The 142,318-nt window shown below is 39.8% G+C and overlaps 12 protein-coding genes across 16 annotated transcripts in view; 8 read left to right on the forward strand and 4 right to left on the reverse strand.

Moving 5' to 3' along the window:
* Positions 1-2,017, reverse strand: part of LOC141648496 (uncharacterized) — a 5,032-nt gene extending 3,015 nt beyond the window's left edge. Inside the window, exons 1-2 of one of the 3 annotated variants that reach the window (XM_074457198.1) lie at positions 1,855-2,017; positions 1-833 (exon numbers count right to left, since the gene is read on the reverse strand). The exon at positions 1-833 is cut by the window's left edge and continues 743 nt beyond it. In XM_074457198.1, the coding sequence (XP_074313299.1) occupies positions 1-799 (799 nt within the window). In that variant the 5' untranslated portion in view covers positions 800-833; positions 1,855-2,017. Of the gene's footprint in view, positions 834-1,396; positions 1,623-1,845 lie in introns of those variants that run through there. The other 2 variants (XM_074457199.1, XM_074457200.1) reach the window with 2 other exon arrangements.
* A 32,376-nt stretch (positions 2,018-34,393) lies between these two features.
* Positions 34,394-42,040, reverse strand: LOC141648497 (SWI/SNF complex subunit SWI3D). The gene is made up of 7 exons (XM_074457201.1): positions 41,343-42,040; positions 39,812-40,347; positions 38,492-39,232; positions 38,025-38,188; positions 37,256-37,938; positions 36,309-36,508; positions 34,394-35,001 (listed from the first exon to the last, which is right to left on the reverse strand). Exons 1-7 carry the CDS (start codon positions 41,830-41,832, stop codon positions 34,627-34,629), a joined length of 3,189 nt encoding a protein of 1,062 aa, XP_074313302.1. The 5' UTR covers positions 41,833-42,040; the 3' UTR covers positions 34,394-34,626.
* Positions 42,041-46,016: 3,976 nt separating this feature from the next.
* Positions 46,017-47,382, forward strand: LOC141648498 (BURP domain-containing protein BNM2A-like). Its single transcript, XM_074457202.1, has 2 exons — positions 46,017-46,179; positions 46,351-47,382. Exons 1-2 carry the CDS (start codon positions 46,117-46,119, stop codon positions 47,212-47,214), a joined length of 927 nt encoding a protein of 308 aa, XP_074313303.1. The 5' UTR covers positions 46,017-46,116; the 3' UTR covers positions 47,215-47,382.
* A 1,627-nt stretch (positions 47,383-49,009) lies between these two features.
* On the forward strand, positions 49,010-50,192 carry LOC141646472 (uncharacterized). The gene has a single exon (XM_074454350.1). The coding sequence runs from the start codon at positions 49,184-49,186 to the stop codon at positions 49,970-49,972; it is 789 nt and encodes a 262-aa protein (XP_074310451.1). The 5' UTR covers positions 49,010-49,183; the 3' UTR covers positions 49,973-50,192.
* A 2,894-nt stretch (positions 50,193-53,086) lies between these two features.
* Positions 53,087-70,947, forward strand: LOC141648499 (phosphatidylinositol 4-kinase alpha 1). The gene is made up of 26 exons (XM_074457203.1): positions 53,087-54,414; positions 54,736-55,077; positions 55,157-55,318; positions 56,139-56,309; positions 56,410-56,568; positions 56,665-56,792; positions 57,075-57,381; positions 57,498-57,666; positions 58,318-58,535; positions 60,336-60,494; positions 60,591-60,773; positions 61,804-62,331; positions 62,423-62,782; positions 63,122-63,336; positions 63,569-63,752; positions 63,835-63,971; positions 64,085-64,235; positions 66,353-66,619; positions 66,999-67,076; positions 67,207-67,254; positions 67,784-67,956; positions 68,049-68,244; positions 68,845-68,985; positions 69,079-69,287; positions 70,031-70,192; positions 70,479-70,947. The coding sequence occupies exons 1-26, from the start codon at positions 53,440-53,442 to the stop codon at positions 70,735-70,737; spliced, it is 6,081 nt and encodes a 2,026-aa protein (XP_074313304.1). The 5' UTR covers positions 53,087-53,439; the 3' UTR covers positions 70,738-70,947.
* An 819-nt stretch (positions 70,948-71,766) lies between these two features.
* Positions 71,767-75,203, forward strand: LOC141648500 (polyol transporter 5-like). Its single transcript, XM_074457204.1, has 3 exons — positions 71,767-72,448; positions 73,063-73,654; positions 74,177-75,203. The coding sequence occupies exons 1-3, from the start codon at positions 72,295-72,297 to the stop codon at positions 75,027-75,029; spliced, it is 1,599 nt and encodes a 532-aa protein (XP_074313305.1). The 5' UTR covers positions 71,767-72,294; the 3' UTR covers positions 75,030-75,203.
* A 1,504-nt stretch (positions 75,204-76,707) lies between these two features.
* On the forward strand, positions 76,708-82,312 carry LOC141648501 (HVA22-like protein k). The gene is made up of 8 exons (XM_074457205.1): positions 76,708-77,034; positions 78,156-78,214; positions 78,684-78,781; positions 80,058-80,109; positions 81,085-81,148; positions 81,288-81,383; positions 81,837-81,909; positions 82,033-82,312. Exons 1-8 carry the CDS (start codon positions 77,002-77,004, stop codon positions 82,122-82,124), a joined length of 567 nt encoding a protein of 188 aa, XP_074313306.1. The 5' UTR covers positions 76,708-77,001; the 3' UTR covers positions 82,125-82,312.
* Positions 82,313-83,466: 1,154 nt separating this feature from the next.
* Positions 83,467-86,168, forward strand: LOC141648503 (deSI-like protein At4g17486). 3 transcript variants are annotated; one of them, XM_074457207.1, is made up of 4 exons: positions 83,467-83,751; positions 84,942-85,182; positions 85,279-85,566; positions 85,654-86,168. In XM_074457207.1, the coding sequence occupies exons 2-4, from the start codon at positions 84,999-85,001 to the stop codon at positions 85,908-85,910; spliced, it is 729 nt and encodes a 242-aa protein (XP_074313308.1). In that variant the 5' UTR covers positions 83,467-83,751; positions 84,942-84,998; the 3' UTR covers positions 85,911-86,168. The 3 variants fall into 3 exon arrangements, with proteins under 3 accessions (XP_074313308.1, XP_074313310.1, XP_074313309.1); XM_074457209.1 differs by lacking the exon at positions 83,467-83,751 and adding an exon at positions 84,441-84,489; XM_074457208.1 differs by lacking the exon at positions 83,467-83,751 and adding an exon at positions 84,569-84,669.
* Positions 86,169-88,098: 1,930 nt separating this feature from the next.
* Positions 88,099-91,635, reverse strand: LOC141648504 (NEDD8-conjugating enzyme Ubc12-like). The gene is made up of 6 exons (XM_074457210.1): positions 91,493-91,635; positions 90,273-90,386; positions 89,234-89,342; positions 88,775-88,853; positions 88,564-88,680; positions 88,099-88,477 (listed from the first exon to the last, which is right to left on the reverse strand). The coding sequence occupies exons 2-6, from the start codon at positions 90,379-90,381 to the stop codon at positions 88,337-88,339; spliced, it is 555 nt and encodes a 184-aa protein (XP_074313311.1). The 5' UTR covers positions 90,382-90,386; positions 91,493-91,635; the 3' UTR covers positions 88,099-88,336.
* A 673-nt stretch (positions 91,636-92,308) lies between these two features.
* Positions 92,309-94,909, forward strand: LOC141648502 (dolichyl-diphosphooligosaccharide--protein glycosyltransferase 48 kDa subunit-like). Its single transcript, XM_074457206.1, has 8 exons — positions 92,309-92,729; positions 92,818-92,954; positions 93,680-93,805; positions 93,922-93,975; positions 94,084-94,197; positions 94,326-94,381; positions 94,463-94,504; positions 94,675-94,909. The coding sequence occupies exons 1-8, from the start codon at positions 92,429-92,431 to the stop codon at positions 94,757-94,759; spliced, it is 915 nt and encodes a 304-aa protein (XP_074313307.1). The 5' UTR covers positions 92,309-92,428; the 3' UTR covers positions 94,760-94,909.
* A 2,205-nt stretch (positions 94,910-97,114) lies between these two features.
* LOC141648507 (UPF0496 protein At4g34320-like) lies at positions 97,115-99,302 on the forward strand. Its single transcript, XM_074457212.1, has one exon. The coding sequence runs from the start codon at positions 97,972-97,974 to the stop codon at positions 99,085-99,087; it is 1,116 nt and encodes a 371-aa protein (XP_074313313.1). The 5' UTR covers positions 97,115-97,971; the 3' UTR covers positions 99,088-99,302.
* A 1,324-nt stretch (positions 99,303-100,626) lies between these two features.
* On the reverse strand, positions 100,627-103,693 carry LOC141648505 (putative 1-acyl-sn-glycerol-3-phosphate acyltransferase 5). Its single transcript, XM_074457211.1, has 4 exons — positions 103,394-103,693; positions 101,699-102,468; positions 101,297-101,427; positions 100,627-101,206 (listed from the first exon to the last, which is right to left on the reverse strand). Exons 2-4 carry the CDS (start codon positions 102,292-102,294, stop codon positions 100,752-100,754), a joined length of 1,182 nt encoding a protein of 393 aa, XP_074313312.1. The 5' UTR covers positions 102,295-102,468; positions 103,394-103,693; the 3' UTR covers positions 100,627-100,751.
* Positions 103,694-142,318: the final 38,625 nt, after the last annotated feature.

The following is a 142,318-nucleotide window of genomic DNA, read 5'->3' on the forward strand; positions in this document are numbered from 1 at the left end:
TCTCACAGCCTTCAAGCCCAAATCTTTTCGCTGTCGTCCACTTAGTTGCCAAGAAACTTTCAAACTGTGTGCTCCATATTAGCCGATCCAGCATCACTTGACGCCTTTCCTTGTTATACTCTGTAGGAATAGGAGTCTCAATTCTTTCTCGCAACCAATTACACTTCTCGCGGTCAGCAATATGCATGTACTCATACCCAATCCTACCACAATACGCCTGCTCAAGACGAGTAAGAATATTTCTAAGAGTTTGCACAGGACGATTCTCTGACAAAAACCCCGCCATCCTCCAAACTCCTAGGAAGAATTCTCGGTCAAGGTCAGCTTCACTGAACCCATATAGCTCTAGGTTTAAATCAACAGGAGACGGCCTTCGATCAAGACCCAACGGATCTAATTTAGCCTTAAAATGACCATTAACTTGGTAAGCCCTGACAAGCAGCAGCAAACGCATACTCTCCTGTATAGTCTGGCCGGAGATCCTAGGTGAAGTGCTTGCTTGGCCAACAAAGTTCCTAAAGAAGTTATCCCATGACTCATCAACACTACTCGGATCCGCTTCCCAATCCCTTTGTAAGGCCTCTAAGTAAACACTGCTGGTCCCATCCAAAAAACTATCAGTAAGCTTAGATAAGGGAGCTGCCCTAGGTACAGGAGCAGCTCTCTTAAATGTTGTGCTATGAAAACTTCGGTTTTGTGTATCAATGACTTGTGTTCTGGATACATAAGTTCGTCCCTGCGATAGACTTTTCCTGATTCCGAGGTTTGCCAACCTCGATCCAGCTCTAAACAAAACCATAGCTACGAATCACAACTTCACCACTCATATAAACCTGAAAACAATAATATGAAAATTTTAAAACCGCTTTTTGTAACATTTTCTGCAAATCTTCTGCGGAAAGCAGTTTCTGCGAAAATAATTGACACTTTCCTAGGAATAATAAACATGGATAGTCTTTTCCGCGTACCAAAACTCAGATTTACGCGAAAACAAAAGATGTTTCGTGATTGATACTTGCCAAAAAGTGTCTGGTTTTCGCCAGAATTGATTTCTAGGCCGGGATTTGGAGTACATGGTTAGAAAAGGGACGACTTTTGACATAAAACTGTAAACAGTAGGAGTTTCGGATAAAACAGGTAAAGGAGGGTGCGGTATTTTAATCAAATGTAAACAAATGAGTGAGTCGGAGGGAGTATCATATAAGCAATTGTAACTGAAACTTGGAAGTAAACAATAAGAAAGAAATCACATCATACATTCATACATCCATATCAGCATATTGTAATCTTAATTGTAATCGTAATCGTAAATCGTAAACTCCTAGTATTGATAATGAATGCAGCAAATTTACTAAGTCTAATTTGGTGCTTTTTCAGAATTATAAAAATAAATTACCTCAAAAATACAGATGAAAAAACTACGAGAAATTCAGCAACTTGAACAGAAAAATAAGAAAACTTGTGCAACAAGAACACAAAACAAACGTTATATTATGCAATGCAGGAAAATATATAATATGAAGGAAAATAAATGGAAATAATAATAAATGTTCGGACTAAAAAATGGAAAGAAATATAGCATCTTTTATTCGCCAATCTTTTAAGTAACAAAAATATGATGTAATAAGGAAGAAAATCTTGACAGAATTGTGTCTTAAGTCTTAACATAGCATGTGAAAACCGAAGATGTTTTAGTCTGCGGGTTAGGTTTAATAACACAAGGAAAAAAAATACGCATTTTAGCTATAAACTTAAGCTGATGGTCGAGTCCAAACAACACATATCATTTCCGAATAAAAGCAATAAAATAAAATTAGCAGTGACGATAATAACAGCGAGGAGTACAAAAATTACCTTAAGACGAAGAGTAAAGAGGCGAGTGAGAAAGAATTATGAGGGAGAAGAGAGAAATATTAGAAGGGACATTCCTTAAAAAGCAAGGGAAATGTTGTAAGAAACGGTGTTTTTAGTGCTTTTTTTTTTCTTCTAGGAAGAATAAGAAGGCTGCTTTTCCCCTGTTTTTTTGAAGTGAAAATATTCAATTTATGGAGATTTTGGTAGGACTCATTGGAAACGTGGTCAAAGCGTTGAATTAGCTGATAAAAGTAGTAGTCAAATGCCCCTCATGCAAGAATCGAGATGCAAAGTAGTAGACCTGCTTTTACGAGTTTAACCATAAAATGGTCACATATGTCCGTCTAAAACTTCAACGAATAGTGAACGTTTGAAACAAGAATTTGTGTTCTTGGATATATAATTCGATTTCTCCATGTTGTTAAGGAATAAAGCGGAAAATACATTCGTTACACTAGAAGTAAATTCAAAATACTTGGTTGAATAGATTGTGCATGCTTGATGAATAATCTAGTCGATAAACACACACGCTTAATCGCATAGTTACTGGCATATATGGTTGCACAAATTCTCATTGAAGACGGATACTATCTGTCACAAGTTGAAGACGGATAGTGCCCTCTTACAATAATAGTTGTGTTGGAAATAGAGGCTTTGAGAGCCTTTCTCTTAGTTTCCTTTTGTCCCACATTGGTGAGGAAGTGGGTGTTTTATGGGTTTATATAACACCCCTTCCCTTACCTTATCACTAGTGGTCATGGGGAGTCTTTTGTAGAGACTTTGCGAGGTGCTTAATTCAGCTCGCACACGCGCGCGTGCCCGAGCCCGGCCCGGATTCGGGATTTGGCAATCGCCTGCGGCGGGCTTGGCCTATCTTTTTGGATCCGGGTGAGTTGTTTTTGGTTGTGTGCTGTTGAATCAGTCAGTCAATGACTGTTAGTGGGTGAGATTATTTCTCCCCACTATCAGCCTTGACTCCTGTTTTGTGGGAGACGGTTTCGGCTCTTTCGGCGGCTATAAATAGCGACCTCCTCGGCCTCTCTAAACACAACAAAAATCAATACTCTCCTCTTCCTCTCTCGTTTTTCTCTATACAATTTAAGGTTAAGTTAAATCGTTCCGTCTTCCAAACTCGAGTGGGCGAGTTTGTGAGGCAAACAGAGTGTAATCCTTGGGGACTACCGGTCGTCGATCGCCACCACGGTCGAACCGGAGAAATAGTTTTTAAGGCGGTTTCGCACCGCGTCACTACCAATTACTCTTCGGTATATCTCGATCTCTAGTTTTATTTCGCTCATCGCATTCTTTCCCTTTCGTAATTCTTTTTGCTAGTGAATTTACGAACTACAATTTAAAAAACTATTTATTTAGTGCGAGCTAGCCATGTCTCGTGATTTCGAAAATTGTACCGACATTTCGAAAATTGAGCAATTAGATGGTCGAATTATAAACGTTGGTCCCAAACTGTGATGTTTTTGAGCGATTAGAAATTGATTATGTTTTATTTAATGACCCGCCAAAACCTCGTTGTTTCGTCGATCTTTGAGACTACCCCTCCTGCGGCTAAGGCGCTTAAGTCAAATGAAGATGATATTGCTAAATTTGTTAAGGACAACAAAATCGCTAGGTGTCACATACTTAATAACATGGTTAACCCATTGTTCGATTTATTTGCTTTGATAATAAATCGGCTAAAGTCATTTGGGAGTCCTTCTTGCGAAAAAATATGGGGCTGACGATGCGGGTAAGAAAAAATATGTTGTGGGTAAGTGGCTGCAATTTAAGATTGTGGATGGGAAGTCTATTATGGAACAGGTTCATGTCTATGAAAATTTGTGTCTTGATATTGTTAGTGAGGGCATGAAATTAGACGACCTTTTTGTTGCTAATGTCTTTGTTGGAAAAATTCCCTCCCTCCCGGTCCGAGTATAGAAATCAGCTAAAACACAAAAAGAAAGACATGTCCCTTATGGAACTTATCGATCATATGAGGACCGAAGAGGCAAATCGCCTCAAAGACAACCCCGCTTGTCTACCGGTCTGTGAATGCATCCGTTCTTCTTTGTCAAAGCTAATTTGGTTGAGTCCGTGGTCCGTCTAATGCTTTCTTTGAAAAGTTCAAGGGTAAGGGTAAGGCCAAGGTTGGTCGGGGTAAGGGTAAAGGAAAAAGTCGATCCAGGGAAGTACACCAAGCCGGTTGCAAAGATTCAGAAGCCTAAGGGTCCTTTGGTTTGCTATGTTTGTGGGAAACCGGGTCACAAAGCCTACCAAAGGTAATCGATAAGAAGATCATGAAGTCAAGCCAATCTTTGTGGACGATGATGTCATTGCTTCTTGTGGTTGTTGAAGCTAATCTGGTGGGTAATCTTCTTGAATGGGTCTTGATATCGGCGCTTCCAGGACACCTCTGTCGATAAGGGGTTATTTGCTTTGAGTTCGAGGAGATAGGCGATGGGGAATGCGTCTACATGGGTAATTCTTCACCGCAAAGATCACGAGCAAAGGCAAGATCTTTCTCAAACTCACCTCGGGGAAAACACTTGCCCTTAATAATGTTTTATTTGTACCTACATTGCGTCGAAACCTCGTGTCTGTGCCTTGTTAAACAAAGTCGGCATGAAACTTGTTTTTGAGGCTGACAAGGTTGTAATGTCGCGCAATGGGGAATTTGTGGGCAAGGGTTATCTGTCTGGGGTCTTTTTGTACTCAACACCGATTCTGTTTTTAATAATATTGCATCTACTTCGCTTATATCGCGAGTCTATTGATGTTTGGCATGGTAGATTAGGTCATGTGAATATCGACTACATTAAAAAACTTAGAACCATGAGTTTAATTCCAAGTTTGTCGAGTCAAGAATTCTCTAAATGTGGTAGCTGTGTTGAGGCTAAATTCACAAAGAAACCTAGTAAACCTGTGACAACTAGGACTACGAGTCTTCTTGAGTTAATTCACACCGACCTAGCTGACTTCAAAAATGTTGCAAGTAGAGGTGGCAAGAATTATTATGTGACTTTTATAGACGACTGTTCGAGGTACACCCGAGTTTATTTGCTTAAGACTAAAGATGAAGCAGAACAATCGTTTATAAACTTTAAAAATGAGGTCGAAAATCAACTCGACAGGAAGATTAAAAGGGTAAGGTCTGATAGAGGTGGTGAGTATAAATCCAGTTATTTAGCGGCCTTTTGTGCTGCAAATGGTTTAATACATGAGACTAGTCCACCTTACTTACCCCAATCCAATGGTGTAGCTGAACGTAAAAATAGAACTTTAAAAGAGATGATGAATGCTATGCTTTTAAGTTCTGGCCTGTCTGACGATATGTGGGGGGAAGCAATACTTTCTGCTTGTCACATTCTTAACCGTGTACCTCATAAGAAAATTGACAAGACACCCTACGAGATTTGGAAGGGCTATCCTCCTAACCTAAGTTACCTTAGAGTGTGGGGGTGTTTGGCTAAAGTGGGTTTACCTGACTTTAGGAGACCTACCGTTGGACCTAAGACCTATGATTGTGTTTTTATAGGTTATGCTCAAAATAGCTCTGCCTATAGATTTATGTCTTTAAGTGACCGTTCTATATCTGAGGCTAGAGATGCCGAATTTTTTGAGCATGTTTTCCCTTTTCAGAAAAATGTTGTTTCATCTTCTTCATTACCTGTTGCATCTATTGATATGTCTTCACATGCTAGTTGTAGTAGCACTCCTATTGATCATGCTGTTGAACCTAGGAGGAGTAAAAGACCTAGATGTCCAAAGGATTACAGTGATTATGTTACAACACATTTATCTGAATATGGATACTCTGTTTGTGCAAGTGATGAGTTTGTTTCAGCTTTTTTAATAGAGGATGACCCAAAAACCTATAGTGAGGCAATGAAATCCATTGATGCTAATTTTTGGAAAGATGCTATTAAAAGTGAACTTGATTCTATTGCATCTAATCAGACTTGGGAGTTGACTGATTTACCTAAAGGTAGTAAACCCATTACGAGTAAATGGATCTTTAAAAAGAAAATGAGACCTAACGGTACAATAGAAAGGTTCAAAGCTAGACTTGTAGTTAGAGGCTTTACACAAAAGAAGGGCATTGATTACTTTGATACTTATTCTCCTGTGACCAAAATTTCGACTATAAGAACTCTTGTCGCTTTAGCTGCTATTCATAACCTTATTATACATCAGATGGATGTTAAAACTGCTTTCTTGAATGGTGAGCTAAAGGAAGAGATCTATATGTCGCAACCTGAAGGGTTTGTGATTAAGGGTCAAGAGAATAAAGTGTGTAAACTGAACAAGTCACTTTATGGTCTGAAACAAGCACCTAAACAGTGGTATGAGAAATTCAACACTACTTTAATGAGTAATGGCTTTATGATTAACAATTCTGATTCATGTGTTTATTCCAAAGTGATAGAATCTGATTGTGTCATTATATGCCTATATGTGGATGACATGCTTATTTTTGGTAATAATTTAGATGTGATAATTAAAACCAAAGAATTTTTGTCATCACACTTTGAGATGAAGGACTTAGGAGAAGCTGATGTTATCCTAGGGGTTAAGGTTATCCGAAACTCCAATGGAATTTCTTTGAGTCAATCTCATTATGTTGAAAAGGTGTTGAAAAAGTTTAATCGCTTTGATGTTGTGCCTAGAACACCTATGATTCTAGTGTACATTTGAGTAAAAACTTGGGTAACAGTGTTTCCCAGGAAGAGTATGCTAAAATCCTAGGGAGTGTGATGTTTCTTATGAATCGTACTCGACCGGATATTGCATATGCGGTTAGTAGATCGAGTCGTTATACACATAACCCTGGTAATGAACATTGGAATGCTCTTCGTCGTTTGCTAAAATACCTAAGAGGAACAGTTGATCTGTGTTTGCATTATGGTAAATTTCCTGCTGTGTTAGAAGGATATTGCGATGCAAACTGGGTTGCAGGTAACGATGAGATTTGTTCTACTAGTGGTTATGTCTTCACCATGGGTGGAGGTGCGATATCGTGGAAGTCTTCTAAACAGACTTGTATTGCACGCTCTACCATGGAGTCGGAGTTCATAGCTCTTGAGTTGGCAGGACAAGAAGCCGATTGGTGAAAAACCTATTGGGCGATGTACCGGATGGGGAGGACGGCCGACACCGGTCTCCATGTTTGTGTGTGACTCGAAAGCTGCTATTGGCGTTGCAAAGAATAGTGTCTACAATTCGAAAAAGAGACACATGCGAATAAGGCACGCTGCAGTTAAACAACTCCTTGAGAATGGAGTGATTACTGTGGACTATGTGAAGTCCGAAAGTAATCTTGCTGATCCCTTTACTAAGGGGTTGACTAAGAGATTAGTCGTTAATACGTCGAGGGGAATGGGGCTTAGGTCCATGAGTCAAAGTTGAGATTGACTAGGTCCAAAGTTTTCATTCCTATGGCGTAGTATGATTCATAGCCTTTATGGTGGTGCTTTTGAGACGCACTTGATGAGTTATACTCTAGGTTGGACTTATGTCCTTAATGGCTCGTGTGAGAAGTGCTGATGAGAAGCACTTGAGCCACCTACGTAGGTGTAATGATCCTAAGACTATGAGAAGTCTTGTGGCCACGCCTATTAGTACCAAGGTAACGCATAAGCTCTGAAAGAGCGCGTTGCACTCTGAAATCGCGGGACGATCTTAATTTGAAGGTATGATATGTGTAGTGGGGGGTATCGACCGAAGTTCAGCTAGGAATTCAAATCGCAAGATATTCTCTAGTTGTAAGTAAGTTGTTTCCTCATTTCACTAAAGTGTCAATTCAAATCGAAAGATATTGATGCCTAAGTATCCACCCTTCCTTTACCCGGAATTCTTCTTTCTCTCGCTCGCGCCTCTAGTGGGGGATTGTTGGAAATAGAGGCTTTGAGAGCCTTTCTCTTAGTTTCCTTTTGTCCCACATTGGTGAGGAAGTGGGTGTTTTATGGGTTTATATAACACCCCTTCCCTTACCTTATCACTAGTGGTCATGGGGAGTCTTTTGTAGAGACTTTGCGAGGTGCTTAATTCAGCTCGCACACGCGCGCGTGCCCGTGCCCGAGCCCGAGCCCGGATCCGGATTCGTGATTTGGGATTTGGCAATCGCCTGCGGCGGGCTTGGCCTATCTTTTTTTGGATCCGGGTGAGTTGTTTTTGGTTGTGTCTTTGTTGAATCGGTCGATCAATGATCGTTAGTGGGTGAGATTATTTCTCCCCACTATCGCCTTTGACTCTGTTTTGTGGGAGACGGTTTCGGCTCTTCAAAGACTATAAATAGCGACCTCCTCGGCCTCTCTAAACACAACAAAAATCAATACTCTCCTCTTCCTCTCTCGTTTTTCTCTATACAATTTACGGGTTAAGTTAAATCGTTCCAGGTCTTCCAAACTCGAGTGGGCGAGTTTGTGAGGCAGCAGTAGTGTAATCCTTGGGGACTACCGGTCGTCGTTGATCGCCACCACGGTCGCACCGGAGAAATAGTTTTTAAGGCGGGTTTCGCACCGCGTCACTACCAATTACTCTTCGGTATATCTGATCTCTAGTTTTATTTCGCTACTGCATTCTTTCCCTTTCGTAATTCTTGCTGCTAGTGAATTTACGAACTACAATTTAAAAAACTATTTATTTAGTGCAAGGTAGCCATGTCTCGTGATTTCAAAATTGTACCGACATTTCGAAAATTGAGCAATTAGATGGTCGAATTATAAACGTTGGTCCCGAAACTGATGTTTTTGAGCGATTAGAAATTGATTATGTTTTATTTAATGACCCGCCAAAACCCGTTGTTTCGTCGATCTTTGAGACTACCCCTCCTGCGCTAAAGCGGTTAAGTCAAATGAAGATGATATTGCTAAATTTGTTAAGGACAACAAAACTGCTAGGTGTCACATACTTAATAACATGGTTAACCCGTTGTTCGATTTATTTGCTGATAATAAATCGGCTAAAGTCATTTGGGAGTCCTTACTGAAAAAATATGGGGCTGACGATGCGGGTAAGAAAAAATATGTTGTGGGTAAGTGGCTGCAATTTAAGATTGTGGATGGGAAGTCTATTATGGAACAGGTTCATGTCTATGAAAATTTGTGTGCTGATATTGTTAGTGAGGGCATGAAATTAGACGACCTTTTTGTTGCTAATGTCTTTGTTGGAAAAATTCCCTCCCTCCCGGTCCGAGTATAGAAATCGGCTAAAACACAAAAAAGAAAGACATGTCCCTTATGGAACTTATCAGTCATATGAGGACCGAAGAGGCAAATCGCCTCAAAGACAACCTGCTTTGTCTACCAGTCTGTGAATGCATCTGTTGCTGCTGTCAAAGCTAATTTGGTTGAGTCTGGTGGTCCGTCTAATGCTGCTGAAAAGTTCAAGGGTAAGGGTAAGGCCAAGGTTGGTCAGGGTAAGGGTAAAGGAAAGAAGTCTGATCCAGGGAAGTACACCAAGCCGGTTGCAAAGATTCAGAAGCCTAAGGGTCCTTTGGTTTGCTATGTTTGTGGGAAACCGGGTCACAAAGCCTACCAAAGTGTAATCGATAAGAAGATGCTGAAAGTCAAGCCAATCTTTGTGATGATGATGTCATTGTTCTTGTGGTTGTTGAAGCTAATCTGGTGGGTAATCTTTTGAATGGGTCTTGATATCGGCGCTTCCAGACACCTCTGTCTTTGATAAGGGGTTATTTGCTTTGAGTTCGAGGAGATAGCGATGGGGAATGCGTCTACATGGGTAATTCTTCACCGCAAAGATCACGGCAAAAGGCAATATCTTTCTCAAACTCACCTCGGGGAAAACACTTGCCCTTAATAATGTTTTATTTGTACCTACATTGCGTCGAAACCTCGTGTCTGGTGCCTTGTTAAACAAAGCTGGCATGAAACTTGTTTTTGAGGCTGACAAGGTTGTAATGTCGCGCAATGGGGAATTTGTGGGCAAGGGTTATCTGTCTGGGGGTCTTTTTGTACTGAACACTGATTCTGTTTTTAATAATATTGCATCTACTTCCTTATATCGAGTCTATTGATGTTTGGCATGGTAGATTAGGTCATGTGAATATCGACTACATTAAAAAACTTAGAACCATGAGTTTAATTCCAAGTTTGTCGAGTCAAGAATTCTCTAAATGTGGTAGCTGTGTTGAGGCTAAATTCACAAAGAAACCTAGTAAACCTGTGACAACTAGGACTACGAGTCTTCTTGAGTTAATTCACACCGACCTAGCTGACTTCAAAAATGTTGCAAGTAGAGGTGGCAAGAATTATTATGTGACTTTTATAGACGACTGTTCGAGGTACACCCGAGTTTATTTGCTTAAGACTAAAGATGAAGCAGAACAATCGTTTATAAACTTTAAAAATGAGGTCGAAAATCAACTCGACAGGAAGATTAAAAGGGTAAGGTCTGATAGAGGTGGTGAGTATAAATCCAGTTATTTAGCGGCCTTTTGTGCTGCAAATGGTTTAATACATGAGACTAGTCCACCTTACTTACCCCAATCCAATGGTGTAGCTGAACGTAAAAATAGAACTTTAAAAGAGATGATGAATGCTATGCTTTTAAGTTCTGGCCTGTCTGACGATATGTGGGGGGAAGCAATACTTTCTGCTTGTCACATTCTTAACCGTGTACCTCATAAGAAAATTGACAAGACACCCTACGAGATTTGGAAGGGCTATCCTCCTAACCTAAGTTACCTTAGAGTGTGGGGGTGTTTGGCTAAAGTGGGTTTACCTGACTTTAGGAGACCTACCGTTGGACCTAAGACCTATGATTGTGTTTTTATAGGTTATGCTCAAAATAGCTCTGCCTATAGATTTATGTCTTTAAGTGACCGTTCTATATCTGAGGCTAGAGATGCCGAATTTTTTGAGCATGTTTTCCTTTTCGAAAAAATGTTGTTTCATCTTCTACATTACCTGTTGCATCTATTGATATGTCTTCACATGCTAGTTGTAGTAGCACTCCTATTGATCATCTTTGTTGAACCTAGGAGGAGTAAAAGACCTAGATGTCCAAAGGATTACAGTGATTATGTTACAACACATTTATCTGAATATGGATACTCTGTTTGTGCAAGTGATGAGTTTGTTTCAGCTTTTTTAATAGAGGATGACCCAAAAACCTATAGTGAGGCAATGAAATCCATTGATGCTAATTTTTGGAAAGATGCTATTAAAAGTGAACTTGATTCTATTGCATCTAATCAGACTTGGGAGTTGACTGATTTACCTAAAGGTAGTAAACCCATTAATTACGAGTAAATGGATCTTTAAAAAGAAAATGAGACCTGACGGTACAATAGAAAGGTTCAAAGCTAGACTTGTAGTTAGAGGCTTTACACAAAAGAAGGGCATTGATTACTTTGATACCTATTCTCCTGTGACCAAAATTTCGACTATAAGAACTCTTGTCGCTTTAGCTGCTATTCATAACCTTATTATACATCAGATGGATGTTAAAACTGCTTTCTTGAATGGTGAGCTAAAGGAAGAGATCTATATGTCGCAACCTGAAGGGTTTGTGATTAAGGGTCAAGAGAATAAAGTGTGTAAACCGAACAAGTCACTTTATGGTCCAAACAAGCACCTAAACAGTGGTATGAGAAATTCAACACTACTTTAATGAGTAATGGCTTTATGATTAACAATTCGATTCATGTGTTTTATTCCAAAGTGATAGAATCTGATTGTGTCATTATATGCCTATATGTGGATGACATGCTTATTTTTGGTAATAATTTAGATGTGATAATTAAAACCAAAGAATTTTTGTCATCACACTTTGAGATGAAGGACTTAGGAGAAGCCGATGTTATCCTAGGGGTTAAGGTTATCCGAAACTCCAATGGAATTTCTTTGAGTCAATCTCATTATGTTGAAAAGGTGTTGAAAAAGTTTAACTGCTTTGATGTTGTGCCTGCTAGAACACCCTATGATTCTAGTGTACATTTGAGTAAAAACTTGGGTAACAAATGTTTCCCGGAAGAGTATGCTAAAATCCTAGGGAGTGTGATGTTTCTTATGAATCGTACTCGACCGGATATTGCATATGCGGTTAGTAGATCGAGTCGTTATACACATAACCCTGGTAATGAACATTGGAATGCTCTTCGTCGTTTGCTAAAATACCTAAGAGGAACAGTTGATCTGTGTTTGCATTATGGTAAATTTCTGCTGTTAGAAGGATATTGCGATGCAAACGGGTTGCGAGTAACGATGAGATTTGTTCTACTAGTGGTTATGTCTTCACCATGGGTGGAGGTGCGATATCGTGGAAGTCTTCTAAACAGACTTGTATTGCACGCTCTACCATGGAGTCGGAGTTCATAGCTCTTGAGTTGGCGGACAAGAAGCCGATTGGGTGAAAAACCTATTGGGCGATGTACCGATGGGGAGGACGGGCGACACCGGTCTCCATCTTTGTGTGACTCGAAAGTCGCTATTTGGCGTTGCAAAGAATAGTGTCTACAATTCGAAAAAGAGACACATGCGAATAAGGCACGCTGCAGTTAAACAACTCCTTGAGAATGGAGTGATTACCGTGGACTATGTGAAGTCCGAAAGTAATCTTGCTGATCCCTTTACTAAGGGGTTGACTAAGAGATTAGTCGTTAATACGTCGAGGGGAATGGGGCTTAGGTCCATGAGTCAAAGTTGAGATTGACTAGGTCCAAAGTTTTCATTCCTATGGCGTAGTATGATTCATAGCCTTTATGGTGGTGCTTTTGAGACGCACTTGATGAGTTATACTCTAGGTTGGACTTATGTCCTTAATGGCTCGTGTGAGAAGTGCTGATGAGAAGCACTTGAGCCACCTACGTAGGTGTAATGATCCTAAGACTATGAGAAGTCTTGTGGCCACGCCTATTAGTACCAAGGTAACGCATAAGCTCTGAAAGAGCGCGTTGCACTCTGAAATCGCGGGACGATCTTAATTTGAAGGTATGATATGTGTAGTGGGGGGTATCGACCGAAGTTCAGCTAGGAATTCAAATCGCAAGATATTCTCTAGTTGTAAGTAAGTTGTTTCCTCATTTCACTAAAGTGTCAATTCAAATCGAAAGATATTGATGCCTAAGTATCCACCCTTCCTTTACCCAGAATTCTTCTTTCTCCTGCTCTGCGCGCCTCTAGTGGGGGATTGTTGGAAATAGAGGCTTTGAGAGCCTTTCTCTTAGTTTCCTTTTGTCCCACATTGGTGAGGAAGTGGGTGTTTTATGGGTTTATATAACACCCCTTCCCTTACCTTATCACTAGTGGTCATGGGGAGTCTTTTGTAGAGACTTTGCGAGGTGCTTAATTCAGCTCGCACACGCGCGCGTGCCCGTGCCCGAGCCCGAGCCCGGCCCGGATCCGGATTCGTGATTTGGGATTTGGCAATCGCCTGCGGCGGGCTTGGCCTATCTTTTTGGATCCGGGTGAGTTGTTTTTGGTTGTGTGCTGTTGAATCAGTCAGTCAATGACTGTTAGTGGGTGAGATTATTTCTCCCCACTATCAGCCTTGACTCCTGTTTTGTGGGAGACGGTTTCTGGCTCTTCAGCAGCTATAAATAGCAGCCTCCTCGGCCTCTCTAAACACAACAAAAATCAATACTCTCCTCTTCCTCTCTCGTTTTTCTCTATACAATTTCTGGGTTAAGTTAAATCGTTCCGGTCTTCCAAACTCGAGTGGGCGAGTTTTGTGAGGCAAAGCAGAGTGTAATCCTTGGGGACTACCGGTCGTCGCTGATCGCCACCACGGTCGCACCGGAGAAATAGTTTTTTAAGGCAGCGGTTTCGCACCGCGTCACTACCAATTACTCTTCGGTATATCTGATCTCTAGTTTTATTTCGCTACTGCATTCTTTCCCTTTCGTAATTCTTGCTTCTAGTGAATTTACGAACTACAATTTAAAAAACTATTTATTTAGTGCAAGAGCCATGTCTCTGTGATTTCGAAAATTGTACCGACATTTCAAAATTGAGCAATTAGATGGTCAGAATTATAAACGTTGGTCCCAGAAACTGTTGATGTTTTTTGAGCAGTTAGAAATTGATTATGTTTTATTTAATGACCCGCCAAAACCTGTTGTTCCGTCTGATGCTGAGACTACCCCTCCTGCGGCTAAGGCAGTTAAGTCAAATGAAGATGATATTGCTAAATTTGTTAAGGACAACAAAACTGCTAGGTGTCACATACTTAATAACATGGTTAACCCGTTGTTCGATTTATTTGCTGATAATAAATCGGCTAAAGTCATTTGGGAGTCCTTACTGAAAAAATATGGGGCTGACGATGCGGGTAAGAAAAAATATGTTGTGGGTAAGTGGCTGCAATTTAAGATTGTGGATGGGAAGTCTATTATGGAACAGGTTCATGTCTATGAAAATTTGTGTGCTGATATTGTTAGTGAGGGCATGAAATTAGACGACCTTTTTGTTGCTAATGTCTTGGAAAAATTCCCTCCCTCCTGGTCTGAGTATAGAAATCAGCTAAAACACAAAAAGAAAGACATGTCCCTTATGGAACTTATCAGTCATATGAGGACCGAAGAGGCAAATCGCCTCAAAGACAACCCTGCTGTCTACCAGTCTGTGAATGCATCTGTTGCTGCTGTCAAAGCTAATTTGGTTGAGTCTGGTGGTCCGTCTAATGCTGCTGAAAAGTTCAAGGGTAAGGGTAAGGCCAAGGTTGGTCAGGGTAAGGGTAAAGGAAAGAAGTCTGATCCAGGGAAGTACACCAAGCCGGTTGCAAAGATTCGAAAGCCTAAGGGTCCTTTGGTTTGCTATGTTTGTGGGAAACCGGGTCACAAAGCCTACCAAAGGTAATCGATAAGAAGATCTGCTGAAGTGAAGCCAATGTTGTGACCGATGATGTCATTGCTGCTTGTGGTTGTTGAAGCTAATCTGGTGGGTAATCTTTTGAATGGGTCTTGATATCGGCGCTTCCAGGACACCTCTGTCTTTGATAAGGGGTTATTTGCTTTGAGTTCGAGGAGATAGGCGATGGGGAATGCGTCTACATGGGTAATTCTTCACCGCAAAGATCACGAGCAAAGGCAAGATCTTTCTCAAACTCACCTCGGGGAAAACACTTGCCCTTAATAATGTTTTATTTGTACCTACATTGCGTCGAAACCTCGTGTCCGTGCCTTGTTAAACAAAGCTGGCATGAAACTTGTTTTTGAGGCTGACAAGGTTGTAATGTCGCGCAATGGGGAATTTGTGGGCAAGGGTTATCTGTCTGGGGGTCTTTTTGTACTGAACACTGATTCTGTTTTTAATAATATTGCATCTACTTCTACTTATATCGCTGAGTCTATTGATGTTTGGCATGGTAGATTAGGTCATGTGAATATCGACTACATTAAAAAACTTAGAACCATGAGTTTAATTCCAAGTTTGTCGAGTCAAGAATTCTCTAAATGTGGTAGCTGTGTTGAGGCTAAATTCACAAAGAAACCTAGTAAACCTGTGACAACTAGGACTACGAGTCTTCTTGAGTTAATTCACACCGACCTAGCTGACTTCAAAAATGTTGCAAGTAGAGGTGGCAAGAATTATTATGTGACTTTTATAGACGACTGTTCGAGGTACACCCGAGTTTATTTGCTTAAGACTAAAGATGAAGCAGAACAATCGTTTATAAACTTTAAAAATGAGGTCGAAAATCAACTCGACAGGAAGATTAAAAGGGTAAGGTCTGATAGAGGTGGTGAGTATAAATCCAGTTATTTAGCGGCCTTTTGTGCTGCAAATGGTTTAATACATGAGACTAGTCCACCTTACTTACCCCAATCCAATGGTGTAGCTGAACGTAAAAATAGAACTTTAAAAGAGATGATGAATGCTATGCTTTTAAGTTCTGGCCTGTCTGACGATATGTGGGGGGAAGCAATACTTTCTGCTTGTCACATTCTTAACCGTGTACCTCATAAGAAAATTGACAAGACACCCTACGAGATTTGGAAGGGCTATCCTCCTAACCTAAGTTACCTTAGAGTGTGGGGGTGTTTGGCTAAAGTGGGTTTACCTGACTTTAGGAGACCTACCGTTGGACCTAAGACCTATGATTGTGTTTTTATAGGTGTTAGGCCCAGTTTAGCCTGGTCTGACCATAACCTGGCCTGACTCAGCAAGGCTGATTGATCAAGATAGGAACCGGACAGATCTGACTACTATTTAGCTGCTGAAGAATATTATGGCAAGAAGACTACTAAATCCTGGAAAGGAAGCCTGATAGTCAGTATATTATAGCTTGGCGGAGTACTAGATACAGCCTGGATTAAGCAGATAAACAGGAAATGCGATTGTATAAGCCAGATAACCATGCCCTATTCTCAAGGAAGACCAAGTCCAAGCCTAAGACTATTTAATCCATGAATCTGGACGGAAAGAGGAGAAAAGGCTAAAGATTGGTTGAGTTGAGAACGGGTCAAGCGAACTAATAGGAAGCATGCCCTATTATTCCGGCAACAACTCCTATCTTTGGGGAGAACGTTATACATTTATAACGTTATTCATTGTAACGTTGGAAGGGCAGTAGAGTACTATAAATAGGAGAATTTAACAATTGTAAAGGATATTCGTGATTAGTTAATTTTATCTACACTTTATCTTTTACTCTTGAGCACTCAAATATTGATACAACATTGTGCCCGGTCTATCAAAATAATAAAAACGTTATTCTTTATACTTATTTCTTTCTTTATCACTTACACATACCATCCTAATCTTATTGAACTAGATACCCCGATCACTATATAACTAAGCCGGATCCCTTCAGGAAAATCCTGCTAAAACAATTGGCGCCCACCGTGGGGTATCTAGTTCTTCAACCAATAAAATTCTCCTTATTATCTTTCAATTAATATTCACACACAAAAATGGTGGAACTCACCGCTGAACAACAATTAGCGGCTGCTCTGGCCAAAATCAAGGAATTGGAAACAATCCAAGAGAAAGCAAACAGTGAAAGCAAAATCAACAGTCAAGGAATCGAGTCTAGCTTTGAAGAAGAAATTGGAAAATCAGGCTTCGGGCTCCAAAACCAGATTCGAACCAGGAACCCCATTCTCATCCATCATCAAAAACATAGACTTCTCTAATTTTGGAACCCCGAGAAGGATACATTATCCTAAGCACTCCAACCATCCCCAATGATGAGACAAACAAAACCAAGCCGCAATAATGATGGCCATGCTTCAAGAAATCCAAAAACTCCACAACAAAATAGAAAATATACCCGGAGTACCGGACCACGTGGTGAAGTAGAAATTGACAGACTTTGGGATTCACCCTTTGCAGATGAAATTGCAAAGATTGATCTACCCAAGAAATTTACTTGTCCCATCCATGAGAACTTATGATGGAACTTCGATTCACAAAATCATGTTGCCATATTCAAACAAAAAATGTTGGTCGCCTCAATACCCAGTGAACTCGAGCAAGTCTGCATGTGCAAAGGCTTTGGCACAACCCCGACTGAGCAAAGATTACAATGGTTCATCAATCTCCCAAATGGAGGTATCAAGAATTTTGCAAAATTGATCAATGCCTTCAATCAACAATTCGCAAGTAGCAGAGATATGGCCAAAAGACCAAGCAACCTGCTCAGGATAAAGCAACTTCCTGAAGAATCTCTCAAGGAATTCCTGGCTAGATTTGTCAAAGAAAAGGTGGCCATTCCCGGATGTGATGAAGAAACAAAGAAGAGAAGCATTCGTGCAAGGAGTCTTGCTTGACAGTGACATCTATGCAGATCTAACCAAGAAAGCATGCCCAACCTTTGCCACTGTTCAATCCATCGCCTTAGAGCATGTCGATTAGAAGAGGACCTCAACTTCGGGACGAACTCATCCGGAGGAAAGCGGGGCTATGGACATACTAACAGAAAAGCTCCTACCGTAAAGGAGGCAATCCCGGATCGACCCTATTCCAGGCCTGAACGATCTGAAGTCAATATGGCACAAGAACATAAAGGTAACCTCTCTAGCCTCCCAACTATCCCTGAATATAACTTCTCTATTAATACTGCAGGATTAATCAAACGCCTGGAAAACCTGGGAGATACAGTCAGATGGCCAAAGAAATCCGACAACCCCAGGAAAGATCCAACAAGATGGTGTGACTTCCATCGGACATCGGACACACCACGGAAGAATGCATTCACTCGAAACAAGTGGCATATCTTCTAAAGAAAGGCTACTTGAAAGATATAATCCAGCAGCCAAAGAATAAAGAAGAAGGACAAAATAAGAGAGACCCGGAAGCGGCGAGAGATCCTCCTCCTCCTCCTCCCATCTATGAAGTCAAATTCATAAATGGAGGATCGAAAATCACGTGGTCCGACCACTCTGCAGACCAAGAGAATATCCAGGGAATCCAGACTCCAACCTCCTTCCAGGACCGAGTCATTGCCTGCTATTACCTTTGATGACTCGGATCCGCAAGGAATATCGGTCTACACCATGACACTGGTAATCACAATGCAAATCGGCACGACCAAAGTATCAAGAATCCTGATAGATGGAGGAAGCTCAATCAACCTGGTGATGCTTGATGTCCTTAAAGCTATGAAGATAGACGAAAGCAAGATCATAAAGAAATCCAGCGTCTGGTTGGATTCGGTGGAGAAACAAAAAACACCCTAGGAGAAATCAGCTTGCCTACCTATGTGGAGGGCGTGGCTTCATACGAGAGATTTGGAGTAATGGATTGCTTATCCTCATATAATGTAATCCTGGGCGGACCATGGATCCACAATGTCAAAGCAATCCCATCAACATACCATCAATGCGTGAAAATTCCAACGAGAATGGGGATAACCACCATCGAGAGGAGAACAAAGGACTCGCTCAGAATGTTACACTCTGGCTTTGAAACCCTCAAAGTCAGGTAAGTCCCTTGCATAGCAATTAAAGTCACCTGTCAGGGAAGAATACATAGCACAAACACAGATGGAAACAGGAGAAGTCATATTAGACCCACTCCCCGACAGAAAGTACTTGTAGGGTCGGATGCACCCGACTCAATCGGACCAAATCTGTCACTTTCTTAAAACTAAAATGTCTTGTTTTGCTTGGTCACATTTTGATATGACTGGTATAGATGCTGATGTTATTACTCATAAGTTGAACATTGACAAATCCTTTAAGCCTCGACAAAAAAAAGAGAAGAAAATTTGTCACAGAGAGGCATGAAATCATCAACCAAGAAGTTGACAAGCTATCGGACATGGGAATGATCGGGGAAGTGATGTACCCCGACGGCTTGCAAACGTGGTAGTCGTCCAAAAGAAAAATGGCAAATGGAGAGTCTGTGTAGATTACACCGACTTAAACAAAGCCTGCCCAAAAGATCCATTTCCCCTACCACACATCGATGCAATGGTAGATGCCACCGCAGCCACGAAATGTTGACATTCATGGATGCCTCCAAATGGATTCAACCGTATAAAAATGCACCCAATGACCAGAAAGCACAGCTTTCATCACTGAAAGAGGTATATATTGTTATACTGCTATGCCCTTTGGATTAAAAAATGCAGGTGCAACCTACCAAAGGCTAGTCAACATGATGTTCAAAGATCAGATAGGAGACACCATGGAAGTCTACATAGATGACATGGTAGTCAAATCAAAAAAGGCAGAAGACCACGTCAAAGACCTGGAAGTAGCCTTTCAAATACTGGAGAAATTCAATATGAAACTCAACCCACAAAAATGCCACTTCGGAGTCTCAAAGGCAAATTCTGGGCTACATGGTGACAAAAAGAGGAATAGAAGCCACCCCGAGCGGATCAAAGCTATCCTGGAGCTAGAATCACCAAAAACAGTCAAAGACATACAAAAGCCGATCGAAGAATAGCGGCCCTGAACAGATTCATTTCAAGATCATCAGAAAGATGCAAATCATTCTATAACCTGCTAAGGAAGAACAAGGACTTTCAATGGACCCCGATCATCAGTCGCCTTTGAAGACCTGAAAAATATATCTATCCTCTCCCCCTTGCTTTGGCAAAACCAAATCAAAGATGAACCCCGACAAGTATACATCGATCCATCACAAATCGCTTTGTCAGTGCGATCCTGGTCAAAGAAGCGGACGGACAAAGACACCACCTATTATGTAAGTAAAAGTCTACCGGATGCGAGAGATCGGGTATGGCCTACTAGAAAAATATGTTTTAGCTTTAATAATGAGTTGCACAAAATTAAGACCATATTTTGAAAGTCACCCTATAATAGTCGAACAAATCTCCCTATTAAGTCCGTACTTAGGAGACCGTAATTGTCCTGGACGAATGTGCAAATGGTCATCCAAATAAGCACATACAATATAACGTTTGAACCAAGGACAAAGAATTAAGTCACAAGCACTAGCAGATTTTGTGGCTGATTTTAGTCCGACCCTAGAACCCGACCTAATAAAAGAAGTAAATAAACCGACCAAATGACCAAACAGACCTAGAATGGACCCTATTTGTCGATGGAGCAGCCAACACAAGGGGCACAAGCCTAGGTGTAGTACTAAAATCACCACAGGGGGATAAGATAGTACAGGCTATAAGCTGTGCATTTGAGGCCACCAACAATGAGGCAGAATATGAAGCCCTGATAGCCGGATTAAAGGTATGTATTGATCTTGGTGTGCAAAATTTAAAGGTACGCACTGATTCCCTTCTTGTCTCCAACCAGGTAAATGGCATATATACTGCAAAAGACCCCAAAATGATGCTTTATCTAGATGTTGTTCAAATGCTAAAATCAAAGTTTAAAAACTTTAATATTGACCAAATTTCCAGGGACTTAAATACCCAGGCCGATGCCTTAGCCGGCCTAGGGTCCAACTTTAGTCCCCTTGATTTTGACAAAATACCCATTGTGCATTTATTAGAACCTGCAATAAACAAACAAGATGAAAGTTTCCCAATCTACATTGCTAATTCTTGGACGAAACCTTACTATGATCAAGCTACAACAGGAATCCTACCCTTAAATAAACAAGATGCCGAGAGCACCGAAAATAAAAGTCGCCGTATACTATTATTGACAACGTGCTTTTTAAGAAATCGCAGGCCGGACCTTACCTCAGATGCCTGGAACCACAGGAAGCTGAACAGATATTATCAGAAATCCATGAAGGATACTGCGGAAATCACAAAGGTGGAAGAAGCCTGGCAAGCAAAGTACTCGAAACGGGATATTATTGGCCCACCTTAAGAGCCGATTGCCTGGATTTTAGCTCTAAATGCAAAGCTTGTCAGATTCACGGACCATACATCCATCAGCCATCTGAGGAACTACATTCCATATCCGCACCCTGGCCATTTATGAAGTGGGGCATGGATATAGTAGGAAAACTACCTCAAGCACCCGGACAGAAAGTTTTCATGCTAGCAATGACTGACTACTTCTCCAAATGGATAGAAGCAGAATCATACAGGCAAGTCAAGGAGAAAGATGTCATAGCATTCATCAAACATAATATCATATGTAGATATGGCATCCCCTCTGAAATAGTATGCGACAATGGCACACAATTTGTGGGAAAAAGAACAGCAGCCTTCTGTGCCCAATGGAACATCAATCTGGTAACATCCACGCCAGGATACCCAAAAGCCAACGGTCGGGCGAATCCAAAGAAATAAAGTGGTGATCACCGCATAAAGAAAAAGCTGGAAAGAAGAAAAGGTAGATGGGTCAAGAGCTCCCCCGGTCCTTTGGGGTGACGTAACCACGCCTAAAACATCCACCGGCCAAACCCCTACTCCTTGGTCTATGGATGTGAAGCGATAATCTGGCCGAGGTGGACATTCCATCAGCCGGATGTAGCCCGAACACAACAACAAACAACATACCTCTAATGGAGGATAGCCTGGACTTAACAGAAGAGCTAAGAGATGCGTGAAGCATCGATTAGCGAATACCAAAGAAAGAGTTGCAAGAAGCTACAACAAGACTCACAAAGCCAGGGTGTTCAGGGTAGGAGACCTCGTTCTCAGGAAAGTATTCCAAAACACAAAAGAGAAGAATGCTGGCAAATTGGCCCCAACCTGGGAAGGCCCCTATCTGATTGATTCAATAGTCGGCCAGGGAGCTTATAGACTACAAACCCTGGACGGAGAGATGATCCCAAGAGCTTGGAATATTACACACTTAAAACTATTTCACATATAGAATATATTTGCACAATCCAGGTATAACTTTTCACTTTAAACACTTCTTGCCTGAAAACTACATGTATGATACTTGCAATTATATGAATAAATGCCGTATATGATTTCTTCCAATTATGTGCCCAAGTACTTACCTATACTCTCATAATTACTTAGTGAAATCTTCAACACTTGTTTTACATATTGCATCTTATTTAAAAACAAATCTTAAAGATTGGGGGCCACCCCACCAAATATCCAACGATATCCAAAATTCAACTTGCAAAATAGGCCTTTAAATATTGAGCTCAACATAACATACAAACCTGGAAAAGCTATTCCTAGATCAGATGACATAAATGGGTCATAAGCCCTCCGCATGCAAGCAAGGGACATAAGCCCTCCGACAGTGCAACAACCCCACCCATAACACATTAAATCGCTGATCCAAATCGAATAACCGGCTTTGATCGATCCAAAAAAAAATTGGCCCGATCCAATCATATAACGGCGAGATCCAAGATACACGTCTAACATCACAAAAGTACTTTGTCAAAACACAAAAAGAAGCAAAACAAAGACCAAATATTTATTCACCCAAAATAATTGGCCCTACCTAATAACCATCCATTCCAGGGACATCCCCCCTGGATGAGCCAAAAAGTTTCTGATATACTCTAAATATTCATTCCAGGGACATTCCCCCTGGATAGACCAAAACCCAAAAGAAAAAACTAAGTTATTTTTGAGCCATGAATCGACTCACAACCATCCACCATCTCCGATCACCGACTTTGCCTTGGAAGGAGGAGAATCCACTTCTTCTTCTTGACCCATGTTGGCCAAGTCGGATACCGAGCATCCAAAGTCTGTCTCATCTCGGTCCGGATTCCAATCAGCCCGGTCGGATTCTCGGGTCCCTCATAGCATCAACCCGACCTTTTCCGAAGAAGTACTTGAGCCGCATCGACCAACCTCGCCTCCACTAACTCCTTTTCAAAGAAGAAGCTCTTCATTCTTTTTCAACGATCCTGCATTGCCTCGCTTCTCGGCCTCCAACTCCACTGACAAACCTTCTCGGATTTTTCGCACCACCTCACAAACTATAGCACCCTGGTTGACTCCTTAGCCGCTGCTTTGTCAACGAGATTGAGCACCACTTCATTACCCCCGGGATGAGTGCGAGTCACGGTTTAGCCTATCCAGCTTTTCCTCCAAACCGGTAACCTTGGCCTCAGGCGTCCCTAAGCGACAAGCGTGAGCTGACCAAACATCCAACCCCTGCGTACATACAAAATCAATTAGGCAAATACAAGGCAAAACAAAAAGCACATAAACAATTAAAAAATATCCCTCTACAACTAACCTCTCTAGCTTGGGAAGCGAGTTCACGTGCCCTTGTTACAAGAGAAGTCAGAATAGAAACCACCCTGGTAGACGAATCAAGGGTACTAGCAGACAATAGTTGGTCGCTCATCTTTGCAGAAAACTCATCTATCCGAGCCCGGGCATCATCCATGTCATCAATCCTAGCAGGCACTTGCCTTATACTCCCGGAGTGGTTTGAGCCGGGATAGGTCGTTTCCCTCCTTCCTCCTCTTCCGAAATATCATCCTCCCTCTTTCTTTTTTGAGCCCGGACGACCTCTCGGTGACACTATCCTGGCGATCTTGAGGAGGCCGGACATCGAAATCGGGATATCCAAAGTCTTGTCACTCCCACTAGTTTCCTGGCTCTTGGACCGCTCAAAGAATCCTAGCCACTCCACCTTCAAATCCTTTGCGAAAAAGCTAGCCACCCTAGCGTAAGATCTAAACACTGGATATATAAAAAAAATATATACGTAAATATCAAACCAAAAAGCAACAGAAGACAATGACAACAACATAAAAGCAAGCGTAAGACGTACGAAAGAGCAAGAGAACTAGGCTTGCCTTTGGGTACTTTAACCCCAATCGGCTTGGTCTTCATATACCGGGGCAACAATTCCCTGCCCAAGCAAGCTGGCCAGGCCCTCTCTTCCTCAGGAATGGCAAGGAAAGCATCTATCCTTGCAATAGCCTCTTCATCTAGAGGATCGTGATTCCAATCGGGAGCTACAAACATTACTGAAAACAAAATATACAGGTAAGACTTATGTACCTCACTCTTATTCAATATAACTACAAAATAAAAGTACAGAAACCTACCACTCTCCAAAGGAGGATATCTCAGTAATCAAAGCCCGATCCCGAGTCTCGGTCCGGATAAACAGAAAGTCTTTGCCCAACTCTTGTCGTCTCCAGAATCCAGGTTAGTAATCAATGGAGTCATCTTTGACTTAATTCTCAAATTAAAACGACCAACAGAAGGATTTTTAAAATGATATACTGCCTTAATATCATTGAGAGTAATCACAAGATTGTGTTTAGCGCATAAATTTTCTATGGAATGAACAAGTTTCCAAACCATCGGCATAATCTGGAAAGGTGACACTTCCATAGCACGGATGGTGTCAATCATTAAGGGAGTAAAAGGTAACTTACAGCCCGACTTTGAATGCCCACTCGAAAATACGAGAACCAACCAGGTGATACCCGGTTAGCCCTAATCGGACAAGACTCGAGAATCCATACCTCGGTTGATTCAGAATTATTTTCTTCTCCCTTAGTATCTTGTCATAATTTGTTTTCAACAAGTTCTCTTCAGAAAGTAAGGATCCAAAGATTGAAGGGCGGTGAAAATGGAATCCTGGTACTTAAAAGCAACAAAGACGAGCGGAGGATCAATCTCCATCACTTCCTCTTCCTGAATGTTTGTAGGTTCAGGCTCGGCAGCAGCAGCTTTCTGGGATGAAGGGCGTTTCTTTGCTCCCATGTTCTTAAGTGTTTTGATTTATTATAGAAATTATTGAGAAAATACAGAACGATTACCGAGAAATTTGGAAGAATTCCAGAAGAATTTTAGAAGAATATTTAGCAAAGAAAGTGGAGAAAATTTGGTGAAAGATAATCTTGCCCTAAATACCGTATTTATAGGAGATGAATAAACGGCATGAAAAACCTAGGGATTGCAAAACTCTCAGCATGACATCACCTAGCCGTTATAGAGTTCAACGGTAACTAGGAGTCTAAGAGTCATTGATTAAGTGTAAGTCTCTTAATTATTTAACCCGGTAAATTTGACATCTCACCCCCGGCCGGATCCAAAGACGGGTAAAATGTCAAGGGGCAATTGTTAGGCCCGGTTTAGCCTGGTCGACCATAACCTCGCCCGACTCAAAAAGGCCGATTGATCAAGACAGAACCGGACGATCGACTACTATTTAGCCGCTTGAAGAATATTATGGCAAGAAGACTACTAAATCCTGGAAAGGAAGCCCGATAGTCGAGATATTATAGCTTGGCGGAGTACTAGATACGGCTGGATTAAGCAGATAAACAGGAAATGCGATTGTATAAGCCAGATAACCATGCCCTATTCTCAAGGAAGACCAAGTCCAAGCCTAAGACTATTTAATCCATGAATCTGGACGGAAAGAGGAGAAAAGGCTAAAGATTGGTTGAGTTGAGAACGGGTCAAGCGAACTAATAGGAAGCATGCCCTATTATTCCTAAACAACAACTCCTATCTTTGGGGAGAACGTTATACATTTATAACGTTATTCATTGTAACGTTGGAAGGGCAGTAGAGTACTATAAATAGGAGAATTTAACAATTGTAAAGGATATTCGTGATTAGTTAATTTTATCTACACTTTATCTTTTACTCTTGAGCACTCAAATATTGATACAACATTGTGCCCGGTCTATCAAAATAATAAAAACGTTATTCTTTATACTTATTTCTTTCTTTATCACTTACACATACCATCCTAATCTTATTGAACTAGATACCCCGATCACTATATAACTAAGCCGGATCCCTTCAGGAAAATCCTGCTAAAACAATAGGTTATGCTCAAAATAGCTCTGCCTATAGATTTATGTCTTTAAGTGACCGTTCTATATCTGAGGCTAGAGATGCCGAATTTTTTGAGCATGTTTTCCCTTTTCAGAAAAATGTTGTTTCATCTTCTTCATTACATGTTGCATCTATTGATATGTCTTCACATGCTAGTTGTAGTAGCACTCCTATTGATCATGCTGTTGAACCTAGGAGGAGTAAAAGACCTAGATGTCCAAAGGATTACAGTGATTATGTTACAACACATTTATCTGAATATGGATACTCTGTTTGTGCAAGTGATGAGTTTGTTTCAGCTTTTTTAATAGAGGATGACCCAAAAACCTATAGTGAGGCAATGAAATCCATTGATGCTAATTTTTGGAAAGATGCTATTAAAAGTGAACTTGATTCTATTGCATCTAATCAGACTTGGGAGTTGACTGATTTACCTAAAGGTAGTAAACCCATTACGAGTAAATGGATCTTTAAAAAGAAAATGAGACCTGACGGTACAATAGAAAGGTTCAAAGCTAGACTTGTAGTTAGAGGCTTTACACAAAAGAAGGGCATTGATTACTTTGATACCTATTCTCCTGTGACCAAAATTTCGACTATAAGAACTCTTGTCGCTTTAGCCGCTATTCATAACCTTATTATACATCGATGGATGTTAAAACCGCTTCTTGAATGGTGAGCTAAAGGAAGAGATCTATATGTCGCAACCTGAAGGGTTTGTGATTAAGGGTCAAGAGAATAAAGTGTGTAAACCGAACAAGTCACTTTATGGTCTGCAAACAAGCACCTAAACAAAGGTATGAGAAATTCAACACTACTTTAATGAGTAATGGCTTTATGATTAACAATTCTGATTCATGTGTTTATTCCAAAGTGATAGAATCTGATTGTGTCATTATATGCCTATATGTGGATGACATGCTTATTTTTGGTAATAATTTAGATGTGATAATTAAAACCAAAGAATTTTTGTCATCACACTTTGAGATGAAGGACTTAGGAGAAGCTGATGTTATCCTAGGGGTTAAGGTTATCCGAAACTCCAATGGAATTTCTTTGAGTCAATCTCATTATGTTGAAAAGGTGTTGAAAAAGTTTAATCGCTTTGATGTTGTGCCTGCTAGAACACCCTATGATTCTAGTGTACATTTGAGTAAAAACTTGGGTAACATGTTTCCCGGAAGAGTATGCTAAAATCCTAGGGAGTGTGATGTTTCTTATGAACTGTACTCGACCGGATATTGCATATGCGGTTAGTAGATCGAGTCGTTATACACATAACCCTGGTAATGAACATTGGAATGCTCTTCGTCGTTTGCTAAAATACCTAAGAGGAATAGTTGATCTGTGTTTGCATTATGGTAAATTTCCTGCTGTGTTAGAAGGATATTGCGATGCAAACCGGGTTGCAGAATAACGATGAGATTTGTTCTACTAGTGGTTATGTCTTCACCATGGGTGGAGGTGCGATATCGTGGAAGTCTTCTAAACAGACTTGTATTGCACGCTCTACCATGGAGTCGGAGTTCATAGCTCTTGAGTTGGCGGGACAAGAAGCCGATTGGTGAAAAAACCTATTGGGATGATGTACCGGTATGGGGAGGACGGGCCGACACCGGTCTCCATGCTGTGTGACTCGAAAGCTGCTATTGGCGTTGCAAAGAATAGTGTCTACAATTCGAAAAAGAGACACATGCGAATAAGGCACGCTGCAGTTAAACAACTCCTTGAGAATGGAGTGATTACTGTGGACTATGTGAAGTCCGAAAGTAATCTTGCTGATCCCTTTACTAAGGGGTTGACTAAGAGATTAGTCGTTAATACGTCGAGGGGAATGGGGCTTAGGTCCATGAGTCAAAGTTGAGATTGACTAGGTCCAAAGTTTTCATTCCTATGGCGTAGTATGATTCATAGCCTTTATATGGTGGTGCTTTTGAGACGCACTTGATGAGTTATACTCTAGGTTGGACTTATGTCCTTAATGGCTCGTGTGAGAAGTGCTGATGAGAAGCACTTGAGCCACCTACGTAGGTGTAATGATCCTAAGACTATGAGAAGTCTTGTGGCCACGCCTATTAGTACCAAGGTAACGCATAAGCTCTGAAAGAGCGCGTTGCACTCTGAAATCGCGGGACGATCTTAATTTGAAGGTATGATATGTGTAGTGGGGGGTATCGACCGAAGTTCAGCTAGGAATTCAAATCGCAAGATATTCTCTAGTTGTAAGTAAGTTGTTTCCTCATTTCACTAAAGTGTCAATTCAAATCGAAAGATATTGATGCCTAAGTATCCACCCTTCCTTTACCCAGGAATTCTTCTTTCTCTGGCTCTGGCGCCTCTAGTGGGGGATTGTTGGAAATAGAGGCTTTGAGAGCCTTTCTCTTAGTTTCCTTTTGTCCCACATTGGTGAGGAAGTGGGTGTTTTATGGGTTTATATAACACCCCTTCCCTTACCTTATCACTAGTGGTCATGGGGAGTCTTTTGTAGAGACTTTGCGAGGTGCTTAATTCAGCTCGCACACGCGCGCGTGCCCGTGCCCGAGCCCGAGCCCGAGCCCGGCCCGGATCCGGATTCGTGATTTGGGATTTGGCAATCGCCTGCGGCGGGCTTGGCCTATCTTTTTGGATCCGGGTGAGTTGTTTTTGGTTGTGTGCTGTTGAATCAGTCAGTCAATGACTGTTAGTGGGTGAGATTATTTCTCCCCACTATCAGCCTTGACTCCTGTTTTGTGGGAGACGGTTTCTGGCTCTTCAGCAGCTATAAATAGCAGCCTCCTCGGCCTCTCTAAACACAACAAAAATCAATACTCTCCTCTTCCTCTCTCGTTTTTCTCTATACAATTTCTGGGTTAAGTTAAATCGTTCCAGGTCTTCCAAACTCGAGTGGGCGAGTTTGTGAGGCAGCAGTAGTGTAATCCTTGGGGACTACCGGTCGTCGCTGATCGCCACCACGGTCGCACCGGAGAAATAGTTTTTTAAGGCAGCGGTTTCGCACCGCGTCACTACCAATTACTCTTCGGTATATCTGATCTCTAGTTTTATTTCGCTACTGCATTCTTTCCCTTTCGTAATTCTTGCTGCTAGTGAATTTACGAACTACAATTTAAAAAACTATTTATTTAGTGCAGTAGCCATGTCTGTGATTTCGAAAATTGTACCTGACATTTCGAAAATTGAGCAATTAGATGGTCAGAATTATAAACGTTGGTCCCAGAAACTGTTGATGTTTTTTGAGCAGTTAGAAATTGATTATGTTTTATTTAATGACCCGCCAAAACCTGTTGTTCCGTCTGATGCTGAGACTACCCCTCCTGCGGCTAAGGCAGTTAAGTCAAATGAAGATGATATTGCTAAATTTGTTAAGGACAACAAAACTGCTAGGTGTCACATACTTAATAACATGGTTAACCCGCTGTTCGATTTATTTGCTGATAATAAATCGGCTAAAGTCATTTGGGAGTCCTTACTGAAAAAATATGGGGCTGACGATGCGGGTAAGAAAAAATATGTTGTGGGTAAGTGGCTGCAATTTAAGATTGTGGATGGGAAGTCTATTATGGAACAGGTTCATGTCTATGAAAATTTGTGTGCTGATATTGTTAGTGAGGGCATGAAATTAGACGACCTTTTTGTTGCTAATGTGCTGTTGGAAAAATTCCCTCCCTCCTGGTCTGAGTATAGAAATCAGCTAAAACACAAAAAGAAAGACATGTCCCTTATGGAACTTATCAGTCATATGAGGACCGAAGAGGCAAATCGCCTCAAAGACAACCCTGCTGTCTACCAGTCTGTGAATGCATCTGTTGCTGCTGTCAAAGCTAATTTGGTTGAGTCTGGTGGTCCGTCTAATCTTTCTTTGAAAAGTTCAAGGGTAAGGGTAAGGCCAAGGTTGGTCGGGGTAAGGGTAAAGGAAAGAAGTCGATCCGGGGAAGTACACCAAGCCGGTTGCAAAGATTCAGAAGCCTAAGGGTCCTTTGGTTTGCTATGTTTGTGGGAAACCGGGTCACAAAGCCTACCAAAGGTAATCGATAAGAAGATCTGCTGAAGTGAAGCCAATGTTGTGACCGATGATGTCATTGCTCTTTGTGGTTGTTGAAGCTAATCTGGTGGGTAATCTTCTGAATGGGTCTTGATACTTGGCGCTTCCGGACACCTCTCGTGTCTTGATAAGGGGTTATTTCTTTGAGTTCGAGGAGATAGGCGATGGGGAATGCGTCTACATGGGTAATTCTTCACCGCAAAGATCACGAGCAAAGGCAAGATCTTTCTCAAACTCACCTCGGGGAAAACACTTGCCCTTAATAATGTTTTATTTGTACCTACATTGCGTCGAAACCTCGTGTCGGGTGCCTTGTTAAACAAAGCTGGCATGAAACTTGTTTTTGAGGCTGACAAGGTTGTAATGTCGCGCAATGGGGAATTTGTGGGCAAGGGTTATCTGTCTGGGGTCTTTTTGTACTTGAACACCGATTCTGTTTTTAATAATATTGCATCTACTTCTGCTTATATCGCCGAGTCTATTGATGTTTGGCATGGTAGATTAGGTCATGTGAATATCGACTACATTAAAAAACTTAGAACCATGAGTTTAATTCCAAGTTTGTCGAGTCAAGAATTCTCTAAATGTGGTAGCTGTGTTGAGGCTAAATTCACAAAGAAACCTAGTAAACCTGTGACAACTAGGACTACGAGTCTTCTTGAGTTAATTCACACCGACCTAGCTGACTTCAAAAATGTTGCAAGTAGAGGTGGCAAGAATTATTATGTGACTTTTATAGACGACTGTTCGAGGTACACCCGAGTTTATTTGCTTAAGACTAAAGATGAAGCAGAACAATCGTTTATAAACTTTAAAAATGAGGTCGAAAATCAACTCGACAGAAGATTAAAAGGGTAAGGTCTGATAGAGGTGGTGAGTATAAATCCAGTTATTTAGCGGCCTTTTGTCTTTGCAAATGGTTTAATACATGAGACTAGTCCACCTTACTTACCCCAATCCAATGGTGTAGCTGAACGTAAAAATAGAACTTTAAAAGAGATGATGAATGCTATGCTTTTAAGTTCGGCCTGTCTGACGATATGTGGGGGAAGCAATACTTTCGCTTGTCACATTCTTAACCGTGTACCTCATAAGAAAATTGACAAGACACCCTACGAGATTTGGAAGGGCTATCCTCCTAACCTAAGTTACCTTAGAGTGTGGGGGTGTTTGGCTAAAGTGGGTTTACCTGACTTTAGGAGACCTACCGTTGGACCTAAGACCTATGATTGTGTTTTTATAGGTTATGCTCAAAATAGCTCGCCTATAGATTTATGTCTTTAAGTGACCGTTCTATATCCGAGGCTAGAGATGCCGAATTTTTGAGCATGTTTTCCCTTTTCGTAAAAAAAATGTTGTTTCATCTTCTTCATTACCTGTTGCATCTATTGATATGTCTTCACATGCTAGTTGTAGTAGCACTCCTATTGATCATGCTGTTGAACCTAGGAGGAGTAAAAGACCTAGATGTCCAAAGGATTACAGTGATTATGTTACAACACATTTATCTGAATATGGATACTCTGTTTGTGCATGTGATGAGTTTGTTTCAACTTTTTTAATAGAGGATGACCCAAAAACCTATAGTGAGGCAATGAAATCCATTGATGCTAATTTTTGGAAAGATGCTATTAAAAGTGAACTTGATTCTATTGCATCTAATCAGACTTGGGAGTTGACTGATTTACCTAAAGGTAGTAAACCCATTACGAGTAAATGGATCTTTTAAAAGAAAATGAGACCTGACGGTACAATAGAAAGGTTCAAAGCTAGACTTGTAGTTAGAGGCTTTACACAAAAGAAGGGCATTGATTACTTTGATACCTATTCTCCTGTGACCAAAATTTCGACTATAAGAACTCTTGTCGCTTTAGCAGCTATTCATAACCTTATTATACATCAGATGGATGTTAAAACTGCTTTCTTGAATGGTGAGCTAAAGGAAGAGATCTATATGTCGCAACCTGAAGGGTTTGTGATTAAGGGTCAAGAGAATAAAGTGTGTAAACTGAACAAGTCACTTTATGGTCTGAAACAAGCACCTAAACAGTGGTATGAGAAATTCAACACTACTTTAATGAGTAATGGCTTTATGATTAACAATTCTGATTCATGTGTTTATTCCAAAGTGATAGAATCTGATTGTGTCATTATATGCCTATATGTGGATGACATGCTTATTTTTGGTAATAATTTAGATGTGATAATTAAAACCAAAGAATTTTTGTCATCACACTTTGAGATGAAGGACTTAGGAGAAGCCGATGTTATCCTAGGGGTTAAGGTTATCCGAAACTCCAATGGAATTTCTTTGAGTCAATCTCATTATGTTGAAAAGGTGTTGAAAAAGTTTAATCGCTTTGATGTTGTGCTTGCTAGAACACCCTATGATTCTAGTGTACATTTGAGTAAAAACTTGGGTAACAAAGTGTTTCCCGGAAGAGTATGCTAAAATCCTAGGGAGTGTGATGTTTCTTATGAACTCGTACTCGACCGGATATTGCATATGCGGTTAGTAGATCGAGTCGTTATACACATAACCCTGGTAATGAACATTGGAATGCTCTTCGTCGTTTGCTAAAATACCTAAGAGGAACAAATGATCTGTGTTTGCATTATGGTAAATTTCTGCTTTGTGTTAGAAGGATATTGCGATGCAAACCGGGTTGCGAGTAACGATGAGATTTGTTCTACTAGTGGTTATGTCTTCACCATGGGTGGAGGTGCGATATCGTGGAAGTCTTCTAAACAGACTTGTATTGCACGCTCTACCATGGAGTCGGAGTTCATAGCTCTTGAGTTGGCGGACAAGAAGCCGATTGGCTGAAAAACCTATTGGGCGATGTACCGGATGGGAGGACGGCCGACACCGGTCTCCATGTTTGTGTGACTCGAAAGTCGCTATTGGCGTTGCAAAGAATAGTGTCTACAATTCGAAAAAGAGACACATGCGAATAAGGCACGCTGCAGTTAAACAACTCCTTGAGAATGGAGTGATTACCGTGGACTATGTGAAGTCCGAAAGTAATCTTGCTGATCCCTTTACTAAGGGGTTGACTAAGAGATTAGTCGTTAATACGTCGAGGGGAATGGGGCTTAGGTCCATGAGTCAAAGTTGAGATTGACTAGGTCCAAAGTTTTCATTCCTATGGCGTAGTATGATTCATAGCCTTTATGGTGGTGCTTTTGAGACGCACTTGATGAGTTATACTCTAGGTTGGACTTATGTCCTTAATGGCTCGTGTGAGAAGTGCTGATGAGAAGCACTTGAGCCACCTACGTAGGTGTAATGATCCTAAGACTATGAGAAGTCTTGTGGCCACGCCTATTAGTACCAAGGTAACGCATAAGCTCTGAAAGAGCGCGTTGCACTCTGAAATCGCGGGACGATCTTAATTTGAAGGTATGATATGTGTAGTGGGGGGTATCGACCGAAGTTCGGCTAGGAATTCAAATCGCAAGATATTCTCTAGTTGTAAGTAAGTTGTTTCCTCATTTCACTAAAGTGTCAATTCAAATCGAAAGATATTGATGCCTAAGTATCCACCCTTCCTTTACCCAGAATTCTTCTTTCTCCTCGCTCGCGCCTCTAGTGGGGGATTGTTGGAAATAGAGGCTTTGAGAGCCTTTCTCTTAGTTTCCTTTTGTCCCACATTGGTGAGGAAGTGGGTGTTTTATGGGTTTATATAACACCCCTTCCCTTACCTTATCACTAGTGGTCATGGGGAGTCTTTTGTAGAGACTTTGCGAGGTGCTTAATTCAGCTCGCACACGCGCGCGTGCCCGTGCCCGAGCCCGAGCCCGAGCCCGGCCCGGATCCGGATTCGTGATTTGGGATTTGGCAACGGGCTTGGCCTATCTTTTTGGATCCGGGTGAGTTGTTTTTGGTTGTGTGCTGTTGAATCAGTCAGTCAATGACTGTTAGTGGGTGAGATTATTTCTCCCCACTATCAGCCTTGACTCCTGTTTTGTGGGAGACGGTTTCTGGCTCTTCAGCAGCTATAAATAGCAGCCTCCTCGGCCTCTCTAAACACAACAAAAATCAATACTCTCCTCTTCCTCTCTCGTTTTTCTCTATACAATTTCTGGGTTAAGTTAAATCGTTCCAGGTCTTCCAAACTCGAGTGGGCGAGTTTGTGAGGCAGCAGTAGTGTAATCCTTGGGGACTACCGGTCGTCGCTGATCGCCACCACGGTCGCACCGGAGAAATAGTTTTTTAAGGCAGCGGTTTCGCACCGCGTCACTACCAATTACTCTTCGGTATATCTGATCTCTAGTTTTATTTCGCTACTGCATTCTTTCCCTTTCGTAATTCTTGCTGCTAGTGAATTTACGAACTACAAGTTGTGCTTTGTCAACAGAACAGTGAGAATACTCACACAGTGCACTGCACATTGGTTATGGAGAATAAAGGAACCTTCAATTAAATTTATTCTCCATAGACGACTCGGAAGTAGTTAAGTGGAGGACCTTATAATAAAAATAAAAGATGAGAAATATAATACACCCCGCTACACTAATATGTACCAAGCACAATACAGACATAAAAAATGAGAAATATAAAAGATGACAGAATCCACCAAAAACCTTAGCCTAGGCATTCATGGATGCGTACTGAAAATTACGGACTACTACTTCCCATCGTATCATTACTCCGTTCCAACTGGAGAAGGTTTTCCTCCGGCCGTAGGGTGGCCTGAACCATTACCTGCTACCTCGGGTGGGGCGGATGTATTTGTAGTGGGACCGGCAGGAGGCATTACAGGTCTTGACATGGGAGGCCTATAACCAGCCATGTTCATTGATGGTCTCAGCACCGAGTTTAATAGATTTGGTGGCATCCTGTTTAAAGGATGTGAGGATGCCACTCCCCGAGCTGAAGCTGGTAATCCAAGACGACTAGCAATTATCTGTGCTCGTTCTGCAAATAGCTTCTGCCTTGAACGTTCGAATACTTCTCTCACCCTCATTACAGCTCCCTCCATTTCTGTGAAGAAACTCAGCTTGACCTCCAACTTATGCAACTGCGACCATAGAAAACTCTTTAGAGAACAAAGCTTACATTTGGTTGGAGGGAAAAACGTTTACACATACTTTTGAACAGACAATAGCAACAACAACAACAACATTACCCCAGTGCCTCAATGGCTCAATGGCTCCTGCAAATTGCGGGGTAAGGAGGGGTCGGATGTACGCAGCCTTACCCTTGTGTTAGCAACACAAAGAGGCTGTTTCCGAATGACCCAAGATGAAAATTGCGTCGAGAACTGCATTGAAGGACCGCTACTTCACAAATGAAAGAAGGGCAGCCACTTTAGTGAGCCATTTTGATTTATTCCATTATAATCCATAACCAAAGAGTAATGAATCTTTGGCTCCATTGGAACAGACAATAGCGTTTTAAGTAAATTTTCCTTTGGTCAGTATTATAGGGTAAACCTAGGGTGAAGTGGTGAAGGAAGAAAATGAAGGGAGTAAGGGAGTAAGGGCGGAGTGGAGAGTGGAGTAGCATTCCATGTTTCCAAGGCAAGTAACTCGTACGAACTTAATTTCCTTCCACATCTTCCTCTCATGAAGACGAACCAAAACAGCCAACTTCAGAACCATACATAAAGGCCCCTGACATGGTAAAGGGGTTGGACTACGGTTTCACGATTCTGAAAGCTCAAAAGGTTTTGTGAGCAATGTTGCTTTATCATATTTCATAGCTAAATAATACTCTTAGTGAGTCTCCGTCTTTTACTGAAAAGGGAAGTTCCCCTCTCAAGGACAAAAGGAGTATTTCCACTTTACTGCCCTCTTATTTGAGCTAATTCTATTTTGGTGCCTTGAGGTTTTGCTAACTAATTCTATTGTGGTTCCCCAAGGTTTCGCTAATTCCACTTTTTTTAACCTAATATTTGGGGTATTTGGTCACTTTGGCGGCCTAAAGGGTACTATCAAGAAGATTTTGTCCTAATTAGTAATTACAATATTTTAAAGCAAAATGAAGTTTTTGCCTATTATATTAATTTCAATGATTGTTTTCACACTATTATCCTGAAAAATGTAATCAATATGGATGAATTAGACTATGTTCTGCCACCAAAATGAGAAAATCTTCAGACCTGACCTCAAAAAAATGCAAAACCTCAAATCGTAGTTCACCATAATGGAATATCCCTCAAACCTCAAGGCACTAAAGTAGAATTAGCACAAATCACGGAGCATCACGATGGAAAGAAGATAGGGAAAACTAATTTTGAGGGAACATATTTTTCATATACAAACAACACATTCTAAATCAAAGCTGTAATGATCCTTTTTGGGGGGATTAGGTTTAGCAGTGTACCTGCTTCTCAATCAGTAGAGTAGCTAGCTGCTTGATCTCATCTTCTTCATGGTCTGCAAGAAGTTTGGCCTTCACAGCAGCAGCGGAAAGGGTAGCAAGTGCAGCACGCTTAAGCTTAGCTACATCATCGTCATCAACCACCCTTGCTTTCTTTACAGGTTTAAGGTCCTCACTTTTATCAACTTCCATACCATTCCCTCCTATTAACAAAGAGTGAGGGCCATTTGTCAATAAATTAGGTCAATAGATACATACTACAGAAAACAATATCGGAAGCACAAAGGAGGGCGTTGATAGCAAAGATTGTGCAATTAAATAACACAGCGCAACCCGTAACTTATCGTCTAAAGTTAATCCTCTAATCATCAGATAAGCATCACTCTTCAAAATCTGCCTTTTGCACCTTAAAGTCCGCACTAGAGATATGTCGGGAGATACAACATATAGCGGCCAATATTTTAAACCCTGTTTGGAACCAAATACTCCTCGCTCGTCAAGAGAATATGCTACACCAAAAACGAATCTCTCAAAAAACTAAGATATATTGCTAAGGACTCGCTTAGATTGAGGACAATCATTACAGGGGAAATAGGCAAAAGTAAGGAGAAAGGAGGGAAGTGATGGTGGTGCAGAGAAAATGAAGGGGTGGTTAAGGGAGGATGAAAGGTGGTTGTCTGGTTGCGCTGCAATTATTCCAAATGAGGATAATGCATTAACCTTGGGAGAAAGTGGGTAAATAATTACCCCTGTTTGTGGGAAAATAATCAGAAGAAATCAGGGAATCATCTCCTTCCAATATTTGTCATCACCATTCACCATTCACCATTCCCGTTCACCCGTCACCACTACCTCAAAATTTTCCCTTATTTTTTACTCCACTACCCTTGTAAACAAGCGAGCTCTAAAATGCACAATCAGAATAAAAACAGGAATCTAGAAGAGCACACCTGTTCCTGATCCAACTCCCGCCAACGGATCAACCAACACGGTCTCTTGTTGCTCCGTTTTGTCAGAAGCAGCAGAATTAGACTCCGCATTAACACCATTAGAGTCGTCTTTTAACTGACCAACCGCTATCGCAGCATGTATGTTCCCTGATCCATCCCTTAAATCTGAAGGCGGCGCAACTTTACTAGAATCATCTTGCTCCTCTGTATGAGACTGGTTACTCTGCGAAGTACAGTTTGCTGGCCGCTCTATCACAACCTTGGACTCAGCCTGCTCAGTAGTAGTAGTTTCAGTTTGCTTCTTGGCGACTTGGGACTTATCTTCAGCACCTCTAGGCTTCTCTTTGTTTGACTTCTCATCGTCAGGTTTTTGGGTAACTTGAGGCGTCTCAATAGGGTTTTCTACTCCTTCCACCACCTCTTTATCGAGCTTCTCCGTGAACTTGAGCTTATCTTTGAGCACATTTTGACCAGCAGAAGGCAATCTTTGACTTTCTACTGGGTCAGAGCTCTTTTTTCCGTCACCTTGATCATCTGCTGAATGGATTTCTTTCAACAATTTGGTGGATTTGTCAACATCCATGTTTGTAGAATCCTCCTCATTTAGTGCAGTTTCTTTATCATTTTCGCCTTCCCGAGCTAACAACTTCTGAGATTCCTGATCAAGTTTTTCAGTGGCTGTGCTGCAAAGTACAAATCTCTACTGACATTAGACAAAATAATAAGAAACTAATAATTCTGGATTCAAACAAAAGACCTCACAACATACCTTGATATAGTTTGTTCTTTCTTGCCATCTGGTGGATCTTCCAGAATAAAGCAGTGCCTTGCAGCTAAATGTGACCCAGGAGAACTTTTTGAGAGTGACTTAATTGAGCTACAAGCAGATGCTGAGGCAAGATCCGGATCCACTAGCTGAGCTAGAAAGGCAGCCTGGGAAAAATATGAACCATCAATACATGAAGGACTAGTAGGGATCGAGAAACAGAAAATTGATACTCAAACACTCAAACTACCAAACCAAATTATCTTGCAAGCAATATACTGCCAAATTGCCAATATGCATGGCACTCTCACAGTCTCACACAATGAAATTTCCAATAAACTTTGCAGTTTGCACTCCATACTGTCATGTTTTTAGAATATGTAACCATCTAATTATGTCCAGTTTAAAACATGAAACAAAGAAATAAGTAAAGCATCAAAATTGCCGAATATTCACACAACTCCACTTACCAATGCCATCACGGAATTCCCAGCTTCAGCAAAACAAAGGTTGTCTTGTGGAGAAACTGGCCAACCGACTGCATCAAATGCTTCCATCAGAGCCTTGAGTATAACACTGTCACCTTTTTCCTGAGTTAGCTTCCCGTCATCGCCCTCTTCTAGATTCAAAGTTTCCACATGGGCTGAAGCTGATTGAGTAACATCGGTATCGGTATCAGTTTTCTTTTCGGTATCAGTTTTCTTTTCGGCATCAGTTTTCTTTTCGGCATCAGTTTTCTTTTCTGAAGACTCTGGATCATCTTTAGCACTTTTGGTTACGGACAGTTCAGAATTATCTATACCGCTTCCACTACCTATTTCATTGGGGTTGTCTTCACACATTTTGTCCTCTGATGGCTCCAAATTATCCTTCGGAACTGATACATCATTAGTGGTTAAAGTTGGTTCAGCCGTCTCTTTAACTCCGTCATTTTTCTCATCATCGTCCAAAAAGCCATCCTCTATTGGCATTTGAAGAAAATGCAATATGCATTGAGCTTTAGTTTTTGTGGCAACATGCTCAGTTATCTCGTTCCAGTTCTCTCTAAATAATTCCAACGCTTCAAGGAGGAGGAGAGTCTCCTGATCAGTCCACTTTCCCCCAGTAGCACTAGAAGTTTCACCAGGCTCCATGAGAATGAAATCTGAAGTAGACATGCCAGAACCAAACTTCTCGTTGTTAAAGCACTCCGTGCACAAATCAAAATCTGCCTGTTAGAACAATACCGTCAGCTCTTTTTGACCCGAAAAGGAAGAGATTCAAAGCCATAACCAACACGCAAAGCAATAGCGGATACCAAGAACAACACAAACTTATCAGTTGGGACGAACAACACCCACCCACCCACCCAAAAAAAAAACACCCCCAAAAAATACCATCATATTCAATGAAATGCCGTCTCTCTTTTGAGAAATAGCGGTCCTCCGATGCAGTTACGGAATTTCCATCTCAGGTCATTTGGAAACAGCCTCTTTGTGTTGCTAACACAAGAGTAAGGCTGAGTACATCCGACCCCCTCTTACTCCGCAAATTGCGGGAGCCATTGAGGCACTGGGGTAATGTTGTTGTATTCAACAAAATGCCGTAATTCTACACCGGTGCACAGAAATAACAGGAAAGCAAATCGAGAGGCATGTAACGGAAGAGTTAGCGACAGGCTAACAAATAGTATCAGAAACTGTCAGAAGAAAGGCCATGTGACTACCAGGAGAGGTCAAATCATTTACTCTACTCTCTAAAGAACAGAGATCAAGAGTCACAAAATGAACAATCAGTCAGAGAAACTGCACCTGCTTTTGGCAATGGTACCGCTTGCGAGAGCAATCAGCAGAACAAGAGTTGCAATGATACTCCACTGCAGGTCCCTCTTGCTTTATAAACTCTTCAGCAAAGGCCGACTCACGAAGCAGGCCTATAGGCATCGTTTGTGCTGTATTGGCTTTGGGAACCACTTCTGAAAAGGATTGCTCATTCTCAAACCGAAATAACTTTTTAATCAATGGATCTGTTTTTTCTGTCTTACCACCATCTATATTTGGATTAGTGTCAGTATTAACAGTGTCATTTTTCGGGAAAGGATGATAGTTAATCAAACCCCAATGATCTAAAAACTCCAGAACCTCTTGCCGTGCATCTGAATTCCCCGTGGACAATGCAGACAAATCATTTAGCTCAATGTTTGCGTTTGGATTGCCATGGAACTTCTTCATTATCCAATTTCTTATCTCCATGTAAATTTCTGGTGTCCGACTTTCTGACTTGCCATTAAAGAAAGATTGCAATGTCTGTTTTTCAAGTGGATGAATTTGTGTCCAGGAAAACCAACCTAGATAAGAAGAAAAAATATCCTTCATCCGAGAGAGGTCGTCAAGAACATTCATGAAAGACAGAAAACACTTCTCATCGCAGTTCAAACCGAGACAAAATAAGATGGCTTGTGAAACATTTCTAGGCAAGGCAGACAACACTTTAAATCTAGTTCAAACATCATGATTCAGCTTTGCAGCCAACAAAAGTTACACACAACACGAGAATTAGCCCAGATCCCAATATGGCTTCAAATTTGGCATTCCATAAACTGATTATTAGTAATTCGCTAATTCAGAGATTGTTCCCAGAGATGAAATGGCAATATGTCACCTACCGAATCAATAAGTTTAAAATTCTAACATAAATAGCCAGAATTAAGAATCAAATGCTACACACAATACTAAAGCAATGACAACTCTAATCCAACAGAGCCACATGGTCAGTTAAATGATACTAACTCACTGTAAATCAACTATAATATCCTAAAATATGCCAATTCATAAGTAGTTGATCAACCAATTTACTGTAAATCGAAGGTACTATCCTAAAACTGTGAATTCATAAGCGGTTGATCAACCAATTCACTTTAATCAAGGTACTATCCTACATGTGTGCCAGTTCACAAGCAGTTATCACTGTAAATCGAATGAAATATCTCCCGAAATGTGCCAATTTTACAAGCAGATCATCAACCAATTCACTGTAAATCGTATATAATATCCAGAAATGGGCCAATTCACAAGCAGTTCATCAACCAATTCATTCTAAATCGAATGTATTATCCTGAAATGTGCCAATTCACTAGCAGTTCATCAACCAATTCATTCTAAATCGAATGTAATATGCTGAAATGTGCCAATTCACTTCTAATTCGAATGTAATATCCGAAAGTCTGCCAATTCACAAGCAGTTCATCAACTTGATCACATAATCCCCAATTAACTGTAAACCGATTTTCAATACATTTATACAGTACACTATTATACGAAATTCGAAATGCAAGAATCTCACCAGCAGCAACAGGAACAACATGAGAATTAACATCACGAACTCGAATCGCATCAAATTCATCCTCAACAGCAGCCTGAAACTCCTTAAACTCCTCACTACGGCAATCAACCTCCTTAAACTCACGTCCATCAACAACACAAGAATCACGCAACGCCGCAGCCATGGCAGTCTCCTCCTTAACAGCATTAAGCACCGCATTCGTGTCCGACAGCTGACGAGCCCTCGTTAACGGACCATTATGAAACGGCGGCAAACAAGACGATAATCCGACGGCTGCGGACGCCGCGGCGGCGGCAGCAGCAGCGGCTTTCTCTCTAATATGTCGCTTAGGAGGCGCCGAGGATGGGCCGGCTGTGGATTTACGCTTTTGCCCTCGGCGTCTGGGCGCGGGAGGTTCGGTTGCCGGAGATTCGCCGGATTTAGCGGAAGATCCACCGGAGATTGCGGGCGCCGGTGAGGGAGATCCGGGTTCTCGGTGTTTCTCCTCCATTGTAGTGGAATGACGGTTTTGCCCCTGTTTGTTCGAGGGTTTAGCTTGATGACTGAAATGAGATAGGACGGAGGACTGGAGGAGTAGTGTGTATTTTACTATTTTGAGGTGGATGAGATGGTTAACTGCTCCACAAATGTTCGCAACAAAATCAGATTAATTTTGTGAGAAAAGGAAAATGAAGAAATTTGTGATATTTTTTTTTTTCGTAATTTATTTTCGTGGTACGTATTTTACTCAATTCAGTACTTTTTGCGCACTTCTTTCCACTTCATACCCTTCAACCAAAAAAACATCCTAAACCTAATTCTCTCAATAATTAACCATAAAACATCTAAAATTAATCAAATTTATTTTGTCTACGGATGATAATTGTCAATTAGAACAGGTAAATTGCAATTATCGATCAAATTAAGATTGTGTATTATGTATTTTCTACTTTATTTATGCTTTTTGTGCTTTTTAATGTGAGAAAATTGATTTTTTGTTAACGACGAGGTGGTAGCCTGGATTGAGGATGGCAAGGGAAAGGCGGCGGTGACATATGGTGGTGGACGACTGGACGGCAGTAAGTGTCGGGATTGTGAAGGTAGTATACTCGGTCAGGGAGAGGAACGAGATATAGTTGCCATGTGGAAGGAGGGGGTGGTGCGGCGGTGCTACGGGGGAACGGTGGTTCGCCGGTGCTCAGGCGAGTGAGGATGGTGGATCGCCGGAGGCCGTCCAGATGGTTGCCGGAGGGGGCAATTGGGTGTTAGGATGAAGTATGGTGGAGAATTGGAGATTGCAGTACACTCTTCTTTTTCTTCGCACAGTACATGACCTAATTTTTTGAGTGGAAATGAGAGGGGCAATTCCGTCAAAAGTATACTGTATTGAGTAAAATGCGTACTGCGAAAATCAATACCCTTTTTTTGGTCTAAACCATCCGGTAATTCGAACCACATTGGGCCGACTAATCCGGATTTCGGGGCGTGTCCAAAGATTACGGTATTTAAACCTCTCCCAATCGCAATTGTGGGGGATCGATCCGCAGACCTCCCTACCAAGGGCAGCCCCATACTACCATTGCGCCAACCAACGATTGGTAGAAATTTGTGATATTAATTTTAATTTTTTAATTGAAGTTGTTACTAGTTCATTTTGATTTTCTGATTTTTTTTCTATTGTTCTACAATAGTCTATTAGAAGGTCTTGCTTAAGACGGCCACTATCCGTTTAAACTTAAGACGGATAGTGCACTCTCATACAAATGCAAGTGAGAGGCAAGTAGGTGCCCACTTGCCTCTCACTTGCATTTGTGTGAGAGGTCATTATCCATCTTAAACTTAAGACGGATATTGGCCGTCTTAAATGAGAATTTGTGATAGTCTATACGTCACCAAAAAATGTGCAAGGTGAAAATGTGAACAAAAAAATTGGGATGTGCTAAATTCCGCGCATAATTTTACTAAATCTCGCGCATTTATCCCTCTTATTTCGAAATTACCCCTCTCATTTCTCACCCAAAAAAAACTCAACTAATCAAAACATCGAGAAATCCCCAAAAAGAAAACCTTGATTCCCACCAGCCGCGCCACCCGCGTCCCACCAACCACCCTTACTAACTGACGCCGGAGAAGGAGAGGAGTATTGGGTCAACAACGAGGAAGATCGACGACGATTGAGGTTTATTGGGTTCATAGAGGTTGAGGAATGGGGAAGGGGTGGGTCGACGGCACGACGGGTTTGTCGATGGTACAAGGGTGAGTTGACGAGGTCAGGAATGTTATGGGGGTGGTCGACGGCGTTGTGTGGTTGTCGGGGCTAGGGAATGGGTGGTCGGGGCTGGTGGATGGGTGGTTGAGAATGGATTGGGTTTGTCAACAGAGAAGCGGTTTCGGAGGTTAAATGGGACACAAATTAATCGAGTATGGTGGATTAGGATGGTCGATGACGCTGGGGCAGAGTGGTCGACGACGTAGGGATCGGGGTGGTCGACGCTGGTGGAGGAGTGGTTGGGGATGGTGAGGGGGAAGGTAGGAGGGGTGGTCGGGGTTGGCAGGGACGTTGGATTTGTGAATCAACATTTTTTTTCTTTTTTTTTTTTTTTTTTTGATTTTTTTAAAATGAAGTGCAGTAATGGAAAAGAGGGACAAAGTGCGCGAGATTTAGCAATTACGAAAAAAAAGTGCAAGGTAAAAATAAGAGTATATCTTTGTACTTGTATTGATATTTCTTTGAGTGAATGATAACATACGAAGTACTTTTTCGACTCGATCATTTGTTTACCTATTTCGTTTTAAGGTGTCTTACTCAATTGTTTACCATTCTATTTTGGAAATGCTTTTGATGGATAATTTGATCTTTTACGTTCAATTTAATCAACTTGTTATCCAATAATTGATCTTGTTCTCATCCATTGGTCTTTGTGTCAAAATTAAAAATAAATAAATAGCCAAAACATTAGCAATAGTATTTTGTATTGTAAACGTTAAACAATAAATCAACTTTGCGATCATATATTAAAAAAACCAACAAATAATAATGTGATGCACTTTATAGTTTATGTATAGTTCATAAAGGATTTGGGAGTATGCACCTTCAAATCTCCCCCCTCCATTTTTCTCCACCCTCATTTGCTATCCAAACAAGTAATTTTAAATCTCAATCCAAACACACGAGAAATAGGAACATACATCGGATGTACTACCTCAGAGCTCATTAGTTTTTGAGCTTATGTGTATTTTTTCTGAGCTTTTTAAAATTTATAAGTTACATTTTAATTTTTTGTCGTCAAACTAAAATTTAATTGAGCTTATATGTAATGTTTTTGAGTTATATTGTAATTTTTTGAGCTTAATCTTTAATTGAATGAACTCAAAAACTTTATAGTAAAACTCAGAAACTTTAAAATAAATCTCAAAAACTTTATTGTAATGCTCAAAAACTAAGCAATTGGTGGTAATACGCACTTACTACAAACACACCTATTATTGAGAGAAAGGGAAGGGAGCGGGAGGGGGAGGGGGAGGGAGGGAAGAGAAAGAAAGGTAAGGGAAGGGGAGGGTAAATGAGATGTAGGTGTTTGAATATAATTTTCTTCTAAATCTTACTTATTTTTGAGAGATTTTGATTAATCTTGGAGAAGCGAAAATGGATCCCTTCCAATTTCTCTCAACCCTTATTTGTTATCCAAATAAGTTAAATCTCCTACTCTCTTTCCCTTTCTTTTCCCTCCACATCTCTGAATCCAAACACACCCTAAAAGGAAACTAATCAAATTTTGAGTACAAGAATCATAAATATGCTTAAACTTAAGCTGGCCAAATTGAAATTGCTCAAATCTCGGGCACTTAAATTGGACTTTTTACAAACGTCAAAACACCCATATTAATTTTTTTCTATTTTAATCCGTTAATTCGGTAATAAACCCACTATTTCTTTGGAGACAACGAAGAGGACACTGGTGCCTGATGCCTATTCCTTCCAAATGTCATACTCTCTCCGTCCCGGTTATTTATTTACCTTTGATTTTGATACAAAGACCAAAGATAAAGGATGAGACTATTTGTGGTTTGCTAGTGGATGATAAGTGAATTATAATGGATATGTTAGTATGATTAAATTATCAATTTAAAATCTCCCTAATATATATATAAAAAAAAAGTAAACAAAGAAACAAAACGCCCTAAAATAAAATATGTAAACAAATAATCAAGATCAAGGAAATACTTGACAATAACCCAACACTACACATGATTCATGCCAACAGGGAACACATCAAACAAAACACTAGTGACCACTGATAAGTGAGTAAGCTAGTGTAACAATTTACTAAACATACATTTAAAATGTAACATTATTGATACATGGATCAACTGGGACAAGTACCTGTCAATCTTGATCTCCTTTTGATTTTAAATCAAATAATTGTACTACTACATATTATTGGCCATTATTTGGCCAATTAGTCTTGCTGAAGACGGGTCGGAGCAAATGACGGGTAATGCCACTCACAAAACGAATAGGGGGGACAAGGTGGGGCACCTCCATGTGCTTCCCTCTCTCCTCTATTTGGGTCATTTGTAAGAGAAAATGGTATCCGTCACTCCAAAGTAACGGATACGTGCCGTCACAAATGAGATTTTGTGTTATTTGGCCCCTTTACTATATAGCTTAGAGCCATCACTCATGTTTTAATTGAACCTACAGTGTACATCTTCATAATATTACACCTATTTCAACCAAATTAATCTTGTTTAGCTTTATCTTTCATCTCTAATTCCAAAATTTTTTGAAAAAATGCATCAAAAGTTCATGAATTGTTGGAGCTTAGCAATATATTTGCTAGTACTTACAATATTGGTAATGTTTCTAACTCCATTCTCAATATCTTTTGTTTAATTTAGTTGCTTAATTATTACAGACACGATTTTAAACGACTCCAATACATGAAAAAAAAGAATACACATCTGATATATTACATCAAACCCCTTTTAACTAATCGTTTGCGAGTTGGTATATTGTTTTTTGTAGGGTGATCGTTTTGGAATTGGAATTGGAATTGCGATGCTGCACAATGAGCATACTCAGACTCATACTCATACTCATACTCATGATCATATGCAAGGTCATTCATCTAGTCATCACATGGATCAATCAACCCTTGTATTCTTCACACTTAATGATCTTAAACAAGGGAAAGTACTCCCTGTATACTTCAGAGGTAACAATCCCTCAAACTCCCCACAATTTCTTCCTAGAGAAGAGGCTGAATCAATCCCATTTTCGCTATCAAAACTCGATTTCCTTCTTCAATACTTTGGTTTTAGTCAAGGCTCTTCTCAAGCTAAAGCCATGGAAAATACACTAAGAGAATGTGAGGTGAAACCAATCAAAGGAGAGACTAAGTTTTGTGCTACATCATTAGAGTCTATGCTTGACTTTGTACATGAAATGATTGGAGTAAAGACCCAAGTTCAAGTCTTGAACACTAAAAATCTCGAAAATTCGACTATAAATATTTTGCAAAACTATACCATAGTTGATGAACCAAGAGAAGTTCCTGCACCAAAGATGGTAGCATGTCATACCATGCCATACCCATTTGTGATTTATTATTGCCATTATCAGAAAAGTGAGAGCAAAGTGTTTCAAGTTTCGTTACAAGGCGAAAACCGAAACAAGAATAACAAGAACAATAAGAATGATGTTGAAGGAGTTGCAGTATGTCATATGGATACATCTCAATGGAGTGAAAGCCATGTTTCTTTCCAAGTATTGGGAATTAAGCCAGGGAGTTCCCCTGTTTGTCATTTCTTTCCTGCTGATAATCTTGTTTGGGTGCCTTTATCTAAGATTGATTTGGGTGTAGAAAATCAATTGTTTACTACTATATGAAACTTGGGTTGATCAACAATTTGTGGAATTGTTGATCAATCAATAATTGTGAAATGAATAATTTCTGGGATATTCTACGGTGTGTTTTCGAGTTTTTCGGTTTTCTATGTTGTACCCCTACATTTTTGAAATTATATCGTGCACCCATGTACTCTATATGTTAGTCTATACCATGACTTTTTTAAATTTCTTTGCTAACTTAGTTTCTTAATTAACCTATTAAATAGTCTATTTATCATTCCAATTACTCAATAACCTACTCATTTATTTATTAGTTCACCGAATTACCCATTAACCCACCAAATAGTATACAGATCTAACTAAAAATTCATCAAATCTCCATTATCATGTCATGAATCATATGAGATGTTTTTAATAGTAGTTTGTGCTTATTAAAAACGATTTATGATGCTTCTGATATACGATGGTGATACAACAATAATGAGTCAGAATAAAGGATATAAAAAAAGGAGGAATACAATATAGAAAGTCGAAAAACTCAAGGGTACATCGTAGAATATCCCATAATTTTATTGTCAATATCTTAGTTTTTATAAGCACACACTCATGACTCATTAGTGTTATCCAGTAAAATTTTTTTAAGGTTTTTAGAAAAATCAACTTAGATCGATTTTGAGAATATTTATCGTTTAATAGTCTATGTATACTCGAGTATGACTATGAGGTAATTATGAATTTAGGATGGAGTGACTTTACATTTAAGGGGTCATCCCGCATGACAAGTTTATTAGAAAGACAAATGAGATGACGTTATCGAGTGGTACATTATTCATCGCCACCCAGGTTATAATGGAAACACAATTTTGCTTGAGGTCTTCCATTTCTTCTTCCAATTTTTTTAATTTCAGACAAATTAATCGTAAAAGAGGTAAATTAGGAACTGAATAACTACTTGCAAAAATAATAATGTGAATAAAATCCGTTAACTTTCAAAGCATATCTTTGACAAATTTGCATGTAGTTTTTCTAACAAACAAAGAGTGTATGTGTACCCTCTACAAGTCTACGTGCAATTTTGTAGTAGTTTTTCATCTTTTTCTAACAAACAACGAACAAAGTATAAAAGTTGCAAAGTAATTTTAAAGGAAGACTAATCAAATAGGTAATATATAGTCATTTACTTTGCAAAATTACATGGTTTGTGCCACATAACCACGAAATTAATAAACGAGTTAGTCGATAAATGCTTTACTTCAATTGTATTATGACAATTAATCTCTTTATTCGAGTTGAATTCAGAATGGTTCACTTGAACTATATTTTGTTAATTAATCTCTCGGAAGACCAGTAAAATTTGAATATAGTGTAATTGGTAATTTCCGTATTATATTAATATACTTATATCAAAATTCAAAATATATAACAAAGTTTCAAAGCAGTCTTCCTATGCCTCTGTCTAGGAATTTACAATACTTGATTCAGTGATTCTTTGCACTAATTTATGTTACTAGGACAAATAAGATTGATTTCATAAAAAAAAAAACATAAATTATACAAAGAAAGATTGAATTCATGAACAGAAATATTGAACCTAGTCAAATTCATTTTACCGACCCTATAAAAAATAACCTTTACATGCATTAAACATTCTTTACCAAAAAATTTTACAGCTGTAAAAATTCATATATGTGTAAACTTCTAATGCATTATTTTTTGTGTTAATTAAGATTATATGTAGGTATCTATTTAATTATTCAAATAATCATCTTTTTACGAGAAATTAATGATTAATTACACATTTAAATAATTCTTTCATACTTATCAGAATTGACCAAGTGTATTAAATTAAACTAATAAAAATGTCGATTTAGAGTCCTAACACAAGTCAAATGAAAATGCAAATTAAAATCATACGCCTATATATATAATAACAAACCATTTCTTCCTACATTGTAGTGTATTTCCCTAACAAACTCAATCTCCTACAGAAATATCAGCCAAAAAAAAAATGGAGAAGAAGATAGTGAGAAAGAGGAAGTCACATGAAAGACTTGATTCATTTGAACATGAAATTGTCGAAAACCCTACAAAAATTCAAGTCCCTTGTCATCAAAATCTACTACGGTTTAATAGTAACGATGTTGATGAACTAAACCTATCTCTTTCACCGTCTTCTTTTACCGTGGCAACAACTGTTGTCAACCCCTCCCCACCACCGTCTCAACTGCCACCAGATAATAATGCCGACACTTCTTCTGGTCGAGGCAGACGAAGTCGGTTGAAGTCTGATGGCGGTCGGGCTATTATCAAGACCAATGCGGTGACTCCACCTTTCAGATGGGCTACGGATAGGCGTGCCACAGTCCATTCCATGGAGTACCTTGTCAGTAAGGGAATTAATACTATAACCGGCGATGTGCAATGCAGGAAGTGTGAGAGGATTTTCGAGGTAGGGTATAATCTACGAGAGAAGTTTCATGAATTGGTATATTTGATTTTGTATGAAGAAGATATGAATCATAGGGCACCGGAGGAATGGATGGAACCAGTTCTACCGACTTGCAAATTATGTGGTGAAAAAAATAGCTGTAAGCCTCTTATTGCGGAGAAAAAAAGATCTATTAACTGGTTGTTTTTGCTGCTAGGGCAACTCTTAGGGTGTTGCACGCTCGAACAACTGAAGTACTTTTGCAAGCATACTGAGAATCATCGTACCGGGGCTAAGGATCGTGTGCTTTTCCTTACTTATTTTACCCTATGCAAACAACTTGATCCGAACGGTCCGTTTAATTTCTAAAAATAGAATGATTCGGGTTTAAACGGTTGTTATCGGCCTCATTTCGTCTTGTTAACAAAGAGGTTGAAATACAATAAATTGTGTCTAGGTCTAATGTCAAATTTGGGTTTAGCTTGCTTGCTTAATTATGAGTTTGTAATTAGATGTTTTAGTTTGTTTTTGATCTCGTGTGATATTATCTTAGATTTGTTTTGAAGTGAACATTTTATAATTTGAATAATGCATTATTATCCCGGTATCTTGTAGCTTAGATTCTGTTAGTTAGGCAGTGTAACTTGGGATCATGGACTAAGTCTTTACCTCAATTAACCATATATTTTTGTCCAATCTCCAATCATCTAAGTGCGTAAGGCCGTAACTACTAACTCCCATCATTTTGAAGCCAATTTAATTTTCAGCATTTCAGCAAATTATTTAACATAACGGAATTACTTTTTTACATACGGTTTTTACTCTTTCACATACATTTTTGCAATAAATTTACATATTATATCCCTTTTTCTAACTTAAACAAATTAAGGAGTCGTTTGGTTATTGCAATTCATGTAGGCATTCCCACTTACCTAGGGGGACCTAGGTAAGCAACTTCCTCCATTATGGAGGAATTAGAATTCATGGGAAGTTCCAATTCATGTGAATTGGGGTAACCAAACAAGTTACCCATTTTTCAATTCACATGAATTGTACTTCCTGTGTTTTTTAGTGGGTAACCAAACAACCCCTAAGTTTTATACGTAGTTTTCCTCTAAAATCAAATCTATGTTCTCTAAAAATTTGAACAATGAATTATAATTCCTCTATTTGTGAAATAATTTAATCGTTTAGCAATTATATCATTAGGTTTATCAATTAGTGAAATTGATATATGTAATTTCTTAATTAGGGTTTATGGTTATTGAAAGAAAGTAAGTAAAAGTTATCGATTAGCAATTTCATTAACAAAAGATACGTGGCCACATTATAGACATGATGAAATGAAGATTTGATTGGTTAGCGGTAAGATAGGAAGTACTAATTTCCTGGACAATAAATATCAGTCGCAGTACTTGCATGTCAAATTATGGATTGGTGGTGCAGTAAATCGGTGGTCGGCTGAAGTACGGGTCGCTCGGAATGTCGGCTGGAGTAGAGGTCGCTCGGAATGTGGTTGGATGAAGCGGGTTGTTGGAGGGAGGTGAAGGAAAGGGAAATGAAAAAAATCAAATGGGTGAGGGAGGAAAAAAATGACAAGGGTATAATTGTAAAAGGTGTATGTGAAAGAGTAAAATTCATATGTGAAAAAGTACAACTCTTAACATAATTTTTCTTTTATATACGGGGTTTTATTTTGTTACTCTCTCAATGCGAAGGAATATATACTTATTTTCATAAATTTTCCATACCTTTCCTTTTTTTTTTAAAAAAAAAAAATAATTCTCTCATTCACTTCCTCTTAAAAATTAATCATCCTCACCAAATTACTCAATTACTAGTTTTAAACTCATGAAATTTACAGGATTATAATTTAAAGTGTGTATAAATTTCAAAAATTAGTGGTTACAGTATGATTTATACTTACAATCATTAGAAAAGTAAGAGCAACGAATTAAGGTTAGATATGTGTAATATTATACTTGTTATTTAAACTTAACTTAATAAATAGCTATAAGTTTAAGAGAATACTCCATGTCAAATATTATATTAAAATCCCTAGAATTCATTTAAAATATAATACTTGTCATGAATGGTATGTTACATTATGTTCATTTAGACCCGTCAAGGCTTAACCTCACCCGTAAACTCGACCCGGTTTTTAAGCGTGAAGGACCCATAAACTTTGATCCACTACCCTGAAATGACAGGTACTCGAAATGATCAAGTATTTTAAGCCAAAATCTAACCCTTGTCTGGGGTCACTTCATGAATTACCATATTCAATTTCAGCCATAAATAAGTTATCATCTATTTATAAGGAGTACTCGATTTTCGTTCCAAACTAGTTTATCACATACAGGCACACTCAAATGTCCTCTATTTATTCTCAAAATTTATTTGTGTGACTGTATCTCCCCGAGAATCCATCTCTATGATTTATGGAATTTTTTGTTCAAGAATCTTAAAATCCCAAAACCGTGTATTATACACTTAAATTGAGCCGTTTGGGAGGTCGTATCAAGTCATGTTTCTTTCCTCCCATTTTTTTACCACTGTGTCAGGGGTCGCTTCATGAGTTATCGTATTCGATTTTCAGTCCTAAATAAGAAGTATTCATCCATTTTTAAGGATTAACCAATTTTCATCCGAGACTCGTTTATCGCGTACCGGCACCCTCAAATGTCCTCTGCTGCTTCTCAAAATTTGCATGGTTGCTTTAAATGACCCGAAAAACCGTCTGTACGGACTTTTTTGTCACGAGACCTTTAAATCCCGAAAACCGTGTATTATACACTAAATTTTCCTTATCCATGGTTTTGTCCCACCGGGTTTCCCATAAAAAAGTTTAGCGATGCAGCTTGTTACGTGTGTTTGAATATAGTGTACTCTTTTCCTTTCTAGTGTTTTTCCATATGATTTTTCCCATATGGTTTTTCTAGTAATGTTTTTAACGAGACATGCTTTTCAGTATTGGACATCCAAGGGGTGTTATGAAATATTATTATATGGATGTCCATATGTTATAAGATTCTAGAATAGATTGTCGTATGAGAACTATATAACTCTATTATATGTGTATATATATACCTCATAATAATGAAATAAAGATATATCGGTCTCTCTTATATTCACTCTACTTCTCTCTATATATAATTTGTGTCTACTCTATTTCACAACGAATTTGGGCTATTTGATGCCATATGGGGATCAGTTGAGTACAAGTTTAGATATGGTGATGACCGGAATTCAGGCTGCGCTACAGATACTTGGAGTTGAGTTGCATAGTCCTATAGTAGATGACATAGACCTTAATTGAGTTATATATAATGTATAATTCACATTTGTTACTCATTTATTCAATTTGTAATTCACTAAACATATGTTATTTTGTGTTATTAAATTTATTCTTACCATTTACACGAATTTGTGTTATTTTGTGTTATTTGATACCATATTTAACAATGCATTAATTTTTATGTTAATGTTAACTAATGAGTTTTACCTAAATTGGTAAACTCGGGTAAAATTGAAATCGTGCATTCGCACTTCTCGTTCATCAATTCAAAGGCTCACTCTTCTCTTTCCCCCTCAACCTCCTCTCCTCTTCAACAAACACCAATAAAATTAAATTAAATAAAATAATAAAAAACAAACGAACGGTATAATGCTGCAATTACAAACCACAACGACGTGACGATGACAACTCCCTTTCATTTTCTCCATTAATCTTCTCTCTTTCAATTCAATGATCTTTTCCACCACATTCATGGAGGATTCGATCTAACCTGATTTCATCCCCAATTTTCCCCCAATTTCTAGGTTTTTCATTAACAATGGAGTCATTAACCAAGCTTTGCGACGTTATTGCTGAGAAACCGTTGCAATTTACGGATAAATTAGCCTGGATTTGTAGCCGTTGTCCTTCGCCGGAGTTTCTCGCTACCGGATCGCCGAGGATTACGCGAACTCACCTCAATTCGATCCTCGCAATTTCCAGATTTCTCTCATTGTGTTCTTCGCCGCCGGATAGTCGTCCTAAGGATGTTGTTATCGATTTTCTTCGTTCCGTTACGACGTCGTTTCAACCTTCGTTTTGGCCGCAGTCGTTTCCGAGAGACGGCATTGCTACGTTTTTCGCTGAGTTTTTAGGTTATGTTTGTAAAGCAGGTGAAATATCGACGGAGTTTTCGGATGATATTGAGAGTTTTTTCGGCGAGGTTGTGATCTCTGCGTTGAACAATGCGTATTCCGCTAATTCGGAAAATTCGGTGATTTCTAGGATTTTTTTGATCGCATTGTCGAATAGTTTCCCGCGTATCTCGCGTTCGGATGCGGAAAAGTTGATCGGTGTCTTGTTGGAGCAGGTTATGGCCGTTTCTCCGTTTTCGCCGAGGGATATTGTTTCTGGTGGTGGTTTGATGTCGGGAATGTCATCGTATCAGAGTTCGCCAGCTAGTATTAATTTTTTTCAAGGGAATGAGAATGCTAGTCCGGTAAATGAGGCTAGTCAGTTGTCAGGTTCGACTGCGGCTTCGTCTCGTGCGTCGGAGATGAATGGAGGAGGTAGCATTGCGTGGAAGAGTGGTGTAGTTGATCAAATGGGGGTGAATTTTGATAGTGCCGGAATTGTAAGGCATCATGTTAATAATTTTGAAGAAGAGAGTGTAGAGAACTTAGAAAGGCAGGAGATTGCGTTTAAATTGATGTGGCATATTTTGAATGATAAAGTTGGACTTGATCCTAAGGTTTTAGAGCAACTTAGGTTGGTTGCAAAGCGAACTCTACAGTCATCCCCTTCGTTTTTAAAGGTACGAGCTTCACATTTTCCATGACAATGTTGAACGTTACATTGAATTTTATGCAATTGTTACATTGAATTATGCTGTTTGACTATTTTGTAATCTGAATTGAGTGATACATGTGAATGTATAGGTTTGTTGATATGATCATAAGCTGTTATTGTGAGAAAAGTTGCGAGCGTAAATAACTAAGTTAGGGGATGTTAAACCTGTTTTAGGGAAATTAGTGGACTGTAAGTTTCAAATATAGGAAGTTAGTGAAATGACTTAGCTTGATCATTCGGTTTTGTTGGACGTTTGATAGTGAGAATGGTTTTACATTATTGTCAGATAAGGAAGAGGGATTGGACAGAACATGGGCAACTGTTGAAAGGGCGAGTCCATGTCAAGTTGTCTGTTTTTCAAGCTGCAGCTAGATTAATGATTAAGTCACTTACGTCTCTCGATTCTGACCCAAAATCCACCAAGAGGTTGTTGCTTGAGACCCTTGCGCTGATGATAGATGCTGCTGAATCTTGTCTAATCTCAGTCTGGAGGAAGATGAAAATTTGCGAGGAGCTTTTCAGTTGCTTGCTGTCTGTAGTTTCTCAGGTAGCTATAGCTCGTGGAGGACAACTACTTCGGGTTCTACTGATTCGTCTCAAGCAGTTGGTGCTCACTGCGTGTGCACAGGTATATTTTTAGACTTTAGTTCGATAGCTAAGTAAATAGGTTGCTTCTTTAGTGGTGTGATGTTTTATGTTCTGGACAGGCAGATACTTGGGGTAGCAGCCAGGGAGCCATGTTTGAGAGTGTTCTCAAAATAAGCTGTGAAATTATCGAATTTGGTTGGGGTAAGGACCGAGCTCCCGTTGATACGTTCATCTCGGGCTTGGCTACCTGTATTCGTGAAAGAAATGATTACGATGAAGAGGTGAGGTTTGACTGTTTGTCTTGATTCTCGAGTATTTATGGCTGTATACTGTGTATTCTTGCTCAATGACTGCTATTGTTTCTTAATTAGTGCTTTAAGAAATAGGTGTATGTGAAATGTCTCATCATATGCAATATGCATGTGCTTGCTTCATTTTTCGGCTGTTTGTTTTTATTTTTAAAAAAGTTGCTGAGGTGTATGGTAAATGGCATATCAAATATAGCATAATTATTCGATAGGTAGAAGCAAATGTTTTATTGCATAGATATAAAATTTCTTTTCAGCAATGTCTCCTGTTTTGGGATTTCCTTGGTGGCCTTAGAATTTATTAGGTAAATAGTTCAGTACAAGTGTTCCAATTTTTTATCTGAGCGCCTTGTTCAACTTGTTGTTTCTGGCTTTAGAGGATACATTATACAGCCGAAGTTATCTTATTCCATTGTTGGGAAATTTGTGATCCCTATCTTGTCCATCTCTTGGAAAACTCACTCCGTGTCCGTCTTGTCACAGTAGTATTTTGGTTGTCAATTATATTATAATGCAGCCTTGTCCTGTCTGTGATATTATTATTATTGATTCTGCGCTGTTACTTTATTCGCATTTTGAGGCGTGCTTTCACCCTTGGACGGTTCTAAAGGATGATTCATGTCAGCCGACCCCAAATCATTTTGGGATTAAGGCTCTGATGTTGTTGTTGTTGTTGTTGTTGCTGCGCTGTTACTTTATTGTTGGCTTGTTTCAACTGTTTATTAGCTGGTTTTTAATCTGGTTCGTAGCATCGTTTTACATTGATAAAACTGTCTGTATGCAAAACATCCAGGCCATGAAAGAAAAACAAGCTGTTCTTACAGTTCAGCTGAATGTTATCCGATTGTTGGCTGATCTGAATATTTCTGTTAAAAAAACGGAAGTGGTGGATATGATATTGCCATTATTTATAGAGAGCTTAGAGGAGGGCGAGGCATCAGCTCCTGGCTTATTGCGACTTCGTGTAAGGCACCTATTTGTTATGAATAAAGAGGTAACGATAGAGCTTAATCTAAAGTGCCAAATGGTTTTTTAATCTGTTCCCAATCCTTGTATTTCTGCAGCTTCTTGACGCAGTCTCTAGATTAGCCAGCTTAGGCTTTGAGAAATCTTATCGTGAAACTGTTGTTCTGCTAACGAGAAGCTACCTGAGTAAACTGTCAACCGTAGGATCTACTGAGAGTAAAACAGTGGCACAGGAAGCTACGACAGAACGAGTAGAGGTATTTCTGTCACATGGATGTTAATTTAGAATGCTTTTGAATGTTGTCTGTAGCAGTCCTCTGTTTCTGTGTATGCTTAGTGGTTTTCCATTTTAGACTCTTCCTGCAGCGTTTCTACTCATTGCCCGCGGTCTTACCGAAAGTAAATTACGTTGTGATTACCGACACCGGCTTCTTTCTTTGTGCTCAGACGTTGGCTTGGCTGCAGAGTCCAAAAGCGGAAGGTAATATTTTTGTAAATCTGATTTTTTTTCCTCTTTTTATGTTACTCCGTATAATTTTGTTTCAGTTGAAGTCTTTGGGACCTAGGTGTTTAAGTCTTTGGAAGTATTCAAGCTTCTTGACTATTACAGCGATTTTTTTTGGAAAACTAATAAGTGAATTCCAAGAACAAATCTGTTATGCAATTAAACCAGACACTGTATTTTCTGAACTGGCTGTATTTTCAAAAACCATTGATTTCTTTCAAGTATTTTCACAAGGCTCCGTGGCATCACTGTGTGCAGGAGTGGAGCTGACTTTCTGGGACCTCTATTGCCTGCTGTTGCTGAAATATGTTCTGATTTCGACCCAACCGGCAATATTGAGCCTTCACTTTTGAAGTTGTTTCGGAATTTGTGGTTCTATGTGGCTCTTTTCGGGTTAGCTCCTCCTATCCAAAAAAATCAAAATCAGAAAAAGGCCGTTTCGACTCCATTGAGTGGCGTGGGGAGCATGAGCACGGTAGCACTTCAAGCTGTCGATGGACCATACTTGTGGAATATTCAATGGGCATCAGCCATCCAGCGGATTGCTCAAGCTACTCCCCCACTCGTGAGTTACTTTTTGTAAAATCCTAGTTTGTATAAATAATTGGTTCATTTATTAAGCAATACCGCCTTCAGATTTTGCAGTACGAATGTCTTAGCATTTGTTGTGTTTTTAATCAGGTGGTTAGCTCGGTGAAGTGGCTTGAGGACGAATTTGAACTTAATGCTCTTCATAATCCTGGTAGCGGTCATGCAAGTGGTAATGAGAAAGCTGCTACAACACAAAGGAGTGCTCTTTCCGCTGCTTTAGGTGGGCGCGTTGAAGCTGGAGCAATGAGCACAATTTCAGGTTTTGTGCACCTATACTTCACTTTTTGGAAGCTAAGAGATGTCTAATATCTACTATTCCCTCCTTTTCCTTCTGTTCCTCCCATGTACTTTACACACGGTCTCTTAGACGACACTTTGACCGTTATTTTATCCACTTACATATAAATTGAAGATATTTTGTTCTGAGAAATATTCTGATAACCAATGTAACTATGTAAATATCATATTATAAAATATTATATCTTATAGTTTATTCACGATCAAAGTTCTAAAACTTCGACCTGTAAAAGGTAAATGGGAGTAACAAAAGGAAAAGGAGGCAGTACAAAATAACACTGGTAAGAAATATAACATTATAATATGACCATATAACGCCTGCAGTGGCAGGGCCCCTTCCGCCATAGTGAAGAAAGGGGAAAGTAGAATTAAAAGTAGCTGGTATGTGAAGGGTTTAAGCCAACAAAAAACTAGTTCTTTTTAACAAACTGGTAGCTGAAGTTCTCACTTTGTGAGAAGATTAGCAGCATAGTCAGTTTTCTGTCGAAAGTTGTTCGGAAGAAGCCGAGCTTTTATTTCTCTTCAGCTTTTTTCAAAATAGTCTTCAGTCATTTGTAGTGTGGTTGCTTGTCTTCTCCTGTAATTTTGATTCGATTTTGCTCATTGCTTCCAGGTGTAAAGGCCACATATTTGCTTGCTGTGGCCTTTCTAGAGATTATTCGTTTTAGTAGCAATGGTGGCATCCTCAATGGTGGTCCTGAATTAAATGCCTCTAGAAGTGCCTTCAGTTGTGTATTTGAATACTTAAAAACACCAAATCTTGCACCAGCTGTCTTTCAATGTTTGACAGCAACTGTCCATCAGGCCTTTGAAACTGCTGTAACTTGGCTGGTACACTTCTAACCAGACTTCGCAAGCTTGCATTGTTTATAATTGATGCTTTTTGTTGAGCTTAGGGAGTTTGATTTAGCATTATATATGTGAATTAGGTGTATAAATAAGTAGTTTTTTTGCTCTTGTTTGACACGGACTTTTATCTCGTAAGTTATCTAAATTGGTTGTTAGTAATGCAAAGGTTTTGCTCTGAGATTGAGGGTCCTTGCACTGTGCATAATTCTTATACATTCTCTTGTATGTATATGCATTTATACTGGGAAATTGTACATTGTACCCCTGAGATTTTGGGTTTCTAAGTAATACCCCTACCTTTTTTTATTCTGCAGCTGAACTCTATACTTAGTCTCCAGCATGACCTCCTCCAACTCTCTCCCTTTCTCAACAACCCTCCTTCAACCACAATTCTCACCCATTAACATAAGATGACCCTCTTCGATGAGAGATCACTTTTAAGAAGCACAAACTACAGTTAAAACTTCCTCCATGAAGCATGAAATGATAATGAAGATATCTGAGATTGTTCGGTAGGTTCATAGATTATTTGGTTGTTTTAACGGGTAATTGGGTGGGACAATAGGTAAATGAGCGGGTTAATGGTAATTGGCTTGGTGAATGAGTGGTTTAATGGATCAACTTACAAACCAAGTTAATGGAGACAATTAATATGGTCACTTTATAGATACATGTATAGAGTTGAGGAGTATACCATGGACTTTCAGAAAGGCAAGGGTAAAACTTAAAAAACGCCAAAACTTAGGGGGACAACATAGAATTTCCCATTAAAATTTTTTATGGCCGTGTGCTGTAGTGGAGTATATTAAATTTTGACTTTAGGAGCCACTCCTTCCCCAAGTTACCTACATTAGTCTATGGGTATTAGCTCATTGTATACCTTAATTATAAGTTTGCCTCGTGTAATAATTTGTGTAGCTCATCGGTCTTTGATGTTATCTTATTGACATTTCATGTTTTGACTTGTGCCATAACTGGTGCGGTGAAATTTAATTTACTCAGTAATATGTCATGGATGGAAAGTTGCATGATTCGCCGTAAAAGAAGTTGAGATTTTGTTTAAAACCTGGAATTTTCTTTTTCTCAAAGTTCAAAACGCGGGAGTGGTATTGAGCGAGGATTTGGAGGGAAGTGTCATACACCCTTTGGTTTTGGTATTCGACACGTCAGTGGGGTCCCGGATAAGTTTTTAATACTAATTGTGTGATAAAGCTAAGCTTTAGGTTTGTATAAATGTCCAAGATGTCTCCAACTGTTATCCTTGGCCACGCAAGCGAAATTTGTACATGCTGGTTGCGTTTTTGTAATACCTTATTATAACCTCAACCTTTATTTCCTTTATGGTTGTATGCACAAGTAGTAGTTAACTAGTTATTTAGCAACTTCTATTTTCTCCTTTTACATTAGTACTTTATATGCTCCCATAAAGAGAATTGCGAGACGCATCGTTACAGATCTCATGTACAGTGTCGCTTCTTCTACGATAATAGTTGTGGCATGTTGTACACTTCCCTTCCATATATCTGTAATCCTTACATGCAATAATGTCAATCTCTTTTCATCGTTCAATCTGAACCTATATCTTTTGAGAAATTTATGTTTTTCTTTTGCGTTTGGTATTTCAATTGCAATGTTTATGATATGGCTTCTGCTAAGTTTAGAATCTATATGGACGATTTAGGAGGATGAAGGACTGCATATTTGATTTAGAAAGGCCATAAAAGGAAGGGAATTTTATTATGTAGACTTGTTTAAGAATCAAATTGTTTGTTAATGTTACAGGAAGATCGGATATCTGAAACCGGAGATGAGGCTGAGATTCGAGAATCTGCTCTCTCCGTGCATGCTTCTTTTTTAATTAGAGCTATGTCGCAGAGGGAAGAGCACATCAGGGATATTTCTGTTAACCACCTGGTTCAACTTAGAGATAAATTTCCACAGGTAAGCCGCTGATGATACCACTGTTTCTTCCTTGTTATGATCCCAAATATTGATCCTTTCCTCGTAGTAAAATTTGGGACTTATTTTGACTTGCAGATCCTTTGGAGTTCATCGTGTGTGGATTCTCTACTCTTTTCAGTGAATAATGACTCCTCATCATCACTTGTCAATGATCCTGCCTGCACTGCTGCAATTCGCTCATTGTATCAGCGGATAGTTCGCGAATGGATTATAATGTCACTTTCTTATGCTCCATGTACAGCTCAGGGCCTTCTTCAGGTTGGATGGCTATAACCACCCCCCCCCCCCAAGATGACATCCCCTTTTTTTAAAATAACATTTTAGTGGCTTCCTAATGTTGCTTGGATAGTCTTTTCTGTTGAGGCTTGAAACCTGTGGCTTTCAACTTCTTATTGATAAAGGGTAAAGGGTACATATTTCAAGGAATCAGTTGATGTCGGGGTGGTTCAATTGTTAGTTACTTGATGATCTGGAGTTGTTTGACTTGTTTCTAATAGATAGTATGATTACAATGCGTTGAGTTAGTTATGCTGTCTAATAACTGAGTAGTAAGAGCTTGAGAGGTCTGACTTCACATATGATTTTGTTCTTCCAGAAAAGCCGATGTTTACCCTCTACTCTCATGTGACTTGTTCTTATGCGCCAGATGTCGACAATCATATTGTCACCATCTTTTTGTAGCAGTAACATCTACTTAGTTTAAGTGCGTTCACATTTCTGGGACTTCTATGTCCTTTCTCAGCCCCTTGTAAAATTTGTACTCTGCAATAGGCATTAAAGACTAATAAAAGCCACGTCTCTTATAAGTAAATTGATTATTTTCTATCATTGATTGTTACTCTCATCTTGAATGTTGACTTTTGGAGGTTGTGTGTAAGATAAAGTTTTTTCGTTAATAATATTGCTGTCCTTGAGACCCTTTGAGGATGCACACATTATTTTGGTCAGATAGTAACGAAGGGATGCACTTTTCATCTGCAAAGAACATAGTGTCATTTTGAAATTGCTTATCATCATCTTCCGCGTCTAAACTATAAAGAGTAGCTTGAAACGACCTTTCACAGGGAAACATAACTTTGCATGTAAGAGAAATTCTAGAAAACTAAACCTTTTGTTAATGATTAACCATTTAACCATCTATGAACAAAATATCTGCCATGTTGCTTCTAATCCACTTTTCATTTTATTATCTGGTTGAAATAGTTGAGGAATTACTCCATGCCTATACATTTGTTTCAACTTTCAAGGGTTTTTGACATGACTTCTTAACTTTTTGGCTTTCATTCAGGAAAAGCTTTGCAAACCAAGCACATCAGAGAGAGCACAGCCTACCACTGATGTAGTTTCCTTATTAACTGAGATACGGATAGGAACAGATAAGACCAATTGCTGGACTGGAGCAAGACCTGCAAACATTCCAGCAGTTATGGCTGCTGCCGCTGCAGCTTCTGGGGAAAGTTTCATATTGACAGAATCATTTAGTTTGGAGGTGCTTAGTACCAGTGTAACCAGTGCTGCGGTAAAATCAAAGTTTGCTGGAGAAATTGCTGGCATGAGAAGGCTTTATAATAGCATTGGGGGGCTTCAGTCTGGTGCACCAACGGGCTTTGGTATTGGTATTGGACTGCAACGGTTGAGATCTGGGGTTTCTTCTCAACCAACAAGCGAGAATGATTCATTTAATGAAATCCTGCTCCAAAAGTTTGTGCATCTGCTTCAGCAATTTGTCAACACTGCTGAGAAAGGTGGAACAGTGGATAAAGCTTCGTTTCGTGAAGCATGTTCGCAAGCAACAGCTTTACTGCTTTCAAATCTGGTATGCTTATTTTTTTTATGTGGCTGATATCTATTGATTTGATCATTTTTCGGATCAGCCATCATCTCAGTTGTGAAATATTCTTGCCCAGGGTTCTGATTCAAAACGAAACGCAGAGCACTTCTCGCAACTACTACGGCTTCTATGCTGGTGCCCAGCTTACATTTGTACTCCTGATGCCATGGAAACTGGGGTTTTTGTTTGGACTTGGTTGGTTTCAGCTGCACCTCAATTGGGTTGTGTGGTCCTTGCCGAACTGGTTGATGCCTGGCTATGGACAATAGATACAAAAAGAGGCCTTTTTGCATCTGATGTCAAGTACTCTGGGCCCCATGCAAAGTTACGTCCTCAACTCTGTCCTGGGGAGCCAGAAGCTTTACCGGAGAAAGATCCTGTAGAGCAAATAATGGCTCATAGAATTTGGCTTGGATTCTTTATCGATCGATTTGAGGTTGGTTGTGTGCATAACATTAATTTCTGTGCTTTGGATGTCTTATGTCTGTAAATCCACATTAAAGCCAATAAACTATTTTTTGTGCACATGTTCCTGACTTCCTGTACATATACTGCTTGTTGATATATGATTGCGATTGCTGTACCTTTAATAGTTCTTACACAAGTTATGGCACAACTGGACAAGGTGTCTCCTTCTGTTTTTATTTATATAGATCAAGAAATTTTTACCAATGTGATATGTGAATTTTTATTTATAGATATAGCCTTATCTTTTGTTTATCAATATTCTATTATCTAAGATTGATATTAACAGTTTGTTAATTTATGCCTGTAGGTAGTTAGGCATCATAGTGTCGAGCAAATGCTTCTTTTTGGTAGAATGTTTCAAGGAACCACTAAACTCCCCTGGAGCTTTTCACAACATCCTGTTGCTACGGGCACCTTTTTCACTTTAATGCTTCTGGGACTGAAGTATTGCTCTTGCCGGTCCCAAGGCAACCTGCAAAATTTTAGAACGGGCCTTCAGTTACTGGAAGACAGAATTTATAGGTAATTGACTTCAACTGACTGGGTTCTTTCCTATAGAAATTGGTTGAAATTATTTGTAATTGGGGTTTTTGAAAGTTTATTTAGACACTGCACAATCACATCTTACCTTAAATAAAAATGGGCTGCTTATCATGTGTAGCGTCTCCTAGAGAGTTAGAGGGCTGCATTTTTTTATGAACCTTTGCTTTGGCACTTTGGCAATTGGTCTTATGCTTGAGAGCATTACATGCAGGGCTTGTTTGGGCTGGTTTGCTTATGAGCCTGAATGGTATGACACAAGAAGTAAAAATTTTGCTCAGAGTGAGGCACAGTCTGTCTCTGCATTTGCCCAGTTTCTTACAAACGAGCGGACTGATTCTACTCCGTCAGATGCTAAAGGCCAAGGGTCTGAACATGGAGGCTCGGTGGGAGAAGAGGTAATGGTTGTTTTCAAACAGAAAAGAAAAGCTACATATCTCGCCTTATAACTTGAAATTTGATCTCAAGAATTTCTTGCAGAGAGATCATTTTCACCCTGTTTGGGGTTATATGGAGAATTATGTTGCTGGGAGAGAAAAGCGGAAGCAGTTACTTCTGATGTTTTGCCAATATGAAGCTGACAGGCTTGAAGTCTGGGCACAACCCACGAATTCAAAGTAATGCCAACCCTTTTTATTTTTTAATATCATTTTGGTATTATTACTCAAATAAATGAGACTACCGTTTTTGGCTCGGTTAATCATATACATGGGTTTCATTTGACTTTCAGGGATTACACGCCGCGACCTAAAATTAGCTCAGAGAAATGGATTGAGTATGCACGAACTGCATTTTCTGTGGATCCTCGAATTGCTTTATGTTTAGCCTCAAGGTTCCCTACAAATGCATCTTTGAAGTCTGAGATGACACAGCTGGTTCAGGTTTGTTGTGTGATAATCATTTTTTTTTCCATGGTTAGAATTGAAATCTGGGTTCAGAAGATTTTGTCAAAATCCATTGTTGGCTCTAGATAAATATGGGGTTCTGGTCTATTTTAAGATGTTATCTTCACACACGCAGAAATGTTAGGGTTGGTTTGAACCCAGTGATAGATTCTGTGCTTAAGAGTTTTAAGATATTATCCTTCTGTATGCTTAAGATTCATACCATTAGAAGTCAACGGTTGTATTTCTCTTGTCATGCAAATTTGTATTCTTTATCTGCATTGTCCTAAAGGTTTCTCCTGTCCCCTATAAAGCACTGTCAAAGCACCTAAAGTATTTGGTTGAAGCTAAAATATAATTTTTTTAAAGAAATTGTTGGAATTTTGGCAGCGGAAGTATTGTGAACCCGATATTCTCAACATGGATGATTAAATTTATATGTTGAATGTGTGATATTACATAATATTTGGGGGAGACGGTGTTGGTAAGACCTATAAGCTCCTTTGTTAGAGACTTAGAGCTCATGGACTACACACATAAAATGGTGCATATAGTGGCCTATTTATAGGCTACAATGTCATGCTTGTATACTCTAGAAATGTCTAGAACAAGAGACCAGATTTTTTTACATGGAACAATCTAGTTACATGTTAGTAATTCATAGAAGATTTCCTTAGTCTAAATTCTAGATTTTTCTAGATTAACTTTATGTTTTAACACTCCCCCTTAATCTTGACAAATCTTGGTGCTTTATATTCGGAAAATTGTTTGTAGCGACTCCCCCTTGATCTTGAAATTCTTGATTCTTTTTCCTTTTGAAGTTGGTTGTTGTTGCTTCGTATGATCTCGAATTTGTTGTGTTGTTTTTGCTCCACCAATGTATCCTTGAAAACTTGGTAACTTGCACCTCCTTTAACATTGATCCTCCTCTGCTTTGCTTCCTTTTAGGATGCTTGTTCATGTCTTGAACTTTGCTTAATTGAGTTAACTCTTCCTTGTATTCATTGTGTTTTGAATCTTTTTATTTTGCTTGGACTTGCTTGCAAACTTGCTTGCAAGCTTGCTTGAACTTGGGATCTTTTGTCCCGAATTTTCTTGTTTGTGTTTGTCGGGTCTACGTCCTTTTTTCCGGGGTCTCATTGTTCCGCCCCATGATGTTTTGGGTAGACATTTTTTTTGTCACCCTTGTTTGATTTTGGGTTAGCCCCATGTGCTACCCTCCCTTGTTTAATTTTGGGTTAGCCTCGTGTGCTACCCTCCCTTGTTTAATTTCGGGTTAGCCTCGTGTGCTACCCTTCCTGGTTTAATTTCGGGTTAGCCTTTTTGTTTTTGCTACCCTATTGCTTTGAATAAAATGTTCCGGCTCATGTCCGTCAATAATTTCACTCGGACGTTTTTGCCCTTTTTTTTATGTGTGGAAGAGTATTGTTTGATGAGTCGGACGCAAATAAGTTTTTTTTTTTTGTGTGATATTTTTTTTTGATGGATCGGAGGAGGTAGGATCGTAATATCATCGCCCAGATTTGATAACCATGGGCTCTGATACCATGTTGGAATTTTGGCAGCGGAAGTATTGTGAACCCGATATTCTCAACATGGATGATTAAATTTATATGTTGAATGTGTGATATTACATAATATTTGGGGGAGACGGTGTTGGTAAGACCTATAAGCTCCTTTGTTAGAGACTTAGAGCTCATGGACTACACACATAAAATGGTGCATATAGTGGCCTATTTATAGGCTACAATGTCATGCTTGTATACTCTAGAAATGTCTAGAACAAGAGACCAGATTTTTTTACATGGAACAATCTAGTTACATGTTAGTAATTCATAGAAGATTTCCTTAGTCTAAATTCTAGATTTTTCTAGATTAACTTTATGTTTTAACAGAAATTACAGGAATGACTTTCATGGTTAGTCGTTGTGGAATTGCTGCAAATATATGAGCATGTTTGTGCTTGCTACTTTGTATTTTCTCCCCATTTGAAGGCGGGATATGTTTTGTGTTTCCCCTGCTTGTAGCGTCTTGAATCATGTGGCAGAATTTATCAGATTTATCCTTTTCTGTAGTTGTCTTCAGATCATTAATGCTCGTGTCTTTGGATCCAGGCACATATATTGGAGCTTCGTTGCATTCCTGAAGCACTGCCATATTTTGTCACCCCAAAGGCCGTCGATGAGAATTCAATGTTGTTGCAACAATTGCCTCACTGGGCTGCTTGCTCGATAACAAAAGCTGTCGAGTTCCTTACTCCTGCATATAAGGGTCATCCACGAGTGATGGCTTATATACTACGAGTTTTAGAATCTTATCCTCCTGTGCGTGTAACATTTTTCATGCCTCAGCTAGTTCAGTCGTTGCGATATGATGACGGGGTGAGTTTCCTTGTTATGTTTGTTCTTCTCTTATCATCAACTTGGTAGATTACAACATATGTCACTAGGTCTTCTCATAGCTAGTGAACAAAGAACAGTGACGTCAAAGAACACCTGCAGCTAGTACTCAAGTACAATGTTGCAAAGGGCCTACTACTTACTATTAGACTCGTAAACACACTGAGTACTATGTGAACTTTGATTAATCTTCCTGTTTCTCAAGGATATTTTTGGTTGTTTCTATTTTTTCCATGAGCTGCTTTGAGTAAAAATTTTCAGTGATCTATTTAGGGTCATATTGTCTCAGATAAGAGTTGAAGGATATAATGCAGAAATTATTAATGTATATGTTATTAATCTATTAATCAATATCATACAGAAATTAGTTGAAGGATATTTGCTTAGAGCTGCTCAAAGAAGTGATGTGTTTGCTCACATTCTCATATGGCATTTACAGGTACTGTCATTTGGGTGTATGTGGCTGTGCCATCACTAATGCTTTTCACATGTTGCAGTGTTTTTATCAATCATTATCTGTCTGATTTAATTTAACTGTGAAACTAACTACTATCTTTAAATGATGATAGGGTGAAACATGCGAACCAGAAGGTGGCAAAGAAGCTGATAGTCAGAAGGTATGGTTTGTTCCTCGGCCTTTTCTTCCTCTTCCGATGAACATGTGTGCATGCTCATGTATAAGTGAGCTCATGTATAAGTGAGCATTATGAGAAGCTTCTTCTCTATTGGAATTGATAGTCATGGGTAACAGTACATAAGAAAATCTGAAGTCCTAAATGTAAATTTTCATCATGAAAAATTAAGGTCTTCCCCATTTACCTTTATTTTTTTTGCTCTTTCTGCCACCCTCTTCCATAGACCTTTGTCTTTCTTGATCATCTTGTCTCGAGCAAGAAACTATCAGCGACAAGACAAAGAATGTGTTTTTGAGCACAAAATATCTTTCTATCAAACATCTCCTGCTCTTACGTTTTGGTTTATTCAGAAATCAACTATATTATTTGCACAATTTGAATATCTGCTTTCCTTTGTAGCAGTATGCATGTACTGAGAAAGAAGAGGATGCTCTTCTATTTGATTCAGTAGCTTAGTCTGTGGTGGGCCCTAATGGCTTTGTTTAACCTAACATTTTTATCCTTATTCCAGCATAGCGCCTTCCTGGCTCTTTTGCCAGAAGTTAGGCAGAGAATTATTGACAGCTTTACACCAAAGGCTCTTGACGTGTTCCAGAGGGAATTTAATTTCTTCGACAAAGTCACATCCATATCTGGAGTTCTCTTTCCACTTCCAAAGGAGGAGCGTCGTGCTGGGATCCGAAGGTATTTTAGTTATATTAGGGTATTAGCATTGTTAACATTGTATTAATATCATGATTATCTGTTCAATGAGTGGCCTATCATATGTTAAATAGAGAATTGGAGAAAATCGAGATGGATGGAGACGACCTCTACCTGCCTACGGCTCCCAATAAACTTGTCAGGGGTATTCAGGTTGACAGTGGAATCCCCTTGCAATCAGCCGCAAAGGTTCCTATAATGATCACGTTTAATGTGGTGGACAAAGGTGGACATCCTAATGATGTGAAGCCCCAAGCATGCATTTTCAAGGTATCTACTGAAGTTCTAATTGTGATCACGGAGTGGTGCACAGAAATTGTCTGGCGTCTGATTCGGACACCTTTTTTTTTTTTTTTTTCTGTAAAACAAAAGATAAGCACCTTTTTTAACAGACTGCAGTATCATTGTCTGTTCTGGTTTCTGCCCAATTTCGACTAACAGATAAGCTTCAAGTAGTTTAATATATGAACTGAAAGTGTGAAACCCAAATTATTATCATGACTTATTTTTGGCACCCCTAAGTTCACCTTGACTTTCCATTACATTTTCGTTCGCCCTTTTGTTTTTTATCTTCCCTTTTTTATTCGCATTTTGAGGCGTGCGTTCACCCATGAACGGTTCGAAAGGATGATTCATGTCAGCCGACCCCAAATCATTTTGGGATTAAGGCTCTGATGTTGTTGTTGTTGTTGACTTATTTTTGGCACCCTGATGTACCACAACATATGTCTTTACCATTCTCCAAAAGCTCCATCCTTGCAATACTGTGGGACTTGTGTAGTTTTGGCGTGGCTGATACTGGAATATATGGCACTATGGTTCTTAATATTCCCAACTTTGCTGATTGCACTTCTGATATTGCATGTGTAGGTTGGAGATGATTGTCGGCAGGATGTACTTGCTTTGCAAGTGATATCTTTGCTTAAAGATATTTTCCAGGCAGTTGGACTGAATCTTTATCTTTTCCCCTATGGAGTTCTTCCAACTGGTCCTGAAAGAGGGATAATAGAGGTAATTGCTAGAAGTGCTGCGGTACTTACCTACTTAATCTTAAGTCTGTTTTGGGTATATATTTTTTATAATTCACACTTTCTTGTTTTCTAGGTTGTGCCTAATACAAGGAGTAGGAGTCAAATGGGTGAAATTAATGATGGTGGCTTATATGAGATTTTTCAGCAAGACTATGGGCCAGTTGGATCGCCTAGCTTTGAAGCTGCTCGAGAAAATTTTCTTGTGAGTAGTGCAGGTTATGCTGTGGCCAGTCTTCTTCTTCAACCAAAAGATCGGCATAATGGCAACCTACTTTTTGATGGGTGCGTTTGCTTGACTTAGAATTCCATGGCCAGATGGTCAATTTCTATTTCCTACCTACACCCCATATCATGAAAATCTCTAATATATTTTTTTTCCTGAAATAATTAGCTTTCAATATAGAGGAGTGAGGTCAGTAGCTAAGAATCATGATACACCCTGGAGGCATTCCTTCTTCCTCGAATCACTTTTAACTAACACATGTTCCCCTTTTTCCCTGTTTTTGGGGTGTATTTGAAGTTTGAGTAGCTTGCTTCAATAGCTGGGTGATATCCATACCCAGTTATAGCGTACAAATTGGTTGCTTTGCTGGTGGGAGCTAGGCCATCTTCAAAGTTATGTAGGTATCTTAGATGGCGTTATTCAAGGGATCTGCAAATCGTATCTATTTCCTGGATTTTGGTTTTATAAAGGAAAGACAATGTAGTTACTGCCCAATACACACACACCCAAGTTTATTACGTTGTTCATCTGTTTTCTATAACCCTTCTTTTTTCCCCACCAGAAACATGTTAGGATCTTACCGTTGTCTCTTTTTATTGCTCTAGGTTTTACTATGTCAGGGTGAGATTTTAGGATTTAAGGTTTGGTCTTTTGAAATAATTTCTTGTTGTCTAATGTGAAAGCTTATATCTTTTACCTTGAAATGTCAATCTATTGCCACAATGTCAATGTTTAGCAGTCAGTTTAAAGTGCGAACGTCAGATGACAAACTAATGTGCTTCGTCTCTGGGTGCCAATGCAGCGATGGAAGACTTGTTCACATTGATTTCGGCTTCATCCTGGAAACGTCTCCTGGTAACAATATGCGGTTTGAAAGTGCTCACTTTAAGCTGAGTCATGAGATGACTCAACTGCTAGATCCTTCAGGGACCATGAAAAGTGACACTTGGCATCTTTTTGTTGGGTGAGCGAACTGATGTTTCTCATCTTCTACTCCCTCCACCCCGTTTATATTATTAGTAGTAGATTTGACTGCTGTTCCACATAAAACAACTGTTACGACTTCTTAGAAAATTTTATATGAAAGTAGTCGATTGACGTACAAACTTGACTTTATACCTTTAACCTATATATGGAGCGAGTAATGAACAAAGTTGACTATCAAAGTAAAAAAGGGACAACATGCTGCTTAAATGGGATGAAGGTAGTATCATTTTCTTGGGCTAACATTGTTGGGGCTTATCTTACAGATTGTGCGTAAAGGGGTACCTTTCCGCTCGACGTCACATGGATGGAATTATAAGCACAGTAACAATGATGGTAGACAGCGGGCTGCCTTGTTTCAGTAGGGGCGATCCTATTGGAAACCTTCGAAAGAGATTTCACCCCGAGATGAGTGAACGTGAAGCCGCCAATTTCATGATCCGTGTATGTACGGATGCCTATAATAAATGGACAACTGCTGGGTATGATTTGATCCAATATTTGCAGCAGGGTATAGAAAAGTAATATTTAATCTTCTTTATCACTATAAAATGTAAATTATATGATCAACTCTTAATTCATTGTTACCAGATTTGTAAGAATAGACAGAAGTTAATTTGGAAGGTATGGGGCTAATGTAGGAATTTTTTTGAGTCTTGTGGGATACCTTTTGGGTGTCTGTAAAGGTACAGTTCAGTTTGCAAATATCAGTGGGAATTACATATTATTTGTGTCTATGTGACGTATTATTTGTGACTTTGTGTCCATGTGACTTGTCTTCTGAATCAGGTCTCTTACACTTATCATTTGTAACGCGTCACAAGCTTGTGACGGAGAAATGTGACTATTTTATAATAAAATGTAACCATTATCTGGTAAATAAGAATTTGTGGATGTTTACATTTTATCATAACATGGTCACATTTCCTTCGTCACAATCTGTGATCCGTCACAAGAGAGACCAACTGTCAATTCAGTGGAGTACAATTGTAGGAATGTTACCACTGTTTTCTTTTGATTCATTTTTTTTTTTCCATTTCCATTGAAGGCAAAAACTTATTATTCTTTAATTTTATATTTATGGAATCAACAAAATGATTCACTACATTAATCGTGTTACTTTAAATTATCAAATAGTCATATTTTGATGCAATTCTTAAATCGATTTTCATTATCATTTGAAAAGTCTTTTTCTCTCTTGTTAACACAAGAATAAGACTACGTACATTCAATTCTAAGTAATTTGTGGGAGCATTGGAGTGGTGTCTGTTGTGTTGGAACCCCCATTACTAATAGTAGTACCTCCTCAATTACCTTTCTACTAAAGTAGACCAGAGACGTACGAGAAGTGGTAGCTATTAGTGAGTAGTGACAAAGGAGTGCAGGACAAACATAGTGTGACCAGAGACGTATGAGAGCTCCTTTGTGTGTCGTCTTGTTGAATTTTCTTCAATGATTAAGGACTTTATTTAGACTTAATTGTCTGTCACCTGTTAACCATAACTTTTATATACCAAATAATTCATGCTTTCGATTATGACCTCTATCGAGTGAGTCGTGATGATGTTGTATTTCAAGCGTAAGGGAGCCGTCATGCTAAAAAGGTTTTGAAACCGGGTCGTTTAAGAGTACCACCCATCATCGACTTTATCAGCTACAAATATACGATAATTGACATCCACTCGATTCGTGCTACCTCGTGCCAAGACCTTATTTTTGGAGTATACTGTATATGTTATAGCCATAGAATAAAATTTGGGTTTCTTTTAGGGAGTACTATTCTAACTTGGCTGCTGTCTTTCTCAATAACGGTGAGGCAGAGTGGGCCACTCTAACAGTGGAGTTCATTGCTCCTCATCTCTTAGCTTCTCGCTCTATAAAACCGTCTCATCACTCTCATCAGCGATGAACTGTCTCATCGACAATATCTAATAATCCGTATTACTTGTTTAACTTGATGACTTACACTAAGTCAGTGATCTCATACTACAATTCGTTCATCTCGTCTATCTCTCTCGATTCTCGACTCTCTTTTATAGACGAATAAAGGGTAAACAGAAAGAAGGCAATACATACTTAGCCATGAAAGAGGGAAGCAGTGAACCCAAGTCAGCTATACCAGCAGCGACTGCAACTGATACTACTAGTGCTGAAAAGAAACCGGCACCTAAGAGAAATATGTACGCCCTTGCTTGCGCTATCTTGGCTTCTATGACTTCTATCTTACTTGGTTATGGTACACTACTTCCTTCATTTCTATCTACTTCATTGAATATTTTTTTTTTCAAAGTAGCGTTTTCTTCTGAAACTATTTATCGAAATGGTGTTGGTTTGAAACTATTTACACCCAAGGAGTCCAAGTTTGCATTTTCATTATTATTTTTTGAATTTTTTTTAGAAGCCGTTGTCCCCATATTAGAACATGTAGAGCTGGCCATCAGCACGGGCTGATCCGGCCTGAACTCAACCCGCTTTGGCCCGTTATTTTATGCAACTTGACCCTCCCTGCCCTGCCCTACCCTGCCCTTGGCCCGAGTCCTAAAATTCCAGCTCGCCCCGCCCTTGACCTGCCATTTTAGCAAAAATAAAAAAAATAAAAAAAATTGGTAAGCCCCGCTTGCCCGGCCCAGGCCAACCATATCCCGCCCCGGCCCGGCCCGAGTACAGGTCTAGGAACGTGTACATGGGGTACTAATTCAATAACATTTACCCATGTATTAGAAATACACATTTCAAATGACTCGGATTAAAGTTGCGTCAAGATTTGCATTGACTGACTGTTACTTCATAGTGAATAATAAACGCGTCCATAGTTTAATGTCATTACTACGAATATTTGGATTTGTACAGATGGAGGAGTAATGAGTGGAGCATCAATATACATCAAGAAAGATTGGAACCTAAGTGACGTCCAAGTTGAATTCTTGAATGGAAGCATTAACATCTACTGTCTTTTTGGTGCCTTTGCTGCTGGCAGAACATCAGACTGGATAGGCCGGCGCTACACCATCGTTTTTGCTGGAGTAACCTTCTTTGTAGCAGCTCTTCTGATGGGTTTTGCTACCAATTATGTTTTCCTTATGATCGGCCGCTTTGTGGCTGGTATTGGTGTAGGTTATGCTCTTATGATAGCTCCTGTTTATACGGCCGAGGTCTCTCCTGTTTCCTGCAGAGGATTTCTCACTTCTTTTACAGAGGTTTTCATTAATTTCGGGGTTTTGCTTGGTTATGTTTCGAACCTTGCTTTTTGTAAACTTCCGGTTAATCTGAATTGGAGGCTTATGCTTGGGGTTGGGGCTGTGCCCAGTGTCTTTTTAGCCGTTGGCGTGCTTGCTATGCCGGAGTCTCCACGTTGGCTAGTCATGCAAGGCCGGCTTGGTGATGCTAAGAAGGTTCTTAATAGGACCTCCGACTCACCCGAGGAGGCTGAACTCCGACTCAGGTATGAAGCGGAAAACGAGATAGTACCATCCCTTCATTTTTCAATTGATTTTTCAAATGTCGTCTATATATGACCCTTTTACCTGCTTAGATCAGGCAGATGTCAACTAACTTAATTGGCAAAATCATGAGCGGTGGTACTGATGACCTGGGTTCGAACCCCGTCAGTATCAAAATCGCCCTTGTGACTCCCAGAAAATAAAAAGTTGCTTAGACCAGACTGCATATGTTTCTGATAAATGTCGTCTATAAATGACCCTTTTAACTTGCTTTTTCAAATGTCGTCTATATATGACCCTTTTAACTTGCTTAGACTAGACTGAGTAGCGCTATCTCATTTTCCGACCTCCGATTCACCCGAGGAGGCTGAACTCCGACTCAGGTAGGAAGCTCTTTTGTAATCTATGCTATTTGTTGCTGTAAAAAAAAATATTGTTTTTCAATTGTCGTCTATATATGACCCTTTAACTTGCTTAGACTAGACTGAGTAACGCTATCTCATTTTCCTAAACTGTATTCTCAGGGACATTAAGGAAACGGTTGGCATTGCCTTGGAATGTGACGACGATGTAGTTGAGATTCCAAAGTCAAATAACAAAAATGGAGAGGGTGTTTGGAAGGAGCTCTTACTGAAGCCAACGCCCTCAGTGCGGCGAGTCATGATTGCTTGCATTGGTCTCCAGTTCTTCCAACAGGCATCCGGAATAGACGCTGTCGTTTTATACTCTCCAAGGATATTCACAAAGGCCGGGATTACTAACGACACTCATCTCCTACTTGCTACTGTCGCCGTTGGATGTTTCAAGACTTTTTTCATATTGGTAGCCACATTTATGTTAGACAAGCATGGTAGAAGACCCTTATTGTTAACTAGTGTAGGCGGTATGATTATCTCCCTTCTAACCCTGGCTACGTCACTGACTATCATCGATCTATCTAGTCACAAACTAAATTGGGCCATAGCCTTGTCAATTACCACGGTTTGTTCCTTTGTCGCGTCATTTTCAATTGGGCTAGGCCCAATTGCGTGGGTGTACTCTTCCGAGATCTTTCCATTGAGGTTACGGGCTCAAGGTACAAGTATGGGTGTGGCCACGAACCGTGGGGTTAGTGGTGTTATAACCATGACCTTCTTGTCCCTCTCCAATGCCATAACAACTGGTGGCGGGTTTTTCTTATTTGGTGGGATTGCCATTTTGTCGTGGTTGTTCTTCTTCACGTTCCTTCCCGAGACACAAGGCCGAACTCTAGAAGAGATGCATGAGTTGTTTGATGACTTCAAATGGAAGGAATCATTACATGGTAAGATGTATGGGAACAAGAATGGGAAAGAAGAAGAAAATAGTATCAATGGTAATGGTCAAATACAGTTGTGAATAACAAGGAAATTGTAGAGCCATTAAGGCACTGGGGTAATGTTGTTGCTGTGTACGTATAATTATCGTAGGAAGATGTACTTTTATAGCCTATGTTATGCATGGATTAGTTGTATGAAGACTTGCCAATCTACAAGGAAATAAATGACCAACACTTGAGTTGCAATGCAGAAAGCCAGAAACTGTCAGGAGCTTTTCCTGGTGCGAGTGCGACTAGCTATTCGTCAAGTTTGTATTAGAGACGAGAAAGTAAACAATCGGTTAAAAAAGGGTTTTCAAGGTTATTACGATCGCATTTTAAGGCAGTAATGTATGAATAGTGTAAATGTGTAATGACCAATGTCACACCCAAAAAGGAGGACTACTTTCAGATTAAGTATAAAGCCAATGTTTATTCGGAGTATTATTATTATTAGTAGTAGAATAGGTTTGTTTGCGACCAATGAAGGATGTTTGTAATGTTCTTTTTATTTTAAAATAAAAATTGGTGATTATTCTTTGAAGGAAAATGAAATAGCGACACCCGGTGTTAACAAATTTGAGTAACACCGGGGACAATTTAGTAATTTACTTGCTTTTTTACATCCATCTGTTACTTTTTTAAATTTCAAATTGCTTTATTAGTTAAGGGTAATTTTGGAATGCTAAGTATGTGGATTAAAATTATTGAAGCACTCGAAAATATTTTGCTTGCGATCAACTGAGCGACAGCCATGGCATCAAACCGGAATACGGTTGCAGAATCTGGAGTTTATTAAATAAATTGAAAAATACTTAGATTCGCTATCTATACCTTTGATGAGACCCAGATTACCAATATGATTGACATCATATCACAATTTTGACCTAAAATGTGATGATAATTAGGTTAACAACATTAATATTTGGGAAAAATTAGAGGACCTTCAGAATTGAGGGGGCGTACTACTATGTTACAATTTCACAATTTGTCCATCCTTCATTTGTAGATATCGAGGGCAATATGGTGACAATAAGCTTGTTGAGTGTTGACGCCTTGACGGCATGGCCGCATTGGGAAAATGAGTTTCATCTAGATGATGATAAACAGATTCGAATTCCAATTATACCCTTGTAACATTGACGCAAAAATGAAAAGTTATTTATTATTTTCAATTAATCTGAATATTTTAATTTGGGTGTTACCGAGTTTCGGTAACACTCGGTGGCGCCCTAGCACTCCCCTTCTTTGAATAATTAGACATCAAATTGGAATTTTCGATATCATTAATTTGATTTGGATGCAATTAACCCACAAAAATCAAGTACCATAATATGAGTCATCAAGCGTGACCGTTGTGATACTTAATTTCACTTCGGTTAATCATTAAATTTGAATAAAATATTACTTCCTCTATTCAACTCCACTCTACCACTTTTCTTTTTCACGTTCGCCAACGCGTGAGTACATCCTAGAGAAAAAAGTAAATATTTTATATGTGATATTCATTTTATCATTATGATTGTCTAGACCGTCAATGATATTCAAGTCCAAATTTCGAGCACCTTCTTGAATTGTGGTAATGTTGTGGTAGAGTACTAGAGTTGTTCATTATACACATTCATTAAACCGGGATCATCCAACCCGCAAATCAAATAACTATGAACAATATGTGCAAAAATTTACAAAAACTCAGCCCACTAACTCTCGGACTCAATTGTTCGCAAGCCTAAAACATAAACTTCATCTATATCGGGTCCAAAATCCAAAATCACCCCTCTATTCTATTTCGACCCGATTAATTTACTAATTAATTATAAATAAATCCAAAAAAAAATTAATGTTTTCGTTAATTAATTTACAGGGAGGTTTTCGTAATTAATGATCTCGTTAAAAATAACGGAATGATTTGCAGGGAAGTTTATTTTAATTTCAACATCTTTCCTTTCTTTGTAACCCAATTTTGAAGCACTTTCAAATCCCTAATTTCGCAAAATTTCCCCTTTAATTTCGATGGCTTTCATGGGATCAAGCCATCCTCTTGAGGTAATCTCTTTCTTTCTTGTTTTTATTTTTGGATTTTCCCCAATTTTCTGAGCAGATTATGATTTTGCTTCTCTATAATTATGGATTGTATTTGTATTTTATGCTATTGTTCATACATGTAGTGGGATTCTGATTGAATTACTGTTAGCTTTAATATTGAAACGAGGAACATGCCCAACATTGAGAAAGTTTGCGCCTTTTTGTTAATTTTGTTGAAAGTTTGTGTCTTTTGATGTTGTAATTGAGTTCACTAATACTCTTTGGATGTTTTTGTTGAAAAACATGATAACAAACCTTGGTGGAACCGACTACATGTGTCTATGATAGTGCAGAGTATGTGTTTTTCGATAAGAAACCTTGGTTGAACCCACTGCAACATCATTCCTATCGAAAAATTTGATGCCACTTTCATTTGAATGTAGATTGTCTATGATAATGCAGAGTATGTGTTTTCCGATATGGTAGGAGACTAGGAGGCAGTGGCGTAGTCAGGAATTTTATGTAGGGCTGGAAATTTTAAGGTAGTATCAACACACCAGGATACACCAAGATATGCTTTTACATGTGTAGTGATTTATTTGATACACCAAGTCCGTTTTTTTTTATAGGATGACGAATGTAATGTAGTCCGGTAGAATGATGGGAGATAGTAGTATCAGCACACCCAGATATGCATTTCCATGTTTGGTGGTTGAGGTTTCTTGATTTTTTTTGTTAGTACTTGCATGTTATGTAGTCCGGTAGAATGATAGGAGGTAGTCGGATAATGAAGATGTGGCGGTCCAAGTGTAGGCTTCAATTTGATGTTTTGGATTTAGAGTCTCCACTTTCTGCGAATTTTTCCATACTTGGTCTGAATCTATGAGCGTGTCAAAGTTCTTAACTTAGGTTCTGGGATGGAGGATTAGGGTGGTTTATGTAGAGTTATCTTTCTTAAAATGACACTCGTTGTGGCTGAACAATTCCTGGAAGTAATAGTTGTAGTTTCTTAATTTTATATCTTATGGGTTTTTGTGTCTGTGTCTGTTGGTGGTTGTACTTTATTTTCTTACGACTAAAAAAAGTCGGCCAGTTTGTGGATGTATGAGTTTACAATTTTTCAAGAGGATATGTTGATGCAGGTTGGGTTGCGATTGCTTCTTTCTCCGCCTGGTTCAAACATAGTTGTCCGAACAGCTTGGTTAGTCTGAATCAGTATTTTCAACTTTTAACATTTGTATAATCATTTAGAACCTAAGACAAAAAGTATATTTTCTGGCCCTTTTGGTGTGAGGTCATAAAACGGAGGATTAATAATGAGATTTTGTGGATAAAGTAGCTAAAATTTCTCATTTGTATTCCCACCGTAATGGTCCTTCTTTAGCATCTAATGAACTATCCTCTTTTATTTTCCTCATCAACTATTACCTTGCATAATTATGGTAATGGAAATTAGTGAACAAACTACAACTTGATGGTAAAGTCGCATCACCAATTTACCATGCATTTATCTTGGGAAGATTCTAATAGGACGGACTACTCTTAAATCTATTCATTATTCCTTCATTAGATAAACTTATATTAAAAAAAAAGCTGTTGGTGTAAGGCATATTACTATTGATATCGTTGCAATTATGAGTATGCACATTTCCTAATTCAGTCTAATTCAGTTGTTCAGTGGGGGTTGTGCTGCCTGTGTATTCGACATTTAAAGCTATTGAGAGGAAGGATCCAGATGAACAGCAAAGGTGTCTCGTTTACTGGGCAGGTTAGTAGCATATATGACATCCTTATCATTTATCACCTAGTGATTACTGGTCCCTTGTCCTTGATACAAACCTTGGTGGAACCGTGGAAGTGTGGTAATTTTGGTGCTTCGGCTTCCCCTTGATCCTTCTCTAGTCCTCTCTGTAATGTTATCCATTGTTTTGTGTGCCCGACTTTCCTTCATTATGTTGTATCCAGTGATGTAATGGCACAAAATAGACATAGGAAACTTATGTTAGCTACCTTCACTATCCATTAAAGCTGCTATTTGTGCAAGTTTCAAACTTTTTGACATGTTCTCTGCATTGGTGATGCTCCTATTTGTTCGTATGTTTGATTTGTGATGCTTTGTTATATTTTGAATTCTAAGCTGTTCATTGCAAGTTAAGGTCTAAAATCCAGATGAAGTGTCCACTTTGTTAGGAAATTGAGTATGCACAAAACAGGAATTGACAATAATAAACCACACCGAATCGACTTCGCTTTCCTAATAGAACAATTCGACCCTATATTAGTGCCAGGGTTATACCGAACTTCCTATTGAGATAACATGGTGTCCTCTGTTTTCTGGCACAAGAATCAAAGATGTAATTCAGAAGTATTTTATGTGTAGTTTGTTAATCGTTCAATGATGCAGAAGACAAGATTGTTTTTCTATGTTGCAAGCATCTTCAATCCATGTCTATTTATATAGATATGAAAAGCTACAGGGGGAATGTATTTGTGAAAAGTTACAACTTTTCACAAATTCTGACATATTTAATTTCTGTTGCGGGAATTAAAACCCGTCAAAGTTTCCCGGGCATTGCCCCTGAGCCCCCCGTCATAGTTGTTCAAATGAAAACTATACCGTAAGTTCGTAAATAATTATGCTAGCGTACAGTCCGTACTACCCGAACGTGCATTATATTATCACGAACTTACCCATCTACGAACCAAACTTAAATACGCTAAAATGAACCGGAAATTACACTTAAATTACCAACATTTGTTCTATGTGCTACTACATTCTAGGATTTTGATCTTTTGGCTAATTATCCATGTTATATCTCTTTTTATGTTACGGCAACCTTCTGATTACTGATTGTTGGGTGCAATGAGATTGTTAGTGCCTTTCACGGTCTTGAGTTGTATGCTTAAAAATCCTTTTTTTAAAGAAAAAATGGTCATGTTTCTTGTCTCTAGATTTAAGCTTCTTTGTATATCTCTTTGGTTTTGTCATCCTAGTGGGGTCTTCTGCACATTTATATTGTAACCCTTTGGTTGATATGATGCAGCATTTGGTTCATTTACGGTTGCTGAAGCTATCACTGACAAGCTTATTCACTGGTAATTTTCAGAAAGTTGACACTCTTTTATTACATAAAGTTGTCCCCTATATTTTCCATGCTGTATGTTTTCTGTTAAATATAAACTTTGGTTTCCACTGAATCAATTTTTTTTTTTTTCAATTCTTGGTGGGAGGATTTGATGGGAGCCATTGAGGCACTGGGGTAATGTTGTTGTTGTTGTCTTGGTGGGAGGATTTGATTTTTTTCCTGCTTGGCAAGCATAACAAAGATTAAATTGGGAGGGATTAATGAAAACTCGAGAAAATATGGAGAGGTTGAAGTGAAGGGAAATTCTCCATATGGATCAGGGGATTTGACTTATTTTGGCTTCTTTCATTGTTTCTTTTGTTTAGGTTTCAAAAACAAAGCTCATTAAATCTCTTGAAAAGTGACTTCTGTTCACAACACGTCCTTAAGAAGCCCATGGTGATGCTTGGAGCGATTTCAAAATAGTATTTCAAAAAGCCACCGTGGGCGTGTATTATATAGCCTTTCAATGTGGTAGTCTCGGACTATCTCGAGCAACCGAGTCGAATTGAGTGTAGCTTCTCAGCACCTACTTATATTCACTATGACTGTTTTGGTGCCACATGGCTATCCCCTTTAATCGTCTAGCCGTTTTTCAACCCACCATACCCCTAGCACGAGCATGTGGAATAGGACAGTATACAATATACACCGTTTAATTGGTTATTTTGAAAATAATTATGATCACCATGTTCATTTTGCATTCCTATGATACAATATAGACATATTTTCAGTCGAATCTCACGCCGTCTCCCTTGATGCCGTCGGAAATGCGTACAAAAATCATCAAATTTAGACATGTGATACCATCCTTGGACATTGTGTCAGTTGAATTTACTCCTAAAATCTGATTTTTGTATTGCCTATTTAGGAGTATTGCCTTTATGTTATCTTTTGTGTTATGAGTTTATGTGAACTAAAGTGTTTCTTGTCTGGTTTTTATTAGGTTGCCCTACTACTACCACATGAAATTTGCTTTCCTTGTTTGGCTACAACTTCCTTCGACCGATGTAAGCTCCATACTATATTCCTTTTGACAGGTTCTCTCTGGTCGAGATCATGTTTAGTGTGGGATTGTTGGAATTATGTGGGAATTAATGCGGGTTTTTGGGTAGGCAAGAATAGCTTATCAATTATTGTCTATTGCAGGGGGCAACTCAACTCTACATGAACCATCTACGTCCTTTCCTCTTGAGACATCAAGCTACACTTGATCACATTGTGGGATTTATGGATTACCATTTGGTAAGAATTTAAAATTGGTTTGGTCTATATTTGTTGAACATTCCTTTATCTCTTGCTGATTAATGTGCGGATACTGACTTAGTGTTGAAATCTCAGTAACAAATAGATCTTCCTTCACCTTGTATAGTCGAAATTGTATAGATTTTAGATCTATCACAACTCTTTTCACGCGTACTGTTGTTATTTAGTACACTTATATTGGAGATTACATACCAAAGTTGGCTGGTGTGAGTGGTAAAGGCTCTCATCTCTTAAAAAAGTGGTCAGGGGTTCGATTCCCGACTCTTGCGAATCAAAAAGCCAAACTTGGGAGGGGTCAATCCATTAAATTGCCTTCCGTACCCGAAGGAGATTATCCTAGCTGTGTTTCATCATTATCTCAACCTAGCATAACGAGTTATTAGCTGGCTCTGGCTGGGAATACTGATAAATAACTGTTTTGTGGACTTGCAGACTAAACTTGCAACTTCATATGAAGCACAGTTCCGATTTTTAAAGAAAGTCATGAGCCGTATTCTTGCTACAGGTATGCACATATATATCTGGTACTCCTTTAGAATATTACGCTTTTATATCTAAATTATGAATTATTACTACCTCTCTCTCTCTCTCGTGTTCCCTGTACATGACGTTTGCTCGATCTGAACAGTTTATCGGACACTAAGGGGCAGTGGTCGTGGTATTGAAGGTCCATCCGATCAAGAAGAGGAAGAAAGTTCTGAATCCGATGATGAAGATTAATAATGATACTTGGGACTCTTAGGACGCTTAGTGTAATTTTGTATAGCTCTGTAAATAGGTTAACAATGATGTACACTGTACAGTAGTAACTTTATGTTTCATGAAATGCTCCAAACTTCTGAGGAGTCGTATACTCGTATGTTAAGATGTATTCACCTCTAATAACTATTGCTTATATGTTTCGGAAATTTCTTCTATTATTGTTTATATCAGAATCGAACTTTCTTCGTTCAAGGATGTGAAGTATACTCATTGTTTTGGTCAGCCTAATAATGTAGCTGACTTTATGGCCAATTCGAGTCATTCGGGTCCATGTTTGGGTTGGGTTGAAAGTCATTGGCATGACAATATGAGCCTACATATGGGCTAAGGCCCAAGTCCAGGAGCAAGAAGAAAAAGTGACGTATGATGGTTCAAACCGTATAGAAAAGAGCGCCATCAGAGGAAAATGAAGTCAATCATGGAAAGAACAAAATCAGGTGACAGTGAAGCAAAGCAGACAAAAGCGAAGCCAACTTTGCTTTTTGTCATTTCTATAATTGCATGCCTTCTCTTTCTAATTATTATTGTCTTTGAATCTTGTTGACTCCAAATTTCTTAGGAAATTGCACAATAGTACTATTGTACAAACAAAGGATGATTTTCCTTTGTGGAAATTGAATGAAATTTCACTTAAATGCTCCAATTATGTGGATGTAGTATTAATTATTCGGTCCGTTCCAGTAAATAGATGATTTAAGTTAATAACGTAAATTACTCAAGTATTTAATCTGCATTGACACTTGAGATATATATATAAAGAATTAACAAAGTGAAACTAAATTACGGGAGATGATATTAGAATAATTTTTTCATTCGAAGATGTGAAGTATACTCGTTATTTAGGAATAAGTGATTGCTGGTTTGAAATGACTATTCGAGATTTAAGAGAGTAGTGAACGAGTAAGACCCTACCAGTGGAAGCGTAAAATCCGGTGATAATTATTACTGGGAGTTATGAGCAATTTGGGAATAATTAATAATATATGGATGTTTAGTGAGATAATAATCACGATTAAGGTGTTACGTGATAACTTCGGCCTAAACATGGCCCACGACATATCGTACTGTGTTTGGCCATGTCAATTCCTATGTCGTTTTAAAATGGGTCATGGGCTGTCCGGGGACGTGCCAACCCAACGACCCGCGTATCCGCTTCCATCTCTACGTTCTCTCACATCTAACACACAGTCATAGTCCTCATAGAGTTATCAATCGTCCGTACTCCATTTATTAACATTAATTAACAATTAACTGTAGAGACAGTTACTATATTAATCTATATTGTTTTCCCAGCTTTATTATTTGTTGAAGGTGTAGCTTTTAATAAAGAAATAAAGGAGATAAATTGCAGGTGCTAAAAACAGCCTTGTTAAAATTTGTCAGCAAAATGTGTGGTGGTTTCTTTGATTCACAATAACTCTACTCACTATTATAATATTATAATAATATTAATATTATCCAAATAATTTTAACCCAAAAACAAGAATAAAAGAAATGGCGGGTGAATTTGTACAAAGCTGCTGCTGCTGATAACCAGGCGTTTCTTTTCAACTTTGATGGTGGTTCTTCCTTTAACATTTTTTAGGTGATTTTTTTTTTCTTTTTTACATTTTCTCAATTGGGTAATTCATAAATTTATAATATTGTCTGTAATTGTTGATATTTGGTGGTATAAATTTATAATCATGTGAAAATTTAGCAATTTTTCTTGTATTTTTTTCATTCATTATACAATTCTTTTTCTTGGATTAAATGGTTCATCTTGGTTTTGCTTTTTTTTTGTAACTGGGATTTTAATGATGTGATTTGTTTGGGTTAATCTACATTTTAACTGCATTTTCTGGGAATTTACCTGCTGTAACATTGGTATTGTTAATCTTCTTCTGGGATATGCTGCTTGCTTTTTCTTGGTTAATTTGTGAATTTCAGATGATTAATCATGTTTTTTTTTCCAGGGAAATTAAGATTCTTTTCATATATCTCATGTTTCCCTTACAATAATTGATCCAAATGCATCAACTTTGTATTTTTTCGGTAGGGTCAATGATAGGGCGTCACCAGGTGTTACCGACTCTTGGTACCACCCTCTCACATGTTTATTATAGGGTATATCGTCTTAGTTGTCCCTACATGGTAGATGTGAGAGGATGGCGTCATCTCATTTTCCTTCTTGTGATATACAGAAATGTCAATATTGACAATAATGAGGCCCCGACACTAGTTTTACCTTGTTTGAACTATATATTCACACCTTTTGGGATCCAAAACTGTGGTTGATAACTTGATTAGAACCTTTCTTTGACATTTGTTTGAGATTTTACTGGTATGCTCTTCTTAGCTTCGCATTTTGTAGGTGTTTCTGCTTACGTTTTGTAGACTCGCATATCAGCATATGTGAGTCTACAAAACATTTTGTTGATTCGTTTGATAAAGTCTAGACATAACAACGACAATAACATTATCCCAGACCCCCAGTACTTCAAGGGCTCCCGCAAACTGCAGGGTAAGGTGATTAAATGAAATCTATTCTATGGTAGAGATATTTAAACTAAGAAGCTGAGGTCATAGCCTCGAAGGTGACGGTTTGGCTGTGTTTTAAATGGTTGGCATTGTTTGTTTTTCAAACACTTAGTTCCAATTTGTTTGCACATCAGAGATTCAGTAAGTTGCTTGAGCACTATATATAGGAATGACGGTCATATGGAAGGTAAATGCTTAATTGTTCACATGTTGTTTTTCCTTTGACAATGGTTTTCTTATGGCACTCAATTCCAGGTTGGAACTACACATCAAGGTGTTTCTTGTCTCATAGGTTCCAGCCTCACCGAAGACATGACTGGTAAGACTGCACGCAGAAAAGGCAAGTTTGCCTCTCGATTTTGTCTGTTCGCTAAGGTGAAATCAGCAGATAGCACCTCCGGCTTCACTCCAGTCTACCTTAATGTCTATGACTTGACTCCTGTCAATGGCTACATGTATTGGGCAGGCCTTGGTATTTTTCACACCGGTGTTGAAGGTTAGTAATTTTGTATGCTATATTCTCAAGTTTAGGAAGTCGGGCATGCGCATCATAAGTTAGTTGAACATAGTGTTCCTTTGTTGTTTTTGACAGTTCATGGTTCAGAATATGCTTTTGGCGCTCACGACTACCCCACTAGCGGTGTCTTTGAGGTTGAACCTCGACAATGTCCAGGGTTTAAGTTCAGAAAGGCAATCTTCATGGGAATGACGACATTAGATCCTACCGAAGTGAGAGAGTTCATGAAGCAACAATCTAGAAATTATTATGGTGATATGTATCACCTAATCATTAAAAACTGCAACCACTTCTGTGACGATATTTGCAACAAGTTAACAGGAAGAAGAATCCCTAGATGGGTTAATCGACTCGCAAGAATAGGTATGTTATGCTGTATTTCTTACTCTTCCTCTCTGTGAGGGTAATTTCCGTGTCATTGGGATGATCTGTGTTTCAATGCTTGGGCAGGCTCAGTGTGCAACTGCATATTACCAGACAGTCTGAAAGTGACGACTATACAAGAACCCGAACTTGAAGTATTTGAGAGCCAAGTCTTTGAATGTGAAACTAAACATTTACGGCCATTCAACTGCTTTTCATCCTTGTCAATGTCACGTAAGGAGGACGAAATTTCATCCCTGTTTCTACACACACATTATAGCGGATGCCTACCACCCTGGCAGCTAACTAGGACCAGACCGGATATCTTTGAAGACCAAGATTGACCAGAAAAGCTCTCGCCTTTCCAAAGAGTTAAATGTGTCAGGGAGTACTAAGCGGTGCAATGTCATTGTGCATAGATGTTAGGGAGTGAGTTTAAATGTGGCACCTCGCCATTTCGGTTTGTTGTATGAGAGCGTGTTTCGGCTTTACTGAGTTTTTCTAAGCAGTCATCTTGTGTTTGCTTTTGCCCAAACTGTCTGAATTCTGTACTTCCTGCACAAAGAACTGTCTCTTTGCAAGTGTGTTCACTATGAGGCTTATAATCCTTTGTTCAACTATGCATGCATTAGATGCATATAGTAAGGTACTAGGTTGAGACTTGTTTGCGAGTATTATGTGCGATGGATAAACATGAAAACAATCGCTAGACGCAAGTCATGGCTCTTCATGTTGCATTAAAATCTTCATATGTGCATCAAAGGTATGCCATGGGCAAGGGTGCTCCGCCATAGGCACCAAAGGAAGAAACCGGGCTTTGATGAAATCCGTGACTGATCCTAAAAGGACTATTATTTTGTGTGCACACCTAGGTTGCACGAAAACGGACACGGACACGACACGGACACGCGACACGGTACTTGAAAATTTTTAGGACACGGACACGGCAAAAAAAAATCAATATACATATTAAAATAAAGGGAATTTGAAGAACTTTATAACCAACATCTAAACTTTGGTCATTTAAAGGCCACAAAATCGTAAAATGACAATCAAGATTAATGTCTTATACGTTAAAATCAACATGTCTTAATTAAAAACTACAAATTTCCAAATTACAAACCCAAATTTAAATAAGCATTCAAGTCTTACAAAATAAAATAAAAAGTATCAAAGGTTCCAAATTACAAACCCAAATTCGACTCTTACAATACTATTCGCCATAGTTATCAAACCGAATATTTTCCGCAAAATATATTAACATTAAAAGGCACCAGAAATAAGTTGAACAAACAATGCTCACCAAAAGCTGAAAAAAAGGGAGTTCACGGATCATCCTTTGCACCATTGTAATTATTCATTAAACTTCTTTCGGTAAGTCGAAATAACAACTCAGTTATTCGCTTCTGAAAATTACCCCTAAATGAAACAAACCCTAACTTCAGAAAAATCTACAATAATCTCCAAATTTAAAACCCCCAAATTTAATAACAACAACAATAATAATCATTATAACGATTGATTTTGATCATTTAGAAACTTATTATTATGTATAATATATATAGAGATTAATATAGAAATAAAACATAGATTGAGAAATTAGGGGAAAATGAAAAAGCAAGATACATGGCGAGAGAGGTTGCTGGCGGCGAAGGGAAGGCTAACGGTGGCCGGACTCAGGCGAGGGGAGGCTGGAAGGCGTTGTAATGCAAGAGAAACAAGGGGAGAAATAAGATGTAAGGGAAAAATGGAAAAGTGAGATGTCGTGATAACTGATAAAATGAGATTTTGATTTTAAAATTGCTTATTTGGTGTGTCCATCGGACACGGGCCGTGTCCAACCATATTGGACCGTGTCCAACACGTTTTCTTTTAACATAAAAAACGGGGACACGGTTCAAGGCGTGTCCAGAACGTTTTCAGGTGTCCGACACGGTGTCCGACACGGGAACACTCAAAACTAGGCGTGTCCGTGCAACCTAGGTGCACACTGTCTACCAGGAAAGCCTAAAGACGACTAATTTCAAGGTTAATTCACGTGCAAGACGATTTCCTTCATTCGCTTCTGACGGGAAGAGTCGCAGTCATATGTCATGCACAAATCCCACACTACCTAAAACGACGTTAAAAAAAACTCAAAACATACAACAGTTGACATTACCTGTGCAAGAGAGTTCGTTTATATTACCATCTTAGTAACCAAAATCCAGAGTCGAGGTGGTCGGGAAATGTTGATGAATTCTTGTTGACAAGATTACCTCGTTTTAACAGTCACCTAGGTGTTACTACTCCCTTCGTCCATACATTTGTTTACCTTTGATTAAAATATCTCTCACAATGAACAAAAAAGGTAAAAAATGACTAGGACGGAGGGAGTATCAGATTACCAAATTTGAAGATTATACTCCGTATATAATAGACAGCTCAAGCAATATCTAGGAGCATGGACGCAAAAGTTATGTTGATCACTCCTGATACCTAGAGATGGTATGCCTAGTTTCCAGCCATACGGATCGTCTTGACAAGACATGGTTGATCATCCAAGTACATGATATTCGCAAAATCAAGATTCAAATGACACAATCTCCTTGTCAATGGACAGAAGAGTGTATTTCACAATTAGTACATTAAACTCGCAAAAGATATCAACCCATTAGTCAGATTTCATGATGCAGCACAAAGTATACCAGAGGATCCAAGTACATTTCTGGGGAACAGTTACATATTTGGGACAAGTAGCCCTTTCTATGAAAAACTTACCATAGAACCCTTAAGAACGACACCTTGGGAACAATGTCTCCCCCACATAACCCCCTGCCATTGCTCTTCTTACATTGGACTCGAACAATTTCGGATTATCTCTCAACACAGCAGCAGCATCATGATTGAGCGGATCTTCATGATTTGGTTCCTGTTTACATAGAAAACATCCAGATCAAGACCACAAACACATGAAACAACTCACAGGCCTTTGCAAATCTAGGTAAATGTCAGTACCGTGAAGAGATGATACAAGCCATAGATGATTGTATTTACGTTCAGAACAGGTTTCCAGTCTTCTCTTAAAATATTAAGGCATACATTCCCTTCCAAGTCGATGTTAGGATGGTACACCTGCCAGTGTCATACACCGTAAAAAAAACATGCAATGGAATCGACTACCAATGTTCAAGCAAAAAAGGCAATTATCCATGACATTAGTACTTACCTTAGTTTTGCACTTGACCTTTGGTGGCTCATGGGGGTAGACAGACGGAACTTGAAAGGAAAACACAAATACACCGCCCCTGCAAAAAAGTCCCTCCCCAAAATTAAAGTTATCTTCGAACCTCAAGTAGATAAGCAGAACCCAATTTGTTAAATACACTAAAAACCAAGACGACAAAAGCTTTCGCTCACTCTTTTCGTTCCCCCCTTATAAAAGTTTGTATATACGAGCCCTCAACCGTGTTTGAAAATCATATACAAGAAAGGAAATAAAGGTAAAAGAAACACAGGGCCTCTCAAGATAATAGGCACCTGACGCAGGAAAAGGAAACAAAATAGAGCATTCTCGAGATATATAATGTGGTCGTGGTAGTATTAAATGATAGGTCTGACATCGAATTCGATCAATATCATAGGCAACCTAGAGATATTTAAAATGCTTGATAGATTATGTACTTACATATAATATCCCTCATCAGGACGTATAGTGACTTCAAAGTTCATGAGGTCGTCCTTTCCATTAGGAAATGATATGTTACAGGACTTTGGAAGGTTCAGTTCACTGATATCTACAACAAAAATAATGCTGAAACGTTAGAGAGGCAGGGAGCTACTATATTTTAAAGCTTCAACAGGTCAAAGTGAACAAAGCAAGGTTATATCACGTCTAAAACAAAAATAAATCTGATTAAAAAGAGGTGCTTATAAGTTGCAAACGTGCAGCCACCAGAAAGAAAATAATAAAAAAGAAGAGGAACTTAGGACACTACAAAGAAAGTGATCCAAGACTTAGCAAAAAGAAACGGAAGTAACTACAAGCCACAAACGGTTGTCAGTATAGAATTTGATGAACAACTTCCATTTAAAGCTTTGAAATTCTAGCCTCCGCACTGTCCGCAGCATGCAATTACTTACAAATTTCCATGCAAAATTCTAATCTGCGTGTAGTTAGCTCAAGGCCACAACACCATAGGTTGAACTTTAACAATTTACTTGGGCTCTCCACTTCTCTGTGAGGTACATCCGTACATTTCATCCATAGAGTCCAGCATGGAGAAAGAAGTAGTCGGAAATGACTCACCTTAGTTTTAAAAGGCAAGAGGTGACGAGCACACCAACCGCTCGTGGCAACAAGGCACAATGAGCAAGGTAAAGGTACGTGCCTCATGCACACAAAGCACGCTATTTCAGCAAACAAAATTGTATTTTTCAATAGAGAAGATTCTATTTTAAAAACTTTAGAGTGGGTTAATATGTGAAGAAGTAAAAGGCGACAATAATGGTGTAAAAGGAAAGGGCTAATAAGAATCAAAAGAACTACGGTTAAAAAATGAAATAAAAGATATTATGCACAACTTTTTATTTCGAAAATACAAATTTGTTAGGAAAAATGTGATTCTACACTTCTTATGTATTATGTATATAAGGTGTATGTCTTCGCTTCATCGCCTTTAAAAAGCTCGCACCTTTGAAATATAAGGTCTGAATAGTTAATATACCTTTGTGTACGCGTAATTCTCCAGCTGTTTGCTTCTTGACATGCGTCTTTCCATTAAGATTCTCAGCATTTTCTCTCTGTTTTGCTTTTACCTTGAAAAGATTGATCATCTTCCCTGCAGTATTTTAGAATATGTCAAATTAGATCTACGAGAAAGCACATTTTGGAGCAAAGAAGATGTCTGATCTATTGGTTCACATAAGAAATTCCTTCAGAAAGACGGCATCAAAACCGCCACCGCAAATAAAATGCACAATTACATAGATAAGTCGTTACCACGACCAACTGATGCACATATGATTAAAATCCCATCCTACTTGTAAAGCAAACACATTACCAAAAATAAAAGCTGCCAGCTGTATATGTTTTACGATGTATACCATACATATCCCACAAAACAGTCATCTCAAATAGCTGAGGTAACACAAAACTCAAAGACGAACAATGCTAGGTAAAAAGATCCGAAAGACTTGTCCATATCTGGTAAGAACTTAATTACATAATCAATGCACTTTAAGACAATGCCGAACTGTAGATAAACATTAATACAAATTAGGTTTAGACCAAACTTCACTGCGTGTTTGCTTGCAGAAAGTCGTCTCCCCCACTAACATTCTGAAAATCAACTTTCGGCAAAGGAGCAAAACACAATGAGACAGTCAATTCAGCAGGCGGCAACAATGAACTTAATAGAATATCTGTATGTTTAATCATAAAGACGACAACACACAGAAAGTCTCTCCCTTTTCCCTAAGATTTTGGTAAACAAGCAGGTGAAAGAAGCTATTTTCCCATCAATTGCAGCAATAACACGGTAACACCAATTCACGGTTCGAGTAATTGGGTTGTTTACAGTCTGAAAAATTCAGACTTGAGCATCATAAGAGCATTCTTACTGCTATACTTGAGTTACATGATGATTTATCCTAGGGTTAAAATTAAAGCATCCAAAGTCGAAACAAGTGAATGGGCATCCTAAAATATACAAAGCGGAAAAGGGAAAACCCGGAAGAAGCAAGGAATTTAATAAATAAATAAATGAGCATAGAAAATTAAACATGTAAAGCAGGAATCGGTGATCAAAAATCGCAAAGAAAGATGAGAATAACGCAGATGAAACTCGATTGTTTTAAACAAGTTGAAGTTGAATAAAAATACATGTATAATAATCTAAGAGATTGTTGAATAAGGATTAATAATAGGGAGGGGAGTAGTAAATACCTGATTAATAAGGTCAAGAATTGAGAGAACAATTTCAGGGAAGACGGACGAGAAACGGGAGAGAAGGCCAGGCACTCTGTTGCTTTTATATGCCAAGGAGGCAAGGACCCAAGCGTTATTATTTACAAGTTGTTGGATGAGTCGGTCTTGCTTGAGAGGTCACTATCCGTTTTAGGCTCAAGCCGAATCAAATACTACCCCATGATGTCAATAAAGATACAAATTTTGGCATTTTTTAGGCAATTTGCCATGTAATTTGGTACGTATTTGAATAATCTTAAACTTAAGACGGATATTATCCTTAAATGAGAATTTATGTTTTGTGATATGGGATGTTAAAATAAAAATAATTAGATTGATTCTCTATTTATGATCAACTTATATGAGTCTTTCAAATGAAAAAGGTAAATGCAAAGATTTAAAATCATCACGCAAGAGTCGATATGACCGTTCAAAATTAGCAATAATGTCAATGACTTTATTCTTAATCATCTACTCCGTCTAATATTACTATAACTCTATAAAAATACCAATGATCGATATGAAAATTGAATGAAGAATCCAAATACAAACGAACTACATTTCTACTCTAATCCCGTTTTTTTTTTCCTTTTTGTATAATCTGGGGTGTCGACCGTCGACAACAGTATATAATTCCATCGCCGCGTGTACTCTCTCAAAGAACCAGCTGGTCAAAGAATTTGCTCCATTTACATAGAGATGGATATAAACACGATCGAATCCCTGACCTCATACTTTATAGCGAAGTACTAAATCGACTCATTAATACATTAATCCTAAATTTTATACTCCATTAGCAACACAAATCGGGTGAGATTTTGACGATCGCACTCTGGTGCACACTGCACACCACTTGGAGTCATTGAACCATCTAAAAGTCGTCACTCTTAAACCTCAAAAACAAATTGTGGAAGTATGACAACAAAACCACACTCAAAAACCTCAACAATGGCGAAAACCATCATCATCCTCACAATCATCCTCCTAATTTCAACCAAATCACTCTCATTTTCGCCGGAAAATCCTTCAGATCGCCGGATTTTAGTCCTTCTCGACGATTTCGCAATCAAATCATCTCATTACATCTACTTCAATTCCCTTTCATCTCGCGGTTATTCCCTCGATTTCAAGCTCTCTGATGATCCAAAACTTGCTTTGAAACGTTACGGACAATACTTGTATGACGGTCTTATCATCTTCGCTCCATCCGTCGATCGTAATTTCCTTCTCTCCATCTCTTTCATCAATTTTACGTGAATTTGATTCATTAAGTGTTAAAAATTTTGAATTTTTGTGTTTTTTAGGTTTCGGAGGATCGATTAATCAGGCGGCTGTGCTCGATTTTGTTGATTCCGGTAGAGATTTGATCGTTGCGCTTGATGTTAATTCTTCTGATTTTATTCGGGAGATTGCTACTGAATGTGGTGTCGATTTCGATGAAGTAAGACGTTTTCTTTTGTTGTTTCAGTTGTTTTTCAGTTAAATAATATCAAGTAATGCAGTTATACTGCTAAAAAGTTTCAAGCTTTCGGAAATGGCAGAGTCTTCATCTGTTTTTGGCTATATTAGTTTACGACTGTCGAAACACGCTGTAGCACTAGTTAATTCAAGCTGTTGATTACCTTACCGTTTTCTATCATGTTGTGAAAAAATTAATAAGCTTCATGTACAGTTAGAGTATTTTTACTTTAACCCGTCATTCTGTTGGTTCATGTTCTCTGAATGTTGCAGTGTAAAGGGTGTGTTTGGATAGCAAAAGTGGAGGCAAAGGGATGGGCGGGGGAGGGAGGGAAGAGAAAGGGAGGGAAGGGAAGAGGAGGGAAAATGAGATGTGGGTGTTTGGATACAATTTCCTTCCAAATCTTGCCTATTGTGGAGAGATTTTGATTTGCCTTGGAGGAGGGAAAATAGATCCCTCCAAATCTCTCCCCCTCCATTTCCCTCCACCCTTATTTGCTATCCAAACAAAGGATTTTGAATCCCCTACTCTCCCTCCCTTTCCTTTCCCTCCAAATCTCTCAATCCAAACACACCCTAAGTCTATGGTAGGCACACAGTGTTCAGTCGGTTTTTTTTGCAGGTGTCATTCATGCTTTGTAATTATATGTCAACTAGTTCACTGGCTTTTTGGACTGACTAACTGACTAGGCTGTTTTGGAGTTGTAGGACCCTGGAGCGATGGTTATAGATCACACAAGCTATGCTCTGTCAGGCAGTGAAGGCGATCATACACTAGTTGCTAGTGACAACTTTGTTGAATCAGATATCATTTTGGGGAGCAAGAAAATTGAGGCAAGTTTGATGCATAGGCATGGATATACACGGATGATGTTGCTTCTGTAGCTACCACTTAACTATTCATCTGCTAGTTATTTGATGAATGATTGTTTTACATGAATTTGTTGTAGGCGCCAGTACTTTTCCAGGGAATTGGTCATTCGGTGAATCCTTCTAACAATCTTGTAAGGAATGCTCTATTTGGTGTTAAAGTAGTGGAAGTGTGCTCAACCTTTATCATCAAGCGACATTTTTCTTATAGTTTCTTATATCCCTTAGTGCAATTTTCGCAGGTTCTGAAAGTGTTGTCGGCTTCTCCATCAGCATATTCTTCCAATCCGTCTAAAACGTTGGCTAATGCACCATCGCTCACTGGGTCCAGTATCTCACTGGTTTCTGTGGTTCAGGTAGTTTATCTTTGATATCTGTCTTTCTTCCGAGTATCAACCAATCTCATGTTAGGCATCCTACATAATCTCAGTTGGGAATATTCTAAGCTATTTTCTCACCATCTCTTACCTTTGGCCCATGGCAGGCAAGAAACAATGCTCGTGTGTTAATCTCTGGTTCCTTAAAGATGTTTAGTGATAGGTAAGTCTGTTAACTGCGGAAGAGTATCTCTAATTTTATTCGTTGGCTTTCTGATGGTTGAAAATCCTTTTCTTTGTTCAGATTTTTGAGGTCCGGAGTGCAGAAGGTTGGGAGCTCCAACAGGTAAAGAGAGTTTTGAGTTTTCTTTTGCCTTGTTTTCTTTGTAAGGCTGTTGTTTACCGTGACATCATGTTTTGGATCTTCTTGTTTGACTTTAGACATCAGTGGTGCATTTTAGGGTATCATAGTCGACTAATCTCGGTCCAAAATCTAATGCTTTCTCTTTAATGCAGATGGCTGGCTTCTTCATTTTCACCCTTGCGCACCTATACAGCAAATAGAGAACTCTTGATTACACCGGGCTTAACATTTGTCTAATTTAATCTTAGTCCCCTAAAGTAAAGAAACTCAATTTTTGTTAAATACATCTGTGAAAATGTCATTCAAATTTCAGCTCGAGCTCAATTCAGTTGTAGAGTAAAGCCTACTTTATGGTCTTATATACAAATACATCGTTAAATTCCCTCATGATAAGCCTCACGCAGCGCCCGCAGCATTTTGTACAAATGTTTTATCAGCATCATTCTTGATGCAGTTTTCATTAGAGACGGCTTTTAAATGCTGCATACATACGTTTGTCCTAATCCCTCGGCCACACACTTATCTCGAACCCTACTCGGGGTTCAATTCCTTGGAGCTCGTGCTACCGGCCTCACCCTCTGCTGAATTATTTGATTCCAATTTGTTCTATTAAGACTTTGATGGAGAAGTCTTAGCTCGTTTGGTAGACATTTGTATTGGCAAGCAATCATAAAACACACGTGACAATTATCTCATTATCAACTAATTTGTTCATATTGAATCACATGTTTAATGTAATTGATCGTCACCCTGAAATACACTTTGTCCTTTACAACTATACCATGTAATTATATGAGTAAACATTTAATTAATACTTTCATAAAAGAAGTGACACCGTATATTTTTTTTTTGTGTTAATCAGGTCTATCCAGTATTATGGATAAATCCATCTAAACAGCGCTGGAGTGAGAGGGGATAGCAAGGGCGCCCGCCCTTACTAACACAGGATAAATTTGATGTTTTTAGTTAAAAGTTTCGAAAAATTTTCGAGGTTACCCTATACTAATACCCCTTTTGTCTCCTCTGGATTTTTTCGCCACCGCTGACTCCAACTCTTGACTCTGTCATTGCCTCTAAATGTGATTTTTCCATTCGCAAGAGTCAATTTTCGGAGCATTGATGATTTGTTTAAGACATGAGTCTTAATTAAAGCTGCGTTGTCATTACCCTAATTAATTAGAAGTACATTACGCTTAGATTTAAAGACCCCACAACAAAACACATAAACTCCCATACTCCATACTCCTAAGTGATTATTATCATGAAGTATATGCGTCATTATGAGAAAATTATTCCCCTTAATAAGCCGCAAATGATGCAAAGTAAGATAGCTTAGCTTACACAATTTGTATTGTTACATCCTATAAATGTTGACTTGGTACAAATAGAAAAAATGAAATAGAAATAAATGTGTGTGGGACACTAACTAATACATACATGCATGCCATCAATTGATAATAACGGTAAATCTTGTTATTTACACTCTATAACTGACCATGCATCTTTACCCAACTCAATATTACAACTGGTAGCCGACTTAATAAATTACTTACTTAACTACTCCAAGAAGCAATAAACTTTACCATTTCATTAATAAACAACGTACAAGCAAGTCTCATATACGTGGAAGACATTTTAATTAATTAATTAATTCAAGTACGTACCAGGTTTGCACCATTTTGATTTTCCACTTTAATCATTTGGATAATTATGTTTTATTTATTTATTGATATTATGATATGATCATCCATGCATATTAGGAGTGTTGTTTTCTTTGAATACTTGAACATGAGTCATAGCCAAGATTTTATGATGTTATGATGTGTTTATGAATCGTTATGACATTTAGTAACGTCAGCTTAATTTTATCTATACAAGATTAATGATGATATTTTAGTTCTTGACTTTATCTGCGAGAAGAAATTCAGCGAATATTGGTGCTTTTTTTTACCTTCTAAAAAGCTTTTCTTGTATGGTTGTGGAATCTGCGTGTGTTTAATTGTTTATGCTTATCAAAATTGGTCTATAGATAAAATTAATATTGAAACGTCTCTTTAAAAAATTAACTCAAAAACAGTATTACTTTCATAAATCGAACTTGGCTCTCTTTTAATCATGGTCATACATAATTATATAAAAGCTTATATTGACAAATTCAAGGTACATTGAACGTATTTTCATGTCCTTGAACAACCACAAAGCTTAACAATAAATTCACTGACCAACTAGTTTTGTTTTTTATTCGGTTGTCGGACCAATTACTTTTATGGGGATAGTTGTATACGAAGTTTACAAATAATTTCACATACGATTGATTTTAAAGGTCATTGTTTTGTGCAACTCTTTCAAGGAAAAATGTTCGTTATTAAACCAACCCTTAAGACACATAGAATCATAGAACGCATGACGTTTCTATTACGGCCAAAAAAAGAAAAGAAAAGAAAAGAAAAGAAAAGAAAAGAAAAGGAGACGTTGGTTCACGTAATGAATTTTCATTGAACCTATCTGAACTCTATAAATAAATTACCGCCTAAAGCTAAAACGATTATTTATTTCCTTTATTTGTGCATTACAATTTTCTTACCTTTTTTTCGATAGACTTGATATTTATGAACATTTAGACTTTTTTCGATTACACAAGTACAGAAGTACTCGTAAAACGAATTAGTTTAATAACTATCTTTTCGCTAATAGGAATCCTAATTCCCGTGTGGTTATTCAATCAAAGATAAACAAATAGTCGGCTAAATCGATACATAAAATAGAACTATAAATGAGCAGGGTTGTAGTGGTCGGTGGACAACTGCCAACTGGTGCACATCTTACAGTGGAAGATGACTGCATGTGACATTAAACACAAATGGTCAGGCAGGCTATCCAACAGTTTTTACTGAATGTTTTACGCGTAAAAAAAACAGAAAGGTGAGAAGTGGAAAGTAGAGATTGCTTCCCGCGTTAACCATCTCTTCTTATTATAACATCATCATCTCTTCATATTTTCATCTCTTCCTTTAATTTCCATTCTTGTTCCTCTGATGCGTGCAAGCCATTCTCTTTTCTCTTTTTAGTTCTCTCTTCTTTTTTCGTTGCTTCTTATTTATTTAACTCCCTTCTTTCTCTCCTTCTCCTTTAAATCTTATTTATTGCTTAACCTCCTCATTCTTCATTTCTTCAATATAAAACAAAACAAAAACAAAACAAAAAAAAAAAAAAACAAAAAAAAAATTGGTCTTTTTTGTCTGATATTGATTTGTTTTGCTTTAAAGATCTCAACTTTGTGATTTGTTTTAGATTTTGTGACCTGGGTTTTGTTCCTTTCTTGTTAAGCTGAACTGGGTTTCGATCTTTTTTCCGAAAAACTGATACATTTCATGGTTTTTCTATAGGTTATACAAAAAAAAGATTGTGTTTTTATACCTGCAGTATTGGTTTAAGTGAATTCTGAAGCTATGGGAGGACATATGAGCAAGAAATCAGCAGAAAGTTCGTCGGAGATTAACAGTGGTCTTCAGTACATAACTGAGCTCACATCTTATGAGGCAGCTTGTAGAACTGATGCATCTCTGCAAACGTTTGACACTACTCTCCACACGCGTACCCATCACGTGATCAATTCTTTGGCTGTCGGGGTGGAAGTCAGGTCGCTTTCGTTTGATTCCTTGAAGGAAGTGACAGAATGTTTGTTAGATATGAATCAGGAAGTTGTGAAGGTGATCTTGGAGTGCAAGCAAGATATTTGGAAAACCCCGGAATTATTCGAGCTTGTGGAAGAATACTTTGAAAACAGCTTACAAACCCTTGATTTCTGTGGTGCATTGGAGAAATGCCTTAAAAGGGTTCGAGATAGTCAGCTGCTTATAATGGTCGCGCTGCAACAATTTGAAAATGAGGATGGTGCAGGAAAAACAAGGTATTTAAAAACTTTGGAAGAACTGAAGAATTTTAAGGCAGCGGGCGATCCCTTCACCGAGGAGTTTTTCCAGATATTTCAGTCTGTTTACAGACAGCAATTATCAATGCTTGAGAAATTGCAGCTCAAGAAGAACAAGCTTGACAAGAAGCTCAAATACATTCATGCCTGGAGGAAAGTCTCCAACATCATATTTGTAGCCACATTTGCCGCGGTGCTTATCTGCTCGGTGGTGGCCGCTGCCGTTGCTGCACCACATCTGGCAGCAGCTCTAGCTGCAGCGACAGCAATTCCTGTGGGGTCCATGGGGAAATGGATCGACTCTCTCTGGAAGAATTATGAGACTGCATTAAAGGGTCAGAAAGAGGTTATAAGTACTATGCAGGTGGGCACCTATGTTGCTATTAAAGATTTGGATAATATCAGGGTGTTGATTGATAAGCTGGAAATCGAGCTCGAAGGGCTGTTACAGAATGCTGAATTTGCAATCTCAGAAGAAGCTGTAAAAATTGGGATTCAAGAGATCAGAAAGAAGATGGGTGTGTTTACTAAGAATGTGGAGGATTTGGGGACTCAGGCTGATGTGTGCAGTAGGGATGTCAGGAGGGCGAGGACGGTTGTTCTGCAAAGAATCATCAAGCACCCCAACAATTGAAAAAACAAAACACAGACTGACTAATTTTTTAAAATTCCGATTTATTGTTATTGAAACACAGTAATTTCTAATTTACTGAAGTTGAATTCTTTTCATTAGTTTGTTTAGATTCCTGTAAACAGATTATTCACCAAATAAAAACTTAATTTGCTTCATGGTGAATTTCATATTGTATGATATTTCATGTTTGTAAATATGATGATCTTCCTGAATAATCTATTTATTGCAAAGCTAACACAGAAAGAATTTCATTTTGTGTTAAATTTGTGCATTTTAAGAAATTTTGTCAGGTAAATAGCACCATCATTCCTTCCATCATCTATACAAAATCAGGTTGTTGAATTCTAGTATAAATTTTTTGATATTTATTTAGTTTTTCATATATGTATTTTAGTTAGGTTTAAGTCCTTATCCTAAATAAATCTGGCAGGCTTCCTACTTTCCTAGGACAAGGAAAGTCCATTAAGGTATCCAAAACTTCTCAAAATCTAACTGAAGGATGATTTTTCAGTTGGATGATTAAGCTGTCCTCATGACCTCATCTAGTAGGCTGGATTTTATCTTACGATCCATGACGGAGCCAGAAATCAGTCGTATAAAATATATTCCTGTTTATTACGAAGTGTCTTATAGTTTAAGGGACTTGCATTTTGTAAAATTAAATTTAGCTAATACAGAAACTAAATATAGGTCAAATGACTTTCAAAGAAGTCTTAAATGAAGATTGTAAGGAGATCTGGTACATAATCATCAGAGGAAAAGTCAAAAAGTAAAGAAAATTTGCTTTGATAAAGTAAACTGTGCAAGAAAATGGTCTAAAGAGAATGATACAACTTTCAAAAGGTGGCAAGACTGTGACTTTTTGACTGAGTACCAAGACAAGCAAACTAATATAGAGCATAATTAGATTAACAGTTAATTGTTTTTCTTAACTAATTTCATAGTAGTACTTCTTCTCTTATTTTTTTAATTATTTTTCAGAGGTTTTCAATCCTGAAAATAAGTCTAGGATGAGATTTTTATGACGTTTTTAACGATTCTAAACTCTGCATGACCGACACGTACTTAAAGGGAAAAAAAAGGCCCAAAGAATGTCTCTTTTAAGAGACTTTTGGCTCATCTAGCAGTAGGGCAAAGGTATACCTTCTGAAACATGAGGATCTTATGATAATTCTACAGTTAAGGGAGTTTAATAATACTAGTGGCTGTGCTTAGAGTAGTAGAAGTAATCTTAAAGCCATAATGTACGCAGCAAAGGCATAACTGTTTTGCATTAAACTTCAAGTGGAAGCATATGACATCACAAAGTAGTAAGAAACCATTACTGGAAGCTACCCTCTTGCCAAATTCATGCAGCAATGACATAACGACTCGTCAGACTACAGATTTTAGCATCGATTTTTGCCCTTTTTGTTCAGCATCACTTTACAGAGGGGTGCACCCTCTCAAGTCTCAACAAGCAGTCCGACAACAAACGGCAAATGAAAATTACAGCAAATAAACAGTAAGAGCATGTCAATACTGAACAACAGATAATGCGGGAGAATTGCAGGAAAACTGCAGTCTTATTAACAAGAAAAATTGATCTCAATTGTCATGTTCTTATAATCGGCCTGTGGAAATCAGGCTATAAGTATACGAGACTTTACAATAGTACTAGATCACTAATCTAGGGCCTGTTTCATATATTGATTCCTGAAGCATTTGTTTAACTGCGAAAATATAGGAACTGGACGATAGTTTAACTTTGTCGCAAATGAAAAATAAACACATACCAGAAGTACGTATAGCTTAATCCATATGGTTGAGAAAAAGGTTTGAAATGTACATATACTGGTAATTGTCAGAACACCGACAACATTTACCAGGCATTTGACTGTGGGGAGCTCCTCTTGAGTTCCTTCATTGGGAAAATGGCCTGATGAGTAAAACTCAGAGAGAAGCTCGTCTTTGATTCGGAATGTGTTCATCAACCAAGAGGTCACCTCATCCTCAGAGCATGGAATGTCGATAACGGACAGACGTCTAACGTGGATATGAACTTCGGAAGGGTTCACCCCAAACACGTTGTCTAAGAAGGACGGGCAGCAAGGCTTGTAACCAATGGTCACGTCATAGACTGCATTAAAAAAGAATTACTCGTATTAAGTAATGAGAAAAAATCCGTGTAAGTAACAGCTATGGAAAGATTGCGGCTCAAGAATGAAACCTGCATCCAGAGAGTTCTTCAATTTATCCAAGCAGACAAAGAATCCCTTTGTTTTTGGAAGCAGGACATTTTTCAAGATAGGCAACCCATGATCAGCTGCATATCTCTGACTTCTAATGCATTTCGGCTCACTGCATAGACACAAGGAAGAAGTTTGTAATTGGATAAAAAATGATTAGTAACCTTTCGGAATTTGAACCAGTAAAGGCATATACGTCTTCTAGCGTACAGTAGGATATACATGAAGTCATGAACCAACTATCAATGTGCAGATCCTCCTTCAAAATGTGGCTATGTTTTTGCTTAGGTCAATTGATCAAGAGTTAAAATTTTGCACACTGCTATTTTAGACAGTAAAAAAAAAGGAAATTTGTACGTCAGCAAGAAAGAAGAGAAGTTTACGTGAAGTCTGTGCCTTCCGGAAAAATAGCAAGCCAGAGGGGATCTTGAGGATCCTGCAGATTCGAAAGCATCTGATACATGATTGGTTCATCAATTTCCCACTTTCTTTGAACCGGAATAAATTCCAAAATGTGAAATGCCCATCCAAATACAGGTAATTTCATTAGGCTTCTCTTAAGAACATACTTAATATACCCCAAGCTACCCTTTCTCAGTGCCAAGTCCCATATATACATCCAATCAACCTCGGTTCTGTGGTTAGCAAGTAACAGAACACGCTCTTTGACAGGAACAGTCGCTCCAGAAAATACCACTCTAGTATTGTTTATCTTTTCAAACAAGAAAGGCCATAATGCCAACCACGAAGCAAAGATCAGAGAAGTAATTCTTCGGCTGTAATGTATGCTGAAGAACCGTAACAGGACAGCACTTATGAATCCCAGGAACACCAGCGTCATCAAAGCAGTTAAAACTAGCAGCACTAAACATATCACGCCCCTGACACACCTTATAGGTGATAAAGCACGATGCTTTGATTTATCCACTAAATCGAGAGGTTCTCTCAATTCCAATTTCAAGATGTCTATTTGGTTCATGTCTTTCTATCCTGACACCTAAATAATTAGTCAAAGCGTTTTGGCTGTTGTAAACTGCTTTAGGGGAGTATCACACTATCACCAGCAAGAGTAGTACTTTTGTCGTCCACAACTAGGAGAAAATGAAAGTGTGAAGAACTGACAACCAGCTAATTTGCTATAATGCTCGAATACCTAGAAAGAATGACGAAGAATTGTAAGTTCCTCCTGGTATAGAAAAGAAAAGCAGCAGAAAACATGAGATCAAACAACTAAACAAGTACATGAAAACCGACAAGGGAATGTATAAGTCACGAAAATCGTGCAGAAAATTGGATGTATTAATTTTGTTGATGATTGTTAGTTAATATGAATACATAAACCCCACATTTGACAGTGCAGAAAATTGCAGATTCCTAATTCCTAATACCATCTGAAGTAGAAAACATAATCCTTACCAAATATCATATCAGCAAATCTTAATCCTAAATTCATAATAGTATTATTTCCTACTATCTCCAAGTTTTACCTTTTGAATAACCAGTCTACCATGGAAACTAAACCAAGAAGAATCTATAGCAGTAGCTGGTAAAAAGACTCAAATCATGATCAAGCTAGCATCTTGTGATCACTACTCCCACCGTACTAATCATTTGTTTAGCTTGAATAACATACTCCTCACAAACAATATAAAGGGTAAACAAATGAACGGAGCGGAGGGAGTCATAACAATAAACAACTGTAATTCACCAAAAGAGCTTTATAAAAGCTCATATAGTCAATATATCACTATCATGACCTATTATCACCTGTTTGGTACATAACCCTGGCCTCTAATTAGTAATTACATCTTGGAATTGTATGATTCACCTGCATATATTATTGCATTATACAAATTTGCAACTGCAAAAAGACCATCATGCAAATCATATATGCTGTAAAATTCCCATCATCAGAAAAAATAAAGCTAGTACAGTACAGTACAGTAGTTAACAAGATGACATCTTTTTCACCTGGGTGACTGGGTCATAATAAAATCGTCACAGGCAGCATTACAGGGTTTATACAGTACAAAAACATGCATAAATCAATAAATAAATAAATATGACTGACATATTACCTAGTGAAAACATTAGGAAGTAGTACCAGAACTATTTCCGATTTTACCACTAGGCTAAGACACGTTCGGAAAAAGGTAGTGTTTTGGTTGAGAGAGGAAAGCTATGGGCAGAAAGGGCGAGACGGTGGATGGTTTAAGCAAGGAAATGCGTGAAGGAAAGGAGACATGAAATGGGAGTAAGTATGAATGTACGTAGAGTCCAAAAAGAGAGTGCGTGAAACTATGACAAGGGGTCCAGTCTCCAGTTACCAGATGGAGTGCTCTCTAATTGTATGCTTTTTCTCACTTTGAATGACTTCGTACCATTCTTATACAGAAATTTGTAGGCTTGTACCAACCCACATGAGATCTTCAATTTTTGGCTTACAAAACATCACACGTTTCTTCATCATTCTTTACTTTGTGCACATGTGACCACTGCTTACGGATTTGTTGTTTACCCCCATTTTTCTCACAAATTCTTGTTTCAGACGGACACTTTTGGTCTTATTTGTCAGACGGATAAAATGTTGCCATTTTTAAGAAAATGTAACCAATTAATTCACAAAATGTTATGACTAGAGATGTCATTTTTTACCCTGAAAATGATGTGAACAATAATGGTAACATGTTATCAAAAAAATAACAACATTTTATTGTAAAATGATGACATGTTACCCGTCTTATTTCAGACCAAAAGCAATGGTCTTAAGAAAAACGGACCGCATTTTTCTGTATGTGGTAGTGTATGTGGTCTACCGTCTATGTGCGTGATTTCATTCACATACCCAAATCTCGGAGATACGGTTTCTTATTAAATGTATGCAAGATATTTTATTATTTTTTTTAATTTGTCTTCTTAAATGGAGATATTTATCTTAATTCTTAACATAGGAAGGGTTAAAGCTCTTATTGGCAATGTATTTTAGGTACCGTATTTGGTTAAAGTGTCCTTAATTTTTTTGGTAAAGGTTTGTCAAGAAGCTTATTTAACCAAATAAAGTAACTGAAATAAAATGAAATATTACCTAGAGTAGTATTTGAGACTTCAGGTATTTTATTTGCTTTTATTTTACTTTTTTACTCCTTAAATCTATATTATTAAATAATTATCATATATTTTTACGTCATTTCACCAAAATTAGTTACATTTTCATTTAGTTTACCAAACATCTATATAATTGATGCGGATGGCGAGACGTTTAATAAACGACCACGCATCATAAAATTCAAGACAAGTTTATGAATAATTGAGTAGCTGTGAAGGAGCTGTTGGATCCAAAAATTCAAAGAAGTATGCATGATCTCGACTAAAGAAAACGAGACCCGCGTGAGAACGCACTAAGAACCGTGTGGTCCAAGTGATATGGATATCGACACCTTAAATGATGTGGTACTTGAATTGGGAGGTCCTATGGACCGTGAGATTGGCTCGAAACAAAACAGCCCAATTTTAACCAATCAAGCGTGGTTTGGATCCAACAAAGGTCAAGAAGTTTGTATGATCACAATTCAAGAGCCCAATTGAGACAAATCAAGCCCAAGGCCGTGGAAGATGCCGTGAGATGGTTCAATGAACCATCTAAATTCATGCACCTAGTTTTCTAAAAGTCTTTCCTAGTTTTCTACAAAAGTCTTACCTAATTTTTATCTTAGTCAAAACTAGGATTCATACACCTTAGTCAAATGTAGTCTTGGAGGCCAAGGCATTTCGGCATATATAAGGACCAAGACTCTGTGGGAAATATCGGTATACTTCCCTTTAAATAAGAAGGATTATAACGAAATTATAATCTATGAAAACTAGTCATAAATGAAATAGCATAAACAAAATAGAAAAGAGATGAAGATTCAACCTTCGGTCCTAGCAAAATCGGCCTAAGAACAATATCGCAATGATATTCACCTAATCGTTGCACCCAAGATGCTCCGAAAAATGCCCCTCAAATTGCTAGAATGAGATCCCCAAAATTGATGATTAATTTTAGGGTTTTGTGTATTTTGTGATGATAGAAAATTAGGTCAAAAAATTAGTTAGGAAATGATCTCCCTAGCTCCTTATATTTCCGAAAATCAAGAGGAGAATAAGGGGAGATATTCCTTTCCTTTTTTCATCCAACCCACCGAAATTAATAAGGGGAATGAGATTAAATCTTCTTATTTTGGTAGTTTATAAAATGTATATAAAGTGTATTAATTATAAATTGTCATTTATTTTATTTCGTATTAATTAGTCTACACACAACAGCTTGCAGTCGACTTATTAATGCCGGTCTGTTATAATTTATTATGACAATATCGTATAATATATACTTTAACTATAAATATCGCATATTTATAATTAGCTAATTAAATATAACCGATTACATTTAATTACGAATTAACATCTTAATTCATTTAAGCTAACATTATATACATTAATTAAATATAACAGTTTATATTCAATTTACGAATTGACAGTTAATTCGTCTCAGCTAATATTATTTAATCGGCATTAAATAATCGTCTCATCATCACATTGACTAACTGTTTAGTCAAATACATGAACTAACCTTTTAGTCATATAAGGCATCAATGTGATTACATTTCCATAATCACATCTCTCAAACACATCCTTTAGGTGTGACTTTTAGGGACCAGTTGATCACCGCCATCAGTATGATAATAACGTCAAACTTTCTAGCAAGCCAACCGTTATTAGGTAATCGTTAATCAACTGATAAAATACGAAGTATACCCTTGTGAACCTATAAGAGATTTATAAATGTTATCACACTAATTTGTGGAGGACACAAGCTCCAACAGACTCCATCATTTGTAATCATAAAAGTTGTAATCAAAAACCATTTCTAGAGAGAGAAACTCGTTGTTTCAATCTTTTTCCTTAAGATCGACGAGTTCGAGTCTTGCCTTAAACCAAGGACGCGTTCCGAAGTTTGAGTTGAATTATTTGACGCGTTTTCGAGTAATTCCCCCATTGTTATCGTTATAGGTTAAACGATAGCAAATATCCCATTGTTTTCGAGGTCATTATTGATCTTGAAGCAAATATCCCATTGGTTCGATCTCTTCCTAAGATATTGAAACAAATATCCCGTTATTCTTGCACAAAAGAAAAACAGAAAAACAAACAACCTTAAACCAAATATCCTTCATTATTCACCTCAAGTGAAACGATTTGGTCGGGTTGCACCTGGTGCATTCGGATCTCTCGCCTCACTTGAATTCACAATTAAATCTTCCGCTCCGCTTTACGCATCAAGTGTATCAGAGCTTCGGCTCTTGATTTCCCAAAATCTAGACGGTCCTAGGCGTGTCAAAGCCAAGTTGTTCGGTTGAATTTCCGATTGCGATTGGAGTTCAAAGGTTAAACTTGAACAGGTCGTTCAAGGGTTAATCGGTTTTGATCACTCATCTCTAGAGAATGTTCTAGAAAAAAGAAAAAAAAAATCAATGTTCACGCCGGTACTATTCACAGTACTGTTCATCAAAAAAAAAAAAATTCGGAAGTTGTCACTCATACCAATTTCGCAAAAATGAATTTCGAAGATCCTAACTTTCTTCAAAACCTTCGAGATGCGTTACGAAACATTGCAGAGTTTAACCCACGTTGGCAACCACGTCGAGGTAAACGGGACGTTGATTAATTCAAGGTTAGTGAATTACCTGAATTCGTGGGAGGTACGGATCCCGAGGACAACCTCGAATGGGAACGGAAAATCGAACGAATGTTTGATTTCAAAGGTCTGGATGACGTAAAATGCTGCAAGTACGCTATTCTAAGACTTAGTAGAGGGGCTTCACTATGGTACGAGAGTTTGAAAGCAAGGCGTGCTCGCGCTGGAAAGGAGAAATTATCATCTTGGAATTCTCTTAAATGCAAATTGCGCAAGAGATATGTTCCAGCAACTTATAGGCTTACGACTTATCGTAAGATCGCCGATCTCAACCAAGGAAGGCTTAGTGTCTCTGAATACATCGACGAGTTTGAGAATCTCACTTTGATGAGAGAGTTGGAAGAGAGTGAAGAATTAAAGATGGCTCGATTTCTTCGTGGATTAAATCGTAATATAGCCAACTCGGTTGAATTACAATCCTACGCTGCTTTCGATGTTTTGCGCAACTTGTGTCTAAAGGTTGAAGCACAAGGGAAAGCTAAATTGCCGACAATTTATGGTGAGAATAGTCGGAATTGGAGGAACGGGAGAGGATCGAAAGGGAGTCCGACGAGTAGTGTTGGCGAACCCAGGTCGGCTGCCACCCCTAGTTCCACTGCAAGAACGCCCGCTTCTAAGGAAACAAGTCTCTCCAAAGTACGATGTTTAAAGTGTCAGGGGTTTGGGCACTATCAAAGCACGTGTCCAAAAGAACGATTGATTACCTTGAGAGACGTTGTTGCTTGTCGGGATGAGTTGTTATATGAGGAGGAACGAATGGGTGATGTGTTCAATTTCGAAGAAAGAGAAGAGGAGGAAGATGTCGAGAATGTCGAGTCCTACACCGCTCCTAGTTACGATTGTGCTTTGGTTCTTCAAACCCAACAAGTTCAATATACACCCATTGAATCGGAGCAAAGAGATCAAATATTTCACACCAAATGTCAAGTAAAGGACAAGTGGCGTAGCCTAATCATCGATGGAGGCAGTTGTACTAATGCAGCCTCAAAAGCTATTCGCTCTATGAGTACCACAAACGTGGGAAAGCTTCTAACATGCCCATGTTTGCTAGAAAACAAGAGGTTGATGAAGTTATTGCCGAGGGTGATTGTGTTTACTTAATGGTGGTCAACGAGGCGCCAAGTGTTGGTGTCAAAAATGTCCAATTGGCAGCGCTTTTAAAGGGATTCGAAGATGTTTTCCCCGATGATCTACCACTGGATTTACCCCCTATTCGTGGAATCAAACACCAAATTGATCTCATTCCCAAAGCTTCATTACCGAACAAAGCGGCCTATCGATGCAATCCAATGGAAACGAAAGAGTTGCAACGACAAATTGAGGAGCTAATGGATCGAGGCTATGTTTGTGAAAGCCTGAGTCCATGTGCCGTCCCTACTCTACTTGTCCCAAAGAAGGATGGGATGTGGCGAATGTGCATTGATAGTCGAGCCGTGACCAACATAACTATCAAGTATCGTTTTCCTATCCCAAGGCTTGACGACATGCTTGATGAGTTACATGGGTCCGAGATCATTTCTAAGATCGACTTGAGGAGTGGTTATCACCAAATACGAATAAGAAAAGAGGACGAGTGGAAAACCGCGTTCATGACTAGACATGGGTTATACGAGTGGACCGTCATGCCATTCGGATTATCCAATGCTCCGAGTACTTTTATGCGACACATGAACGAGGTGTTCGACACACTTCGAGGGCAGAAACTCTATGGAAAGAAGGAGATTGTTAAGTTTGACCTGACATCACCTCCTATTTTTGACGATTATAATGAGGAGGAGCCAATGGAAGGTATCGATCTTCAAGTTATAAAATCTGTTAACTCTTCTGTTGAAAATCATCAAGAAAACAAGCTTGGACGAACTCTTGAAGGGGTGAAATTTGGATGTAACACTAAAGTGGTTCGTGGTATAATTTCAAGGCTTGTGCAAGGAGGGTGGAGGGGTGATTGACACGAGTGGGTCCGGAACTTAGAAAAGTTAAACGAGATGCGAGGTGGCATCAACGATGATTCGACTATGTGTTCGGGTTTGTTCGGGTTTATAATATTCATCTTTGATCCCGGCATACTGAGGCGAAGAATTGAGGACAATTCTTTTGAAGGGAGAGAATATGATGCGGATGGCGAGATACCACTTGATGCGTAAAGCGGAGCGGAAGACTTAATTGTGAATTCAAGTGAGGCGAGAGATCCGAATGCACTAGATGCAACCCGACCAAATCGTTTCACTTGAGGTGAATAATGAAGGATATGTGGTTTAAGGTTGTTTGTTTTTGTGTTTTCTTTTGTGCAAGAATAAAGGGATATTTGTTTCGATATCTTGTGAAGAGATCGAACCAATGGGATATTAATGGTTGGATAATGAGTTACTCGAACAACTATTTTCTGCGTCTATTTTATTTTTATTTTTTTAATTTGTGTTATGTGAGTAAAGTATTACACTAAATGATTTATTATCCAATCGGCGGCCTGATTACACTAAATGATATCGCTTTCATTTCACTTTTATTGTTTCTTCCGCCTCCAACATTTATTCTAAATAAATTGTCATTTTTTTAAAGTTATTAGTGTGGTAAATGACTAAATAACCAATATGACCCATAATTTACTACCACTTCTCAAATGACAAGTATTTAACATTATCGTATTTGGCTAGCTATTTTCACCTTATAATTGACGACCTATGAGGATATGTGGAGAGTTTAGTCGACTTAAAGAAAATACTAAACACTTGCCATGAATAACCGCATTGAACTAAACCCAAATATCACCCAGTAATAATCCGGCTCAACGATGTGACCATACGAACCCGATTTGACCCGTTTCCAATATTATCTAAAATTGATAACCCGGCTAACCTAATTAACTTACCGATGTAAATGACCTCATTCACCTAATAAATATATGTACGTAGTGAGAACAAAAAGATGAAAATGTGACACACATTGGCGTAATGATAGGTCATACCATTATAATCGTACAAGAAACAACACAAAAAATAAAATGATTGAGTACACTAATACATGACACGCCATAGACGTACAGTACACCATCATAGATCAGAGTATATGCGAAGACTAAAAAAAGGAAAAAAAAAACAAGGCTAATTATCCCTAAGCATACGACAAAACTTAGTCATATATCAAGAATAGTGAAATCATCATCATCAAGATTCAAGAAGAGTGCATGGAGATATCATACAGAAGACTAAAACCCGGAGAAAGAGGCGAAAATGGGAAGTCGCTTCCGAGACGGAGAAGGAGAATAGAGTGATGTGATGATACTTTCAAAATCTTGAGGTGAAATTTGGCAGATGTTATCATCCGGAGGGCACCATGGAAAAGAGTTAGTAGGAGATGGTGGTGTTGGTGGTGGTGGTAAGGGCGATGGCGACGGCGATGGCATTGGTGACGGAGGAGATTTATTTTGCAATCGGCTTAATAACACTAAAATGATACCGTTTTCATTCCAATTTTATTGTTCCCTACGCCTCCAACACTCCTTGAATGGCACTTTATTGTAATTTTCACCTACAAATTTATCTACGAATAAGTGGAGATTTTGTTGCATAGACTTAAAAGAGAGTAATAAACATTTACTATAAACCGCATTGAAACCAACCCAAATATAAACCAATAACAACTTGAATTGATAACTCGACTTACCTAACTTGACTTATAAGCGACGTAAATAACCCGATTATTACCTAATTATATACACGTGACAATAAAATGATGGAAGATATGATATTACCAGCACAAGAAACAACACAAAAGCTAGATATGCCACGTGGCTTGCCAACTATAACCCAATAATAACCCGGCTCAACAATAACCATATGAATCCGGATTGATAACTCGACTTACCTAACTTGACCTATAACCGACGTAAATAACCCGATTATCACCTAAATATATACACGTGACAATAAAATGATGGAAGATATGATATTATCAGCACAAGAAACAACACAAAAGCTAGATATGCCACGTGGCTTGCCAACAAGGCAATCAGAATGACTACAGAGTACACCAGTACAATACAGATTAGGAGATCACTAGAACATATATGCCAAGACTAAAAATCAAATAAAAAACACACACTCACACAATCAAATCATCAAGAAGTAAAGAAGGGTGAAACTCGACACCATTAGCTGGAGAATGAGAATAATATTAGTAGTCGTTTACGCGACGAAGAACAAGAATGGAGCGATGACATTATATTCTCGAATTCATTGGCGAAGACAAAGGTGTAGGTGACGGTGAAGGCAATAGTGACAGTGATGGTGATAGTGTTGGTGTTGGCTTTGGTATTGATATTTTGGTGGGTGACGGAGATGATGATGGTGCTGTAGTCGTCGTTGGTGGCAATGATGTGGTGTGATTTCTTGGACGGTGGGAGGATGCCCAACACGTGCAAGATTTCGCGAAACTCTTTGTTGAATTCCAGCAACATTATTTACTTTAATTTTGAGTAGAAAAAGTTTGTTGAGAGTTTGTTATGCCAGTGGGGTCATATAGGGTTGCTTAAATAGTGTTACGGTTGATGTTACGGTTATTATAGTTATAGCTTGGATGAACACTAATGGTCTCGAATCAGATAAGTATATTCTTAAAACTTCGTTATTTATAACTATATTGATCAATTAATTGCAAATTTAATTTAACATGACGCTTTTAATAAATAATCGATAGTACAAAAAAAAAATCGAAAAATATATTATACCGTATGATACCTTTAGAGTAAAAAAGTTGTTACCAATTGTTTGTGTTACTCGTGTATAGGAAAGTATTTTTTATCTACACCGTACTGCTTTCGCTATTCCATCTTTATTACACTCTTTTTTTCCAAAACTATTCCATATTACTCCTCTATATTTACTTTACTCTATTTTCTGAGGGGAAAATAAGTCAAATACAGACTATTGACTGAGACTGGGAGAGTAATTTATTCCTGTTTTTAATTTGGCAAGCTAAATATGTGAAATATTACTCTTAGCCCTAGTCTTTTACTCCCTCCGTCCCGGTCAATTATTATCCTTTGATTTTGGCACAAAGACCAAAGAAAGAGGAGAGGACCAATAACTAAATGACAAGTACGTGGAACAAATTGGGTGAGAATGATCAAATTGCTTATCAAGTTAATCCTTAAAATAGAAAAGACAACAAATGACTGAGACACCCCACTATGAAAAAGGACAACAAATAATCGGGACAGAGGGAGTAACTACTATCCCCTCGATCAAAATGGCATTGTTTCCATTATTCTTCCTAGTTCCTAATTAAAGAGAGTCAATATTAATTCTATGGTCATTTCTCAATTTTTCCAAATATGAAACGTAGGAGTATAAAAGTGAAATAAATGGGGTAAATGCTACCGTACTAAACTATTTTTACTCTTTTTTTTTTCAGTGGTATGTTAATTGTTAACATAGATACTAGGGCATAAAGCAAACGAGATTTTATTTCAAGTCAAGAAGTAACACCGCTTCATATTTTTCGGGATTCCGGGGTCCCGGAACAAAATTCCCGGAAATGACATAGAAAGTTCCTCGGGTCAGATAAAGCGGCCACGCAAAGTTTGAGCACCAACGGAAGATATTTGGGGGTGCTTGGTGTGCCACAAACCAAAGATTCGCCAAAACTCGGATTATCGTGAAAAATGTGTTACAGGGCTGAAATCGAACAGGTTGATTCCTGAAATCGAACAAGTTGATTTATGAAATGAGCTCGGACGCGTGATTGAAAAACATGGAGAAAAAGAAACAGGGCTCGGTACGACCTTCCGAACAGCTGAAATTGAAGTGTATAATACACGGTTTTTCGGGATTCCGGGGTCCCGGAATAAAATTCTCCGGAAATTACATAGAAAGTTCCTCGTGTCAGATAAAGCGGCCACGCAAAGTTTGAGCACCAACGGAAGACATTTGGGGGTGCCGGTGTGCCACAAACCAGCATTCGCCGAAACTCGGATTATCGTGAAAAATGTGTTAAAGCTCGTTATTTGAGGCTGAAATCGAATAGGTTGATTCCTCAAATCGAACAGGTTGATTCATGAAATGAGCTCGGACGCGTGATTGAAAAACAGGAGAAAAAGAAATAGGGTCCTAAGTACGACCTTCCGAACTAGTGAAATTGAAGTGTGTAATACACGGTTTTTCGGGATTCCGGGGTCCCGGAACAAAATTCTCCGGAAATCACAAAGAAAGTTCCTCGGGTCCGATAAAGCGGCCACGCAAAGCTTGAGCACCAACGGAAGACATTTGGGAGTGCCGGTGTGCCACAAACCAGCATTCGCCAAAACTCGGATTATCGTGAAAAATGTGTTAAAACTCGTTATTTGAGGCTGAAATCGAATAGGTTGATTCCTGAAATCGAACAGGTTGATTCATGAAAAGAGCTCGAACGCGTGATTTAAAAGCAGGGAGAAAAAGAAAAAGGGTCCGATACGACCTTCCGAACGGCTGAAATTGAAGTGTATAATACACGGTTTTTTCGGGATTCCGGTCCCGAACAAAACTCTCCGAAATCACATAGAAAGTTCCTCGGGTCGATAAAGCGGCCACGCAAAGTTTGAGCTTCAACGAAGACATTTGGGGTGCCGGTGTGCCACAAACCAAAGATTCGGCGAAACTCGGATTATCGTGAAAAATGTGTTAAAGCTCGTTATTTGAGGTTGAAATCGAACAAGTTGATTCCTGAAATCGAACAGGTTGATTCTGAAATGAGCTCGGACGCGTGATTGAAAAACAGGAGAAAAAGAACCAGGGTCCAAGATCGACCTTCCGAACGGTGAAAATTGAAGTGTATAATACACGGTTTTTCGGGATTCCGGGGTCTCGGAACAAAATTCTCCGGAAATCACATAGAAAGTTCCTCGGGTTAGATAAAGCGGCCACGAAAAGTTTGAGCACCAACGAAAGACATTTGGGGGTGCCGGTGTGCCACAAACCAGCATTCGCCGAAACTCGGATTATCGTGAAAAATGTGTTAAAGCTCGTTATTTGAGGCTGAAATCGAAATGGTTGATTCCTGAAATCGAACAGGTTGATTCCTGAAATGAGCTCGGATGCGTGATTGAAAAACAGGGAGAAAAAAAATAGGGTCCGGTACGACCTTCCTAACGGCTGAAATTGAAGTGTATAATACACGGTTTTTCGGGATTCCGGGGTCCCGGAAAGAAATTCTCCGGAAATCACATAGAAAGTTTCTCGGGTCAGATAAAGCGGCCACGCAAAATTCTCTGGAAATCACATATAAAGTTCCTCGTGTCAGATAAAGCGGCCCCGCAACGTTTGAGCACCAACGAAAGACAGTTGGGGGTGCCGGTGTGCCACAAACCAGCATTCGCCGAAACTCGGATTATGGTGAAAATGTGTTAAAACTCGTAATTTGAGGCTGAAATCGAACAGGTGTTTCCTGAAATCGAACAGGTTGATTCCTGAAATGAGCTCGGACGAGTTATTGAAAAACAGGGAGAAAAAGAAACAGGGTCCGGTACGACCTTCCGAACGGCTAAAATTGAAGTGTATAATACACGGTTTCGGATTCCGGGTCCCGAACAAAATTCTCCGGAAATCACATAGAAAGTTCCTCGGGTCAGATAAAGCGGCCACGCAAAGTTTGAGCACCAACGGAAGACATTTGGGGGTGCCGGTGTGCCACAAACCAGCATTCGCCGAAACTTGGATTATCGTGAAAAATGTGTTAAAGCTCGTTATTTGAGGCTGAAATCGAACAGGTTGATTCGTGAAATCGAACAGCTTGATTCCCGAAGTGAGCTCGGATGCGTGATTGAAAAACAAGGAGAAAAAGAAACAGAGGTACGACCTTCCAAACGGCTGAAATTGAAGTGTATAATACACGGTTTTTCGGGATTCCGGGGTCCCGGAACAAAATTTCCAGAAATCACATAGAAAGTTCCTCGTGTCAGATAAAGCGGCCACGCAAAGTTTGAGCACCAACGAAAGACATTTGGGGGTGCCGGTGTGCCACAAACCAGCATTCGCCGAAACTCGGATTATCGTGAAAAATGTGTTAAAGCTCGTTATTTGAGGTTGAAATCGAACAGATTGATTCCTGAAATCGAACAGGTTAATTCCTGAAATGAGCTCGGACGCGTGATTGAAAAACAGGGAAAAAAAAAAAACAGGGTCAAGTACGACCTTCCGAACGGCTGAAATTGAAGTGTAATACACGGTTTTTCGGGATTCCGGGGTCCCGGAACAAAATTCTCCGGAAATCACATAGAAAGTTCCTCGGGTCAGATAAAGCGGCCACGCAAAGTTTGAGCACCAACGGAAGACATTTGGGGGTGCCGGTGTGCCACAAACCAAAGATTCGCCAAACTCGGATTATCGTGAAAAATGTGTTAAAGCTCGTTATTTGAGGTGAAATCGAAATGGTTGATTCCCGAAATCGAACAGGTTGATTCCTGAAATGAGCTCGGATGCGTGATTGAAAAACAGGAGAAAAAAAACAGGGTCCGATTTACGACCTTCCGAACTACAGTAATTGAAGTGTATAATACACGGTTTTTCGGGATTCCGGGGTCCCGGAACAAAATTCTCCGGAAATCACATAGAAAGTTCCTCGTGTCAGACAAAGCGGCCACGCAAAGTTTGAGCACCAACAGAAGACATTTGGGGGTGCCGGTGTGCTATAAACCAGCATTCGCCGAAACTTGGATTATCGTGAAAAATGTGTTAAAGCTCGTTATTTGAGGCTGAAATCGAACAGGTTGATTCCTGAAATCGAACAGCTTGATTCCTGAAGTGAGCTCGGATGCGTGATTGAAAAACAAGGAGAAAAAGAAACAGAGGTACGAGCTTCCAAACGGCTGAAATTGAAGTGTATAATACACGGTTTTTCGGGATTCCGGTCCCGAACAAAATTTTCCGGAAATCACATAGAAAGTTCCTCGGGTCGATAAAGCGGCCACGCAAAGTTTGAGCACCAACGGAAGACATTTGGGGGTGCCGGTGTGCCACAAACCAGCATTCGCCGAAACTCGGATTATCGTGAAAAATGTGTTAAAGCTCGTTATTTGAGGCTGAAATCGAATAGGTTGATTCCTCAAATCGAACAGGTTGATTCCTGAAATGAGCTCGGACGCGTGATTGATAAAAAGGGAAAAAAAGAAACAGGGTCAAGTACGACCTTCCGAACGGCTGAAATTGAAGTGTAATACACGGTTTTTCGGGATTCCGGGGTCCCGGAACAAAATTCTCCGGAAATCACATAGAAAGTTCCTCGGGTCAGATAAAGCGGCCACGCAAAGTTTGAGCACCAACGGAAGACATTTGGGGGTGCCGGTGTGCCACAAACCAGCATTCGCCGAAACTCGGATTATCGTGAAAAATGTGTTAAAGCTCGTTATTTGAGGCTGAAATCGAAATGGTTGATTCCTGAAATCGAACAGGTTGATTCCTGAAATGAGCTCGGATGCGTGATTGAAAAACAGGGAGAAAAAAAACAGGGTCCGGTACGACCTTCCGAACGATTGTAATTGAAGTGTATAATACACGGTTTTTCGGGATTCCGGGGTCCCGGAACAAAATTCTCCGGAAATCACAAAGAAAGTTCCTCGGGTCCGATAAAGCGGCCACGCAAAGCTTGAGCACCAACGGAAGACATTTGGGAGTGCCGGTGTGCCACAAACCAGCATTCGCCAAAACTCGGATTATCGTGAAAAATGTGTTAAAACTCGTTATTTGAGGCTGAAATCGAATAGGTTGATTCCTGAAATCGAACAGGTTGATTCATGAAAAGAGCTCGAACGCGTGATTTAAAAGCAGGGAGAAAAAGAAAAAGGGTCCGATACGACCTTCCGAACGGCTGAAATTGAAGTGTATAATACACGGTTTTTCGGGATTCCGGGGTCCCGGAACAAAACTCTCCGAAATCACATAGAAAGTTCCTCGGGTCAGATAAAGCGGCCACGCAAAGTTTGAGCTTCAACAGAAGACATTTGGGGGTGCCGGTGTGCCACAAACCAGCATTCGGCGAAACTCGGATTATCGTGAAAAATGTGTTAAAGCTCGTTATTTGAGGTTGAAATCGAACAGATTGATTCCTGAAATCGAACAGGTTGATTCCTGAAATGAGCTCAGACGCGTGATTGAAAAACAGGGAGAAAAAGAACCAGGGTCCAGTACGACCTTCCGAACGGCTGAAATTGAAGTGTATAATACACGGTTTTTCGGGATTCCGGGGTCCCGGAACAAAATTCTCCGGAAATCACATAGAAAGTTCCTCGTGTCCGATAAAGCGGCCACGCAAAGCTTGAGCACCAACGGAAGACATTTGGGAGTGCCGGTGTGCCACAAACCAGCATTCGCCAAAACTCGGATTATCGTGAAAAATGTGTTAAAACTCGTTATTTGAGGCTGAAATCGAATAGGTTGATTCCTGAAATCGAACATGTTGATTCATGAAAAGAGCTCGAACGCGTGATTTAAAAGCAGGGAGAAAAAGAAAAAGGGTCCGATACGACCTTCCGAACGGCTGAAATTGAAGTGTAATACACGGTTTTTCGGGATTCCGGGGTCCCGGAACAAAATTCTCCGGAAATCACATAGAAAGTTCCTCGGGTCAGATAAAGCGGCCACGCAAAGTTTGAGCACCAACGGAAGACATTTGGGGGTGCCGGTGTGCCACAAACCAGCATTCGCCGAAACTCGGATTATCGTGAAAAATGTGTTAAAGCTCGTTATTTGAGGCTGAAATCGAAATGGTTGATTCCTGAAATCGAACAGGTTGATTCCTGAAATGAGCTCGGATGCGTGATTGAAAAACAGGGAGAAAAAAATAGGGTCCGGTACGACCTTCCTAACGGCTGAAATTGAAGTGTATAATACACGGTTTTTCGGGATTCCGGGGTCCCGGAACATAATTCTCCGGAAATCACATAGAAAGTTCCTCGTGTCAGATAAAGCGGCCCCGCAACGTTTGAGCACCAACGAAAGACAGTTGGGGGTGCCGGTGTGCCACAAACCAGCATTCGCCGAAACTTGGATTATCGTGAAAAATGTGTTAAAGCTCGTTATTTGAGGCTGAAATCGAACAGGTTGATTCCTGAAATCGAATGCACTTGATTCTGAAGTGAGCTCGGATGCGTGATTGAAAAACAAGGAGAAAAAGAAATAGAGGTACGACCTTCCGAACGGTGAAATTGAAGTGTATAATACACGGTTTTTCGGGATTTCGGTCCCTAACAAAATTTTCCGGAAATCACATAGAAAGTTCCTCGGGTCTGATAAAGCGGCCACGCAAAGTTTGAGCACCAACGGAAGACATTTGGGGTGCCGGTGTGCCACAAACCAAGATTCGCCGAAACTCGGATTATCGTGAAAAATGTGTTAAAGCTCGTTATTCGAGGCTGAAATCGAATAGGTTGATTCCTCAAATCGAACAGGTTGATTCCTGAAATGAGCTCGGACGTGTGATTGAAAAACAGGGAGAAAAAGAAATAGGATCCGGTACGACCTTCCGAACGGCTGAAATTGAAGTGTGTAATACACGGTTTTTCGGGATTCCGGGGTCCCGGAACAAAATTCTCCGAAAATCACTTCGAAAGTTCCTCGGGTCAGATAAAGCGGCCACGCAAATCTTGAGCACCAACGGAAGACATTTGGGAGTGCCGGTGTGCAACAAACCAGCATTCGCCGAAACTCGGATTATCGTGAAAAATGTGTTAAAGCTCGTTATTTGAGGCTGAAATAGAATAGGTTGATTCCTGAAATCGAACAGGTTGATTCATGAAATGAGCTCGGACCCGTGATTTAAAAACAGGGAGAAAAAGAAACAGGGTCCGGTACGACCTTCCGAACGGCTGAAATTGAAGTGTATAATACACGGTTTTTCGGGATTCCGGGGTCCCGGAACAAAATTCTCCGAAATCACATAGAAAGTTCCTCGGGTCAGATAAAGTGGCCACGCAAAGTTTGAGCACCAACGGAAGACATTTAGGGGTGCCGGTGTGCCACAAACTAGCATTCGGCAAAACTCGGATTATCGTGAAAAATGTGTTAAAGCTCGTTATTTGAGGTTGAAATCGAACAGATTGATTTCTGAAATCGAACAGGTTGATTCCTGAAATGAGCTCGGACGCGTGATTGAAAAACAGGGAAAAAAAAACAGGGTCCGGTACGACCTTCCGAACGGCTGTAATTGAAGTGTATAATACACGGTTTTTCGGGATTCCGGGGTACCGGAACAAAATTCTCCGCAAATCACATAGAAAGTTCCTCGTGTCAGACAAAGCGGCCACGCAAAGTTTGAGCACCAACGGAAGACATTTTGGGGTGCCGGTGTGCTATAAACCAGCATTCGCCGAAACTTGGATTATCGTGAAAAATGTGTTAAAGCTCGTTATTTGAGGTGAAATCGAACAAAGGTTGATTCCTGAAATCGAACACTTGATTCTGAAGTGAGCTCGGATGCGTGATTGAAAAACAAGGAGAAAAAGAAACAGAGGTACGACCTTCCAAACGGCTGAAATTGAAGTGTATAATACACGGTTTTTTCGGGATTTCGGGGTCCCTAACAAAATTTTCCTAAATCACATAGAAAGTTCCTCGGGTCGATAAAGCGGCCACGCAAAGTTTGAGCACCAACGGAAGACATTTGGGGGTGCCGGTGTGCCACAAACCAGCATTCGCCGAAACTCGGATTATCGTGAAAAATGTGTTAAAGCTCGTTATTCGAGGCTGAAATCGAATAGGTTGATTCCTCAAATCGAACAGGTTGATTCCTGAAATGAGCTCGGACGCGTGATTGAAAAAACAGGTAAAAAAAGAAACAGGGTCAAGTACGACCTTCCGAACGGCTGAAATTGAAGTGTAATACACGGTTTTTCGGGATTCCGGTCCCGAACAAAATTCTCCGAAATCACATAGAAAGTTCCTCTGTCGATAAAGCGGCCACGCAAAGTTTGAGCACCAACGGAAGACATTTGGGGTGCCGGTGTGCCACAAACCAACATTCGCCGAAACTCGGATTAACGTGAAAAATGTGTTAAAGCTCGTTATTTGAGCTGAAATCGAACTGGTTGATTCCTGAAATCGAACAAGTTGATTCCTGAAATGAGCTCGGATGCGTGATTGAAAAACAGGAGAAAAAAATAGGGTCCTGTCACGACCTTCCCTAACGGCCGAAATTGAAGTGTATAATACACGGTTTTTCGGGATTCCGGTCCCGAACATAATTCTCCTGAAATCACATAGAAAGTTCCTCGTGTCGATAAAGCGGCCCCGCAACGCGTTTGAGCACCAACGAAAGACATTGGGGTGCCGGTGTGCCACAAACCAAAGATTCGCCGAAACTCGGATTATGGTGAAAATGTGTTAAAACTCGTTATTTGAGGTCGAATCGAACAGTGTTTCAAATCGAACAGGTTGATTCCTGAAATGAGCTCGGACGCGTTATTGAAAAACAGGAGAAAAAGAAACAGGGTCCCAGACGACCTTCCGAACGGCTAAAATTGAAGTGTATAATACACGGTTTTGGATTCCGGTCCCGAACAAAATTCTCCGGAAATCACATAGAAAGTTCCTCGGGTCGAGATAAAGCGGCCACGCAAAGTTTGAGCACCAACGGAAGACATTTGGGGGTGCCGTGCCACAAACCAAAGATTCGTCGAAACTTGGATTATCGTGAAAAATGTGTTAAAGCTCGTTATTTGAGGCAAATCAAACAAAGTTGATTCCTGAAATCGAACAGCTTGATTCCTGAAGTGAGCTCGGATGCGTGATTGAAAAACAAGGAGAAAAAGAAACAGAGGACGACCTTCCAAACTACAAAATTGAAGTGTATAATACACGGTTTTTCGAGATTCCGAGGTCCCGAACAAAATTTTCCGGAAATCACATAGAAAGTTCCTCGGGTCGATAAAGCGGCCACGCAAAGTTTGAGCACCAACGGAAGACATTTGGGGGTGCCGGTGTGCCACAAACCAGCATTCGCCGAAACTCGGATTATCGTGAAAAATGTGTTAAAGCTCGTTATTCGAGGCTGAAATCGAATAGGTTGATTCCTCAAATCGAACAGGTTGATTCCTGAAATGAGCTCGGACGTGTGATTGAAAAACAGGGAGAAAAAGAAATAGGATCCGGTACGACCTTCCGAACGGCTGAAATTGAAGTGTGTAATACACGGTTTTTCGGGATTCCGGAGTCCCGGAACAAAATTCTCCGAAAATCGCTTCGAAAGTTCCTCGGGTCAGATAAAGCGGCCACGCAAATATTGAGCACCAACGGAAGACATTTGGGAGTGCCGGTGTGCAACAAACCAGCATTCGCCGAAACTCGGATTATCGTGAAAAATGTGTTAAAGCTCGTTATTTGAGGCTGAAATAGAATAGGTTGATTCCTGAAATCGAACAGGTTGATTCCTGAAATGAGCTCGGACGCGTGATTTAAAAACAAGGAGAAAAAGAAACAGGGTCCGGTACGACCTTCCGAACGGCTGAAATTGAAGTGTATAATACACGGTTTTTTCGGGATTCCGGTCCCTGGAACAAAATTCTCCGAAATCACATAGAAAGTTCCTCGGGTCAGATAAAGTGGCCACGCAAAGTTTGAGCACCAACGGAAGACATTTGGGGGTGCCGGTGTGCCACAAACTAGCATTCGGCAAAACTCGGATTATCGTGAAAAATGTGTTAAAGCTCGTTATTTGAGGTTGAAATCGAACAGATTGATTCCTGAAATCGAACAGGTTGATTCCTGAAATGAGCTCGGACGCGTGATTGAAAAACAGGGAAAAAAAGAAACAGGGTCAAGTACGACCTTCCGAACGGCTGAAATTGAAGTGTAATACACGGTTTTTCGGGATTCCGGGGTCCCGGAACAAAATTCTCCGGAAATCACATAGAAAGTTCCTCGGGTCAGATAAAGCGGCCACGCAAAGTTTGAGCACCAACGGAAGACATTTGGGGGTGCCGGTGTGTGCAAAACCAAAGATTCGCCGAAACTCGGATTATCGTGAAAAATGTGTTAAAGCTCGTTATTTGAGGCTGAAATCGAAATGGTTGATTCCTGAAATCGAACAGGTTGATTCCTGAAATGAGCTCGGAAGCGTGATTGAAAAACAGGGAGAAAAAAACAGTCCTAGCACGACCTTCCGAACTACAGTAATTGAAGTGTATAATACACGGTTTTTCGGGATTCCGGGGTCCCGGAACAAAATTCTCCGGAAATCACATAGAAAGTTCCTCGTGTCAGACAAAGCGGCCACGCAAAGTTTGAGCACCAACGGAAGACATTTGGGGGTGCCGGTGTGCCACAAACCAAAGATTCGCCGAAACTCGATTATCGTGAAAATGTGTTAAAGCTCGTTATTCGAGGTCAAATCGAATAGGTTGATTCCTGAAATCGAACAGGTTGATTCCTGAAATGAGCTCGGACGCGTGATTGAAAAACAGGAAAAAAAAGAAACAGGTCAAGTACGACCTTCCGAACGGCAAATTGAAGTGTAATACACGGTTTTGGGATTCCGGTCCCGAACAAAATTCTCCGGAAATCACATAGAAAGTTCCTCGGGTCAGATAAAGCGGCCACGCAAATATTGAGCACCAACGGAAGACATTTGGGAGTGCCGGTGTGCAACAAACCAAAGATTCGCAAACTCTCGGATTATCGTGAAAAATGTGTTAAAGCTCGTTATTTGAGGCTGAAATAGAATAGGTTGATTCCTGAAATCGGAAAGGTTGATTCATGAAATGAGCTCGGACCCGTGATTTAAAAACAGGGAGAAAAAGAAACAGGGTCCGTCGACCTTCCGAACGGGCCAAATTGAAGTGTATAATACACGGTGTTTCGGATTCTGGGGTCCCGGAACAAAATTCTCCGGAAATCACATAGAAAGTTCCTCGGGTCTGATAAAGTGGCCACGCAAAGTTTGAGCACCAACGGAAGACATTTGGGGGTGCCGGTGTGCCAAAACTAGCATTCGGAAAACTCGGATTATCGTGAAAAATGTGTTAAAGCTCGTTATTTGAGGTTGAAATCGAACAGATTGATTCCTGAAATCGAACAGGTTGATTCCTGAAATGAGCTCGGACGCGTGATTGAAAAACAGGGAAAAAAAGAAACAGGGTCAAGTACGACCTTCCGAACGGCTGAAATTGAAGTGTATAATACACGGTTTTCGGGATTCCGAGGTCCCGGAACAAAATTCTCCGGAAATCACATAGAAAGTTCCTCGGGTCCGATAAAGCGGTCACGCAAAGTTTGAGCACCAACGGAAGACATTTGGGGGTGCCGGTGTGCCACAAACCAGCATTCGCCGAAACTCGGATTATCGTGAAAAATGTGTTAAAGCTCGTTATTTGAGGCTGAAATCGAAATGGTTGATTCCTGAAATCGAACAGGTTGATTTCTGAAATGAGCTCGGATGCGTGATTGAAAAACAGGGAGAAAAAAAACAGGGTCCGGTACGACCTTCCGAACGGCTGTAATTGAAGTGTATAATACACGGTTTTTCGGGATTCCGGAACAAAATTCTCCGGAAATCACATAGAAAGTTCCTCGTGTCAGACAAAGCGGCCACGCAAAGTTTGAGCACCAATGGAAGACATTTGGGGGTGCCGGTGTGCTATAAACCAGCATTCGCCGAAACTTGGATTATCGTGAAAAATGTGTTAAAGCTCGTTATTTGAGGCTGAAATCGAACAGGTTGATTCCTGAAATCGAACAGCTTGATTCCTGAAGTGAGCTCGGATGCGTGATTGAAAAACAAGGAGAAAAAGAAACAGAGGTACGACCTTCCAAACGGCTGAAATTGAAGTGTATAATACACGGTTTTTCGGGATTCCGGGGTCCCGGAACAAAATTTTCCGGAAATCACATAGAAAGTTCCTCGTGTCAGATAAAGCGGCCACGCAAAGTTTGAGCACCAACGGAAGACATTTGGGGGTGCCGGTGTGCCACAAACCAGCATTCGCCGAAACTCGGATTATCGTGAAAAATGTGTTAAAGCTCGTTATTTGAGGCTGAAATCGAAATGGTTGATTCCTGAAATCGAACAGGTTGATTCCTGAAATGAGCTCGGAAGCGTGATTGAAAAACAGGGAGAAAAAAAACAGGGTCCGGTACGACCTTCCGAACGGCTGTAATTGAAGTGTATAATACACGGTTTTTCGGGATTCCGGGGTCCCGGAACAAAATTCTCCGGAAATCACATAGAAAGTTCCTCGTGTCAGACAAAGCGGCCACGCAAAGTTTGAGCACCAACGGAAGACATTTGGGGGTGCCGGTGTGCCACAAACCAGCATTCGCCGAAACTCGGATTATCGTGAAAAATGTGTTAAAGCTCGTTATTCGAGGCTGAAATCGAATAGGTTGATTCCTCAAATCGAACAGGGTTATTCCTGAAATGAGCTCGGACGCGTGATTGAAAAACAGGGAAAAAAAGAAACAGGGTCAAGTACGACCTTCCGAACGGCTGAAATTGAAGTGTAATACACGGTTTTTCGGGATTCCGGGGTCCCGGAACAAAATTCTCCGGAAATCACATAGAAAGTTCCTCGGGTCAGATAAAGCGGCCACGCAAATATTGAGCACCAACGGAAGACATTTGGGAGTGCCGGTGTGCAACAAACCAGCATTCGCCGAAACTCGGATTATCGTGAAAAATGTGTTAAAGCTCGTTATTTGAGGCTGAAATAGAATAGGTTGATTCCTGAAATCGGAAAGGTTGATTCATGAAATGAGCTCGGACCCGTGATTTAAAAACAGGGAGAAAAAGAAACAGGGTCCGGTACGACCTTCCGAACGGCTGAAATTGAAGTGTATAATACACGGTTTTTCGGGATTCTGGGGTCCCGGAACAAAATTCTCCGAAATCACATAGAAAGTTCCTCGGGTCAGATAAAGTGGCCACGCAAAGTTTGAGCACCAACGGAAGACATTTGGGGGTGCCGGTGTGCCACAAACTAGCATTCGGCAAAACTCGGATTATCGTGAAAAATGTGTTAAAGCTCGTTATTTGAGGTTGAAATCGAACAGATTGATTCCTGAAATCGAACAGGTTGATTCCTGAAATGAGCTCGGACGCGTGATTGAAAAACAGGGAAAAAATAAACAGGGTCCAGTACGACCTTCCGAACGGCCGAAATTGAAGTGTATAATACACGGTTTTTCGGGATTCCGGGGTCCCGAACAAAATTCTCCGGAAATCACATAGAAAGTTCCTCGGGTCAGATAAAGCGGCCACGCAAAGTTTGAGCACCAACGGAAGACATTTGGGGGTGCCGGTGTGCCACAAACCAGCATTCGCCGAAACTCGGATTATCGTGAAAAATGTGTTAAAGCTCGTTATTTGAGGCTGAAATCGAAATGGTTGATTCCTGAAATCGAACAGGTTGATTTCTGAAATGAGCTCGGATGCGTGATTGAAAAACAGGAGAAAAAACAGGGTCCGTCGACCTTCCGAACTACAGTAATTGAAGTGTATAATACACGGTTTTTCGGGATTCCAGGGTCCCGAACAAAATTCTCCGGAAATCACATAGAAAGTTCCTCGTGTCAGACAAAGCGGCCACGCAAAGTTTGAGCACCAATGGAAGACATTTGGGGTGCCGGTGTGCTATAAACCAAGGATTCGCCGAAACTTGGATTATCGTGAAAAATGTGTTAAAGCTCGTTATTTGAGGCTGAAATCGAACAGGTTGATTCCTGAAATCGAACAGCTTGATTCCTGAAGTGAGCTCGGATGCGTGATTGAAAAACAAGGAGAAAAAGAAACAGAGGTACGACCTTCCAAACGGCCGAAATTGAAGTGTATAATACACGGTTTTTCGGGATTCTAAAGTCCCGGAACAAAATTTTCCGAAATCACAGAAAAGTTCCTCGTGTCGGATAAAGCGGCCACGCAAAGTTTGAGCACCAACGGAAGACATTTGGGGGTGCCGGTGTGCCACAAACCAAAATTCGCCGAAACTCGGATTATCGTGAAAATGTGTTAAAGCTCGTTATTCGAGGTGAAATCGAATAGGTTGATTCCTCAAATCGAACAGGTTGATTCCTGAAATGAGCTCGGACGCGTGATTGAAAAACAGGGAAAAAAAGAAACAGGGTCAAGTACGACCTTCCGAACGGCTGAAATTGAAGTGTAATACACGGTTTTTCGGGATTCCGGTCCCTGAACAAAATTCTCCGGAAATCACATAGAAAGTTCCTCGGGTCGATAAAAGCGGCCACGCAAAGTTTGTGCACCAACGGAAGACATTTGGGGGTGCCGATGTGCCACAAACCAGCATTCGCCGAAACTCGGATTATCGTGAAAAATGTGTTAAAGCTCGTTATTTGAGGCTGAAATCGAAATGGTTGATTCCTGAAATCGAACAGCTTGATTCCTGAAATGAGCTCGGATGCGTGATTGAAAAACAGGGAGAAAAAAAACAGGGTCCGGTACGACCTTCCGAACGACTGTAATTGAAGTGAATAATACACGGTTTTTCGGGATTCCGGGGTCCCGGAACAAAATTCTCCGGAAATCACATAGAAAGTTCCTCGTGTCAGACAAAGCGGCCACGCAAAGTTTGAGCACCAACGGAAGACATTTGGGGGTGCCGGTGTGCTATAAACCAGCATTCGCCGAAACTCGGATTATGGTGAAAAATGTGTTAAAACTCGTTATTTAAGGCTGAAATCGAACTGGTGATTCCTGAAATCGAACAGGTTGATTCCTGAAATAAGCTCGGACGCGTGATTGAAAAACAAGGAGAAAAAGAAACAGAGGTACAACCTTCCAAACGGCTGAAATTGAAGTGTATAATACACGGTTTTTCGGGATTCCGGGGTCCCGGAACAAAATTCTCCGGAAATCACATAGAAAATTCCTCGTGTCAGATAAAGCGGCCACGCAAAGTTTGAGCACCAACGGAAGATATTTGGGGGTGTCGGTGTGCCACAAACCAGCATTCGCCGAAATTCGGATTATCGTGACAAATGTGTTAAAGCTCGTTATTTGAGGCTGAAATCGAATAGGTTGATTCCTCAAATCGAACAGGTTGATTCCTGAAATGAGCTCGGACGCGTGATTGAAAAACAGGGAAAAAAAGAAACAGGGTCAAGTACGACCTTCCGAACGGCTGAAATTGAAGTGTAATACACGGTTTTTGGGATTCCGGTCCCGAACAAAATTCTCCGAAAATCACATAGAAAGTTCCTCGGGTCAGATAAAGCGGCCACGCAAAGTTTGAGCACCAACGGAAGACATTTGGGGGTGCCGGTGTGCCACAAACCAGCATTCGCCGAAACTCGGATTATCGTGAAAAATGTGTTAAAGCTCGTTATTTGAGGCTGAAATCGAAATGGTTGATTCCTGAAATCGAACAGGTTGATTCCTGAAATGAGCTCGGATGCGTGATTGAAAAACAGGGAGAAAAAAAACAGGGTCCGGTACGACCTTCCGAACGACTGTAATTGAAGTGTATAATACATGGTTTTTCGGGATTCCGGGGTCCCGGAACAAAATTCTCCGGAAATCACATAGAAAGTTCCTCGTGTCAGACAAAGCGGCCACGCAAAGTTTGAGCACCAACGGAAGACATTTGGGGGTGCCGGTGTGCTATAACCCAGCATTCGCCGAAACTCGGATTATGGTGAAAAATGTGTTAAAACTCGTTATTTAAGGCTGAAATCGAACTGGTGATTCCTGAAATCGAACAGGTTGATTCCTGAAATAAGCTCGGACGCGTGATTGAAAAACAAGGAGAAAAAGAAACAGAGGTACAACCTTCCAAACGGCTGAAATTGAAGTGTGTAATACACGGTTTTTCGGGATTCCGGGGTCCCGGAACAAAATTCTCCGGAAATCACAAAGAAAGTTCCTCGGGTCCGATAAAGCGGCCACGCAAAGCTTGAGCACCAACGGAAGACATTTGGGAGTGTCGGTGTGCCACAAACCAGCATTCGCCGAAACTCGGATTATCGTGAAAAATGTGTTAAAGCTCGTTATTTGAGGCTGAAATCGAATAGGTTGATTCCTCAAATCGAACAGGTTGATTCCTGAAATGAGCTCGGACGCGTGATTGAAAAATAGGGAGAAAAAGAAATAGGATCCGGTACGACCTTCCGAACGGCTGAAATTGAAGTGTGTAATACACGGTTTTTCGGGATTCCGGGGTCCCGGAACAAAATTCTCCGGAAATCACTTTGAAAGTTCCTCGGGTCAGATAAAGCGGCCACGCAAACCTTGAGTACCAACGGAAGACATTTGGGAGTGGCGGTGTGCCACAAACCAGCATTCGCCGAAACTCGGATTATCGTGAAAAATGTGTTAAAGCTCGTTATTTGAGGCTGAAATCGAATAGGTTGATTCCTCAAATCGAACAGGTTGATTCCTGAAATGAGCTCGGACGCGTGATTGAAAAACAAGGAGAAAAAGAAATAGGATCCGGTAAGAACTTCGGAACGGCTGAAATTGAAGTGTGTAATACACGGTTTTTCGGGATTCCGGGGTCCCGGAACAAAATTCTCCGGAAATCACTTCGAAATTTCCTCGGGTCAGATAAAGCGGCCACGCAAATCTTGAGCACCAATGGAAGACATTTGGGAGTGCCGGTGTGCCACAAACCAGCATTCGTCGAAACTCGGATTATCTTGAAAAATGTGTTAAAGCTCGTTATTTGAGGTTGAAATCGAACAGATTGATTCCTGAAATCGAACAGGTTGATTCCTGAAATGAGCTCGGACTTGTGATTGAAAAACAGGGAGAAAAAGAAACAGGTTCCAGTACGACCTTCCGAACGGCTGAAATTGAAGTGTATAATACACGGTTTTTCGGGATTCCGGGGTCCCGGAACATAATTTTCCGGAAATCACATAGAAAGTTCCTCGGGTCAAATAAAGCGGCCACGCAAAGTTTGAGCACGAACGGAAGATATTTGGGGGTGCCGGTGTGCCACAAACCAGCATTCGCCGAAACTCGGATTATCGTGAAAAATGTGTTAAAACTCGTTATTTGAGGTTGAAATCGAACAGATTGTTTCCTGAAATCGAACAGGTTAATTCCTGAAATGAGCTCGGACGCGTGATTGAAAAACAGGGAGAAAAAGAAACAGTCAGATGCGACGACCTTCCGAACTACCAAATTGAAGTGTATAATACACGGTTTTTTCGGGGTCCCGGAACAAAATTCTCCGGAAATCACATAGAAAGTTCCTCGTGTCAGATAAAGAGGCCACGCAAAGTTTGAGCACCAGCAGAAGACATTTGGGGGTGCCGGTGTGCCACAAACCAGCATTCGCCGAAACTCGGATTATCGTGAAAAATGTGTTAAAGCTCGTTATTTGAGGCTGAAATCGAAATGGTTGATTCCTGAAATTGAACAGGTTGATTCCTGAAATGAGCTCGGATGCGTGATTAAATAACAGGGATAAAAAAAACAGGGTCCGGTACGACCTTCCGAACGGCTGAAATTGAAGTGTATAATACACGGTTTTTCGGGATTCCGGGGTCCCGGAACAAAATTCTCCGGAAATCATATAGAAAGTTCCTCGTGTCAGATAAAGCGGCTACGCAAAGTTTGAGCACCAACGGAAGACATTTGGGGGTGCCGGTGTGCCACAAACCAGCATTCGCCGAAACTCGGATTATCGTGAAAAATGTGTTAAAGCTCGTTATTTGAGGCTTAAATCGAACAGGTGATTTCTGAAATCGAACAGGTTGATTCCTGAAATGAGCTCGGACGCGTGATTGAAAAACAGGGAAAAAAAGAAACAGGGTCAAGTACGACCTTCCGAACGGCTGAAATTGAAGTGTAATACACGGTTTTTCGGGATTCCGGGGTCCCGGAACAAAATTCTCCGGAAATCACATAGAAAGTTCCTCGGGTCAGATAAAGCGGCCACGCAAAGTTTGAGCACCAACGGAAGACATTTGGGGGTGCCGGTGTGCCATAAACCAGCATTCGCCGAAACTCGGATTATCGTGAAAAATGTGTTAAAGCTCGTTATTTGAGGCTGAAATCGAAATGGTTGATTCCTGAAATCGAACAGGTTGATTCCTGAAATGAGCTCGGATGCGTGATTGAAAAACAAGGAGAAAAAAAACAGGGTCCGGTACGACCTTCCGAACGGCTGTAATTGAAGTGTATAATACACGGTTTTCGGGATTCCGGTCCCTAACAAAATTCTCCGGAAATCACATAGAAAGTTCCTCGTGTCAGACAAAGCGGCCACGCAAAGTTTGAGCACCAACGGAAGACATTTGGGGGTGCCGGTGTGCTATAAACCAGCATTCGCCGAAACTTGGATTATCGTGAAAAATGTGTTAAAGCTCGTTATTTGAGGCTGAAATCGAACAGGTTGATTCCTGAAATCGAACAGCTTGATTCCTGAAGTGAGCTCGGATGCGTGATTGAAAAACAAGGAGAAAAAGAAACAGAGGTACGACCTTCCAAACGGCTGAAATTGAAGTGTATATATAATACACGGTTTTTCGGGATTCCGGGTCCCTAACAAAATTTTCCTAAATCACATAGAAAGTTCCTCGGGTCGATAAAGCGGCCACGCAAAGTTTGAGCACCAACGGAAGACATTTGGGGGTGCCGGTGTGCCACAAACCAAAGATTCGCCAAACTCGGATTATCGTGAAAAATGTGTTAAAGCTCGTTATTCGAGGCTGAAATCGAATAGGTTGATTCCTCAAATCGAACAGGTTGATTCCTGAAATGAGCTCGGACGCGTGATTGAAAAACAGGGAAAAAAAGAAACAGGGTCAAGTACGACCTTCCGAACGGCTGAAATTGAAGTGTAATACACGGTTTTTCGGGATTCCGGGGTCCCGGAACAAAATTCTTCGGAAATCACATAGAAAGTTCCTCGGGTGAGATAAAGCGGCCACGCAAAGTTTGAGCACCAACGGAAGACATTTGGGGGTTCCGGTGTGCCACAAACCAGCATTCGCCGAAACTCGGATTATCGTGAAAAATGTGTTAAAGCTCGTTATTTGAGGCTGAAATCGAAATGGTTGATTCCTGAAATCGAACAGGTTGATTCCTGAAATGAGCTCGGATGCGTGATTGAAAAACAGGAGAAAAAAAGGTCCGGTTTACCTTCCGAACGGTCAGAATGAAGTGTATAATACACGGTTTTTCGGGATTCCGGGGTCCCGGAACAAAATTCTCCGGAAATCACATAGAAAGTTCCTCGTGTCAGACAAAGCGGCCACGCAAAGTTTCAGCACCAACGGAAGACATTTGGGGGTGCCGGTGTGCTATAAACCAGCATTCGCCGAAACTTGGATTATCGTGAAAAATGTGTTAAAGCTCGTTATTTGAGGCTGAAATCGAACAGGTTGATTCCTGAAATCGAACAGCTTGATTCCTGAAGTGAGCTCGGATGCGTGATTGAAAAACAAGGAGAAAAAGAAACAGAGGTACGACCTTCCAAACGGCTGAAATTGAAGTGTATAATACACGGTTTTTCGAGATTCCGGGGTCCCGGAACAAAATTTTCCGGAAATCACATAGAAAGTTCCTCGTGTCAGATAAAGCGGCCACGCAAAGTTTGAGCACCAACGGAAGACATTTGGGGGTGCCGGTGTGCCACAAACCAGCATTCGCCGAAACTCGGATTATCGTGAAAAATGTGTTAAAGCTCGTTATTCGAGGCTGAAATCGAATAGGTTGATTCCTCAAATCGAACAGGTTGATTCCTGAAATGAGCTCGGACGCGTGATTGAAAAACAGGGAAAAAAAGAAACAGGGTCAAGTACGACCTTCCGAACGGCTGAAATTGAAGTGTAATACACGGTTTTTCGGGATTCCATGTCCCGGAACAAAATTCTCCGGAAATCACATAGAAAGTTCCTCGGGTCGATAAAGCGGCCACGCAAAGTTTGAGCACCAACGGAAGACATTTGGGGGTGCCGGTGTGCCACAAACCAAAGATTCGCCAAAACTCGGATTATCGTGAAAAATGTGTTAAAGCTCGTTATTTGAGGCTGAAATCGAAATGGTTGATTCCTGAAATCGAACAGGTTGATTCCTGAAATGAGCTCGGATGCGTGATTGAAAAACAGGAGAAAAAAAAAGGTCCTAAGATTACGACCTTCCGAACGATCGTAATTGAAGTGTATAATACACGGTTTTGTGATTCCGGTCCCGAACAAAATTCTCTGGAAATCACATAGAAAGTTCCTCGTGTCAGACAAAGCGGCCACGCAAAGTTTGAGCACCAACGGAAGACATTTGGGGGTGCCGGTGTGCTATAAACCAAAGATTCGCCAAACTCGGATTATGGTGAAAAATGTGTTAAAACTCGTTATTTAAGGCTGAAATCGAATCGTGATTCCCGAAATCGAACAGGTTGATTCCTGAAATAAGCTCGGACGCGTGATTGAAAAACAAGGAGAAAAAGAAACAGAGGTACAACCTTCCAAACGGCTGAAATTGAAGTGTATAATACACGGTTTTTCGGGATTCCGGGGTCCCGGAACAAAATTCTCCGGAAATCACATAGAAAATTCCTCGTGTCAGATAAAGCGGCCACGCAAAGTTTGAGCACCAACGGAAGATATTTGGGGGTGTCGGTGTGCCACAAACCAAAGATTCGCCAAACTCGGATTATCGTGAAAAATGTGTTAAAGCTCGTTATTTGAGGCTGAAATCGAATAGGTTGATTCCTCAAATCGAACAGGTTGATTCCTGAAATGAGCTCGGACGCGTGATTGAAAAACAGGAGAAAAAGAAATAGGATCCGATGACGACCTTCCGAACGGCTGAAATTGAAGTGTGTAATACACTTTGGGATTCCGGTCCCGAACAAAATTCTCCTAAATCACTTGAAATTTCCTCGGGTCAGATAAAGCGGCCACGCAAATCTTGAGCACCAATGGAAGACATTTGGGAGTGCCGGTGTGCCACAAACCAGCATTCGCCGAAACTCGGATTATCTTGAAAAATGTGTTAAAGCTCGTTATTTGAGGTTGAAATCGAACAGATTGATTCCTGAAATCGAACAGGTTGATTCCTGAAATGAGCTCGGACGCGTGATTGAAAAACAGGGAGAAAATGAAACAGGTTCCAGTACGACCTTCCGAACGGCTGAAATTGAAGTGTATAATACACGGTTTTTCGGGATTCCAGGGTCCCGGAACATAATTTTCCGGAAATCACATAGAAAGTTCCTCGGGTCAAATAAAGCGGCCACGCAAAGTTTGAGCACCAACGGAAGATATTTGGGGGTGCCGGTGTGCCACAAACCAGCATTCGCCGAAACTCGGATTATCGTGAAAAATGTGTTAAAGCTCGTTATTTGAGGTTGAAATCGAACAGATTGTTTCCTGAAATCGAACAGGTTAATTCCTGAAATGAGCTCGGACGCGTGATTGAAAAACAGGAGAAAAAGAAACAGGTCCTGCACCTTTCCCGAACTACAAATTGAAGTGTATAATACACGGTTTTTCGGGGTCCCGGAACAAAATTCTCCGGAAATCACATAGAAAGTTCCTCGTGTCAGATAAAGAGGCCACGCAAAGTTTGAGCACCAGCAGAAGACATTTGGGGGTGCCGGTGTGCCACAAACCAGCATTCGCCGAAACTCGGATTATCGTGAAAAATGTGTTAAAGCTCGTTATTTGAGGCTGAAATCGAAATGGTTGATTCCTGAAATTGAACAGGTTGATTCCTGAAATGAGCTCGGATGCGTGATTAAATAACAGGGATAAAAAAACAGGTCCGGTTTACCTTCCGAACGGTTGAAATTGAAGTGTATAATACACGGTTTTTCGGATTCCGGTCCCTAAAAAAATTCTCCGGAAATCACATAGAAAGTTCCTCGTGTCAGATAAAGCAGCTACGCAAAGTTTGAGCACCAACGGAAGACATTTGGGGTGCCGGTGTGCCAAAACCAAAGATTCGCCGAAACTCGGATTATCGTGAAAAATGTGTTAAAGCTCGTTATTTGAGGCTTAAATCGAACAGGTGATTTCTGAAATCGAACAGGTTGATTCCTGAAATGAGCTCGGACGCGTGATTGAAAAACAGGGAAAAAAAGAAACAGGGTCAAGTACGACCTTCCGAACGGCTGAAATTGAAGTGTAATACACGGTTTTTCGGGATTCCGGGGTCCCGGAACAAAATTCTCCGGAAATCACATAGAAAGTTCCTCGGGTCAGATAAAGCGGCCACGCAAAGTTTGAGCACCAACGGAAGACATTTGGGGGTGCCGGTGTGGCACAAACCAGCATTCGCCGAAACTCGGATTATCGTGAAAAATGTGTTAAAGCTCGTTATTTGAGGCTGAAATCGAAATGGTTGATTCCTGAAATCGAACAGGTTGATTCCTGAAATGAGCTCGGATGCGTGATTGAAAAACAAGGAGAAAAAAAACAGGGTCCGGTACGACCTTCCGAACGGCTGTAATTGAAGTGTATAATACACGGTTTTTCGGGATTCCGGGGTCCCGGAACAAAATTCTCCGGAAATCACATAGAAAGTTCCTCGTGTCAGACAAAGCGGCCACGCAAAGTTTGAGCACCAACGGAAGACATTTGGGGGTGCCGGTGTGCTATAAACCAGCATTCGCCGAAACTTGGATTATCGTGAAAAATGTGTTAAAGCTCGTTATTTGAGGCTGAAATCGAACAGGTTGATTCCTGAAATCGAACAGCTTGATTCCTGAAGTGAGCTCGGATGCGTGATTGAAAAACAAGGAGAAAAAGAAACAGAGGTACGACCTTCCAAACGGCTGAAATTGAAGTGTATAATACACGGTTTTTCGGATTCCGGTCCCTAACAAAATTTTCCGGAAATCACATAGAAAGTTCCTCGGGTCTGATAAAGCGGCCACGCAAAGTTTGAGCACCAACGGAAGACATTTGGGGTGCCGGTGTGCCTGAAACCAAAGATTCGCCGAAACTCGGATTATCGTGAAAAATGTGTTAAAGCTCGTTATTCGAGGCTGAAATCGAATAGGTTGATTCCTCAAATCGAACAGGTTGATTCCTGAAATGAGCTCGGACGCGTGATTGAAAAACAGGGAAAAAAAGAAACAGGGTCAAGTACGACCTTCCGAACTACAAAATTGAAGTGTATAATACACGGTTTTTCGGGATTCCGGGGTCCCGGAACAAAATTCTCCGGAAATCACATAGAAAGTTCCTCGGGTGAGATAAAGCGGCCACGCAAAGTTTGAGCACCAACGGAAGACATTTGGGGGTGCCGGTGTGCCACAAACCAGCATTCGCCGAAACTCGGATTATCGTGAAAAATGTGTTAAAGCTCGTTATTTGAGGCTGAAATCGAAATGGTTGATTCCTGAAATCGAACAGGTTGATTCCTGAAATGAGCTCGGATGCGTGATTGAAAAACAGGGAGAAAAAAAACAGGGTCCGGTACGACCTTCCGAACGGATGTAATTGAAGTGTATAATACACGGTTTTTCGGGATTCCGGGGTCCCGGAACAAAATTCTCCGGAAATCACATAGATAGTTCCTCGTGTCAGACAAAGCGGCCACGCAAAGTTTGAGCACCAACGGAAGACATTTGGGGGTGCCGGTGTGCTATAAACCAGCATTCGCCGAAACTTGGATTATCGTGAAAAATGTGTTAAACCTCGTTATTTGAGGCTGAAATCGAACAGGTTGATTCCTGAAATCGAACAGCTTGATTCCTGAAGTGAGCTCGGATGCGTGATTGAAAAACAAGGAGAAAAAGAAACAGAGGTACGACCTTCCAAACGGCTGAAATTGAAGTGTATAATACACGGTTTTTCGGGATTCCGGGGTCCCGGAACAAAATTTTCCGGAAATCACATAGAAAGTTCCTCGTGTCAGATAAAGCGGCCACGCAAAGTTTGAGCACCAACGGAAGACATTTGGGGGTGCCGGTGTGCCACAAACCAGCATTCGCCGAAACTCGGATTATCGTGAAAAATGTGTTAAAGCTCGTTATTCGAGGCTGAAATCGAATAGGTTGATTCCTCAAATCGAACAGGTTGATTCCTGAAATGAGCTCGGACGTGTGATTGAAAAACAGGGAAAAAAAGAAACAGGGTCAAGTACGACCTTCCGAACGGCTGAAATTGAAGTGTAATACACGGTTTTTCGGGATTCCGGGGTCCCGGAACAAAATTCTCCGGAAATCACATAGAAAGTTCCTCGGGTCAGATAAAGCGGCCACGCAAAGTTTGAGCACCAACGGAAGACATTTGGGGGTGCCGGTGTGCCACAAACCAGCATTCGCCGAAACTCGGATTATCGTGAAAAATGTGTTAAAGCTCGTTATTTGAGGCTGAAATCGAAATGGCTGATTCCTGAAATCGAACAGGTTGATTCCTGAAATGAGCTCGGATGCGTGATTGAAAAACAGGGAGAAAAAAAAACAGGGGTCCGGTACGACCTTCCGAACGACTGTAATTGAAGTGTATAATACACGGTTTTTCGGGATTCCGGGGTCCCGGAACAAAATTCTCCGGAAATCACATAGAAAGTTCCTCATGTCAGACAAAGCGGCCACGCAAAGTTTGAGCACCAACGGAAGACATTTGGGGGTGCCGGTGTGCTATAAACCAGCATTCGCCGAAACTCGGATTATGGTGAAAAATGTGTTAAAACTCGTTATTTAAGGCTGAAATCGAACTGGTGATTCCTGAAATCGAACAGGTTGATTCCTGAAATAAGCTCGGACGCGTGATTGAAAAACAAGGAGAAAAAGAAACAGAGGTACAACCTTCCAAACGGCTGAAATTGAAGTGTGTAATACACGGTTTTTCGGGATTCCGGGGTCCCGGAACAAAATTCTCCGGAAATCACATAGAAAATTCCTCGTGTCAGATAAAGCGGCCACGCAAAGTTTGAGCACCAACGGAAGATATTTGGGGGTGTCGGTGTGCCACAAACCAGCATTCGCCGAAACTCGGATTATCGTGAAAAATGTGTTAAAGCTCGTTATTTGAGGCTGAAATCGAATAGGTTGATTCCTCAAATCGAACAGGTTGATTCCTGAAATGAGCTCGGACGCGTGATTGAAAAACAGGGAGAAAAAGAAATAGGATCCGGTACGACCTTCCGAACGGCTGAAATTGAAGTGTGTAATACACGGTTTTTCGGGATTCCGGGGTCCCGGAACAAAATTCTCCGGAAATCACTTCGAATGTTCCTCGGGTCAGATAAAGCGGCCACGCAAACCTTGAGTACCAACGGAAGACATTTGGGAGTGGCGGTGTGCCACAAACCAGCATTCGCCGAAACTCGGATTATCGTGAAAAATGTGTTAAAGCTCGTTATTTGAGGCTGAAATCGAATAGGTTGATTCCTCAAATCGAACAGGTTGATTCCTGAAATGAGCTCGGACGCGTGATTGAAAAACAAGGAGAAAAAGAAATAGGATCCGGTAAGAACTTCGGAACGGCTGAAATTGAAGTGTGTAATACACGGTTTTTCGGGATTCCGGGGTCCCGGAACAAAATTCTCCGGAAATCACTTCGAAATTTCCTCGGGTCAGATAAAGCGGCCACGCATATCTTGAGCACCAATGGAAGACATTTGGGAGTGCCGGTGTGCGACAAACCAGCATTCGCCGAAACTCGGATTATCTTGAAAAATGTGTTAAAGCTCGTTATTTGAGGCTGAAATAGAATAGGTTGATTCCTGAAATCGAACAGGTTGATTCATGAAATGAGCTCGGACGCGTGATTTAAAAACAGGGAGAAAAAGAAACAGGGTCCGGTACGACCTTCCGAACGGCTAAAATTGAAGTGTTTAGTACACGGTTTTTCGGGATTCCGGGGTCTCGGAACAAAATTCTCCGAAATCACATTGAAAGTTCCTCGGGTCAGATAAAGCGGCCACACAAAGTTTGAGCACCAACGGAAGACATTTGGGGGTGCCGGTGTGCCACAAACCAGCATTCGACGAAACTCGGATTATTGTGAAAAATGTGTTAAAGCTCGTTATTTGAGGTTGAAATCGAACAGATTGATTCCTGAAATCGAACAGGTTGATTCCTGAAATGAGCTCGGACGCGTGATTGAAAAACAGGGAGAAAAAGAAACAGGTTCCAGTACGACCTTCCGAACGGCTGAAATTGAAGTGTATAATACACGGTTTTTCGGGATTCCGGGGTCCCGGAACAAAATTTTCCGGAAATCACATAGAAAGTTCCTCGGGTCAAATAAAGCGGCCACGCAAAGTTTGAGCACCAACGGAAGATATTTGGGGGTGCCGGTGTGCCACAAACCAGCATTCGCCGAAACTCGGATTATCGTGAAAAATGTGTTAAAGCTCGTTATTTGAGGTTGAAATCGAACAGATTGTTTCCTGAAATCGAACAGGTTAATTCCTGAAATGAGCTCGGACGCGTGATTGAAAAACAGGGAGAAAAAGAAACAGGGTCCGGTACGACCTTCCGAACGGCTGAAATTGAAGTGTATAATACACGGTTTTTCGGGGTCCCGGAACAAAATTCTCCGGAAATCACATAGAAAGTTCCTCGTGTCAGATAAAGAGGCCACGCAAAGTTTGAGCACCAGCAGAAGACATTTGGGGGTGCCGGTGTGCCTGAAACCAAAGATTCGCTAAACTCGGATTATCGTGAAAAATGTGTTAAAGCTCGTTATTTGAGGCTGAAATCGAAATGGTTGATTCCTGAAATTGAACAGGTTGATTCCTGAAATGAGCTCGGATGCGTGATTAAATAACAGGGATAAAAAAAACAGGGTCCGGTACGACCTTCCGAACGGCTGAAATTGAAGTGTATAATACACGGTTTTTCGGGATTCCGGGGTCCCGGAACAAAATTCTCCGGAAATCACATAGAAAGTTCCTCGTGTCAGATAAAGCGGTTACGCAAAGTTTGAGCACCAACGGAAGACATTTGGGGGTGCCGGTGTGCCACAAACCAGCATTCGCCGAAACTCGGATTATCGTGAAAAATGTGTTAAAGCTCGTTATTTGAGGCTTAAATCGAACAGGTGATTTCTGAAATCGAACAGGTTGATTCCTGAAATGAGATCGGACGAGTGATTGAAAAACAGGGAGAAAAAGAAACAGGGTCCGGTACGACCTTCCGAACGGCTGAAATTGAAGTGTATAATACACGGCTTTTCGGGATTCCGGGGTCCCGGAACAAAATTCTCCGGAAATCACATAGAAAGTTCCTCGGGTCAGATAAAGTGGCCACGCAAAGTTTGAGCACCAACGGAAGACATTTGGGGGGGTGCTGGACTACTTGTGTGCCACAAACCAGCATTCGCCGAAACTCTTTTATCGTGAAAAATGTGTTAAAGCTCGTTATTTGAGGTTGAAATAGAACAGGTTGATTCCTGAAATGAGCTCGGACACGTGATTGAAAAACAGATAGAATAAGAAACAGGGTCCGGTACGACCTTCGGATCGGCTGAAATTGAAGTGTATATAATACACGGTTTTTCGGGATTCCAGAATCCCGGAACAAAATTCTCCGGAAATCACATAGAAAGTTCCTCGTGTCAGATAAAGCGTCCACGCAAAGTTTGAGCACCAACGGAAGACATTTGGTGGAGCCGGTGTGCCACAAACCCGCATTCGCCGAAACTCGGATTATCGTGAAAAATGTGTTAAAGCTCGTTATTTGAGGCTGAAATCGAACAGGTTGATTCCTGAAATCGAACAGGTTGATTCCTGAAATGAGCTCGGACGCGTGATTGAAAAACAGGGAGAAAAAGAAACAGGGTCCGGTACGACCTTCCGAACGGCTGAATTGAAGTGTGTAATACACGGTTTTTCGGGATTCCGGGGTCCCGGAATAAAATTCTCCGGAAATAACATAGAAAGTTCCTCGGGTCAGATAAAGCGGCCACGCAAAGTTTGAACACCAAAAGAAGACATTTGGGGGTGCCGGTGTGTCACAAACCAGCATTCGCCGAAACTCGAATTAACGTGAAAAATGTGTTAAAGCTCGTTATTTGAGGCTGAAATCGAACAGGTTGATTCCTGAAATCGAACAGGTTGATTCCTGAAATGAGCTCGGACGCGTGATTGAAAAACAGGGAGAAAAATAAACAGGGTCCGGTACGACCTTCCGAACGGCTGAAACTGAAGTGTATATTACACGGTTTTTCGGGATTCCGGGGTCCCGGAACAAAATACTCCGGAAATCACATAGAAAGTTCCTCGTGTCAGATAAAGCGGCCACGCAAAGTTTGAGCACCAACGGAAGACATTTGGGGGTGCCGGTGTGCCAAAACCAAAGATTCGCCAAACTCGGATTATCGTGAAAAATGTGTTAAAGCTCGTTATTTGAGGCTGAAATCGAACAAGTTGATTTCTTAAATCAAACAGGTTGATTCCTGAAATGAGCTCGGACGGGTGATTGAAAAACAGGGAGAAAAAGAAACTGGGTCCGGTACGACCTTCCGAACTGCTGAAACTGAAGTGTATAATACACGGTTTTTCGGGATTTCGGGGTCCCGGAACAAAATTATCCGGAAATCACATAGAAAGTTCCTCGGGTCAGATAAAGCGGCGACGCAAAGTTTGAGCACCAACGGAAGACATTTGGGGGTGCCGGTGTGCCACAAACTAGCATTCGCCGAAACTCGGATTATCGTGAAAAATTTGTTAAAGCTCGTTATTTGATGCTGAAATCGAACAGGTTGATTCTTGAAATCGAACAGGTTGATTTCTGAAATGAGCTCGGACGCGTGATTGAAAAACAGGGAGAAAAAGAAACAGGGTGCGGTACGACCTTCGAACGGCTGAAATTAAAGTGTATTATAATACACGGTTTTTCGGGATTCCGGGGTCCCGGAACAAAATTCTCCGAAAATCACATAGAAAGTTTCCCGGGTCAGATAAAACGGCCATGCAAAGTTTGAGCACCAACGTAAGACATTTGGGGGTGCCGGTGTGCCACAAACCAGCATTCGCCGAAACTCGGATTATCGTGAAAAATGTGTTAAAGCTCGTTATTTGAGGCTGAAATCGAACAGGTTGATTCCTGAAATGAGCTCGGACGCGTGATTGAAAATTCGGGAGAAAAAGAAACAGGGTTCGGTACGACCTTCCGAACGGCTGAAATTGAACTGTATAATACACGGTTTTTCGGGATTCCGGGGTCCCAGAACAAAATTCTCCGGAAATAACATAGAAAGTTCCTCGGGTCAGATAAAGCGGCCACGCAAAGTTTGAGCACCAACGGAAGACATTTGGGGGTGCCGGTGTGTGATACCCCAAATAAAATTATCTTATTTAATAGATTTGAGAAAATTCTTTATTTGAAAAGGGAAAGATTTTTTATCTAGTAAAGTCGAAAAAGGTACACAAATGAAATGAATCCATCCTAGAGGGAGATATTGACTCAATAAATTTCGAAAGGCGTAGTAACCTAGTATAAGTAAGACCCTAGAATAAGAATAAAATAGTTCGGTTAGAATCCGACTCAATAATAACTTTACCCGTAGAATTTTTTATAGACCTATCTCAAAGAAAATAACCCGCAAAATAAAATATCTAGATATTTTTTTAAACTTTAATATATAATATATATTTTTGTCACATGTTGAATTGTAGTAATAAAAAAAGGGCAAATATGGTACTTAGTGTACCACGTGTGAACCTAGGGGAGGTAGGATGACAATTTCATGTTTTTTTGATTGTGCATGTACCACGTAGAAGGGTAGGTAGCATAGGTTAACCGACTTAGAAAACTATAAATATCTACCTTGTTCATTTGATAAACGCACAACCAAAAGGGATATCATCAGTTCACTACAAATTACTTCATGGCTGATATAGTAGCTAAGGTTTGGTGAGGTGATTATAAGGTATATTTCCTACCCCTTCATCTTAAGTTAATATAACGAGTAAGTAAGTTGTCGTCATAATTTCTTAACTGGTATTATAATGTACGTGAATGACTGTCTATGTGATAAAGTTATGTTATACTCGTATAATTTATGTAATGTGGTTTACGTGAGATATGACTGTGGTACTGTTTGTGTTAATAGTTGACGTTATAATGCTCAGATGATAATGTTAATGTTAAAATACCAGTGCTAAGGTATACATTTGGCCAATGTATCATCCGGGGACATTATTATTGAATGGGACTGGACCACATTATTATTTTATCCCGTGTACATGGACGTGAGCTCTGAAGTGAGCTCGGAAGGGGGCTTGGCAATTGGCTCCGCCCCGTTATATCCTGATAAAAAGAAAGAAAAAGAGAAAAATGAAAAAAAAAAAAAAGAGAAAAGGAGAAAAAAAAAAGAGGAAAAGATTGTTATCTTGTGTACACGGAGGAGGGCATAGCCTAAGAGAGTCTCAGCTCCGTAAT

Source organism: Silene latifolia, chromosome 3, assembly GCF_048544455.1.
Source record: "Silene latifolia isolate original U9 population chromosome 3, ASM4854445v1, whole genome shotgun sequence".
Lineage (NCBI taxonomy): Eukaryota > Viridiplantae > Streptophyta > Magnoliopsida > Caryophyllales > Caryophyllaceae > Silene > Silene latifolia.

Coding starts and splice junctions, on each gene's coding strand:
- LOC141648497 (XM_074457201.1), bottom strand. CDS start 41,832: ATGGAGGAGAAACACCGAGAACCCGGATCTCCCTCACCGGCGCCCGCA. Junction 39,233..39,811: donor GGTACCATTGCCAAAAGCAG/GTGCAGTTTCTC, acceptor TTGTTCTAACAG/GCAGATTTTGATTTGTGCAC. Junction 38,189..38,491: donor GGAATTCCGTGATGGCATTG/GTAAGTGGAGTT, acceptor TATTTTTCCCAG/GCTGCCTTTCTAGCTCAGCT.
- LOC141648498 (XM_074457202.1), top strand. CDS start 46,117: ATGCATCAAAAGTTCATGAATTGTTGGAGCTTAGCAATATATTTGCTA. Junction 46,180..46,350: donor TGCTAGTACTTACAATATTG/GTAATGTTTCTA, acceptor TGTTTTTTGTAG/GGTGATCGTTTTGGAATTGG.
- LOC141646472 (XM_074454350.1), top strand. CDS start 49,184: ATGGAGAAGAAGATAGTGAGAAAGAGGAAGTCACATGAAAGACTTGAT.
- LOC141648499 (XM_074457203.1), top strand. CDS start 53,440: ATGGAGTCATTAACCAAGCTTTGCGACGTTATTGCTGAGAAACCGTTG. Junction 68,245..68,844: donor CCCAAGCATGCATTTTCAAG/GTATCTACTGAA, acceptor TTGCATGTGTAG/GTTGGAGATGATTGTCGGCA. Junction 68,986..69,078: donor CTGAAAGAGGGATAATAGAG/GTAATTGCTAGA, acceptor CTTGTTTTCTAG/GTTGTGCCTAATACAAGGAG.
- LOC141648500 (XM_074457204.1), top strand. CDS start 72,295: ATGAAAGAGGGAAGCAGTGAACCCAAGTCAGCTATACCAGCAGCGACT. Junction 72,449..73,062: donor TTCTATCTTACTTGGTTATG/GTACACTACTTC, acceptor GGATTTGTACAG/ATGGAGGAGTAATGAGTGGA. Junction 73,655..74,176: donor GAGGCTGAACTCCGACTCAG/GTATGAAGCGGA, acceptor CTGTATTCTCAG/GGACATTAAGGAAACGGTTG.
- LOC141648501 (XM_074457205.1), top strand. CDS start 77,002: ATGGCTTTCATGGGATCAAGCCATCCTCTTGAG. Junction 78,215..78,683: donor ATAGTTGTCCGAACAGCTTG/GTTAGTCTGAAT, acceptor AGTCTAATTCAG/TTGTTCAGTGGGGGTTGTGC. Junction 78,782..80,057: donor GTGTCTCGTTTACTGGGCAG/GTTAGTAGCATA, acceptor GATATGATGCAG/CATTTGGTTCATTTACGGTT.
- LOC141648503 (XM_074457207.1), top strand. CDS start 84,999: ATGACTGGTAAGACTGCACGCAGAAAAGGCAAGTTTGCCTCTCGATTT. Junction 85,183..85,278: donor TTTTCACACCGGTGTTGAAG/GTTAGTAATTTT, acceptor TGTTTTTGACAG/TTCATGGTTCAGAATATGCT. Junction 85,567..85,653: donor TAATCGACTCGCAAGAATAG/GTATGTTATGCT, acceptor ATGCTTGGGCAG/GCTCAGTGTGCAACTGCATA.
- LOC141648504 (XM_074457210.1), bottom strand. CDS start 90,381: ATGATCAATCTTTTCAAGGTAAAAGCAAAACAGAGAGAAAATGCTGAG. Junction 88,681..88,774: donor AGGTCAAGTGCAAAACTAAG/GTAAGTACTAAT, acceptor TGACACTGGCAG/GTGTACCATCCTAACATCGA. Junction 88,478..88,563: donor GCTTGTATCATCTCTTCACG/GTACTGACATTT, acceptor CTATGTAAACAG/GAACCAAATCATGAAGATCC.
- LOC141648502 (XM_074457206.1), top strand. CDS start 92,429: ATGACAACAAAACCACACTCAAAAACCTCAACAATGGCGAAAACCATC. Junction 94,382..94,462: donor TTAAAGATGTTTAGTGATAG/GTAAGTCTGTTA, acceptor TTCTTTGTTCAG/ATTTTTGAGGTCCGGAGTGC. Junction 94,505..94,674: donor AAGGTTGGGAGCTCCAACAG/GTAAAGAGAGTT, acceptor TCTTTAATGCAG/ATGGCTGGCTTCTTCATTTT.
- LOC141648507 (XM_074457212.1), top strand. CDS start 97,972: ATGGGAGGACATATGAGCAAGAAATCAGCAGAAAGTTCGTCGGAGATT.
- LOC141648505 (XM_074457211.1), bottom strand. CDS start 102,294: ATGAACCAAATAGACATCTTGAAATTGGAATTGAGAGAACCTCTCGAT. Junction 101,428..101,698: donor CCGGAAGGCACAGACTTCAC/GTAAACTTCTCT, acceptor GTGTCTATGCAG/TGAGCCGAAATGCATTAGAA. Junction 101,207..101,296: donor GAAGAACTCTCTGGATGCAG/GTTTCATTCTTG, acceptor TTTTTAATGCAG/TCTATGACGTGACCATTGGT.